Source organism: Lactuca virosa, chromosome 5 (genome assembly GCF_052849685.1).
Source record: "Lactuca virosa cultivar CGN04683 chromosome 5, Lactuca_virosa_CGN04683_v6, whole genome shotgun sequence".
In the NCBI taxonomy this organism is placed as follows: Eukaryota; Viridiplantae; Streptophyta; class Magnoliopsida; order Asterales; family Asteraceae; genus Lactuca; species Lactuca virosa.
In genome coordinates, this window is record NC_136430.1 from 35,252,322 (window position 1) to 35,396,500 (window position 144,179).

Consider the following 144,179-nt stretch of genomic DNA (forward strand, 5'->3'; position numbering starts at 1 on the left):
TTTCTTGTTGACATGTCCAAGACGACAATCCCACAAGCATGCTTTGTCCAAACTATTGGAAGTATTGATACATAACACATCTTTTCCTAAATTGTCTACAACCATCACAGTTTCATATATTCCATTACAAGGCAATGCTTCAAAATAGAAAACACCATTAATAAAATCATTAATAGAACCTTTTGTCATTATCAAACGAAAATCTAAATCATTGTTTATATAAACTATGAAAAGAAATGATGTTTCTTGCCATATCTGGCGAATAGAAATAATTATTTAACTCTAGTCCTAGCCCACTACTAACCACTAAAGAGTAAACTCCAATCTTGGTGACAGGAGACGATCTTCTGTTCCCCATGATCAAGTTCATCTTCCCATGCTCCACATTCCTATTTCTTCTTAGGCCCTGCAAATCAAAACAAATGTGAAAACCACATCCTGTATCAAGCACCCAAGAAATAGCATGTGATGACTTGTTAGATTGAATAGTGTAAATACCTGCGAAGGACGACTTGATCTTCCCATTCTTGATATCTTACAAATACTTCGGGCAGCTTCGTTTCCAATGCCCCTTCTCATGGCAGTAGTAGCACTCTACATCCTTTGGGTTGGAGGTGGGTGTAGCAGGACCAGACTTGGTTCCACTAGAAGAGGAACCATGATGGGACTTTCCCTTGTGGTGGCTCTTGGAGGTAGCCTTCCTATTCTTACCCTTCCCTACCCAATTTCCAAGACGGGGGCAGCAGAAGGATTTGATGCAATAGATTTATCCTTGAGGTTCCTCTCAGCAGTCCTCAATAATCCTTGAAGCTTGCTCAACGTGACCTCCTCTTTGTTCATGTGGTAGGTCATGCGGAACTGGTTGTAGCAAGTGAAGAGTTATGTCAATTTCCAGCTCCTCATTGAAGTCCACATTTAACTTCTGCAGGCGTTCAACATATCTTTGCATCTTCTGGAGATGAGCAGTGACTGACTCTCCGTCTCTCATCTTGGTTGTGATCATCGAAGTGATGATCTTGTACCTCTCCTGCCTCGCGATTTGATGGTACCTATCCATCAAATCTTGATGCATCTCGTAGGGGTAGAAGTCCTCATAGAACTTTTGGAGTTCTGCAGTCATGGTCGCGAGTATGATGCAATGCACTTTCGTAGCATATCGCTCGTGGGCCTCATAAGGAGCAAGCTCCTCGGGAGTAGTAGTTTCGAGATTAATTTGCTTCAACTCCTTATCGAGAACATACTCCTTGTCCTCGTAGCGGGTAACCATTCGTATGTTGCGGATTCAATCCTTAAATTGTTTCCATCGAAGATTACCCTCCCACACAAATTCATGAGTGAGAACGAGCCAGTAGTGTTCGATCCTTGAGCGTTGTTTGAGTTCGACATCTGAAAAGGAAAAGAGTCAAACTTTGATCAGATAAGAATCCCCAATTAAACACCCAAATGAGAAATTAGGGCTAGGATCCAACAACATTATTTACAACTTAAAAGAGGGATGCCGTAATTTAAATTGCAAATAATTTGAAGGCAAGTGAATGACGATTCACTAATTTCCACCATGAAAAACGAAAAAGATTAAGTTTTAAATGTATTGAAACTCCTAGATCTTTTGAGATTCATTGAACTTTTCAATGGCCTGTTTAAATCTCGATATGCCCTTCAAGTTTGTGATTGGGATACCGAGGATCACAAACAAGGTGTGAATAACCATGCGAATGTACTTGGTGCCCTCGATGTTTCAGTCGCCTAATCAATGTGCCGGTTAGCCACACACACTCTATTGATCTATGACAAACAATGAGTCACCATTTGCCACCTTTGCTTAGAGCCAAAATTAGTGTGTCGGTTAACCACACATGCTCCACTAATGTCTTAGCAAGGGTACAAAGTGTAATCCCATGGAGTAGCATCAAATTCACATTTTTCATAAAGTAACTAAGATTGGGAATTTTATAAAAAAATATTTAGTTACTTTATTAATCATTATACTTTTAATGAGGAATTAGGTTGCCCTATCCTACCCGTTCGACTAACGACCTTCCACCAATCAAGGAAGCGGTGGGTGAGAGTGGACACCCATTAAACGGCCACTTTATAGGCCATAACCTTATACCCCCTTGTAGATCGGCTTCGTGAATGAGGCCTACTAACGGTAAGAGTAGCATGTATCTTATACATATATAATAGTTATTCTTATAATATTATAATAGTATAGGGTTGAATTTTAAACTTGTAAAACTCCAGGGTTTGGAATTTAACTATTTCAAAATTAACTTTTAATCAAAATTTAAATTCCAATTGAGGGCAAGTTTTGAAATTGGTGATTATCTAATTAAATGACCTAAATATTTTATTTTTACCAAGATAATCATATAAAATCAATAAAATTTGGATTTTATTAATTAGAAACACTTATGGTAATTATCCTAAGTTAAAATAAGCAAAATCCCGAAATTTCCTCTGTCTGACTATCCGACTCGTCGAGTCCCTTACTGGACTCGTCGAGTTCATCTGACTCGGCGAGTCCTCTTTGGGACTTGACGAGTCTTTCAGGTAGAAGGCCAAAAAATCAAATTCAAGCAAAGAATAACTACACCATGAATCAAATACAATAGAAACCAAGCAAGGCTCTGATACCACTAATGGGTTTTGACCAAAAGAACATCCTATATGCACATGAAAAACCCTAAAGCTTTGGATCTAGGTTTCTCTATTGTACATGAAAATTATCCAAACCTTGTAAACCCTAATCTAGCATACTATGAAAATCAAGATCTATAATAAAACAAGTTTAGATGATACCTTTCAATAGTTGCAAGAATCTTCAATCTTCAAAAGCTTAGTATCACAAGTGTAATACCTCTAATGGCTTACAAACACAAAGGCAAGAAGATGATTGAGAAGATAGGAGGAGGAGGCACACATTCGGCTATAGTAACTCTAGGGTTTCTTCTAGTAGCCGAAATTTGTAGCCCTGGGGTCCCTTAAATAGCTGAGCAGCTAGGGTTTCAGTCAAAACCCTAATTGGGTGACTTAGGCCCTAAGCAGCTTCAACAACCTTCTGGAATAAGGCCCCTTGGACGAAACTAGAGTGGGCTTCCACTCTAAATTCGGTCCCTCTTATATCCATAAGGATTCACAACCCAAATTCAATTATCTTTTGATTGACAGTTCTAGTCCCCTTTATTTAATTAATCTCTTTTAGTCACAAAATTAATTCTTAATTAATTCTTGACTAATATTAATTAAACTATATGATTTCTCCTTTAATATATTGATCATATAATGTATTAAAAAACCATAATAACCTCTCTCTCTCTCTCTTTCTCCGTACATCATCGTGTCCAGTTGCTTTGGTAAAGGCAACCCAAAAGGACCATGCACAACCGGGTCAAAGCACATACCAAATATAGTTACGGGCTTAGACACCAATCCAACAGACTCATATGCTCATCTTGAAATTGTGAAGAAATAGAACACAAAAAGCTAAAGCCAAGCTCCAAATGAAGATTGACAAGAAAAGCCAGCTACATTCTTAGGGGGAGTTTGTTGGGTCAAAGAAAAGAAAGCTATAAACAAAGGGGGAGATTGTTGGGTCAAAAATATGGTTTATACTTTGCTTTTCTAAGCATTTATTATTTTTAGTCTTGGGCCGAAAATAATATTTAGTTTACTTGTAGCTTGGATCGAAAACCCATGTGTTTTCGGTCTAGCATTGGGTTTGGGCCTTGAGTTTGCAGTCCATATATATATATATATATATATATATATATATATATATATATATATATATATATATATATATATATATATATATATATATAGATGTAAGGGTGAGGAGTCAAGAGAGCATTCATTCATATCTTATTCTAGAGAGAGAAAGTTGGAGAGAAGAATAGTGTGTGTGTGTGTGTGTGAATCTTGTGTTGGAGCATCAATCTTATCATCAATACATCATAGATTCTTCTTCTTCTTCTTCTTCTCCTTCTTTCATATTTGATCTTGCATCATCCACTTGATTGGGATTCTGCACCATCAAGTGGATCTGATTGATACATCAAGCAAAATTTGGGACTTACACCGATCTATCATGTAATTCCTGAAATTATCCCTAGCCTAATCCTAGCATGTGAATGTTCATATCATATATCATATCAACATGTATGGGTATAATGGGAATCACTTACTTGAGCTCGGCTGATTGCACGCATTACACCCCCTTTTTCTTTATAAAAATATTTTAAGAAACTTATTTTCTTTACAAAAATCTTTTTAGAAACTTATTTCTTTCAAAATATTACCAATTCCTCAGTTTGAGTTCAGCCGTACCCAAGAGTGTGCCCAAATTCCTCAAATCAAGGATCTGATACCTACCTGTAACGTCCCGAAAATCCAAGGTAAAATTTTCATTTTTAAAACAATAAATCATACAATTGAGTTATTCCCAAACCAATCAAAGTGAATATATTAATTAAACATCAGATTAATATCATTAATTGCCAATATTGAAAACTCTGGGCGATGTTGTGTAGTCATGTCGGGCCCTTCCCTTTCGAAATGAAAGTACCTAAAACCATAAAGATAAAACAATTAGTACAAAGCTTAGTGAGTTCCCCAAAATACTGCATACCAAAACATACAAATTTCATGGGCTACCCCCATGGTCTTTCCTTGCAATGTCGACGGCCAAATCCCGGTCTTACACACAAGAGCCATGGGCTACCCCCTTGGTCTTTCCTTGGAATGCCGAGGGCCAAATATCAGTCTTACATACAGGTGCCAGGGGCCTGATCCTTGTCTTTTATAGAATTTCCAAGGGCCAGATCTTGGTCTTTCATTGAATTGCTAGGGGCCAGATCCTAGTCTTTCATGCAAGCATCACAAAGACAACTAGCATTTCATATAACAAGTAATGGGTTGGCATTCGTGCTTTTGACCCACAGATATGGTGAGAAAACTCACCTCATAGTCTGAAAGAATAGCTGCACCGATCACTGCTCTAAAAGCTATCTCTACCGGTCACCTATACAATTAACAGGAACCCAAATCTCAACTATAAAGCAAATTACCCAAAATGCCCTTAGGTAAAACTTAGTCAAAATCCTGGTCAAAGTCAAATGTCAACCACGTTAACTCAACTGAGTATGTTGGGCGTACTCAACACGTACGCGGGGCATACTACGCCTTGACCAAAATTCGTGGAGTTGACCACGTACACCCGACGTACCCTTTGGTACGCCCATTGTACGCGGCCGCCATCCTCCCAATCCGTTAAGAGCTTAATCATTTAAGCTCTTTCGTCAAAAATCAAAATCTAACCCCTCAAATGATATCCTTAGCCATAAAGTTTCAAACTTTATGGTTGTGCATGGCTGTTAACCCATTAAGACATCCAAGCCCATGCATTAAGGAAAACTAGGGACCAAGGTCACATTTTACTGGTTCCTAATGACTCCATAATGGATAAAGTTTCCAACTTTATCCATTAGAATGGTCCCAACAAACAAGATCTAGTCTTTAAGTCTCAAAGGGACCAAAAGTTCATCTTTTTGGACTTAATCCATTAAGTCCAAGTCTCCAACCTTCAGATATGAATCAATATGATGTTTAGATGGATAAAGTTTCCAACTTTATCCATAAAATGGTCACAAACTTTCAAGATCTAAACTTTATCCACTTAAAATGACAAAAAGTTCATACCACACAAAACTAGCTAGATCTTACAATTTCATCATCAAGATTCAAACTTTATACCTCCAAAAGAAAGATCAAGGTGAACAAGGTCTAGATCTTCACACTCCAATTCCAACAATGATTCTTTAACGAATTCCTTCTTCTTCGTGGTTCACCAAGGACACTCCAAAGCACTTAAAAGCACCTTCTTTTTTGTCACAAGGCTCAAACTAGGGTTGGGGTTTCAAGAGAGGGTGTTGGAGAGGTGGAGATTGAGAATGGAAAGGGTTTGGGGAAGTTAAGGAGCTTAAATAGGGCTCAAACCACCAAAATAGGGTTTGGTCATTGATCACGTACACCCAGCGTACTCCTGGTAAGCCTAGTGTACTATGGATGCCCTAGTACGCCTAGCGTACTCCCCGTATGCCCAACGTATACGGCTAACCCAAAATTCTCCCTAACATCAAACGTTCTTAACTTCTTCGTTTCAACTCAGATTTCAGCGATCATTATTTCCACGAAAGGTATTAAGGATCTTTATAACCCTATATAATTACTTTTAACTTCAAACACATCGAACTAAAATCCATAATTCATAAAAGAAGTCTGAAACAATACTTTTCCCATTTTGCCCTTTGACTCCAAATCACAAACCGAACTTTTGGAACACATAATCTACATTATCCACATACAAATTGGTCTAAGCCTCTCTTTCCCAAAGCCCGAAGCCTTATGATTCTTGATCTTCGGGTCACATACTCGAATTATGAAACGACTCGAAACAGGGTGTTACAATATCCTTCTATCATTTTCATCTTTCATCATACTATAACATCTTATCATTTTTACCTTTCATTACCCAATGTATTATATTCATAAACATACATATACAATATAAATCATATAAATTTATCTTTATAACATTTCATCTGACACGTAACATCTGCACACATAATCACATATATTATTCAATTATCTAAATATTTCATATCTATGTGTAATATGAAAGTAACTATGCACTCACTTATTAAAATTGGATGACTGGAATGTTGGGCAACACTTCACTTCAATACATAGATTTTACTTTCATGTGACCTAGGTTCATATCACTAAGTCTTAGTCTTATATTCCTACTGACTAATGATAGTCTTGATTCCTCATTAATCATAATGTCTATATCAAGATCTATTAAGTAAGGAAAAACAAGGTAATATCATATTGAAGGTAGGGTTCATTTTTTGTACAAATTATACTATTTGGAAATCCCACTTTAAACACCTCACTTGTCACACCCTCAACCTGGTGGCCGAAACACCAAGCGGCGCAACGTTCCAGAATGTTGGCTTATGGAAGAGGCTTGTTTGTTGAGTATTGGTCTTTAATCATCATCTTCTTTGGTACTCTGCAATTTGTCCACACTCTTTGGTTTGGAAAATCTTTTGTTTCTGTTATTGATCGAGGAATACATGTGATTTTGAGAAGGTTAAAAAAATATTGGTGAGTTCACAGGTTTGGTAAGCGTGAAAATACTTTGTCGAAGTTCTTAAGTTAGCACTCGTTGTATTTTCATCCTTGGTCAGCGTGTTGGCATAATTTTTTGTGTTTTGGTAATAGGATTCAGATAGTTTAGTGACTAAATCTGAATCCTAATTTGGACCGACGATGTATATTCTTACTTGCCACTTTATGTCATTGTTAGTATTCTGATAATATTCCCCTAATATTCCTTTTATCGTGGATATTTAGGTTAATGAGTGTATTTCGATCTCGTTTCCTCGAGTTTGAGTGTACTATCACTACTCTCTTAAATTGGTTCCTAGTAGTAGTCTATGATAGTTAGATTTAGTTTAACTTGTTTATCTTAAACATTCTTCCTCAAGTTTGTGTGTATCATCACTACTTTCGTAGGTTGGTTCCAAGTAGTAGTCTATGATAGTTAGTTTTATTTTAACAAATTTACGATGAGTTCCTGTAATTGAGCTATGACTGTTGATCTCGAAAAAATTCCACGACGCTTCATCGGATGTCGCTATGTTCATAAAGTTATGACTGCTTCAACATGTCGTCAGGTTGTAGCAAGCAACCACAGGTAGGGGTGTCAACCCCGTATAGATCCATATCTTTCCTGCTAAATTAAGATTTAACAATTATAGGCCGAGAGCTAGCTGAAAATCTATTAGCGTGTTCTGAATCGTGTCTCATCTAACTCTTGTTGTGAGGACCTCCCATGGTCGGTCGTTTTGTTATCCGCGTTGTATTTATACGGTTTTGCTTATTATATATATTATTTATCTAATGTTTATATATATATATATATATATATATATATATATATATATATATATATATATATATATATATATATATATATATATATATATATATATAATTAGTGTGTTTTGCATATCCAAGTATTTGGGCAGAGTAACACTAGGTACTAAGCTTATCCAATGGGTGGCTAAATAACAAGTTTTAGCGTTTCCTGACAACTGGCCAGCGTGACAACTAGATATGATAGCAGCTTTGTCGATAATCTTTTTCAAGTTGTCGATTTTATTATCTGCTGCTTTTGCTTTTGAGTGAATTGCTCTCTCTGGTTCATCAAAAAACAGCATGTATTCTTCAAACAGATTGGATATGGGAACTGAGACTTGACCTGATTCAGGAAAGATTTCATCCGTTGGATCTTCTGTTGTTCGAATTTTCTTCATGTAGTTATCATCAAAATTCACATAGTAGGTTTCCTCAATTTTCCTTGAGCGTTTATTCAGAACCCTATATGCCTTTGAAGTAAGCGAATGACCAAGAAAAATCCCTTCATCTGCCTTGACATCAAACTTGTTTCGGTGCTCTTTGGAGTTGAAAATGAAGCATCTTGAACCGAACACATGAAAACTTTACATTGGGTTTGCGATTGTTCAGAATTTCGTATGGGGTGATGGAAAATCGCTTGTTGAGGAAGGTTCGACTCTGAGTATAGCATGCAGTGGCTATAGCAGCGGCCCAGAAATATAACGGTAGGGAAGCGAAACTCAACATGGTTTGGGCGGCTTCACACAATGAACGGTTTCGCCTTTCGACAATTCCATTCTATTGTGGAGTATAGGGAGCAGAGAAGTTGTCAGATACCCCACTTTCAGTTAGAAATTCTTCAAGCTCTTTGTTTTTTAACTTTAGCCCGTTATCACTTCTTATATTCCTCACCACCTTTCGCAGTTGCACTTCCACTTGCTTGATGAAAATCTTTAGTTTAAGAGTCGCCTCTGATTTCTATTTAAGAAAGAAAACCCAGGTGAAATGTGAAAAATCATCTACAATAACAAGTATGAATTTGCTACCACTGATGCTTTCGATTGCTGAAGGGCCACATAAGTCGATGTGCAGAAGCTCAAGAGGTTCGATGATCTTTGTATTAATGCGAGTAGGGTGACTCTTTCAGCTTTGTTTTCCCATTTCGCATGCAACACATAAATGCTCCTTATCAAATTTGAGAACTGGAAGTCCTCGCACGTGATCACCAAGCACCAGTTTGTTAATATCTTTGAAGTTGAGGTGCGAGAGCCTTCGGTGCCACAACCAACTTTCATCTGAGTTCTCCTTCGACATCAAGCAAATTGCTGGCTTCCCTTTAATTGGATTGAGATTTAAACGATACATTTCCCCTTTGCGCTCAGATTTAAACAGAACTTTCTTTGTTTGCTTTTCAACTATCTCAGAGCCTTCATCATCGAACGTAAATTTCAATCCGGTTCCCACAACTAGTTGAGACACACTTATGAGGTTATGCTGCAATCCCTCCACGTATGCTACCTTCCGTATTGAGAATTCACCATTTGTGATCATACCATACCCTTTAATCATTCCATATGAATTGCTCCCGTATTTAACACATCCACCATCCTTAAGGGAAAGAAACTCCCTTAGCTCTTCTTTTCTTCATGTCATATGACGTGAGTAGCCACTATCAATATACCATTCTTCGTCAAAATTCTCGTCACTGATAACCTCCAAAAATTAAGCAGATTTAGGAACCCAAAGTTTCTTGGGTCTACGTGCGTCTTTTACAGAATAGGGAAGTGCAACAGAAAGATCAACCATAAATGTTCTTTTTATTAATGTGGTTTCATCTTTTCTTTTGATGGTAAAAACTTTAATTTTGATGTTCGCTTGGTTTGGTTGAGGTGATTCACATGGTTTATTTTTAGTTGTTTTGTTAGTCTTTTGGTCCCTAAGGTTAGCTAACGTTTTCTTAATGTTGATTTCAGAATACGAGTTGATCTTTCCCTTTCCTTTGATATCCTTCACTAGGTTCGTCTCTGGTTGAGGATTATGGGTTTTAGGACCGAAATTGGGCTTTTGGTTCTTGTGACTACTAGTGTTAGGGCTGAAACTGGGCTTTCGGTTCTTGTGACTGCTAGTGTTGGGACCGAAACTGGGCTTTTGGTTCTTGTTACTGCCAGTGTTGGGACCGAAATTGGGCTTTCGGTTCATCGGACTGCATGACTGGCAGTGACTGTTCGAAGGAGTCGTGGCTTTTGTTTTCTCTTTCATCTTGAGATTGGAAGCCTTTTTAGAGGGAACATAAGTAGGGTTTTGGGATTGCCAAAATTGTTTCCTCTCATTTAGATTCTTTAAATATCTTTTGTTCCTCTAGCGTTTCTGTTCTGCAAGTTGCTCTTGGGTCAAGTGAATGTTGGCTTTGGGTTTTGTTTTCTTCTCATGAGCTTCGGTTGTTGTTGATGATTTGCTAGAAGCTTTCAGTGGTTCGTTTGGTATTTCTTTTGTACCACTTGTACTGGTTTCGTCAGCGTTGTCAATGGGGGCGGACCAAAAGTAATTTTCGCAACCTTCAGCATTATCTTTTTCAACTAAGGAGGTCAACTCCGCTGTCTGTTTCTTAGTTACACCTGTGACGGCATACACTTGATTAGGCACAGTTTGCACCTTTTGATAAACAACTGCCTTTTCTTTGAGGACCTTGGATTTGTCCTTGGACAGGCGAGCGTACCCAACAAAATTTTTAGATATGAGGGGTTTCACGGGCTCGGGTTCATTCTTAAGAAACTCAGAACAATCAACCACGTCTTGTACAGATATTTCGCTCATCTCATTGTTATCATCAAAGTCAGAAGTGGTTCCCATATTAATCTTATGTTCTCAACTTAATTTGACATTCGATGAGTCAAATTTCTGTATGGTTTCAGCCTTGATTTTTAATTTGTCATTTTCGTCCAATAGATTCTTAAGCATGCTTTTGTGTTCTTTGGACTCAATGAAGGCCTCAATTTTGTCCAGTCCGTACTTGTAGGTTTCTGAAACCTTCTCTGAGGACACAATAGATTCACATTCATAACATTCAGCATCGACTTCATCCTCCTTGAATTCAAGGAAGGGCAAAATCATTTTATGAATCTTTTTGCCTATTTCACAATCTAGATGCAACTGGGTGATATTTGTATATAAACGTTTAGCAATCAAACAAAAAATATTCCTTTGTTTCAAAAACTTCAAATTGTAACGTTGCAAATAAATTAGTTCATCTCTAGCCCTAACTAACTCTGATTCCTTCTGCTCTATCCACATCCTTCTTTACTCCCTCTTGGAAGACACCATGCTGAGTTGATCAGTTAGGTTAGCATTCGCTAGACGTGTTTGCATTAGACTTCCACTTAAGCTAGAAAACTTGAATTTTAATTCATTTAAGTCTTTTTCATAGTTGGTTGCTGGTATTTTAAATGATTCGAGAGTGGATTGTACCTTCTTGATCAACTGATCGCAATCATTGATCCTTTCACTCACTGGTTTGGCAGCGAAACAATTATCTTCCTTTTGCTTTGCTTCATCATGCTCACCTTCGGTCGTATATCCCCTCATTTGCGATACTCCAGCCGTCACCATTAAGCATCGTCCAACAACCTTTTCACTTTCGTTCTTTGCCTCAAAGGCTCTGCCATGCTAGGGCTTTCGTACTTCATCCGCTTCAAAGTCGGTAAACCAGACCTCCACGCCACCGAACTCATCATCATCACAGTTTTACTGCACAATTAAAGCATTCATAGAACTGTTAGAGACTTTCTTCTTCTTTAGTTCCTCCATCTTACGCATGTAGTAAGCTTCATCATCTTCACCATCCTTCTTCTCAAACACCTTTCTCAGCATCCAGTCCTTAGCAAAGTGGTTCTTGCCGTGACAGTAGTTGCAATCATATCCTGAATCTCCCACAAGTTTGCTCTCCTTCTTCTCTTCGTCCTTCTGAAAAATGTTCTTGGTCTCCTCTTTCGTCTTTTCAGAACTGTAACTTCCCTGCCAGTTTCGGTTCTTGTTGATAGAGAACTTTTTACGAGCAAACTCCTTTGGGTTAGTAACCATCATTGCATATTCTTCACTTGTCAGATCACATTCTGACATATCTGATTCTTCCTCTTCTTTTATCATATTCTTTCTCTTAGAAACAAGAGCCAAGGATCCCACACCCGAAACTACTTTTGCTTCTTTTGACACCACGCTTTCATGTGATTTGAGAATACCCATCAGTTTCGCCAGTGAATAGGATTTAAATTGCTCATGAGCCTTCACAGTCGAGACCACTGCCATCCATTCGGGTCTTAAGACATTCATGAATGTAACTTTTTGTTCTATCACCTTCCTTTCAATACCATGCTTGATCATTTTACTAAGCAAATGGTTGAAGTGATCGAATGTCTAAATGAGTTTCTCTTCTGGTTTTTTTTGGAAAGCACTGAACTCAGAGAGCAACAGGGTCTGGATTGAGTGCTCTAGATCCTCATCAGTGGAATACAACTCTTTTAGCCTATCCTATATTTCTTTTGCTGTAGTGCATGAGCTTACTAGACGAAAAGTGTCAGGTTACAAAGCGAATCTAATCATTCTCATAGCTTTGACATTACACAATAGCATGTCTTTCTCGTCTTGAGGAATCTTCTCCACATCTATCAAGAGTTGGTTATACTCCTTTTGAGTCTTAATTTTTCTATTCGTTCCAGAGTGAACAAATGGACCCAAGGTAATCGCTTCCCAGATCAAATAGCCATTGTCTTCTGATCCAACCACGTAGTCCTCGAAGTGGTGCGTCCATACTTCATAGTCTTGAGTGTAGAGAATGGGAATCCTAGTAGTGGATCCAATGTTGTTGGAGATGTTGATCGGATTGGTTTGAGAATCGCCGTGAGACATGATGACCTTTTTCTTTTATCTGCTAGAATCAAAATTGTAAAGTTTGACTTAGGGTTTTATCAAACACAAGAAACACCGTCGATAAAGAAACAATGGCTCCTGTAGATTCGATAAAAGGGGAAACCCTAATGGATTCTTCAAACAAAAGAGATGTGTATGTATTACATAGTCTCCTGCTCTGATACCAATTGATGAGAATAATGCACTATTAGATCGACATATTCTAAACAGATAAACAAATATAAATCAATAAAAGAACACAAGAATGAATCAAACGGATGTCGAATGATTAAATTATGCTCCACCTCATAAGAGCTCGATGAAGAACTTCGACTGTAGAGGTGTGCTCGGGTTACATTGCAATAATAGCAAAGCAATCAATGAGAAGCATGACAATAACTAAGCATTCATGCACTATATGTACTTACCCTAAAGACAAAACACGGTTGGACAGGCCCAAACCGTGAATACAAAATGGACTATAATACGAGCCCAAAGACGCAACACCCTAGACTCAACAAGATTCATAGCCCAAATTCAATTATATTATGATTGAAAGTTCTAGTCCCCTTTATTTAATTAGTCTCTTTTAGTCACAAAATTAATTCTTAATTAATTCTTGACTAATATTAATTAAACTATATGATTTCTCCTTTAATTTATTTTTCATATAATATGTTAATAAACCAAAATAACCCCTCTCTCTCCATACATCATCTTGTCAAGTTGCTTTGCTGAAGGGAACCCAAAAGTACCATACACAACCGGGTCAAGTACATACCAAATATAGTTACGGGCTTAGACACTATTCTAACAGTCTTCCACTTGGATAAGTCTAGTAACTATAAATGCAAATACAACTTCAGGATCCGATTATCAATCATAGCTCTCAAAGACACTGTCGAACTCTGATCTTATCAGTAACCTGTCCTTTAGATACGGGATCGTATTGTCCTTTGTTTTGGATATCACGCGGACAACCACATGGAACATAGTCATACTTATTGTCCAGCAATTTGTTTCTCGATCTCTGATTTGTCTGAAATAGAACTTTATTGAACACATCAATTCAGTCCTGACCGGGCCCGACACATAAGTCAAACCAAATCATCGAGGGACCCAGATATCGCTTTTACCCTCTTAGGATAAAAGGAACAAATAAACTTCGACTTATAGGCATTTACTATTCACTCATCGAATCATGCACAACAATGCTTTTGTAACATCAAGTTACTGATGCATTTACGCATTATCAATGCACAACCAACTTGCAAACAATAAACCATACATCTAGGTTAAAGAGTAGAAGATATTATCGTCTTGCGATCACTCGTGATAAATTCCATGAAGTGATGCCATCAAGCGTGAGTTTAATCCAATGCTCAAATCTTATTCATAAGCACTCATGAACATTGTAGCAAACCTTTGCTGTGTCTAATACACTTTAGACAGTCTACAAACCAATTCATGACAGTCTTCTTTCATACCTACTTCCAAAGTATAAGCGACTGTGGAATGTTCGAATAATCTTATTATTCAGGAAGTCAAAACATGCAAAGTGAAACAATAGGTAAATAATTAACACAAGACAGTAACTTTACTTATAAATAATACTCTTTTATTTATTCATCAAATGTTAATTACAATTTATCTATTACATGTTTTGAAACTATCTAAACTAAACTAATATCGTCCTTCAGCCCAATGCACCTAGCGTGCTGCAAGTGCTTGACCCTACTCAGTCCCTTCGTAAGGGGATCTGCAGGGTTATCTTCTGACGATACCCTCTTCACTACGAGGAGTCCCTCTTCCACCCGATGTCTAATGAAATGATATTTCCTGTCGATATGTCGGGATCGGCAATGATCCCTCGGTTCCTTGGTCAAGGCAACCACACCTTCATTATCACAGAAAATTTCCATAGGCTCCTTTACGGTTGGAACAACTCCAAGGTCTCCAATGAAGTTCTTAAACCATATTGCCTCCTTTGACGCTTCGCTCGCTGCTATGTACTCTGATTCGCACGTTGAATCAGCTACAGTCTCCTGCTTGGAACTTTTCCAAATTATTGCTCCTCCATTTAGGGTAAAGACCCAGCCTGACTGAGATCGATAATTATCACGGTCTGTCTGAAAACTGGCGTCACTATACCCTCGCACCCTTAAGTCATCACTCCCACCGAGGACTAGAAACCATTCCTTGGTCCTCTGAAGGTACTTAAGAATATTCTTGACTGCGGTCCAATGTGCTCTACCAGTATTCCCTTGATATCTGCTGACCATGCTCCAAGCGAAGGCCACATCAGGGTGAGTACAAGTCATATCATACATAATCGAGCCAACTGTGAAAGCATAAGGTACTCGACTCATTTCTTCTATCTCGGCCCCAGTACTCGGACTTTGAGTCTTACTCAACTTGGCATTGCTTTAGATAGGTAACTCCCTTTCCTGGAATTCTCCACTAAAACGCTTTAGTACCTTATCCAAGTAAGTATTCTGAATAAGTCCTATTAGTCTTTTACTCCTGTTTCTCACTGTCCTTATTCCCAAAATATAGGCAGCCTCTCCGAGGTCCTTCATAGTGAAACACTTCCCAAGCCAGGACTTAACCTCCTGCAGGGTCAGGATGTCATTTCCTATGAGTAGTATGTCATCGACATACAATACGAGGAAGCTAACTATACTCCCACTGGCTTTGACATATACACATGACTCATCCTCGCTTCGTAGGAAGCCAAACTCTTTGACTTTCTCGTCGAAACAAAGATTCCATCTGCAAGATGCTTATTTTAATCTATAAATAGACTTCTCAAGCTTACGCACTCTATTAGGATGCTTCGCCTCGACAAAACCCTCTGGCTGATTCATGTAAACATCCTCAGCCAACTTCCCATTAAGGAAAACGGCCTTGACATCTATCTGCCATATCTCATAATCATGAAATGCAGTAGGCTAGCATCACCCTAATAGACTTTATCTTCGCAACCGGTGAGAAGGTCTCATCATAGTCAACTCCGGGAGTTTGAGTAAAGCCCTTCGCAACCAATCATGCCTTATAAGTGTGTACTTTCCCATCTATGTCGGTCATCTTCTTGAAGATCCACTTGCACCCGACCGTCTTACGACCTGGCACATTGTCAACCAAATTCCAACCGTGGTTGTCATACATTGACTAAATCTCGCTGTCGATAGCCTCTTTCCATTTCGCAGACTCCGGGCCTTCCATGGCTTCCATATAGCTGTTAGGTTCGTCCAAATTTACTAGTGTACTATCACTAAAAAACGTATCCCCTTCCGTAGTAATATGGAAACCATAAAACTGGGGTGGAATGCTAACCCTTACGGAACGTCTAAGAGGTAATGACTCGTCAATCGGTTCAACAGAAGTTTCCTCCTCAAGTTGAGCACCAGTGTTAGAGATTCCTTCATCGTTCGACTCTTGAAGATCTTCAACATCGATTTGCCTCCCACTGTCCTCTTGGCGTATGAGTTCTCGTTCTCGGAAAACCCTCTCCTCGCAACGAAGACAACATTGTCACTCGGTCTATAGAAGAGATAACCAAAGGACTTCTGCGGGTAGACGATGAAAATACACCGCTTACTACGAGGTTCGAGCTTGTCGTGAGACTCTCGTATTACGAAAGCCTTGCAACCCCAAACCTTGACATGTGCCAACGAGGGAGCTTTCCCTGTCCACATCTCGTGAGGTGTTTTGGCAACCTTCTTTGTAGGGACTACGTTAAGGATATGGGCGGCAGTCTCCAAGGCATACCCCCAGAATGAGATAGGTAGCGAAGCACGACTTATCATGGAAAGAACCATGTCTAGCAAGGTTCGATTATGCCTCTCAGCTACACCATTCAACTGCGGTGCCCTAGGCGGCGTCAATTATGAAACGATTCTGCATTCCTTGAGGTAGTCGTGGAATTCAAGACTAAGGTACTCTCCACCTCGATCGGATCAAAGCATCTTGATTTTCCTGCCCAACTGATTCTCCACTTCTTGCTTAAACTCTTTCAACTTTTCAAAGGTGTCTGACTTGTGCTTGATTAAGTAGATATACCCATATTTGCTATAATCATCGGTGAAAGTCACATAGAAGTGGATCGCAACCCTTGTGGTGGATCTAAAGGGACCACACACATTGTTGTGTATGAGATCCAATAAACCCTCACCCCTTTCACAAGTACCAGTGAAGGGTGACTTGGTCATCTTTCCAAGTAAACAAGACTCGCACAAGTCATCGTCCCTAAGGTCGAATGACTCCAACACTCCATCCTTTTGGAGTTGGGCTATGCGTTTCTTGTTGACATGTCCAAGACGACAATCCCACAAGCATGCTTTGTCCAAACTATTGGAAGTATCGATACATAACACATCTTTTCCTAAATTGTCTACAACCATCACAGTTTCATATATTCCATTACAAGGCAATGCTTCAAAATAGAAAACACCATTAATAAAATCATTAATAGAACCTTTTGTCATTATCAAACGAAAATCTAAATCATTGTTTATATAAACTATGAAAAGAAATGATGTTTCTTGCCATATCTGGCGAATAGAAATAATTATTTAACTCTAGTCCTAGCCCACTACTAATCACTAAAGAGTAAACTCCAATCTTGGTGACAGGAGACGATCTTCTGTTCCCCATGATCAAGTTCATCTTCCCATGCTCCACATTCCTATTTCTTCTTAGGCCCTGCAAATCAAAACAAATGTGAAAACCACATCCTGTATCAAGCACCCAAGAAATAGCATGTGATGACTTGTTAGATTGAATAGTGTAAATACCTGCGAAGGACGACTTGATCTTCCCATTCTTGATATCTTACAAATACTTCGGGCAGCTTCGTTTCCAATGCCCCTTCTCATGGCAGTAGTAGCACTCTACATCCTTTGGGTTGGAGGTGGGTGTAGCAGGACCAGACTTGGTTCCACTAGAAGAGGAACCATGATGGGACTTTCCCTTGTGGTGGCTCTTGGAGGTAGCCTTCCTATTCTTACCCTTCCCTACCCAATTTCCAAGACGGGGGCAGCAGAAGGATTTGATGCAACAGATTTATCCTTGAGGTTCCTCTCAGCAGTCCTCAATAATCCTTGAAGCTTGCTCAACGTGACCTCCTCTTTGTTCATGTGGTAGGTCATGCGGAACTGGTTGTAGCAAGTGAAGAGTTATGTCAATTTCCAGCTCCTCATTGAAGTCCACATTTAACTTCTGCAGGCGTTCAACATATCTTTGCATCTTCTGGAGATGAGCAGTGACTGACTCTCCGTCTCTCATCTTGGTCGTGATCATCGAAGTGATGATCTTGTACCTCTCCTGCCTCGCGATTTGATGGTACCTATCCATCAAATCTTGATGCATCTCGTAGGTGTAGAAGTCCTCATAGAACTTTTGGAGTTCTGCAGTCATGGTCGCGAGTATGATGCAATGCACTTTCGTAGCATATCGCTCGTGGGCCTCATAAGGAGCAAGCTCCTCGGGAGTAGTAGTTTCGAGATTAATTTGCTTCAACTCCTTATCGAGGACATACTCCTTGTCCTCGTAGCGGGTAACCATTCGTATGTTGCGGATTCAATCCTTAAATTGTTTCCATCGAAGATTACCCTCCCACACAAATTCATGAGTGAGAACGAGCCAGAAGTGTTCGATCCTTGAGCGTTGTTTGAGTTCGACATCTGAAAAGGAAAAGAGTCAAACTTTGATCAGATAAGAATCCCCAATTAAACACCCAAATGATAAATTAGGGCTAGGATCCAACAACATTATTTACAACTTAAAAGAGGGATGCCGTAATTTAAATTGCAAATAATTTGAAGGCAAGTGAATGACGATTCACTAATTTCCACCATGAAAAACGAAAAAGATTAAGTTTTAAATGTATTGAAACTCCTAGATCTTTTGAGATTCATTGAACTTTTCAATGGCCTGTTTAAATCTCGATATGCCCTTCAAGTTTGTGATTGGGATACCGAGGATCACAAACAAGGTGTGAATAACCATGCGAATGTACTTGGTGCCCTCGATGTTTCAGTCGCCTAATCAATGTGCCGGTTAGCCACACACACTCCATTGATCTATGACAAACAATGAGTCACCATTTGCCACCTTTGCTTAGAGCCAAATTAGTGTGTCGGTTAACCACACATGCTCCACTAATGTCTTAGCAAGGGTACAAAGTGTAATCCCATGGAGTAGCATCAAATTCACATTTTTCATAAAGTAACTAAGATTGGGAATTTTATAAAAAAATATTTAGTTACTTTATTAATCATTATACTTTTAATGAGGAATTAGGTTGCCCTATCCTACCCGTTCGGCTAACGACCTTCCACCAATCAACGAAGCGGTGGGTGAGAGTGGACACCCATTAAACGGCCACTTTATAGGCCATAACCTTATACCCCCTTGTAGATCGGCTTCGTGAATGAGGCCTACTAACGGTAAGAGTAGCATGTATCTTATACATATATAATAGTTATTCTTATAATATTATAATAGTATAGGGTTGAATTTTAAACTTGTAAAACTCCAGGGTTTGGAATTTAACTATTTCAAAATTAACTTTTAATCAAAATTTAAATTCCAGTTGCGGGCAAGTTTTGAAATTGGTGATTATCTAATTAAATGACCTAAATATTTTATTTTTACCAAGATAATCATATAAAATCAATAAAATTTGGATTTTATTAATTAGAAACACTTATGGTAATTATCCTAAGTTAAAATAAGCAAAATCCCGAAATTTCCTCTGTCTGACTATCCGACTCGTCGAGTCCCTTACTGGACTCGTCGAGTTCATCTGACTCGGCGAGTCCTCTTTGGGACTTGACGAGTCTTTCAGGTAGAAGGCCAAAAAATCAAATTCAAGCAAAGAATAACTACACCATGAATCAAATACAATAGAAACCAAGCAAGGCTCTGATACCACTAATGGGTTTTGACCAAAAGAACATCCTATATGCACATGAAAAACCCTAAAGCTTTGGATCTAGGTTTCTCTATTGTACATGAAAATTATCCAAACCTTGTAAACCCTAATCTAGCATACTATGAAAATCAATATCTATAATAAAACAAGTTTAGATGATACCTTTCAATAGTTGCAAGAATCTTCAATCTTCAAAAGCTTAGTATCACAAGTGTAATACCTCTAATGGCTTACAAACACAAAGGCAAGAAGATGATTGAGAAGAGAGGAGGAGGAGGCACACATTCGGCTATAGTAACTCTAGGGTTTCTTCTAGTAGCCGAAATTTGTAGCCCTGGGGTCCCTTAAATAGCTGAGCAGCTAGGGTTTCAGTCAAAACCCTAATTGGGTGACTTAGGCCCTAAGCAGCTTCAACAACCTTCTGGAATAAGGCCCCTTGGACGAAACTAGAGTGGGCTTCCACTCTAAATTCGGTCCCTCTTACATCCATAAGGATTCACAACCCAAATTCAATTATCTTTTGATTGACAGTTCTAGTCCCCTTTATTTAATTAATCTCTTTTAGTCACAAAATTAATTCTTAATTAATTCTTGACTAATATTAATTAAACTATATGATTTCTCCTTTAATATATTGATCATATAATGTATTAATAAACCATAATAACCTCTCTCTCTCTCTCTTTCTCCGTACATCATCGTGTCCAGTTGCTTTGGTAAAGGCAACCCAAAAGGACCATGCACAACCGGGTCAAAGCACATACCAAATATAGTTACGGGCTTAGACACCAATCCAACAGACTCATATGCTCATCTTGAAATTGTGAAGAAATAGAACACAAAAAGCTAAAGCCAAGCTCCAAATGAAGATTGACAAGAAAAGCCAGCTACATTCTTAGGGGGAGTTTGTTGGGTCAAAGAAAAGAAAGCTATAAACAAAGGGGGAGATTGTTGGGTCAAAAATATGGTTTATACTTTGCTTTTCTAAGCATTTATTATTTTTAGTCTTGGGCCGAAAATAATATTTAGTTTACTTGTAGCTTGGATCGAAAATCCATGTGTTTTCGGTCTAGCATTGGGTTTGGGCCTTGAGTTTGCAGTCCATATATATATATATATATATATATATATATATATATATATATATATATATATATATATATATATATATATATATATATATATATATATATATATATATATATATATATATATATAGATGTAAGGGTGAGGAGTCAAGAGAGCATTCATTCATATCTTATTCTAGAGAGAGAAAGTTGGAGAGAAGAATAGTGTGTGTGTGTGTGTGAATCTTGTGTTGGAGCATCAATCTTATCATCAATACATCATAGATTCTTCTTCTTCTTCTTCTTCTCCTTCTTTCATATTTGATCTTGCATCATCCACTTGATTGGGATTCTGCACCATCAAGTGGATCTGATTGATACATCAAGCAAAATTTGGGACTTACACCGATCTATCATGTAATTCCTGAAATTATCCCTAGCCTAATCCTAGCATGTGAATGTTCATATCATATATCATATCAACATGTATGGGTATAATGGGAATCACTTACTTGAGCTCGGCTGATTGCACGCATTACATCCCCTTTTTCTTTATAAAAATATTTTAAGAAACTTATTTTCTTTACAAAAATCTTTTTAGAAACTTATTTCTTTCAAAATATTACCAATTCCTCAGTTTGAGTTCAGCCGTACCCAAGAGTGTGCCCAAATTCCTCAAATCAAGGATCTGATACCTACCTGTAACGTCCCGAAAATCCAAGGTAAAATTTTCATTTTTAAAACAATAAATCATACAAATGAGTTATTCCCAAACCAATCAAAGTGAATATATTAATTAAACATCAGATTAATATCATTAATTGCCAATATTGAAAACTCTGGGCGATGTTGTGTAGTCATGTCGGGCCCTTCCCTTTCGAAATGAAAGTACCTAAAACCATAAAGATAAAACAATTAGTACAAAGCTTAGTGAGTTCCCCAAAATACTGCATACCAAAACATACAAATTTCATGGGCTACCCCCATGGTCTTTCCTTGCAATGTCGACGGCCAAATCCCGGTCTTACACACAAGAGCCATGGGCTACCCCCTTGGTCTTTCCTTGGAATGCCGAGGGCCAAATATCAGTCTTACATACAGGTGCCAGGGGCCTGATCCTTGTCTTTTATATAATTTCCAAGGGCCAGATCTTGGTCTTTCATTGAATTGCTAGGGGCCAGATCCTAGTCTTTCATGCAAGCATCACAAAGACAACTAGCATTTCATATAACAAGTAATGGGTTGACATTCGTGCTTTTGACCCACAGATATGGTGAGAAAACTCACCTCATAGTCTGAAAGAATAGCTGCACCGATCACTGCTCTAAAAGCTATCTCTACCGGTCACCTATACAATTAACAGGAACCCAAATCTCAACTATAAAGCAAATTACCTAAAATGCCCTTAGGTAAAACTTAGTCAAAATCCTGGTCAAAGTCAAATGTCAACCACGTTAACTCAGCTGAGTATGTTGGGCGTACTCAACACGTACGCGGGGCATACTACGCCTTGACCAAAATTCGTGGAGTTGACCACGTACACCCGACGTACCCTTTGGTACGCCCATTGTACGCGGCCGCCATCCTCCCAATCCGTTAAGAGCTTAATCATTTAAGCTCTTTCGTCAAAAATCAAAATCTAACCCCTCAAATGATATCCTTAGCCATAAAGTTTCAAACTTTATGGTCGTGCATGGCTGTTAACCCATTAAGACATCCAAGCCCATGCATTAAGGAAAACTAGGGACCAAGGTCACATTTTACTGGTTCCTAATGACTCCATAATGGATAAAGTTTCAAACTTTATCCATTAGAATGGTCCCAACAAACAAGATCTAGTCTTTAAGTCTCAAAGGGACCAAAAGTTCATCTTTTTGGACTTAATCCATTAAGTCCAAGTCTCCAACCTTCAGATATGAATCAATATGATGTTTAGATGGATAAAGTTTCCAACTTTATCCATAAAATGGTCACAAACTTTCAAGATCTAAACTTTATCCACTTAAAATGACAAAAAGTTCATACCACACAAAACTAGCTAGATCTTACAATTTCATCATCAAGATTCAAACTTTATACCTCCAAAAGAAAGATCAAGGTGAACAAGGTCTAGATCTTCACACTCCAATTCCAACAATGATTCTTTAACGAATTCCTTCTTCTTCGTGGTTCACCAAGGACACTCCAAAGCACTTAAAAGCACCTTCTTTTTTGTCACAAGGCTCAAACTAGGGTTGGGGTTTCAAGAGAGGGTGTTGGAGAGGTGGAGATTGAGAATGGAAAGGGTTTGGGGAAGTTAAGGAGCTTAAATAGGGCTCAAACCACCAAAATAGGGTTTGGTCATTGATCACGTACACCCAGCGTACTCCTGGTAAGCCTAGTGTACTATGGATGCCCTAGTACGCCTAGCGTACTCCCCGTATGCCCAACGTATACGGCTAACCCAAAATTCTCCCTAACATCAAACGTTCTTAACTTCTTCGTTTCAACTCAGATTTCAGCGATCATTATTTCCACGAAAGGTATTAAGGATCTTTATAACCCTATATAATTACTTTTAACTTCAAACACATCGAACTAAAATCCATAATTCATAAAAGAAGTCTGAAACAATACTTTTCCCATTTTGCCCTTTGACTCCAAATCACAAACCGAACTTTTGGAACACATAATCTACATTATCCACATACAAATTGGTCTAAGCCTCTCTTTCCCAAAGCCCGAAGCCTTATGATTCTTGATCTTCGGGTCACATACTCGAATTATGAAACGACTCGAAACAGGGTGTTACAATATCCTTCTATCATTTTCATCTTTCATCATACTATAACATCTTATCATTTTTACCTTTCATTACCCAATGTATTATATTCATAAACATACATATACAATATAAATCATATAAATTTATCTTTATAACATTTCATCTGACACGTAACATCTGCACACATAATCACATATATTATTCAATTATCTAAATATTTCATATCTATGTGTAATATGAAAGTAACTATGCACTCCCTTATTAAAATTGGATGACTGGAATGTTGGGCAACACTTCACTTCAATACATAGATTTTACTTTCATGTGACCTAGGTTCATATCACTAAGTCTTAGTCTTATATTCCTACTGACTAATGATAGTCTTGATTCCTCATTAATCATAATGTCTATATCAAGATCTATTAAGTAAGGAAAAACAAGGTAATATCATATTGAAGGTAGGGTTCATTTTTTGTACAAATTATACTATTTGGAAATCCCACTTTAAACACCTCACTTGTCACACCCTCAACCTGGTGGCCGAAACACCAAGCGGCGCAACGTTCCAGAATGTTGGCTTATGGAAGAGGCTTGTTTGTTGAGTATTGGTCTTTAATCATCATCTTCTTTGGTACTCTGCAATTTGTCCACACTCTTTGGTTTGGAAAATCTTTTGTTTCTGTTATTGATCGAGGAATACATGTGATTTTGAGAAGGTTAAAAAAATATTGGTGAGTTCACAGGTTTGGTAAGCGTGAAAATACTTTGTCGAAGTTCTTAAGTTAGCACTCGTTGTATTTTCATCCTTGGTCAGCGTGTTGGCATAATTTTTTGTGTTTTGGTAATAGGATTCAGATAGTTTAGTGACTAAATCTGAATCCTAATTTGGACCGACGATGTATATTCTTACTTGCCACTTTATGTCATTGTTAGTATTCTGATAATATTCCCCTAATATTCCTTTTATCGTGGATATTTAGGTTAATGAGTGTATTTCGATCTCGTTTCCTCGAGTTTGAGTGTACTATCACTACTCTCTTAAATTGGTTCCTAGTAGTAGTCTATGATAGTTAGATTTAGTTTAACTTGTTTATCTTAAACATTCTTCCTCAAGTTTGTGTGTATCATCACTACTTTCGTAGGTTGGTTCCAAGTAGTAGTCTATGATAGTTAGTTTTATTTTAACAAATTTACGATGAGTTCCTGTAATTGAGCTATGACTGTTGATCTCGAAAAAATTCCACGACGCTTCATCGGATGTCGCTATGTTCATAAAGTTATGACTGCTTCAACATGTCGTCAGGTTGTAGCAAGCAACCACAGGTAGGGGTGTCAACCCCGTATAGATCCATATCTTTCCTGCTAAATTAAGATTTAACAATTATAGGCCGAGAGCTAGCTGAAAATCTATTAGCGTGTTCTGAATCGTGTCTCATCTAACTCTTGTTGTGAGGACCTCCCATGGTCGGTCGTTTTGTTATCCGCGTTGTATTTATACGGTTTTGCTTATTATATATATTATTTATCTAATGTTTATATATATATATATATATATATATATATATATATATATATATATATATATATATATATATATATATATATATATATATATATATAATTAGTGTGTTTTGCATAGCCAAGTATTTGGGCAGAGTAACACTAGGTACTAAGCTTATCCAATGGGTGGCTAAATAACAAGTTTTAGCGTTTCCTGACAACTGGCCAGCGTGACAACTAGATATGATAGCAGCTTTGTCGATAATCTTTTTCAAGTTGTCGATTTTATTATCTGCTGCTTTTGCTTTTGAGTGAATTGCTCTCTCTGGTTCATCAAAAAACAGCATGTATTCTTCAAACAGATTGGATATGGGAACTGAGACTTGACCTGATTCAGGAAAGATTTCATCCGTTGGATCTTCTGTTGTTCGAATTTTCTTCATGTAGTTATCATCAAAATTCACATAGTAGGTTTCCTCAATTTTCCTTGAGCGTTTATTCAGAACCCTATATGCCTTTGAAGTAAGCGAATGACCAAGAAAAATCCCTTCATCTGCCTTGACATCAAACTTGTTTCGGTGCTCTTTGGAGTTGAAAATGAAGCATCTTGAACCGAACACATGAAAACTTTACATTGGGTTTGCGATTGTTCAGAATTTCGTATGGGGTGATGGAAAATCGCTTGTTGAGGAAGGTTCGACTCTGAGTATAGCATGCAGCGGCTATAGCAGCGGCCCAGAAATATAACGGTAGGGAAGCGAAACTCAACATGGTTTGGGCGGCTTCACACAATGAACGGTTTCGCCTTTCGACAATTCCATTCTATTGTGGAGTATAGGGAGCAGAGAAGTTGTCAGATACCCCACTTTCAGTTAGAAATTCTTCAAGCTCTTTGTTTTTTAACTTTAGCCCGTTATCACTTCTTATATTCCTCACCACCTTTCGCAGTTGCACTTCCACTTGCTTGATGAAAATCTTTAGTTTAAGAGTCGCCTCTGATTTCTATTTAAGAAAGAAAACCCAGGTGAAATGTGAAAAATCATCTACAATAACAAGTATGAATTTGCTACCACTGATGCTTTCGATTGCTGAAGGGCCACATAAGTCGATGTGCAGAAGCTCAAGAGGTTCGATGATCTTTGTATTAATGCGAGTAGGGTGACTCTTTCAGCTTTGTTTTCCCATTTCGCATGCAACACATAAATGCTCCTTATCAAATTTGAGAACTGGAAGTCCTCGCACGTGATCACCAAGCACCAGTTTGTTAATATCTTTGAAGTTGAGGTGCGAGAGCCTTCGGTGCCACAACCAACTTTCATCTGAGTTCTCCTTCGATATCAAGCAAATTGCTGGCTTCCCTTTAATTGGATTGAGATTTAAACGATACATTTCCCCTTTGCGCTCAGATTTAAACATAACTTTCTTTGTTTGCTTTTCAACTATCTCAGAGCCTTCATCATCGAACGTAAATTTCAATCCGGTTCCCACAACTAGTTGAGACACACTTATGAGGTTATGCTGCAATCCCTCCACGTATGCTACCTTCCGTATTGAGAATTCACCATTTGTGATCATACCATACCCTTTAATCATTCCATATGAATTGCTCCCGTATTTAACACATCCACCATCCTTAAGGGAAAGAAACTCCCTTAGCTCTTCTTTTCTTCATGTCATATGACGTGAGTAGCCACTATCAATATACCATTCTTCGTCAAAATTCTCGTCACTGATAACCTCCAAAAATTAAGCAGATTTAGGAACCCAAAGTTTCTTGGGTCTACGTGCGTCTTTTACAGAATAGGGAAGTGCAACAGAAAGATCAACCATAAATGTTCTTTTTATTAATGTGGTTTCATCTTTTCTTTTGATGGTAAAAACTTTAATTTTGCTGTTCGCTTGGTTTGGTTGAGGTGATTCACATGGTTTATTTTTAGTTGTTTTGTTAGTCTTTTGGTCCCTAAGGTTAGCTAACGTTTTCTTAATGTTGATTTCAGAATACGAGTTGATCTTTCCCTTTCCTTTGATATCCTTCACTAGGTTCGTCTCTGGTTGAGGATTATGGGTTTTAGGACCGAAATTGGGCTTTTGGTTCTTGTGACTACTAGTGTTAGGGCTGAAACTGGGCTTTCGGTTCTTGTGACTGCTAGTGTTGGGACCGAAACTGGGCTTTTGGTTCTTGTTACTGCCAGTGTTGGGACCGAAATTGGGCTTTCGGTTCATCGGACTGCATGACTGGTAGTGACTGTTCGAAGGAGTCGTGGCTTTTGTTTTCTCTTTCATCTTGAGATTGGAAGCCTTTTTAGAGGGAACATAAGTAGGGTTTTGGGATTGCCAAAACTGTTTCCTCTCATTTAGATTCTTTAAATATCTTTTGTTCCTCTAGCGTTTCTGTTCTGCAAGTTGCTCTTGGGTCAAGTGAATGTTGGCTTTGGGTTTTGTTTTCTTCTCATGAGCTTCGGTTGTTGTTGATGATTTGCTAGAAGCTTTCAGTGGTTCGTTTGGTATTTCTTTTGTACCACTTGTACTGGTTTCGTCAGCGTTGTCAATGGGGGCGGACCAAAAGTAATTTTCGCAACCTTCAGCATTATCTTTTTCAACTAAGGAGGTCAACTCCGCTGTCTGTTTCTTAGTTACACCTGTGACGGCATACACTTGATTAGGCACAGTTTGCACCTTTTGATAAACAACTGCCTTTTCTTTGAGGACCTTGGATTTGTCCTTGGACAGGCGAGCGTACCCAACAAAATTTTTAGATATGAGGGGTTTCACGGGCTCGGGTTCATTCTTAAGAAACTCAGAACAATCAACCACGTCTTGTACAGATATTTCGCTCATCTCATTGTCATCATCAAAGTCAGAAGTGGTTCCCATATTAATCTTATGTTCTCAACTTAATTTGACATTCGATGAGTCAAATTTCTGTATGGTTTCGGCCTTGATTTTTAATTTGTCATTTTCGTCCAATAGATTCTTAAGCATGCTTTTGTGTTCTTTGGACTCAATGAAGGCCTCAATTTTGTCCAGTCCGTACTTGTAGGTTTCTGAAACCTTCTCTGAGGACACAATAGATTCACATTCATAACATTCAGCATCGACTTCATCCTCCTTGAATTCAAGGAAGGGCAAAATCATTTTATGAATCTTTTTGCCTATTTCACAATCTAGATGCAACTGGGTGATATTTGTATATAAACGTTTAGCAATCAAACAAAAAATATTCCTTTGTTTCAAAAACTTCAAATTGTAACGTTGCAAATAAATTAGTTCATCTCTAGCCCTAACTAACTCTGATTCCTTCTGCTCTATCCACATCCTTCTTTACTCCCTCTTGGAAGACACCATGCTGAGTTGATCAGTTAGGTTAGCATTCGCTAGACGTGTTTGCATTAGACTTCCACTTAAGCTAGAAAACTTGAATTTTAATTCATTTAAGTCTTTTTCATAGTTGGTTGCTGGTATTTTAAATGATTCGAGAGTGGATTGTACCTTCTTGATCAACTGATCGCAATCATTGATCCTTTCACTCACTGGTTTGGCAGCGAAACAATTATCTTCCTTTTGCTTTGCTTCATCATGCTCACCTTCGGTCGTATATCCCCTCATTTGCGATACTCCAGCCGTCACCATTAAGCATCGTCCAACAACCTTTTCACTTTCGTTCTTTGCCTCAAAGGCTCTGCCATGCTAGGGCTTTCGTACTTCATCCGCTTCAAAGTCGGTAAACCAGACCTCCACGCCACCGAACTCATCATCATCACAGTTTTACTGCACAATTAAAGCATTCATAGAACTGTTAGAGACTTTCTTCTTCTTTAGTTCCTCCATCTTACGCATGTAGTAAGCTTCATCATCTTCACCATCCTTCTTCTCAAACACCTTTCTCAGCATCCAGTCCTTAGCAAAGTGGTTCTTGCCGTGACAGTAGTTGCAATCATATCCTGAATCTCCCACAAGTTTGCTCTCCTTCTTCTCTTCGTCCTTCTGAAAAATGTTCTTGGTCTCCTCTTTCGTCTTTTCAGAACTGTAACTTCCCTGCCAGTTTCGGTTCTTGTTGATAGAGAACTTTTTACGAGCAAACTCCTTTGGGTTAGTAACCATCATTGCATATTCTTCACTTGTCAGATCACATTCTGACATATCTGATTCTTCCTCTTCTTTTATCATATTCTTTCTCTTAGAAACAAGAGCCAAGGATCCCACACCCGAAACTACTTTTGCTTCTTTTGACACCACGCTTTCATGTGATTTGAGAATACCCATCAGTTTCGCCAGTGAATAGGATTTAAATTGCTCATGAGCCTTCACAGTCGAGACCACTGCCATCCATTCGGGTCTTAAGACATTCATGAATGTAACTTTTTGTTCTATCACCTTCCTTTCAATACCATGCTTGATCATTTTACTAAGCAAATGGTTGAAGTGATCGAATGTCTAAATGAGTTTCTCTTCTGGTTTTTGTTGGAAAGCACTGAACTCAGAGAGCAACAGGGTCTGGATTGAGTGCTCTAGATCCTCATCAGTGGAATACAACTCTTTTAGCCTATCCTATATTTCTTTTGCTGTAGTGCATGAGCTTACTAGACGAAAAGTGTCAGGTTACAAAGCGAATCTAATCATTCTCATGGCTTTGACATTACACAATAGCATGTCTTTCTCGTCTTGAGGAATCTTCTCCACATCTATCAAGAGTTGGTTATACTCCTTTTGAGTCTTAATTTTTCTATTCGTTCCAGAGTGAACAAATGGACCCAAGGTAATCGCTTCCCAGATCAAATAGCCATTGTCTTCTGATCCAACCACGTAGTCCTCGAAGTGGTGCGTCCATACTTCATAGTCTTGAGTGTAGAGAATGGGAATCCTAGTAGTGGATCCAATGTTGTTGGAGATGTTGATCGGATTGGTTTGAGAATCGCCGTGAGACATGATGACCTTTTTCTTTTATCTGCTAGAATCAAAATTGTAAAGTTTGACTTAGGGTTTTATCAAACACAAGAAACACCGTCGATAAAGAAACAATGGCTCCTGTAGATTCGATAAAAGGGGAAACCCTAATGGATTCTTCAAACAAAAGAGATGTGTATGTATTACATAGTCTCCTGCTCTGATACCAATTGATGAGAATAATGCACTATTAGATCGACATATTCTAAACAGATAAACAAATATAAATCAATAAAAGAACACAAGAATGAATCAAACGGATGTCGAATGATTAAATTATGCTCCACCTCATAAGAGCTCGATGAAGAACTTCGACTGTAGAGGTGTGATCGGGTTACATTGCAATAATAGCAAAGCAATCAATGAGAAGCATGACAATAACTAAGCATTCATGCACTATATGTACTTACCCTAAAGACAAAACACGGTTGGACAGGCCCAAACCGTGAATACAAAATGGACTATAATACGAGCCCAAAGACGCAACACCCTAGACTCAACAAGATTCATAGCCCAAATTCAATTATATTATGATTGAAAGTTCTAGTCCCCTTTATTTAATTAGTCTCTTTTAGTCACAAAATTAATTCTTAATTAATTCTTGACTAATATTAATTAAACTATATGATTTCTCCTTTAATTTATTTTTCATATAATATATTAATAAACCAAAATAACCCCTCTCTCTCCATACATCATCTTGTCAAGTTGCTTTGCTGAAGGGAACCCAAAAGTACCATACACAACCGGGTCAAGTACATACCAAATATAGTTACGGGCTTAGACACTATTCTAACAGTCTTCCACTTGGATAAGTCTAGTAACTATAAATGCAAATACAACTTCAGGATCCGATTATCAATCATAGCTCTCAAAGACACTGTCGAACTCTGATCTTATCAGTAACCTGTCCTTTAGATACGGGATCGTATTGTCCTTTGTTTTGGATATCACGCGGACAACCACATGGAACATAGTCATACTTATTGTCCAGCAATTTGTTTCTCGATCTCTGATTTGTCTGAAATAGAACTTTATTGAACACATCAATTCAGTCCTGACCGGGCCCGACACATAAGTCAAACCAAATCATCGAGGGACCCAGATATCGCTTTTACCCTCTTAGGATAAAAGGAACAGATAAACTTCGACTTATAGGCATTTACTATTCACTCATCGAATCATGCACAACAATGCTTTTGTAACATCAAGTTACTGATGCATTTACGCATTATCAATGCACAACCAACTTGCAAACAATAAACCATACATCTAGGTTAAAGAGTAGAAGATATTATCGTCTTGCGATCACTCGTGATAAATTCCATGAAGTGATGCCATCAAGCGTGAGTTTAATCCAATGCTCAAATATTATTCATAAGCACTCATGAACATTGTAGCAAACCTTTGCTGTGTCTAATACACTTTAGACAGTCTACAAACCAATTCATGACAGTCTTCTTTCATACCTACTTCCAAAGTATAAGCGACTGTGGACTGTTCGAATAATCTTATTATTCAGGAAGTCAAAACATGCAAAGTGAAACAATAGGTAAATAATTAACACAAGACAGTAACTTTACTTATAAATAATACTCTTTTATTTATTCATCAAATGTTAATTACAATTTATCTATTACATGTTTTGAAACTATCTAAACTAAACTAATATCGTCCTTCAGCCCAATGCACCTAGCGTGCTGCAAGTGCTTGACCCTACTCAGTCCCTTCGTAAGGGGATCTGCAGGGTTATCTTCTGACGATACCCTCTTCACTACGAGGAGTCCCTCTTCCACCCGATGTCTAATGAAATGATATTTCCTGTCGATATGTCGGGATCGGTAATGATCCCTCGGTTCCTTGGTCAAGGCAACCACACCTTCATTATCACAGAAAATTTCCATAGGCTCCTTTACGGTTGGAACAACTCCAAGGTCTCCAATGAAGTTCTTAAACCATATTGCCTCCTTTGACGCTTCGCTCGCTGCTATGTACTCTGATTCGCACGTTGAATCAGCTACAGTCTCCTGCTTGGAACTTTTCCAAATTATTGCTCCTCCATTTAGGGTAAAGACCCAGCCTGACTGAGATCGATAATTATCACGGTCTGTCTGAAAACTGGCGTCACTATACCCTCGCACCCTTAAGTCATCACTCCCACCGAGGACTAGAAACCATTCCTTGGTCCTCTGAAGGTACTTAAGAATATTCTTGACTGCGGTCCAATGTGCTCTACCAGTATTCCCTTGATATCTGCTGACCATGCTCCAAGCGAAGGCCACATCAGGGTGAGTACAAGTCATATCATACATAATCGAGCCAACTGTGAAAGCATAAGGTACTCGACTCATTTCTTCTATCTCGGCCCCAGTACTCGGACTTTGAGTCTTACTCAACTTGGCATTGCTTTAGATAGGTAACTCCCCTTTCCTGGAATTCTCCACTAAAACGCTTTAGTACCTTATCCAAGTAACTATTCTGAATAAGTCCTATTAGTCTTTTACTCCTGTTTCTCACTGTCCTTATTCCCAAAATATAGGCAGCCTCTCCGAGGTCCTTCATAGTGAAACACTTCCCAAGCCAGGACTTAACCTCCTGCAGGGTCAGGATGTCATTTCCTATGAGTAGTATGTCATCGACATACAATACGAGGAAGCTAACTATACTCCCACTGGCTTTGACATATACACATGACTCATCCTCGCTTCGTAGGAAGCCAAACTCTTTGACTTTCTCGTCGAAACAAAGATTCCATCTGCAAGATGCTTATTTTAATCTATAAATAGACTTCTCAAGCTTACGCACTCTATTAGGATGCTTCGCCTCGACAAAACCCTCTGGCTGATTCATGTAAACATCCTCAGCCAACTTCCCATTAAGGAAAACGGCCTTGACATCTATCTGCCATATCTCATAATCATGAAATGCAGTAGGCTAGCATCACCCTAATAGACTTTATCTTCGCAACCGGTGAGAAGGTCTCATCATAGTCAACTCCGGGAGTTTGAGTAAAGCCCTTCGCAACCAATCATGCCTTATAAGTGTGTACTTTCCCATCTATGTCGGTCATCTTCTTGAAGATCCACTTGCACCCGACCGTCTTACGACCTGGCACATTGTCAACCAAATTCCAACCGTGGTTGTCATACATTGACTAAATCTCGCTGTCGATAGCCTCTTTCCATTTCGCAGACTCCGGGCCTTCCATGGCTTCCATATAGCTGTTAGGTTCGTCCAAATTTACTAGTGTACTATCACTAATAAACGTATCCCCTTCCGTAGTAATATGGAAACCATAAAACTGGGGTGGAATGCTAACCCTTACGGAACGTCTAAGAGGTAATGACTCGTCAATCGGTTCAACAGAAGTTTCCTCCTCAAGTTGAGCACCAGTGTTAGAGATTCCTTCATCGTTCGACTCTTGAAGATCTTCAACATCGATTTGCCTCCCACTGTCCTCTTGGCGTATGAGTTCTCGTTCTCGGAAAACCCTCTCCTCGCAACGAAGACAACATTGTCACTTGGTCTATAGAAGAGATAACCAAAGGACTTCTGCGGGTAGACGATGAAAATACACCGCTTACTACGAGGTTCGAGCTTGTCGTGAGACTCTCGTATTACGAAAGCCTTGCAACCCCAAACCTTGACATGTGCCAACGAGGGAGCTTTCCCTGTCCACATCTCGTGAGGTGTTTTGGCAACCTTCTTTGTAGGGACTACGTTAAGGATATGGGCGGCAGTCTCCAAGGCATACCCCCAGAATGAGATAGGTAGCGAAGCACGACTTATCATGGAAAGAACCATGTCTAGCAAGGTTCGATTATGCCTCTCAGCTACACCATTCAACTGCGGTGCCCTAGGCGGCGTCAATTATGAAACGATTCTGCATTCCTTGAGGTAGTCGTGGAATTCAAGACTAAGGTACTCTCCACCTCGATCGGATCAAAGCATCTTGATTTTCCTGCCCAACTGATTCTCCACTTCTTGCTTAAACTCTTTCAACTTTTCAAAGGTGTCTGACTTGTGCTTGATTAAGTAGATATACCCATATTTGCTATAATCATCGGTGAAAGTCACATAGAAGTGGATCGCAACCCTTGTGGTGGATCTAAAGGGACCACACACATTGTTGTGTATGAGATCCAATAAACCCTCACCCCTTTCACAAGTACCAGTGAAGGGTGACTTGGTCATCTTTCCAAGTAAACAAGACTCGCACAAGTCATCGTCCCTAAGGTCGAATGACTCCAACACTCCATCCTTTTGGAGTTGGGCTATGCGTTTCTTGTTGACATGTCCAAGACGACAATCCCACAAGCATGCTTTGTCCAAACTATTGGAAGTATCGATACATAACACATCTTTTCCTAAATTGTCTACAACCATCACAGTTTCATATATTCCATTACAAGGCAATGCTTCAAAATAGAAAACACCATTAATAAAATCATTAATAGAACCTTTTGTCATTATCAAACGAAAATCTAAATCATTGTTTATATAAACTATGAAAAGAAATGATGTTTCTTGCCATATCTGGCGAATAGAAATAATTATTTAACTCTAGTCCTAGCCCACTACTAATCACTAAAGAGTAAACTCCAATCTTGGTGACAGGAGACGATCTTCTGTTCCCCATGATCAAGTTCATCTTCCCATGCTCCACATTCCTATTTCTTCTTAGGCCCTGCAAATCAAAACAAATGTGAAAACCACATCCTGTATCAAGCACCCAAGAAATAGCATGTGATGACTTGTTAGATTGAATAGTGTAAATACCTGCGAAGGACGACTTGATCTTCCCATTCTTGATATCTTACAAATACTTCGGGCAGCTTCGTTTCCAATGCCCCTTCTCATGGCAGTAGTAGCACTCTACATCCTTTGGGTTGGAGGTGGGTGTAGCAGGACCAGACTTGGTTCCACTAGAAGAGGAACCGTGATGGGACTTTCCCTTGTGGTGGCTCTTGGAGGTAGCCTTCCTATTCTTACCCTTCCCTACCCAATTTCCAAGACGGGGGCAGCAGAAGGATTTGATGCAACAGATTTATCCTTGAGGTTCCTCTCAGCAGTCCTCAATAATCCTTGAAGCTTGCTCAACGTGACCTCCTCTTTGTTCATGTGGTAGGTCATGCGGAACTGGTTGTAGCAAGTGAAGAATTATGTCAATTTCCAGCTCCTCATTGAAGTCCACATTTAACTTCTGCAGGCGTTCAACATATCTTTGCATCTTCTGGAGATGAGCAGTGACTGACTCTCCGTCTCTCATCTTGGTCGTGATCATCGAAGTGATGATCTTGTACCTCTCCTACCTCGCGATTTGATGGTACCTATCCATCAAATCTTGATGCATCTCGTAGGGGTAGAAGTCCTCATAGAACTTTTGGAGTTCTGCAGTCATGGTCGCGAGTATGATGCAATGCACTTTCGTAGCATATCGCTCGTGGGCCTCATAAGGAGCAAGCTCCTCGGGAGTAGTAGTTTCGAGATTAATTTGCTTCAACTCCTTATCGAGGACATACTCCTTGTCCTCGTAGCGGGTAACCATTCGTATGTTGCGGATTCAATCCTTAAATTGTTTCCATCGAAGATTACCCTCCCACACAAATTCATGAGTGAGAACGAGCCAGAAGTGTTCGATCCTTGAGCGTTGTTTGAGTTCGACATCTGAAAAGGAAAAGAGTCAAACTTTGATCAGATAAGAATCCCCAATTAAACACCCAAATGAGAAATTAGGGCTAGGATCCAACAACATTATTTACAACTTAAAAGAGGGATGCCGTAATTTAAATTGCAAATAATTTGAAGGCAAGTGAATGACGATTCACTAATTTCCACCATGAAAAACGAAAAAGATTAAGTTTTAAATGTATTGAAACTCCTAGATCTTTTGAGATTCATTGAACTTTTCAATGGCCTGTTTAAATCTCGATATGCCCTTCAAGTTTGTGATTGGGATACCGAGGATCACAAACAAGGTGTGAATAACCATGCGAATGTACTTGGTGCCCTCGATGTTTCAGTCGCCTAATCAATGTGCCGGTTAGCCACACACACTCCATTGATCTATGACAAACAATGAGTCACCATTTGCCACCTTTGCTTAGAGCCAAATTAGTGTGTCGGTTAACCACACATGCTCCACTAATGTCTTAGCAAGGGTACAAAGTGTAATCCCATGGAGTAGCATCAAATTCACATTTTTCATAAAGTAACTAAGATTGGGAATTTTATAAAAAAATATTTAGTTACTTTATTAATCATTATACTTTTAATGAGGAATTAGGTTGCCCTATCCTACCCGTTCGGCTAACGACCTTCCACCAATCAAGGAAGCGGTGGGTGAGAGTGGACACCCATTAAACGGCCACTTTATAGGCCATAACCTTATACCCCCTTGTAGATCGGCTTCGTGAATGAGGCCTACTAACGGTAAGAGTAGCATGTATCTTATACATATATAATAGTTATTCTTATAATATTATAATAGTATAGGGTTGAATTTTAAACTTGTAAAACTCCAGGGTTTGGAATTTAACTATTTCAAAATTAACTTTTAATCAAAATTTAAATTCCAATTGAGGGCAAGTTTTGAAATTGGTGATTATCTAATTAAATGACCTAAATATTTTATTTTTACCAAGATAATCATATAAAATCAATAAAATTTGGATTTTATTAATTAGAAACACTTATGGTAATTATCCTAAGTTAAAATAAGCAAAATCCCGAAATTTCCTCTGTCTGACTATCCGACTCGTCGAGTCCCTTACTGGACTCGTCGAGTTCATCTGAGTCGGCGAGTCCTCTTTGGGACTTGACGAGTCTTTCAGGTAGAAGGCCAAAAAATCAAATTCAAGCAAAGAATAACTACACCATGAATCAAATACAATAGAAACCAAGCAAGGCTCTGATACCACTAATGGGTTTTGACCAAAAGAACATCCTATATGCACATGAAAAACCCTAAAGCTTTGGATCTAGGTTTCTCTATTGTACATGCAAATTATCCAAACCTTGTAAACCCTAATCTAGCATACTATGAAAATCAAGATCTATAATAAAACAAGTTTAGATGATACCTTTCAATAGTTGCAAGAATCTTCAATCTTCAAAAGCTTAGTATCACAAGTGTAATACCTCTAATAGCTTACAAACACAAAGGCAAGAAGATGATTGAGAAGAGAGGAGGAGGAGGCACACATTCGGCTATAGTAACTCTAGGGTTTCTTCTAGTAGCCGAAATCTGTAGCCCTGGGGTCCCTTAAATAGCTGAGCAGCTAGGGTTTCAGTCAAAACCCTAATTGGGTGACTTAGGCCCTAAGCAGCTTCAACAACCTTCTGGAATAAGGCCCCTTGGACGAAACTAGAGTGGGCTTCCACTCTAAATTCGGTCCCTCTTACATCCATAAGGATTCACAACCCAAATTCAATTATCTTTTGATTGACAGTTCTAGTCCCCTTTATTTAATTAATCTCTTTTAGTCACAAAATTAATTCTTAATTAATTCTTGACTAATATTAATTAAACTATATGATTTCTCCTTTAATATATTGATCATATAATGTATTAATAAACCATAATAACCTCTCTCTCTCTCTCTTTCTCCATACATCATCGTGTCCAGTTGCTTTGGTAAAGGCAACCCAAAAGGACCATGCACAACCGGGTCAAAGCACATACCAAATATAGTTACGGGCTTAGACACCAATCCAACAGACTCATATGCTCATCTTGAAATTGTGAAGAAATAGAACACAAAAAGCTAAAGCCAAGCTCCAAATGAAGATTGACAAGAAAAGCCAGCTACATTCTTAGGGGGAGTTTGTTGGGTCAAAGAAAAGAAAGCTATAAACAAAGGGGGAGATTGTTGGGTCAAAAATATGGTTTATACTTTGCTTTTCTAAGCATTTATTATTTTTAGTCTTGGGCCGAAAATAATATTTAGTTTACTTGTAGCTTGGATCGAAAACCCATGTGTTTTCGGTCTAGCATTGGGTTTGGGCCTTGAGTTTGCAGTCCATATATATATATATATATATATATATATATATATATATATATATATATATATATATATATAGATGTAAGGGTGAGGAGTCAAGAGAGCATTCATTCATATCTTATTCTAGAGAGAGAAAGTTGGAGAGAAGAATAGTGTGTGTGTGTGTGTGTGAATCTTGTGTTGGAGCATCAATCTTATCATCAATACATCATAGATTCTTCTTCTTCTTCTTCTTCTCCTTCTTTCATATTTGATCTTGCATCATCCACTTGATTGGGATTCTGCACCATCAAGTGGATCTGATTGATACATCAAGCAAAATTTGGGACTTACACCGATCTATCATGTAATTCCTGAAATTATCCCTAGCCTAATCCTAGCATGTGAATGTTCATATCATATATCATATCAACATGTATGGGTATAATGGGAATCACTTACTTGAGCTCGGCTGATTGCACGCATTACACCCCCTTTTTCTTTATAAAAATATTTTAAGAAACTTATTTTCTTTACAAAAATCTTTTTAGAAACTTATTTCTTTCAAAATATTACCAATTCCTCAGTTTGAGTTCAGCCGTACCCAAGAGTGTGCCCAAATTCCTCAAATCAAGGATCTGATACCTACCTGTAACGTCCCGAAAATCCAAGGTAAAATTTTCATTTTTAAAACAATAAATCATACAAATGAGTTATTCCCAAACCAATCAAAGTGAATATATTAATTAAACATCAGATTAATATCATTAATTGCCAATATTGAAAACTCTGGGCGATGTTGTGTAGTCATGTCGGGCCCTTCCCTTTCGAAATGAAAGTACCTAAAACCATAAAGATAAAACAATTAGTACAAAGCTTAGTGAGTTCCCCAAAATACTGCATACCAAAACATACAAATTTCATGGGCTACCCCCATGGTCTTTCCTTGCAATGTCGACGGCCAAATCCCGGTCTTACACACAAGAGCCATGGGCTACCCCCTTGGTCTTTCCTTGGAATGCCGAGGGCCAAATATCAGTCTTACATACAGGTGCCAGGGGCCTGATCCTTGTCTTTTATATAATTTCCAAGGGCCAGATCTTGGTCTTTCATTGAATTGCTAGGGGCCAGATCCTAGTCTTTCATGCAAGCATCACAAAGACAACTAGCATTTCATATAACAAGTAATGGGTTGGCATTCGTGCTTTTGACCCACAGATATGGTGAGAAAACTCACCTCATAGTCTGAAAGAATAGCTGCACCGATCACTGCTCTAAAAGCTATCTCTACCGGTCACCTATACAATTAACAAGAACCCAAATCTCAACTATAAAGCAAATTACCCAAAATGCCCTTAGGTAAAACTTAGTCAAAATCCTGGTCAAAGTCAAATGTCAACCACGTTAACTCAGCTGAGTATGTTGGGCGTACTCAACACGTACGCGGGGCATACTACGCCTTGACCAAAATTCGTGGAGTTGACCACGTACACCCGACGTACCCTTTGGTACGCCCATTGTACGCGGCCGCCATCCTCCCAATCCGTTAAGAGCTTAATCATTTAAGCTCTTTCGTCAAAAATCAAAATCTAACCCCTCAAATGATATCCTTAGCCATAAAGTTTCAAACTTTATGGTCGTGCATGGCTGTTAACCCATTAAGACATCCAAGCCCATGCATTAAGGAAAACTAGGGACCAAGGTCACATTTTACTGGTTCCTAATGACTCCATAATGGATAAAGTTTCCAACTTTATCCATTAGAATGGTCCCAACAAACAAGATCTAGTCTTTAAGTCTCAAAGGGACCAAAAGTTCATCTTTTTGGACTTAATCCATTAAGTCCAAGTCTCCAACCTTCAGATATGAATCAATATGATGTTTAGATGGATGAAGTTTCCAACTTTATCCATAAAATGGTCACAAACTTTCAAGATCTAAACTTTATCCACTTAAAATGACAAAAAGTTCATACCACACAAAACTAGCTAGATCTTACAATTTCATCATCAAGATTCAAACTTTATACCTCCAAAAGAAAGATCAAGGTGAACAAGGTCTAGATCTTCACACTCCAATTCCAACAATGATTCTTTAACGAATTCCTTCTTCTTCGTGGTTCACCAAGGACACTCCAAAGCACTTAAAAGCACCTTCTTTTTTGTCACAAGGCTCAAACTAGGGTTGGGGTTTCAAGAGAGGGTGTTGGAGAGGTGGAGATTGAGAATGGAAAGGGTTTGGGGAAGTTAAGGAGCTTAAATAGGGCTCAAACCACCAAAATAGGGTTTGGTCATTGATCACGTACACCCAGCGTACTCCTGGTAAGCCTAGTGTACTATGGATGCCCTAGTACGCCTAGCGTACTCCCCGTATGCCCAACGTATACGGCTAACCCAAAATTCTCCCTAACATCAAACGTTCTTAACTTCTTCGTTTCAACTCAGATTTCAGCGCTCATTATTTCCACGAAAGGTATTAAGGATCTTTATAACCCTATATAATTACTTTTAACTTCAAACACATCGAACTAAAATCCATAATTCATAAAAGAAGTCTGAAACAATACTTTTCCCATTTTGCCCTTTGACTCCAAATCACAAACCGAACTTTTGGAACACATAATCTACATTATCCACATACAAATTGGTCTAAGCCTCTCTTTCCCAAAGCCCGAAGCCTTATGATTCTTGATCTTCGGGTCACATACTCGAATTATGAAACGACTCGAAACAGAGTGTTACAATATCCTTCTATCATTTTCATCTTTCATCATACTATAACATCTTATCATTTTTACCTTTCATTACCCAATGTATTATATTCATAAACATACATATACAATATAAATCATATAAATTTATCTTTATAACATTTCATCTGACACGTAACATCTGCACACATAATCACATATATTATTCAATTATCTAAATATTTCATATCTATGTGTAATATGAAAGTAACTATGCACCTACTTATTAAAATTGGATGACTGGAATGTTGGGCAACACTTCAGTTCAATACATAGATTTTACTTTCATGTGACCTAGGTTCATATCACTAAGTCTTAGTCTTATATTCCTACTGACTAATGATAGTCCTGATTCCTCATTAATCATAATGTCTATATCAAGATCTATTAAGTAAGGAAAAACAAGGTAATATCATATTGAAGGTAAGGTTCATTTTTTGTACAAATTATACTATTTGGAAATCCCACTTTAAACACCTCACTTGTCACACCCTCAACCTGGTGGCCGAAACACCAAGCGGCGCAACGTTCCAGAATGTTGGCTTATGGAAGAGGCTTGTTTGTTGAGTATTGGTCTTTAATCATCATCTTCTTTGGTACTCTGTAATTTGTCCACACTCTTTGGTTTGGAAAATCTTTTGTTTCTGTTATTGATCGAGGAATACATGTGATTTTGAGAAGGTTAAAAAAATATTGGTGAGTTCACAGGTTTGGTAAGCGTGAAAATACTTTGTCGAAGTTCTTAAGTTAGCACTCGTTGTATTTTCATCCTTGGTCAGCGTGTTGGCATAATTTTTTGTGTTTTGGTAATAGGATTCAGATAGTTTAGTGACTAAATCTGAATCCTAATTTGGACCGACGATGTATATTCTTACTTGCCACTTTATGTCATTGTTAGTATTCTGATAATATTCCCCTAATATTCCTTTTATCGTGGATATTTAGGTTAATGAGTGTATTTCGATCTCGTTTCCTCGAGTTTGAGTGTACTATCACTACTCTCTTAAATTGGTTCCTAGTAGTAGTCTATGATAGTTAGATTTAGTTTAACTTGTTTATCTTAAACATTCTTCCTCAAGTTTGTGTGTATCATCACTACTTTCGTAGGTTGGTTCCAAGTACTAGTCTATGATAGTTAGTTTTATTTTAACAAATTTACGATGAGTTCCTGTAATTGAGCTATGACTGTTGATCTCGAAAAAATTCCACGACGCTTCATCGGATGTCGCTATGTTCATAAAGTTATGACTGCTTCAACATGTCGTCAGGTTGTAGCAAGCAACCACAGGTAGGGGTGTCAACCCCGTATAGATCCATATCTTTCCTGCTCAATTAAGATTTAACAATTATAGGCCGAGAGCTAGCTGAAAATCTATTAGCGTGTTCTGAATCGTGTCTCATCTAACTCTTGTTGTGAGGACCTCCCATGGTCGGTCGTTTTGTTATCCGCGTTGTATTTATACGGTTTTGCTTATTATATATATTATTTATCTAATGTTTATATATATATATATATATATATATATATATATATATATATATATATATATATATAATTAGTGTGTTTTGCATAGCCAAGTATTTGGGCAGAGTAACACTAGGTACTAAGCTTATCCAATGGGTGGCTAAATAACAAGTTTTAGCGTTTCCTGACAACTGGGCAGCGTGACAACTAGATATGATCTTATTCATCACAATAGTTTAGCATAACAACTAGCCATAATATTAACTAATGTTTTCGGCAGAGTAACTACTAGGCGTAATATCATTCTAATGTTATGAGCATAATTATCTAACTACAATTAGTAAGAACTGTGTAAAGTTGCATTTTAGACATGTATTCCGCCCCCTCCCCCCTCCCGAAAATATTTGGAAAATGGGGTCGTGAACTCACTTGTAATTCATGAAACCATTAATGTAAGGTAGAAAAACTACAAGTCCGGCACTACATAGACGCTCGGGAGTCATTAATATGAATTTTAAGAGAGAGAGAGAGAGAGAGAGATAGAGACACGGGTGTCAGGTGCGCATGGCACACTTCGCACGTGACAGTAAAAATTTAACTTTGAAATTCCATAACTCTCACATACGAACTCGGTTCTCAATGACTCTTAGATATCCGTGTAGGTATCGCCATTCTCTACAACTTTCCTTTTGTTCGTTTTGTCTAGTTTTGATATTTGTTTTTCGGCATATTTTTATTACTATTAAAAGTCATAACTTTCTTATATGACATCTATTTTAGGCGTTTTTTGTTCCATAATTCCTCTTTAAGTAGTACTATGATTGTCTAGTTGCTAATTTTCTCTAAAATTCGACCAATCTCCTGGTACTTTTCGTCATTGTAACTTTCTAAGTACGACAATCATTAATTTACTAAAAATGTCATATCTCATCCATATTATGTCAGATTCTTGTGAAATTTATATTTTTGGAATTGCGGTAGCATAAGGAGTCTAATTATGCTAACCTGCTCTCAAAGTGACGTGACCTTTTGCGCACATATTTTTGAGCCTATAGTTTGACTCCAATAAGGGCGATAGTTGAAATTTTAGGCGCTTACCATACTATATTGTCGTGTTTTAACGTTGACTATCGATGACGGTTGGGGACATGTTTCCTGGGTTGTTACATCCTCCCCCTGTTGAAGGAAATTTCGTCCTCAAAATTCAACTTGTAGTGCCTGACACGAAGGCACTAGGTTGGATTTTTAGCTTTTGGAATTTTTCTCATAAGGCATAGTCCTATAGAATTATTCTCTCTTCTTAAGGTTTGTTTTTGCAATGAGTTTGGGAACTGTTTTGAGTTTTATTGGGAGGTTGATGGTAAAGTCCATAAGAGTGATGTGTTCAATCCTTCTAAGTTTTAAATTATGTCGGGTATTTGATGACTAGTGAAGGGTTATGAGGTAGTTGGATGTGTGTTCCTATTTTTTTTTCAATTTCTTGTCTTTCTCTTTGCTTAGAGTCTTATTTCGATTTCATTTTACACTAAGAGGAAACCTAAAGTTCCTATTGACCAATCGTGCTAAGGTTCCCTTGAACCTTCACTTTTCGTTTCGCGATCTTGTCATTTCTGTTTTTAGGAGTGCTTATGAGTTTGCTTCGAGTTGTTGTTTTCTATTTGTTATCTAAACTGTTTCGTGTTAGATGTGGTGGTTTCTTTTTATCAGTTTATCTTATGCTTATTTCTCCTTCGGTTACTTGGCCTATCTTAGTTGGCTCTTGTAGAGTTTGATCAAGGATTTACTTCTAACTAACTTGTGTGAGTTCTTTTGAGATGTTGGGGATCTACTTAACCTAGCAGTTTTTCGTGAACCTCATAGTTTTGCGTTATCTTGAATGACTAATCTAATTTACTTCTTGACTAAGTCTACAGGTAGTAGTTGTTTACCATGAGAGTCAGATTCCTACGAGTTCTAGTTGTATGGCCCTTCGTTCCATTGGTCTTTAGTTTTTCTATTCTCTTTGTGTGGGCATGGATTCATGGACTAGGAGTTTCTCTAGGGTTACAATGTATCTTGCCCTAAATGATGTGTTCTATCATAAGTGGTTAGGGCCTTTTTAACCCTAGCAGGGGTTTCAAGTCTTTAGGGTTCCATCTTTTTGTGCGCTTTTTCATTCTCGAATTCCTATCTTTGTCAAGTGGGCGATATTTATACTTACTCTAGGTTTGATATGTGTTTCTACTTTTCGTATTACATTTGTGGGTAGAGTTTTATTATCATCCAATTATTCATATTTTTCTAAAGAACGGAGGATGCCTTATTTATTCCTAAAATTCTTATCTTAGTATTCTACTAGTTGAGTGATATACTATGGGTGAGAATCCTAACGTACCTCTTCTTAACATTATTGTGGATTCGTAGGATGGTTTCTACTCCTCTTGCCTAAGGGTTTAAGCTAGTTGCTGCTTTGTCCTCATGGAAGGATCCTAACTAGCTACTTATGACTTTCTAGTAGACGTTTCTAGGTTGTCACTATGTTAGGGGTATCCTCCTAGAATTTTTCTTCTTTTCTCATTTTTGCTTAAAGACTTGTGTTTTAAATATCAGGTTTGTATTTGTTTTATTAGTAAGCTGTCTGCTTATCGCTTTCTAGGTAGGTTTGTTTTTCGTTTCTTTCGTTATTTGTTTATGGTTTACTTATTTCAGTTTATAGCCTTTTTGGTGCATCTAGAGCTCTTTTATGTTGAGTAATGGGAATTTTTTATGATTTTCTAGGGCTTTAAGTTGGAAGAGGTCAGGAAAAATATCCTAAAAATTTCAAAAATATTTCTGGGTTTCTTGGAATGTGCGCCTGGCATGTGGGTGCGTCGTGCGTACAGGGACCATGTATAAAGAGGGTGTGCTGCCCCATGTTGATGTGCACGTCCTACTTATTTCCACTTTTTGCGATTCTAGGCCCCACACATAATTTGCACGTCGTAATTTCTCAGTTTAGTATTTTTCCTCCATCTTATTCCTCTTCCTTTCATGTACATGTGACCTAATCCATAACATCATTCCACTGATAACGGATTCATATTTCCCGTATTTTTTAGGTTTTTGAGGAGTTTGGAATTTTTCTGATTTTTGTGTGATGTTATGAAATCGATGGGTTTAATAGTTAGTGTATTGACCGATTTTAGTAGTTATAAAGTCGATTGTTTTTAAAAACTTGTTATATTACCCTAATTTGAAGCATTTCAAGTTTTTGGGAAAAAACTTGAGGTTTTGGTTTGAATCTGATATTCTATTGCCTCTTAAACCAAATTGTTGTTGTAATAAGCTTGGTGGAGTACTGATTATCGAAACCGAATGCTTCTTAGGTTCAAAATTGGACAAAATCAGTCTTGAATCTTCATTTGTCACCGACGCATTCTTGAGGCGCGCGACGCATATGAAGATTCCTAGGGCACATCTTCAAAAACTACACAAGGGGCACATTTTTCCACATTTTTCCATTTCCAAGCTTTATTTTAATTTACTAATGTTCCTAATTAATTTTCTCAGGTTCCACGATGAACAGAAGACAACAAGCTGGGTTGTTTCTGTTGTATATAGTGTCTAAGTCCATAACTTTATTTCGTATGTACTTGAACCGACCTGGCATGGTCCATTTAGGTTGCATGGCATTGCAATACTTGGATAGACTAAATGAGAGAAAGGACACTTGTGATTATTAATATATTATAAGTTCTAATATATTAATAATAGTATTATTTAATTAGTATTGATCAAGTATTAATTTAGAATTAATTTGGTGATCAAAATGAGACTAATTAAATACATAGGGTTGATTATGACAATCATCTAATCTTTTATGGTGGATTCATGATCCATGGTTTATTGTGATTTGGAGCTCCATGGATATAGGAGTTACAAACCCATGGATCATTAGAAATCAAGAGTCATGACAATTAAGGGCATTCATGTGTAAACCCTAATTGTGACAACACTATAAAAAGGAACCCTATAGCTAGCAAAATCGGAGACTAGTTGATTCTAAGAAGGCATAACTGATTTTGAGTGTTAGTGACATTCTCTCAAGTTATTCCAAGTCTTGTGGTGTTGTGTGAAGCATTTGAGGCACAACATTTGGGGTGCTAGGCTCACAAAGTCTTCAAGGAATCCAAGCAACAAGAAAGGTATGTACTTCTACTAGTTTTATATTGCATATTCCCCATGCCATGCTAGTTAGGAAGTAAACCTTGAAAAATCAAATTTGCATGTATATTAGAGAAAACATAGATTCAAGTTTTATAGGGTTGCATGTACACCATAGGAGTGTTAGAATGCTCAAAACCCATCAGTGGTATCAGAGCCTAGGATTGTTTTCTGTATATTTGATGCAAACTGCTTGAAAAAACGAAAAAACTGTTCATTGTTCGACTGAACTCGCCGAGTGCAAGGTAAGAATCTCGACGATTCCAAGACAAAATTCATCCTACTCTTCGAGTAGGATAATGCACTCGACGAGTAGGTGCGTGTTGGGCAGTTTTCCGAGTTTTGTTGCTGGAAATGGGCTAGAATCATTATCCCAAACTGTTTTGGACTTGTAAAATCTGTTTTTAAAAGTGGTAATGATTATGTTAACCCATTTCAAATGACTATTATCAATTTTCAAGTTTTATATGTGTTAATATGATTTCTTGAAATTGTTTGATATGAATATTTGTTCTTATGAGTTTTAAAAGATCGTAGGAATTGTGTGTAACCTACATGCTAGTTTAATTCATGATATTAATGTTAATGATGGTGTTCATATCTTGTCCTCAAGTTATGGATAACCAAAAGTCACTTCTTTAAAAGTTTTCATTAAAGAATAGTAGGTTTCATAAAATGAAGAGTCTTCAACTTTATGAACCATTAAAACTCATAAGTTACAAATTTGAAGAGTCTTGAAATAGTTTCAAAACTTGCCCTCAAGTTTTGGAATTTGTAAAGTCTTACACTTTAATTCTTTAATTCCAAAATTAAACCTTAGATTTTTAAAAGTTTAAAAATCAACACTTATACTATTATTATAATCTTATTTATATAGATATGTATAAGAATAAGTCATTCATACCGCAAGTAGGCCTCATTCACGAAGCCGGTCTATAAGGGGGGTATAAGGTTGTTGCCTATAAAATGGCAGCTTAATGGGTGTCTATTCTCACCTACCGCTTCCTTGACTGGTGGAGGGTCGTTAGACGAACGGGTAGGATAAGACTTTAACTCTCATTAAAAGTATAATGAATTATAAAGTAACTATACATTATTAATTCTCAATCTTAGTTACTTTAGGAAAATGTGAAATAGGTGCTAGCCCATAAAGTTACACTTTGTACCTTACCAAGTCGTTAGTGGAGCGTGTGTGGTTAACTGGCACACTAACAGGGACTAGTAAGTGTGGCAAAGGGTAACTTGACTTTATTATACATCGGTGGAGCGTGTGTGGTTAACCGGCACATCGATTAGGTAATATAGTTAAGGGTACCAAGTCAATTTGTATGGTTATTCACACCTTGTTTGTGATCCTCGGCATCCCAGTCACAAACTTGAGAGGGCACAATCGAGATTTAAACATCCATTGAAAAGTTCATTGTATCTCACAAGATCTAGGAGTTTCAAATCCAATAAAACCTAATAATAAAATATTTCGTTCTTATGGTGGAAATTGGTAAATCGTCATTTACCTACCTTCAAATATTTTATAGCTTGGATTACGGCATCCATCTTCCAACTATAAATAGTTTGTTGGATCCTAGCCTTAATATTTCATTTGGGTGACTTATTAAGGACTCTTAATCTAATAAAACTTGTCTTTCTTTTCCTTCAGATGTCTTCCAACAATGCTTCTGGCTCAAACCCAACAGGCTCTTTTTCCCTTATGAACTTGTGTGAGAAAGTCACTTTTGATGGATCCAACTTCAATGAATGGATCAGAAACACCAGGATGATTACCCGCTATGAGGACAAGGAGTATGTCCTCGATAGGGAGCTTAAGGTTGTGAATGAAGCCACTGCTACTCCTGAAGAGTTTGCGGAGTTTGTTGCACATGAAAAGGATGCTACTAAAGTAGCATGCATCATGATGGCTACCATGACTCCTGAACTTCAAAAATCCTATGAAGATTTCTACCCCTATGAGATGCACCAAGATCTGATGGAAAGGTACCATCAGAGCGCGCGTCAGGAGAGGTACGAAATCATCTCCTCCATGATAACAACCAGAATGAAAGATGGTGAACCCATCACCGGTCACATGCAGAAAATGCAAAGGTTCGTTGACCGGTTATTGAAGCTTAATGTGGACTTTCCTGAAGAAATGGCGATTGATATCATTCTCCATTCCTTACCTCCAAGTTATGATCAGTTTTGTATGACTTATCATATGAACAAGGAGGAAGTCACACTGAGTAAACTTGAAGGACTTTTAAGGACAGCTGAAAATGGCCTTAAGAGTAAAGCGGTTGTTACTTCTACTTCTACTCCTTCAGCAGCCCCGGTTCTTGCGATTGGGCAGGGAAAGGGTAAGAAGAGGAAAACCCCTTCGAATGGTACCAAGGGTAAGCCCCTTGATGGTTCCTCTTCTAGTGGGACAAAGAAAGGTCCCATTACTCCTTCCTCAAACCCAAAGGAAGCACAATGCTTCTATTGTCAAGAAAACGGGCACTAGAAACGAAGCTGCCCCAAATACTTGCAAGATGTAAAGGATGGGAAAGTTAAACCCACCCATGCAGGTATTTATACAATATTGTCTAATAAGTTATCTAATGTTAATTCTTGGGTGCTTGATACAGGTTGTGGTATTCACATTTGTACTGATTTGCAGGGCCTAAGAAAAAGTGAGCAAGTGGAGCACGGGAAGATAAACTTAGTCATGGGCAACAGGAACGCATCACCTGTCACCAAGATAGGAGTTTATTCTTTATTGCTAAATAATGGGTTAATGTTAGATTTGAATAAATGTTGTTACTCGCCAGAAATGGCGAGAAATATTATTTCTTTTCATGGCTTGTACAAACAAGGTTTACATTTTTATTTGATAATAATAATGGTGTTATTAATGTTTACTATAATGATGTATTTTACTTTAAAGCATTAGCTTGTGATGGTGTATATGAAGTTGTGAATGTTGTAGACAATCTAGGAAATAATGTGTTGTATATTGATTCTTCGAATAGCTTGGATAAAGCATCCTTGTGGCATTGTCGTCTTGGACATGTCAACAAGAAGCGCATAGGCCAACTCCAAAAGGCTGGAGTCTTGGAATCATTTGACCTAAAGTCGGATGATAGTTGCGAGTCTTGTTTACTTGGAAAAATGACGAAGTCACCCTTCACAGGTACTTGTGATAGGGGTGAAGGTTTGTTGGACCTGGTACACACAGATGTGTGTGGGCTCTTCAGAGTTGCTACAAGAAATGCTGATCGCTATTATGTGACTTTTACAGATGATTATAGCAGATATGGATATATCTACTTAATCAAGCATAAGTCAGAAACCTTTGAAAAGTTCAAAGAGTTTAAGTAGGAGGTTGAGAATCAATTGGGCAGGAACATCAAGATGCTCCGATCCGATCGGGGAGGAGAGTATTTTAGCATTGAGTTCCTTGACTATCTTAAGGAATGTGGGATTGTCTCACAATTGACACCTCCCAAAATACCACAGTTGAATGGTGTAGCTGAGAGGCGCAATCGAACCATGTTGGATATGGTTCGTTCCATGATGAGTCGAGCTTCGTTACCAATCTCTTTCTGGGGGTATGCCTTAGAGACTGCGGCCCATATCCTTAATCTAGTGCCTACTAAAAAGGTTGCCAAAACACGTCACGAGATGTGGACTGGGAAAGTTCCCAATTTAGACCACATCAAGATTTGGGGTTGTGAAGCTTTCGTGAGGCGTGAGACTCATGATAAGCTTGAAACTCGAAGTGAGAGATGTATTTTCATCGGCTACCCACAGAGCTCCTTTGGTTACCTCTTCTACAGACCCAGTGATAATGTGGTTTTTGTAGCAAGAAGAGGAGTCTTTCGTGAGAGAGAATTGATAAGCCAAGGGGACAGTGGGAGGCAAATTGACCTTGAAGAGCTTCAAGAGTCGAGCGGTGAAGGAACCTCAAATACTATCAACCAACCTGAGGAGGAAACTCCTGTTGATCCGATAGATGACTCTGTACCTCCGAGGCGTTCCACTAGGGTGAGGAACGCACCTGATTTTTATTATGGTTATCACATCACCACTGAAGGTGATAAATTTATTAGTGATAGTACACTAATAGATTTGGATGAACCTAATAATTACAGGGAAGCCATGGCAGGCCCCGAATCTGCTAAATGGAAAGAGGCTATGGACAGCGAGATTCAGTCCATGTATGACAATCAAGTGTGGAACTTGGTTGACAATGTACCAGGTCGTAAGACAGTTGGGTGCAAATGTATCTTCAAGAAGAAGACCGACATGGATGGGAAGGTACACACTTACAAAGCGCGACTGGTTGCGAAGGGCTTTACTCAAACTCCGGGAGTTGACTATGATGAGACCTTCTCACCAGTAGCGATAATTAAGTCTATTAGGGTCTTACTGGCCATAGCTGCATTTCATGATTATGAAATATGGCAAATGGATGTCAAAACCGCTTTCCTTAATGGAAAGTTGGTTGAGGATGTTTACATGGCTCAGCCAGAGGGTTTTGTCGATGCAAAGTACCCTAATAGAGTGTGTAAGCTTGAGAAATCCATTTATGGATTGAAACAAGCATCTCGTAGATGGAATCTTTGCTTCGACGAGAAAGTCAAAGAGTTTGGTTTCTCGAGGAGCGAAGATGAGTCTTGTGTATATGTCAGGGGTAGTGGGAGTATAGTCAGCTTTTTGGTGTTTTATGTGGATGACATACTACTCATAGGAAATGACGTCCCAACCTTGCAGGAAGTGAAGTCCTGGCTTCGGAAGTGTTTCGCTATGAAGGACCTTAGAGAAGCTGCCTATATCCTAGGGATAAGGATATTAAGAGATAGGAGTAAGAGACTAATTGGACTTAGTCAAAGTACTTACTTGGATAAGGTGCTGAAGAGGTTCAGCATGCAAGAATCCAAGAAAGGGGAATTACCCATCCAGAGTAATGCCAAGCTGAGTAAGGCTCAAAGTCCGAATACAGAGGCTGAGATAGCCGAGATGAGTCATATACCATATGCTTCCGCTGTGGGCTCTATTATGTATGTTAGGACTTGTACTCGCCCTGATGTGGCCTTTGCTTTGAGCATGGTCAGTAGATATCAAGGGAACCCTGGCAAGGCTCACTGGACTGCGGTAAAGAACATGCTCAAGTATCTGCGGAGGACGAACGACTGGGTACTTACCCTCGGAGGCAGTGATGACTTGAGAGTGGAAGGATATAGCGATGCTAGCTTTCAGACTGATAGGGATAATTTCCGCTCTCAGTCAGGCTGGGTCTTTATCCTAAATGGAGGGGCAATTACTTGGAAAAGTTCCATGCAGGAGACAGTAGCTGATTCTACTTGTGAATCAAAGTACATAGCAGCAAGTGAAGCAGCTAAGGAGGCGATATGGCTAAAGAACTTCATCGGAGACCTTGGAGTTGTACCAGCTATAAAGGAGCCAATGGAGATTTTCTATGACAGCGAAAGTGCGGTTGCTTTGGCTAAGGAACCAAGAGATCACGGGAGATCTAGGCACATTGACAGAAAATACCATTTCATCAGAAATCGAAAAGAAGAAGGACTCCTCGTGGCTAAGAGGGTATCATCAGATGAGAACCCAGCAGATCCCCTCACGAAGGGACTGAGTAGGGTTAAGCATTTACAGCATGCGAGGCGCATCGGGCTGAAGGATGATATTAGTTTCAATAATTAGATTTCTGAAACTTGTAAAATGTAATTGACATTTTGATGATTAAATAAAAGTTGTTATTTATTTATGAGTAAAGTGTTACTATCTTATGTTAATCGTTTACTATGGTTTCAATTTTGCATGTTTTGACTTCCAGAATAATTATTTTATTCGAACTCTCCACAGTCGGTCATATGTCGGAAGTAGATATGAATCAAGACTGTCATGAATTTGGTTTGTATGATATATCTAAAGGGTATTAGACATAGCAATAGTTGCTACAACATTCATGAGTGCTCATAAGTTCTGAGTATTGGATTCAACCCACGCTCACTTGCATCACTTCATGGAATTTATCTCGAGTGATCGTGAGATGGTAATATCATATAAATCTTTAAACCTAGAGATATGAGTTGTTGACAATGAGTTGATTATCCATTGATTGTACGAAAACGCATTGATAATTCGATGTTATAAAACGTGCTTTTGTGCATAATTCAACAAGTGCTCAGTACAAGCATATGAGTTGAAGTTTATCCGTTCCTTCTAGAAATAGAAGCAATATCTGGGCCCCTCGATGATTTGGTTTTGACTTATGTATCGGTCCCGGTCAGAACCTAATTGATGTGTTCAATTTAGTTCTATGTCGAAACAAATCAGAGATCGAGAAACAAATGTTGGACAATAAGTAAGACCATGTTCCATGTGTTTGTCCGGCTGATATCTTGAGAGCAGAGGATTATATGATCACTTATCTTGAATGGCGTATCATTATTATCTCAGTTCCGAGAGACTTTGAAAGAGCTACGATTGGTATTCGGATCCTGAAGTCATATCTGCAAATATAGTTATTAGACTTATCCAAGTGGGACACTGATGGATATAGTGTCTAAGTCCATAACTTTATTTGGTATGTACTTGACCCGACCTGGCATGGTCCATTTGGGTTGCATGGCATTGCAATACTTGGATAGACTAAATGAGAGAAAGGACACTTGTGATTATTAATATATTATAAGTTCTAATATATTAATAATAGTATTATTTAATTAGTATTGATCAAGTATTAATTTAGAGTTAATTTGGTGATCAAAATGAGACTAATTAAATACATAGGGTTGATTATGACAATCATCTAATCTTTTATGGTGGGTTCATGATCCATGGTTTATTGTGATTTGGAGCTCCATGGATATGGGAGTTACAAACCCATGGATCACTAGAAATCAAGAGTCATGACAATTAAGGGCATTCATGTGTAAACCCTAATTGTGACAACACTATAAAAGGAACCCTATTGCTAGCAAAATCGGAGACTAGTTGATTCTAAGAGGGCATAACCGATTTTGAGTGTTAGTGACATTCTCTCAAGTTGTTCCAAGTCTTGTGGTGTTGTGTAAAGCATTTGAGGCACAACATTTGGGGTGCTAGGCTCACAAATTCTTCAAGGAATCCAAGCAACAAGAAAGGTATATACTTCTACTAGTTTTATATTACATATTCCCCATGCCATGCTAGTTAGGAAGTAAACCTTGAAAAATCAAATTTGCATGTATATTAGAGAAAACATAGATTCAAGGTTTATAGGGTTGCATGTACACCATAGGAGTGTTAGAATGCTCAAAACCCATAAGTTTCCTCATAACTGGCCAACACACCCGTTTTTATCGTTTCCGACTACTCTTCCTGACCGAGAGTCTTACATCAGGAGGGGCACAAATGGCATCACGTTTTGGGATTCTAGGAGATGATCTTCAGGGAGTTTGTTATTGGTTTCCTTTCTACTGTCTTATTTAATCTAGAAACCGGGATTTGGTCGGATGAAACAACCGTGTCTTTCAGGCTGGGTGGAGTTTCCCGATCTTCCAGCTTCATAGAGCTTGGGCAACATTTGGAGTTATATCCTATTGAGGATGCTGATCATCCTTTCTTGGAGGCCTACTTGGATAGTTGTATTCTCTCGTAGTCAAGGGAATACAACCCTTTAAATGTTTGGGCCCTAGCCATCGGAGATTAGGTTTCGAGGTCGGCGAAACAGAGCAGCTTCAGATCTCCTTTGCACCGATTCATGCACCGTTTGATCGCCTCCACTATTAATTATCGTGAGTAGCACGATAAATTCCCTTCAGGCGACCTTTTTCCTATGTGGTGCTTCATCTACACCGATGTTCACCTTCATATTCATTACACTATTGCCTCTTTTCCCTCCTCCAGTCTAGCTATGGGTGCTCATCCACAGAGTAAGATCTGTGGTAGCCATTTCATCTGTTGTTTGGCTCGATCTTATGGGTTTGATACCCATGGGATGAATCATTATCCCCTCTGGGAGTTGGATGAGACGGCTTTGACATGTTTACGAGCGATTGTTCATGGGCCAGATCGGAATTTGAGGATTCCTCCTGAAGATGTTGTTGTGTCCATCCGTCAGGTGGATCTGGAGCATGGAGAGGAGCGAGAGTTTAAGCAGGGTTATCGTCAACAGCGAGTTCGGCATGCTCCCCCTGCTGCCCAGCGGGGTCTGCAACCTGAGATGGATATATCCCATCTCTCTAGGCACAGGAACGAGCTGAGTAGCGAGGTACATGACATTTGTCATTGCTAGCAGTGGATGGTGGGGGCTACGATTGATTGGTTCGCTTTTCATGGATTTGCCTATCCCCCTTACTAGCGACTGTAACACCCCGACTCCCAGGTATAAAATTTAATTAATTAACATTTATAATGTCAGAGCAACTCGACGAGTTGGATGCCTCAACTCGCCGAATAGAGGAGTTAATTGTTGCGTGATTTTTAGAGTCTACTAGACGAGTTGGAGGACCCCAACTCGACGAGTAGGTGTTGAGTGTGAAAACCCTAATTTTCAGGGGCTGTGTCCTATTTAAAGGACCTTAAGCCTCCATTTTCGCCTCCCTTATCACCCTAACACTCTGTGAGAAACCCTAATCGAGCTATAACCTTTTGTGAGAGAAAGAGAGGTTAATATTGTGTGTTTTAGTGCACTTTTGGAAGGAGGTTGGAGAGCAACAAGGCTTGGATCGAGGAGGGACTTTCGGATTCAGTGTTCTTCAGGGTTAGCTTCTGTTTGTAGGTGAAAAGTTACCACCTTGATCATTTCTTTTGTTAGATCCCTTTCTAGGGAGTTTTAGGGCTTTCTCCCATCGATCTTTTGGTTATTGAGTAATTAAGCATGACATGAAGTTGAAACATTAGATCTGGACTGAATGAGGTCCTTTGAGCCCAAGGATCCAAGCTTTATCAAGCTAGTGACAAGCTTTTATGCATTAAATCCCATGTAGAGCTTGTTATGGCATTTCAAGCCCTAGATGCCATGCATGTACGTAAAGCTTGAAGCTTTACAAGGTATTTCAGCCTTGGGAGGCTAGATATAGAGTTTGGGACATTATTTCTTCTTGGAATCCTCTAAATGAGAATTGGTCCAGAGGGACTCGACAAGTGCATGAGCCAACTCGATGAGTCAACTAGGGTTTTCCCTGATAGACTGGACGCACTACAACTCGGCATGTTGATGGGACAACTCAATGAGTTGAGTTGGATTTTCCCGATACTTCATAGAAAGCAAAGGAACTCGACGAGTAGCATAAATGCACTCGACGAGTTTAGTCAACATGGACTACTGACTTGAGCGTTAACTTTTTTTGACTTTTAGGGTTTGGTCAAATGTGGACCTTGGAGACCATGGAGGGGTAAAATGGTATTTTCACCCTTGTTGAGATTTAGTGGAGGAGTTAGCTTAGCATCGGAGAGGTTATTACAAATTTCTTATTAGAGATAATTATATTAGGTAGGCAGCGTCTAGTCTGTTCGTGGGGTACTAGATCTACTTGCTTACTTCCGAGGTGAGTCTTCTCACTATACTTACCTGAGCAGTAATACTGTGTGATCGGAGGGTCTTATTTGTGTTATCGACCGGAGGGTCCTACGTGCTTATACTGAGTTGTGTGATATTATGAATTTTGTGTTTATGATATATGATATATTGTTTCTGTTCTTTACTGAGTTAGGACCAGAGGGTCCAAACCGAGTTGTGAGACCGGAGGGTCCAACCGGAGCTGTGAGACCGGAGGGTCCTCACTTAGACACATGATCGGAAGGTCCATACCGAGCCGTGAGACCGAAGGGTCCTTGAAACATTCCAAAAATACAGACCAAAAATTTCGTTTTTAATTATTAATAAAACCGTAGTTAGCCAAAACACATGTCATAATATCTCAAACATCATATGAATGTATATCAAAATATCATAGTATTAACATCTCAGGCTGAACAAATGGTGTGTGCGCTGCAATCATCCCGAGCCCTTCCCCTTGCTACCGGAAGTACCTGAAACCAAAACTGAAACTTGTAAGCACGAAGCTTAGCGAGTCTCCCCAAACTACCACATACCATACACATAACAAGAAAGTAAGAGATACGGGCCCCACCCACTCTTATGGAGATTCGAGCCCCGCCCACACTCCGCTGTCTAGGAGATTCCGGTCCCGCCCACACTCCGCTGTCAAGGAGATTCGGGCCCCGCCCACACTCCACTGTCTAACATGCATACAAGTATCACACAGACAAGTATATCTACTCCTATCAAACAGTCACACAACTATACTCAAATAATACTACGAGATTCGGGCCTCGCCCACACTCGGCTGCTATGAGACTCGGGCCCCGCCCACACTCAGCTACAATCATATCACATATACGGGCCGAACTTGGTGTCATACACCCGTTCCTACTGAAGGAAACTCACCTCGCAAGGCTGACTGCTGAATACTCGAGTGAGGAATCTCTGACTGCTGCTCCTACGACTCCCCGGATATCAATTTCATAATAACACTTAATCAGAATCTGATAATCCTGCTTAAGGTAAAAATAACCATTTAACCCCTGGTCAAAGTCAACGCGTGGGTCAAAGTCCCTTCTAGTTGACCCAACTCATCGAGTTGATCCATCAACTCGTCGAGTCTTTGATCCTGAAATCGCGATCTAACTCGTCGAGTCTCCCCTGACTCGTCGAGTTTCTAGGCTACTCACCGTCGCGGTCTACCAACTTAACTCGCCGAGTCCCTTCACCGACTCATCGAGTTCTACCTGAAGCAAAAACGGGTCAAACCAAATCAACTCATCGAGTCCCTCTGTGGACTCGCCAAGTTCCCCTGTCTGATTGAGCCATCTCAATGGATTAAGCTCCTACCCTTCAGATCCAAGCTCCAAACTTGATCTACACCCTGGGAATACACTTTTAACGGTAAAGTTTCCAACTTTACCCGCTCTTAGTCCTACTTAATGGGCTTAGCTCAAACCCTAACTCTCTAGAACATAGATCTTGGCCCACAAGCCATAATACCCTAAACCATGGCACACTATACTAGATTTAGGCTTTGAACATTAGTTGGACACGTAAAGTTCCAAGGTTTCTTTCCATGCATGGCCTCTTAGTGCTAAAAAGGCCATATTAATGCTTAAAAGTTTTCATGGGGCTTCCATGGTCATAAAGTTTGCACCTTTATGCCATGGAACCGCTCCTAGATCCTAGATCTGAAGTATAAGTCACTTGGGACGTCCAAATCCCAAAGACCAAGGTTATTGAACCAAAACCCTCATAAAATGGAAGTAAATACATCTAAGAAAAGAATGATCAAGTTAGAGACTTGATTACCAGAAAATGTAGCAAATGGAGTGTAGCTTCTGGATCTACTCCTTCCCTTTTGAGCCCTTTATCTTCTTTTCTTCCACAAGCTTCAAAAGTGCACAAAGATCACTAAAAATGTCTCACACACTCAAGGAAAGCTCTAGGGTTTCGTGGATTAGGGTTTGGCACAAGGATGCTGTAAATGAGGACAATGGGTGGGGATTAAGATGCTTAAATAAGGTGAAAAACCCCGAAATTAGGGTTGCACTCTGCCAGGCCTACTCACCTTGTCCGGAGCTCTTGACTCGTCGAGTTGGTGGTTGAATCCCGCGTCCAAGGCTAACTTCTACTCAACGAGTATGGGGCTTCCAACTCGTCGAGTAGCCTTTTAAACAGGAATAATTTGTAAATAAATGTGTACCAGAGTCCGGGCGTTACAATTATCCCCAACATGTCTTCGACTTCGTCCTCGAAGTTTGCTGCGTCAAAAAAAAAACTTCGGGTAGTGCTCCCTCATCTCCTCATCGGGCTCCCATGTCCACTCTAAACCCTTACGGTTCTGCCACTGCACCTTCACTAACCGAACAACGTTGTTCCTCAAGGTTTTCGTCTTGTGATCTAGAATCGCCACCGGTCTCTCGATGTAGTTCAGGCTGTCGTCAACCTGAATATCCTCCAAGGGCACAATCACTGAATCATCCACTAAACACTTCCGCAACTGGGAAACATGGAAAATGTTGTGGATCTGACTGAGCTCGGCCGATAGATCCAACCGATAAGCCACCCTGACCACCCGGGCTATATCCCTGAAAGGACCAATGTACCTGGGGCCTAACTTGCCCCGTTTCCGGAACCGGATGACACCTTTCCAAGGTGACACCATCAAGAGGACCATATCGCCCACCTGAAACTCTAAATCTGAACGCCTCTTGTCGGCGTAACTCTTCTGCCGACTCTGAACAGTCTGGAGGCTGCTCCGGACCTGTTGGATCCACTCTGTAGTCTTGAGTACTACCTCAGTACTCCCCATGACTCTCTGACCGACCTCACCCCAATAGATTGGGGTCCTACACTTCCTCCTGTACAACATCTCGAACGGAGGTCGGTCTATGCTGGTGTGGTAACTGTTGTTATACGAAAATTCCGTTCATGGAAGATATGTATCCCAACTGCCACCGAAATCCAATACACATGCGCGCAGCATGTCCTCGAGAGTCTGCATCGTCCCCTCGCTCTATACATCTATCTTAGGGTGGCAAGCGGTGCTAAGGTGGAGATGAGTATCCATCTCCTCGTGAAACCGCTTCCAAAATCTGGAAGTGAAACGGACATCTTGGTCTGACATCACTGAGACAGGCACTCTATGTCGTGCCACTATCTCACGCACATATATCTCGGCCAGCTTCTCAGCCGATATGCTCTCTTGGATTGGGATAAAATGTGCACTCTTGGTCAATCGATCCACGATGACCCATATCGAATCTACTCCACGTGCGGTCCTGGGAAGCTTGGTAATGAAATCGATAGTGATATCTTCCCAATTCCACATGGGAATGTCCAACGACTGCATCTTGCCGTGGGGGCGCTGATGTCCAGCCCTGACCTTCCTGCAGGTCAAACACTGCTCTACGTACCAAGCCACGTCCCGCTTCATGCAGGGCCACCAGTAATCAGGGCGAAGATCCCGATACATCTTCGTCGCCCCAGGATGGTTGGAGAACCTCGACTTATGGGCCTCATCCATCAGAACCTACCGTACTCCGCCCCAGTATGGAACCCAGACCCTCCCATGCAGGTTCATCAACCCTAGACTGTCATAATCAAATGAGGCCACCCGTCCTACAATCCGCTCACACTTCTGGCGCTCTTCCTTCAGGCCCTCAACCTGCGCCTCTCTAATCTGCTCTAGCAGTGGAGTAACCACTGTCATCCTCAAACATATATCTCTAATCGGAGCCGCCACCGCCTTGCAGCACAGGGCGTCGTCCACCACATTGGCCTTCCCGGGTGGTAAAGTATCTCACAGTCATAATCCTTCACCACATCTAACCACCGACGATGCCTCATGTTCAGATTCGGCTGATCCATGAGGTACCTCAAACTCTTTTGGTATGTGTAAATGGTACAACAGAATCCGTAGAGGTAATGCCGACACATATTGAGGGCGAAAACCACAGCCCCCAGCTCTAAATCATGCGTCGGATAGTTAGCCTCACGAGGCTTCAGATGCCTCGACACATAAGCTATCACATAACCCCACCACATCAAAACTGCACCCATGCCAGTAATCGACGCGTCACAATAAACTACGAAATCATCAAATCCCTCTGGCAGAGTCAAAATCGGTGCCTCGCATAACCGCTGTCTAAGAGCCTCGAAGACTGCCTACTGCTCTAGCCCCCAGCAGAATGTCACCGACTTCTTGTTCAGGAGGGTCAGAGGGACAGCGATCTTGGAGAAATCCTGAATGATTCTCCGCTAACAACCCGCTAGACCAAGAAAACTCTGAATCTCAGTTGGAGACCTCGGAACCTCCCACTGCATTACGGCCTCTATCTTGGCCGGATCAACCAGAATACCCTTCTAATTGACAAGGTGCCCAAGAAACTCCACCTCGCGCATCTAGAACTCACACTTGGAGAATTTCGATAAAAAGTCTCTCCCTCCTCAGTGTCTCCAGAACCTCCCTCAGGTGCTCCTCATGCTATTCCTGAGACTTGGAATAGACCAAGATATCATCGATGAAGACTATCACAGACCGATCCAGCATCGGTCTGCACACGCAGTTCATGAGGTCCATGAACGTGGCTGGAGCATTGGTGAGCCCAAAAGGCATCACCACGAACTCATAGTAACCATAACGAGTCTTAAAAGTTGTCTTCTGCACATCCTCATCTCTGACTCGCATCTGGTGATAACCCGATCGCAGATCAACCTTGGACAACCAAGATGCACCCTATAGCTGGTCAAAGAAATCATCGATCCTCAGGAGGGGATAACGGTTCTTCACCGTTACCTTATTCAGCTCCTGGTAGTCTATACACATCCGATGCGACCCATTCTTCTTCCTCACAAATAGGATCGACGCTCCCCATGGCGAACTACTCAGTCTGATAAATCCCTTGTCTAGCAGCTAATGCAGCTGCGTAGACAACTCCTGCATCTCGGGAGGATCCAACCGATATGGTGCCTTGACTATCGGAGCCGCACCAGGGACCAGGTCAATCCTAAACTCAACATGTCTCTCCGGAGGTATCCCAGGTAGATCCTTCGGGAATACGTCTGTGTACTCTCGCAATACCGGTACATCATCCACTGTCGCCTTACCCTTATCCCAGGTATCCATAACATAGGCGACATAACCCGCGCAACCCTGCTGAAGGTAGCACCTCGCTCTCGCTGCTGAGCATAGAGTCACTCCACCATGCGGCCTCTCGCCCAGTATCACTAACCCTCCCCCACTAGGATTCTGAACCGTCACTAGTTCCTGCTCGCAGTCAATCACTGCCCCATTAGGACTCAACCAATCCATGCCCACTATAACCTTATTCCCTCGTAGAGGAATAGGAACCAGATCCACTGAAAAACTGCTTGTCGAATAACTGTAGTGTACAACCTCTATGAACCCTCGCAACCCTAACGGTCATGTCATCTACTATCACCACATCAAATGGGCAATCCAGCTCCCCCAGAGCTCCTACGAATGGCTTGATGAGCACGAGCGACACAAAAGATCGAGTGGCACTCGAATCAAACAGTACCAAGGCTGATATACCGTTTACTAAGAACGATCCTATAACAAACACATAAACATAAGGAATAATCAATGAAAATAAGGAGAAAATACATACCCGTTACGACATCAGGAGTTGCACGTGCCTCCTCTGCTGTCAACTGGAAGGCTCTGTTCTTCGCCACTGGCGTCTCTGTCCGGCCCTGACGGCCGTCGGTAATCCTCAATGTAGCAGGGGCAGGTGTCACCACTTTCCCTGCTGCTGCTAAACTCAGACATTGGGACCTCTTGTGGCCCCTCTGATTGCACTGAAAGCAAATTAGATCAGATGATGTGATGGTGGTGGTAGCAGTACAATCCTTGCTAACATGTCCAGTTCGGCCGCACTTGAAGCAGCCCGAACTACCACCGCTACATGGCCCATCATACCCCCTACCACACTTTTCGCAGCGGCCCCGTCCCTGCTTTTTTTTCCTTCGGGAATCTACCTTGGGGTTTTTTTCCCAAGCCCTCCCTGCCAGATACCGACTCTGGCTTCCTCTTCCTCTCCATATCTAAATCAATCTCTCTCTCACGAGCCCTAGCAATCATATCCTTCAACGTTTTGCAGCTGGAGCGACTCACAAACTGGCGCATATCACTCTGCAACATTTCATGATATCAGGCCTTCTTCATCTCCTCGTCTGCCACATACATCGGAATGAGAAGGGCCCTCTCCCTAAACTTGGCGGTGATCTCTGCGACAATCTTTGTCGTCTCCTTCAAATCCTGGAACTCCCTCGCTAACTGTTGCACCTCAATCACAGGTGCAAACTCGGCCCTGAACCTGGTCGAAAAATCACTCCAGGTCATCACATCCAGAACTGCATCATCTCCATCAGCTCTCCCAACCTCCTCCCACCAGTCACGTGCCCTATCCTTCAGAAGACAGGATGCAAGTCTAACCTTGTCCCCCTCGGGTGCGGAATGCATTGGCGACATCCGCCAACCATCTAGTGCTAGCAATGGGGTCCCGAGCCCCATGGTAGTCGGGAGCTCCACAAGCCCTGAACTCCCTGAAAGTCAGTGTGCGAGACCTAATCATGGCCGCCACCTCAGTGCGGAAAGCGCTCAGCTTCTCATCCAGAAGCTCTGAAATACCCTCCTTGACCGAACTAAATATCACAAGAGTTTGGTCTAGAATGGTACGTGTGATCTCAGACGAGATGAACTCCCTCGTCTACTTGTCAAGCTACCCGGCTCCAGTGCCCGAACTTGATCCCTCACCAGTGCCTGAAGTGCCAACTGGCCTAGTGCGTAGCGTCACCATACTGAAAATACACCATAACAAACATCAATATACTCATCATATATTGAGGGATCTAACACACTAAAAGTTTCCTGGGTTCGTCTCAACCTTCCTTGATTCGAGTACGGATCCTTTGCTTTCACTAGTACGGGCCCATACTACCTTCCACATCTAACCTGCTGAAATTATTTAATCCTTGAAATATGTAACTTAACATATTCGTCTACTAGTTAGTTAGATATAACTAGGACTCCTAAAAGCACAAATCACGCATCATTCAGGCATCAAGTAAACATAATCAAGCATATCACATTCAGGCCATCACTGACTAATATGTACCAACATGTGGTTCATAAAGTTGAGATACATATAACAGGCACATAAGGCATCCTTCCTAGATCCTTAGTCCTGAACTAGCATGCAGTTCTCATAATCATATCATAACATAAACTTGTATGGGTAATTTGGGAGTACTTACTTGAGCTCGGTTGTTTCTCTTTTCAAAGTTATTTTCTCTTTTCAAAATTCTTTTCGTAAAAATGATTTTCTTTTGAAAAGTTTCATACCAAGTCCTCAATTTGAGTCCAGACACACCCGAGAGTGTGCCCGAATCCCTCAAACCAATGCTCTGATACCAACTTGAAACATCCCTAAAATACAGACCAAAAATTTTGTTTTTAATTATTAATAAAACTATAGTTAGCCAAAATAGATGTCATAATATCTCAAACATCATATCAATGTATATCAAAATATCAGAGTATAAACATCCCAGGCTGAACAAATGGTGTGTGCGCTGCAATCATCCCAAGCCCTTCCCCTTGCTTCCAGAAGTACCTGAAACCAAAACTGAAAACTGTAAGCACGAAGCTTAGTGAGTCCCCCCAAACTACCACATACCATACACATATCATGCAACTAAGAGATACGGGCCCCTCCCACTATCATGGAGATTCAGGCCCCGCCCACTCTCCGATGTCTAGGAGATTCGGGCACCGTCCACACTCCGCAGTCTAGGAGATACGGGCCCTGCCCACACTCTGCTGTCTAGGAGATTCAGGCCCCGCCCACACTCCATTGTCTAGGAGATTCGGGCCCCGCCCACACTCCGCCGTCTAGGAGATTCGGGCCCTGCCCACACTCCGCTGTCTAACATGCATACAAGTATCACACAAACAAAAAGTATATCTGCTCCTATCAAACAGTCACATAACTATACTCAAATAATACTACGAGATTCGGGCCTCACATGTTGGGTTTTGAGCATTCTAACACTCCTATGGTGTACATGCAACCCTAAATACCTTGGATCTATGTTTTCTCTATTATACATGCAAATATCAATTTTCCAAGGTATTATCCTAACTAGCATATTATGAAGTACAAGTAATATAAAACTAGTAGAATTACATACGTCATTGTTGGTGCTTGATTCCATGGAGCTCAAGAGCGTACTGCCCCAAATGTGACACCTCAAATGGTTCACACAACACCATGAACATTTGGAATAACCATGAGAGAAGATATGAGTTCATAGAAATTGGCTTGCCCTCTATATTATGCACTAGTGCCCATTTCTCCAACCAATGGGGTCTTTATAAAGTGTGGCTATTAGGGTTACACCATGTAACCCATGAGTTTACCCATTCCTTATGCTCCATGGGTTTTAACCTCCATGGAGTATCCATGGGCCACCACATGGGTTAAACCCAACATAAAGAATCATGGATCACAAGCCCACGTATATAAGAATTAGTGATTTATACAATCAATCCCCATATATTTAATTAGTTTCTTTTTTATCACTAAATTAATTCCAAATTAATTCTTGATCAATACTAATTAAATAATATGATTTCATATTAATATATTAGAACTTATAATATATTAATATGTCACAAATATCTTCTTCTCATTAAAAGGTCTACCCAAATGTTCCGATGCCATGCAACCCAAATGGACCATGCCGGGTCGGGTCAAGTATATACCAATTATAGTTATGGACTTAGACACTAATCCAACAGTCTCCCACTTGGATAAGTCTAATAACTATTATTGCAAGTATAACTTCACAACCTGACCAGCAATCGTAGCTCTTAAAAGCTGCTGCCGAACTCTGAACAAATCAATGACGCGTCCATTAGATAAGTGATCATATATTCCTCCATTCTAGATATCATATGGACTGAGACATGGATTATAATCATTCTCTCTGTCCATCTGTTGTTTCCTGATTTCCGATTTATGACGACTGACTAATTGAATAAATCAAATCATTCCAGGCCCGGCCGAGCACTTACGTTTTGTCATCACTAAATCATCGAGGGGCCCACGGATATTGCTTTTATCCCTTTAAGGGTAAAAGGAATGGATAAACTTCGACTCATATGCTTGTACTGACTACTTGTTGAATCATACACAAAGGCACGTTTTATAACATCGAGTTACTAATGCGTTTACGTGTAATCATTGTATAACCAACTCATAGTCAACAACTCATATCTCTAGGTTTGAAGAATATAAGATATTACCGTGTCATGATTCACTCGTGATAAAATCCATGAAGTGAATCCAAATGAGCGTGGGTTGAATCCAATACTCAGAACTTATGAGCACTCATGAATGTTGTAGAAACCACTGCTATGTCTAATGCACATTAGACAAATCATACAAGCCAAATTCATGACAGTCTTAAATCAATACCTACTTCCAAAGTATGACTGACTGTGGAGAGTTTGAATAACTTAGTCATTCGGAAGAATGACCTAGTTATTCTGGAAGTCAAAACATGCAAAGTGAAACACAAAAATTATACTAATCTTGTATGGCCCGAACACTTTGAGTGTAAATAAAAACCCTTTTATCTAAGCACCATATTGATTACTCATTATTGATGTTTCGATTAATCAACTTAATACTTGAATTGAAATAATAGTCATGCCATGCTCCAAGCATGCACACTATGTTCGTCCAAACAATAGCTATGCCATACTCCAAGTATGCCCACTATGTTTACATGTGGTCCTCTCTTTGTGAAACAGATCGATTGACAATATTTCAATGATGCTCATTTCACAATCCCAAATCCTTTACAATAAATGTAAGAACACCAAATTCTTGTCATTTACCGTAATATTGTTAGATTCTAAACTTATATGCAATTATCCTCTTATAATGAATATGCACACAAGTCACAAAGACTTGGCAACAGACATTACAAAACATTCCAATGGAGATCAATTCCATGAAAACGAAGTCTCAAATTCAAAGTACATTCCTTTGAACATCCTTCTTGCATTACGTTCTCTAATTTTACACAGATTCAAAGAATAACTTCCACCTATGGAAACAATTCCACATTCCCATTTTGACCATCACTTTTGAACAAGAGTTACCTCTTTTCAAAATAGGTCAATATGGTCCTTACTCTATACTTCCAATTGTCCATGAGTAATCAATCTTTGGAAAACCTCAAATTGTCCTCGACAATTGCTTAATCATTTTAGTCATATCCAGTTCTAATCCCTTTTCCCCTCTTAATGCCCTAAGCATTAGGAAAATTTAGAAAGGATAACTATTATAGCTCATGTAATCGATCCTATACCCGAAGCATATGGGACATGATTCATGCTATAAATTTTTTTTATTTACCACATTCTCACAATTCGAACTATGAAGAGGGATGTCGTAATCATAAACGAATTTTGAGAACGCAACATATATAGAATTTCCTTTTGTTGAACCATTCCAGCATAACATTCATATCTATTCTTGACTAAAGTTGATTAAAATCTCAATCTAAGCTTGTAGAATTGGAATGAAGTAGAAAATCCTCTCCCTTAATTATAGGGAACCAACTTTTCAAAGCGAATTGAAACTTTTGTTTTCTATAATTAACATTGCTAACTTGCAACATAATCATCATGCTCCCACTAGCATAATGATTATTATCTTACTAGCATAACACTTATGCTCCCACTAGCTTTGACATGTACTCAGAAATCAGCTGGACTTCTAGAAAAAACAATACTTTATTGACTTTCTTACCAAAGTTCAGATTTCTGATACGAGATGTTTTGATAAGACTTTATCAAAATCATACACCTTTCCTTATATAGCTCACTTGTGTGTCTAAACAATTATGAAGAGGGATGTCGTAATCATAATGTTTAGACCTTTTGTCATTCTCACAATTGCTATCTACTTAAAATCTACTTAGTGAAAGAGTTTCCTCACCATCATTTTCATGAATCAGAGAGAAACCTTATGGTACTTAGATTTAATGGTGTACGTGTTCCTATCCATGTGAGTTTGTCATAACCATAATCACAAGACAAGGTTAGTGGCAAATCCAAACACATATGGACTGAACTTGCTTGATCTTAATTTCTTGCCACCCGGCAGCACAAGGGCCTACCATTGCTTCCAGGTTGTTATGCAAACAATTGAGAACTCATAGAACTCACAAGCATAGTTAACTTTTAACTGGAATAGACACAGAAATAAGAATATGTCAACACGATATGTTGGAAACCTGAAGTCGTGGGCTAGTGATTAACAAAACTCTTGATTAGTTCTTGAAACTATTTCAGGATCTTTTAAACTCCCACTGTCCTCTTGACATATAAGACTATCTTGCCAAATATTCAAGAGATAGTGCGGATTCTTTTACAAACACTTCACACAATTGGCCTTAGTTGGTCTTTGTTTTATCCAAAACATCACAACTTACCAATTTCAAATGTACAAGAGTAAGAAAACATTTTACTCTACATTTGACAAGTGTTTTTAAACCTTTCTTAAGATTATGTCACTCAAGGCTCAATCTTGGAGTATGACTCTAAGATTTTATTTTGGAATAAAGTATGATTTATCTTTTGATTTAACAATTTCCACAATTCACGATTCCTCTCCTTAGCCAACAAATGCACTAAGGTGTCCTTAGAGGATCAATTGTGACATGGTTCCTAAATCACTAAGATAATCATAAAACAAGATACACAAGTACTCTCCCATCTCTTCAGATTGGAGAAACTGTTATCGTTCTGCCTTATTTGATTCTTCGTATTCATTCTGCCATATATTGAAACTTTTCCAATGTTTCAGAATTACACTTAAACATGTAAGCATAATCATATTTACTAAAATTTAGTAAATCATAACGAATAATCCTATCAACCTTTGTGGTGGACCTGACCAGTGCACAACCTAATGTACCTGATCCTTTAGTCCTTCGCTTGTCTCACATGCGAATGTGAACAAGGAATTAGTCTTAATTTACCAAAGATGAAAAATATCATTCATCACTCAATGCAACTTGCATGATTCCAAGTTTCTATCCAACTGAAACTTGGGTGATGAGAAGCTTTCCTTATTTGATAAATTATGACACTACCACAAACGAAACAATCAAATTCATTTTCCAATATTGCTTATCAATGGAAACATATAAACAACAATTTTTCACAAATACCTTTGTAAGGATACGTAAAATAAATAAAATCAAAACTTTTCTTTTATTTTAAAACCTGTAGAAAAAATTTATCCTTACAATGCAAATTCATATTAAAACTTTGTTGTTATCTATTCCTAAGCAATATCTCATAACTCTTATGCAGTGGCTCAAAATTCTGGTCATCGAACCATGCGATCAGAATCAGCACACCTTTTCTTTAAGCTTCCTTTGATTCTTCAAAAACATCAAAATGTAATTACATTACATCATATATTAAGAATCTCCAAAAGAGACTTAATAGAGTTAGATAACGGACTTTACCTGAAGTAGAGTCAAACTCTTGACTATACCATCCTTATGAGGTTTCAGGTAAATTCGGCAGCTTCGCAACCAATGCCCCTCCTATTGGCAAAAGGAACCATATGGACTCTTTGGAAATGGTATACGGGACTATCACAGACTTAACATTTCTCTTTACCATTGGGTCAAAATGACTTGACCATGGCCAATCCCTTTCAATTGGGAAGAGAAAGTTTTCTGGACTTTCAATGTTACCAATATCAATGTCCAAATAGGTTTGGGAAGTAGATCTTCCAATCTAATTTGCTTTACCAATGCTCTAAATCATTGATGATTCAGCAGCACCAAGCAAATGGACAAGATCATTACAGGGTCATGTCGTGATCTTACATCATTTAGTGACTGAAGAACCAAGTCAACAGCCAGCTACCTCGAGACTTCGACAACCGACTCTCTCGGCTTGTCTATATGTGACTTAATCTCTAAGATGTAAGCACATATAGACTTTGATTCCCAATAGAGATTGAGTGACTTAGAACTATTCAAGTCTTGAAACTTGTGGGATAGGGAGAATTATTGAAGGAGGTGGAGGAAATGAAGTATGATTTCCAGTCCCATTAGTGCTCAATAAAGGGATTAGTCTTTCACCTTGATTGCCTTTTGGGATATCATCTTCATTAGGATAGCTTGTTCCTAAAGATTTGGGAAGACCATAGTTGTCTGAATGAGACATCTATAAGGGAGAAATTCAAGTTAGTTGATTTATAGTCCTTAATATAACACCCAATACGAAATATTAAGGCTAGGATCCAACAACCTATTTATAATTGGAAGAGGGATGCCGTAATCCAAATTATAAAATAGTTGAAGGTAGGTAAATGACGATTTACCAATTTCCACCATGAAAAACGAAATATAATTAAGTTTTAATTGGATTTGAAACTCCTATATCTTTTGAGATACATTGAACTTTCAATGGCATGTTTTAATCTCGATTGTGCCCTCTCAAGTTTGTGACTGGGATGTCGAGGATCACAAACAAGGTGTGAATAACCATGCAAATTGACTTGGTACCCTTAACTTTATCACCTAATCGATGTGCCGGTTAACCACACACGCTCCACCGATCTATAATAAAGTCAAGTTACCCTTTGCCACTCTTACTAGCCCTTATTAGTGTGCCGGTTAACCACACACGCTCCACTAACGACTTGGTAAGGTACAAAGTGTAATTTCATGGGTTAGCACCTATTTCACATTTTCCTAAGTAACTAAGATTGGGAATTTATAAGTGTTTAGTTACTTAGTATTTTTCATTATACTTTTAATGAAGGGAGAATTATAGTCCTTTCCTACCCATTCGGCTAACGACCCTCCACCAGTCAAGGAAGCGGTGGGTGAGAGTGGACACCCATTAAACTGCCATTTTATAGGCAGTAACCTTATACCCCCCTTATAGACCGACTTCGTGAATGAGGCCTACTAATGGTAAGATTGACTTTATCTTATACATATCTATATAATTAAAATTATAATAATAGTATAAGGGTGTATTTTAAACATTTAAAATACTTGGTGGTTTAATCTATTAATTACACTATACTCTTAATTTAATTAAACTTAAACCATGTCTTTATGGAATTATTAACTCTTTTAATTAAACACTTTAATTAATTTAATGAAGTCCATAAAGTTTGAATTTTAGCTTTTAAAATGCTAAGGGTTCAATTTGGAATTAAAGTATACATGAAGAGTAACTTTACAAATTCCAAAACTTGAGGGCAAGTTTTGAAACTATTCAAGACTTTTCATTTCATAACTTATGAGTTTTATGTACATTAAAATGAAGACTCTTCATTTTTATGTAACTCCTTATCTTTTAATGACATCGTTTAAAGAAGTGACTCTTTAACATCCATAACTTGAGGACAAGTTATGGAGTCATAATACTATTTAATGAAAAAGACTCCTCACTTTTATGTAACCTATAACACTTTTATGAGTTTTAAGATTCATAAATATGACTTTTCATATAACTTGAAGACAAGTTACAAAAACATATTTTATGAACTAACTCTAGATTAATTTGGATCAAAAACAACTAAAACACAATTTTTTTCATTAATCTAAACTAACTCATAAATCAAGGAAACATAAAAAACTTTTGGTAATCCATGATTTGAGGACAAGTTATGGACTCCTTACAATTTCATTGAGATCAAGAATTATAATAACAAACAATTTACACATAATTCCTATGATCTACCACAACTCATAAGCATGAACATTCATAATCAACAATTTTCAAGAATTACATAAACATATATAAACTTGAAACTTCGATTATAGCATTGAAATTGGTTTAACACAATCATTACCACATTAAAAACAGGTTTTATAAGTCCAAAACAGTCAAAGGTAATGATTCTAGACCAATTCCAGCACCAAAACTCGAAGATATGCTGTTTGGGGGTCCAACTCGTCGAGTGCACGAACCAACTCGGCGAGTTGGATGCATTTTGTCTTGGACTCGTCGAGTCCCTTAATGGACTCGTCGAGTCCCCTGTTCAGACAGCACAAAACTTCGATTTTTAAGCAGTTTGCATCAAGTATAAGTGAAAACAAGTCTAGGCTCTGATACCACTGTTGGGTTTTTAGCATTCTAACACGCCTATGGTGTACATGCAACCCTAAATACCTTGGATCTATGTTTTCTCTATTATACATGCAAATATCAATTTTCCAAGGTATTATCCTAACTAGCATATTATGAAGTACAAGTAATATAAAACTAGTAGAATTACATACGTCTTTGTTGGTGCTTGATTCCATGGAGCTCAAGAGCCTAGTGCCCCAAATGTGACACCTCAAATGGTTCACACAACACCATGAACATTTGGAATAACCATGAGAGAAGATACGAGTTCATAGAAATTGGCTTGCCCTCTATATTATGCACTAGTGCCCATTTCTCCAACCAATGGGGTCTTTATATAGTGTGGCTATTAGGGTTACACCATGTAACCCATGACTTTACCCATTCCTTATGCTCCATGGGTTTTAACCTCCATGGAGTATCCATGGGCCACCACATGGGTTAAACCCAACATAAAGAATCATGGATCATAAGCCCACATATATAAGAATTAATGATTTACACAATCAATCCCCATATATTTAATTAGTTTCTTTTTTATCATAAATTAATTCCAAGTTAATTCTTGATCAATACTAATTAAATAATATGATTTCATATTAATATATTAGAACTTATAATATATTAATATGTCACAAATATCTTCTTCTCATTAAAAGGTCTACCCAAATGTTCAGATGCCATGCAACCCAAATGGACCATGCCGGGTCGGGTCAAGTATATATCAATTATAGTTATGGACTTAGACACTAATCCAACATCGCCCACACTCAGCTGCTATGAGATTCGGGCCCCGCCCACACTCAGCTACTATCATATCACATATACGCGCCGGCCTTGGTGTCGTAGACCCGTTCTAACTGAAGGAAACTCACCTCGTGTGACAACCGTCAAATTTCGGTCAATTCAAAGTCAACAAGTCAAACCGGTCAACTCCAATAACCCTTGTATGCTAGGGTTTACGTTATGTAATCACTATACAATTCGCTATTTTAATGAGAAATCATCATTTGGAAAGTTCATGTGTTTGATTTTAGCCTTAACAATGCTAAACAACAAACCAAAGCGATAAAACACTATTGCACAATCATCGGGATTGTGTAAGACACTAAATCATGGCTTAACGGGGTTTATGGACCTTTCGTTGCGAAGCCGGACACTCAAAAAGATCACAAACGAAACCTCTCACAATCTCTTTCACTCAACCTCTCTCTATTAAAATCTCTCCCAAATCTCTCCCGAATCTCTCCCAAATCTCTCTCAAAAGTTCCTTTAATTTTTTGTAATCATTCGGGCCATCCCGACCCTTAACTGGGTCAAAAACCACTTGAAACGGGGTAAAATAGGCTTAAGGACCCAAAACTGAAGCTTCAGGACCGAAGTCCCTGTCATAAAGGAAGACGACACACATTTGTCTGTCGTAAACTTACGACTCGCGTGTTTAGGACACGCAATGAGTATCAAGGAAGCCCCTGTCATAAAAGAAGACGACATGCATGTTTGCGTGTCATAATTTTTCCGGTTTTTCGACTACGACTTCGTTTTAACTCCGTTTTTCATTATTTTAACGTGGGATTTTCACCCAAAACTTTATTTTATAAACTAAGGCCCCAAAATATATAAATCTCCAGGGTTTTTATAAAAATGTATTAAAAGAATTGGTGGTTGGACTAATTATTGAGGGAATATTTGCTTTTCCTTATTTTATGACAAAAGCAAGCCACCACCACCTCACTCTATGATCATCCACTCTTTCCCACTACTCCTTGTCTCCTTAGTGGACCTTTAAAACCAATCTCCAGCTCTTCCCACGTTCTAAGAGCTAGAGGATTGATCCTCTCTCCTCATTCTCCATAAAAACTCTTTCATTCTACACTTAGCAACCAAGAACACTCTCCAAAATTCTCTCATCTTTTCTCTTAACTTCAAGAACTTCAAGGCTTTCTCCAGGGATTTCTTTCTTCAATTAGTAAGTATCTTCATCATTCACATAATTATTAAACTCCATTCTACTCAAATCATTGATATCTTACACAAATTCCATCTTATTCGGTGTTAGATTCTCGAATCATCAAGACATCTTCTTAGTGTTCTTGGGTTGAACACTTCCTCTATCTCACTTTCATCTACTGAAATCACATAAGGTGAGTTCATACCCATACATTTACATGTTTTTCTTAAGTTTTAAGGGGGGAATACAAGTAAAATCATCAAGAACACAATTAAACTTTTTCTAACAGATTGCATCAGAAAAGATGGACGTTAATCACGGACTGTTTTGGTCAACTTAAAATTTTAGTTTTCAAAACTGTTTCAGGTGCAAGTAGTTCAAACTCTTAGCTTTAAAATGACTACTTGCACATCTCCAAATGATTTTTCTACAATTAATGGTGATTTTTACAAAACTGCCTGTCATTTCAGAGGCAAACCCGGACCAGTCTGTGATTATGAACATTTTCACCTCTGTTAGAGATCACTAAAAATCATGATAAAATTCACGAACAAACTAGACTCATATTCCAAACTCTCAAAATTTGCGGATTTGGATTTAGAGCTGTGATGATTTTTCTATAAATTTTCTAAGAACGGTAACAGAAACTGTTTTTAACGAAAAGTTGCTGTTAATTTCATTTCACCTTGTAACATGTTGAGCAAGGTGTATATCTTTATGTGACTATATGTTACTGCAATATATGACATTTTATCTTAATATTTAGACACACATCAGTTTACAAATGGATTTGGTCATATAAAATATAAAGAATAACAAGTGATTATAATCAAAGTACAATCGATATATTCAAACATTAAATAAACTATTTTGAATATAGTTTGCATACATTACCACGTACTACCCTTGGTTGATAAACCATAATAGGTATAGTTTATGATACATTACATAACACATACATTTAAAAAGGGTACATTTATACAAAGGATATTTTCATTAAGCAAGGTACGGCCATACGGTACCAAGTTTTCATAACACGTAATTCCGTTAATGACTTTGTGAGACATTTACTTCAAATTACCATTAAGTCCTGTATTGTAACCAGAGTCTCCTTGAGGGAGAGCGTGATACTTGTGTATAGATCTATATTGGGCTTGACAAACCCACACCTAAACTGCATGCAACAGTTAGACCGATAGGTCTGGGGTGACAAATGTCATAACATTTCCGACGCCTGAAGAACGTCGTTTTAGGCAACCGTGGTCATAGTATGGTTATAATAAACTCACATAAAGTATTAACAAACATTGGAATTTACGGGGACTTCATTAAAATTTAACGAGTTTATGTCGATTTAAACTTGCATTGTTTTACTATAAATATGACAAATTACTTGTACATTTCGGTCTTTGGGTTTTAAGACTACATTTACACATTAAGGAAAATATTGGATTTTTCTAACACAAATACTACTTTTACAAATGAAAATCTTATGAACTCACCAACCTTTGTGTTGACACTTTTTCAAACAACTTGTATTCTCAGGAAATCATTAAACAGGTAATCAAGTGCTTTTGAGGATGGGACGCTAAGGCGTCTACTATTTCATATTTTATCAACATATTGTAATTGATTCGTAAACATGTAATTCATACAATGATGTAATTTTTTTTCAATTATATATATGTTGGTTGTGTTTGCTTGAATTACTATTACAATTGCTGTTATGATACTATACATGAAGTCCTCCACCCCCGGACGTTTCCGCCATCCTTGGTTTGGGGGTGTGACAGATTGGTATCAGAGCGCAGTTTATAGTGAATTAAGTATATCAAACCACATAAGATATACAAACTATAAACACAATTGGGACTAATAGTCTCTGATTTGTGCATTTTTCAAATAAATATACTTTTAGAAAATAAATGATTCTTTTTATTAAAAAGGTATAAATACATGCATACATGCTCACATAGTGTCATAACTACAACAACATAAAATAAAAGAAGAGGAGTTGTACATTATGGGTATGCCTTGGTATATGTAAATCAAGTCTGGGAAGGATATAGCCTGATCAACTATATCTGTCCGGGAATTGACTTGCATATACCGGGGGATGGTCAGGATGGACAACAAATCTAACAAACTCGTCTTACCGCTAGTACGCCTCATTCACGAAGCCGGTCTATAAGGGGGGTATAAGGTTGTTGCCTATAAAATGGCAACTTAATGGGTGTCCACTCTCACCCACCGCTTCCTTGATCGGTGGAGGGTCGTTAGCCGAACGGGTAAGACAAGGACTTATAAATTCTCATTAAAAGTATGATGAATATTATAAAGTAACTAAATGCTTTAAGAACTCAAAACTAAACATTTACAAATACTATAGGAGTATTTTGTGTTACTATAATAAAAATATTTTATACTTTCATTTTACCTCATAACCCAATGTATTGGGTCAATAAAAAGTATAAAATCGTATGTATCGTAAACATACCGGAAAACAACGTAATAATATACTTTATGTATAAAAGATTTCTCTCCCTATAAATACACTTTTACTAAAAGTAGTTTACGACTTATGACAGAACCATGCCGCCAAGAAGAAGACCAAGACCTTCCAGCAACACAGCAACACCTCCTCCGCCGCCGCCTCCACAGTTTGATCCCGCGATGTTCCAGGCTGCAGTAACAGCAGCCGTAGCGGCCGCAATGTCACATATAGGGACCAACGGAGCTGGTGGTTCGGGATCGGGAGCTACACACTCTAACCACGGAGACAGTACGTGGCGTGCAAAAGAGTGTTCATACAAGGACTTCACAAATGGCAAACCCGACAACTTCAATGGAAGCGGGGGAGTCATCACGTTGATGCAATGGTTTGAAAAGACCGAAGTAGTCTTTCAGGTGTGCTCCTGCCCCGAAGCGAGCAAAGTTAAGTTCGCAACCTTAACCTTCACCGGCCGGGCCCTTACTTGGTGGAACTGCCGGGTTAAGTCACTTACTCTCGAAGTGGCTAGCTCCATAACCTGGGCAGAACTAAAAACGTTGATGATGAAGGAGTACTGCCCGAGAGGTGAAATTCAAAAGCTGGAACAAGAACTCTGGAACCTCAGGATGACGGGCTCTGAACTTGAAACCTACACCACCCGATTCAATGAATTGGCTCTCCTCTGCCCAACAATGGTTACTCCGGAGGAGAAAAAGGTGGAGCGATACCTTTGGGGACTGTCTCTCCACGTGCAAAGTAGTGTCCTGGCTTCAAGGCCAACTACTTTTGACAGTGCCAGGGAGCTGGCACAACAACTTGTTGACCACCGAGCCGGTCATAATACTACAACCACCACCACTGATAAATCAAAAGGGGGAAACAACAAAAGGAAGTTCTGGAACGAAAAGAAGAGCCAACCAGCACAGGACCCCGCTAAGAAGCAACAAATTGTTGCTGTCCATGCTGCCACTAATGCTGCCACTACTGCTACCACTCCAGCACCACCGAAGCCATATGCGGGAAAACTACCTAAGTGCAACAAGTGCAACTTTCACCACAATGGTGCTTGTAGGGAGATGCACTGTAACAACTGCGACAGGAAGGGGCACACTGCTCGTTTCTGTAAAGCGCCGGCTCAACCAATCAACCAAGTCGCCAGTACGGGGGCAACCCGGACCTGCTACAACTGTGGAGACGCAGGTCACTTCAAAAGAGACTGCCCCAAAGCACAAGCCCCTAATGCTGGTGGAGTAGGAAGAGTCCTGGCAATAGGACACGGGGAAGCAGTCGAGGATCCCACGGTGGTTACCGGTACGTTTCTCCTCAATAACTCTTATGCATGCGTACTATTCGATAGTGGAGCGGAGAGGAGTTTCGTGAGCCACCAATATAAACATTTACTTGAACAAAATCCCCAATCACTAAAGGATACTTATGTAGTAGAAATGGCAAATGGGAAAGTAGAAAGCACTAGCGATATATACTCAGAATGTACTCTCACTCTAGACAACCATACATTTAAAATTGACCTGATGCCAGTCACCATAAAAAGCTTCGACGTAATCATCGGGATGGATTGGTTAGTTCCTCACCGTGCCGACATTCTATGTTACGAAAGGGCCGTTCGCCTCAATCTACCAAATGACGAAACCCTTCTCATCTATGGTGACAAACCTAGTGCGAATTTACAAGTCATCTCATGCATCAAAGCCCAAAAGTATCTCCGGAAGGAGTACCACGCCTTCTTAGCCCATGTAGTAGACAAGAAACAAGACGTAAAAGACATCAAGTACATCCCCGAAGTGTGTAACTTCCCGGATGTGTTCCCAGAGGATCTTCCTGGTGTACCACTCGCACGACAAGTCGATTTCAGAATTGACTTAATACCCGGAGCTACCCCCGTAGCCAGAGCTCCATACCGCCTCGCACCATCAGAAATGCAGGAGTTGTCCAGTCAGTTGACCGAGCTTTTGAACAAAGGGTTCATCAGACCAAGCTTCTCACCTTGGGGAGCACCAGTCCTTTTTGTAAAGAAGAAGGACGGATCCTTTCGCATGTGCATCGACTATCGGGAACTAAACAAGCTCACCATCAAAAACCGATATCCTCTGCCCCGAATCGACGACCTTTTCGACCAACTCCAAGGAGCAAATTTCTTCTCAAAGATCGACCTAAGGTCAGGCTACCATCAACTACGAGTTCAAGAAGAAGATATTCCCAAAACTGCATTCAGAACTCGCTATGGGCACTACGAGTTTGTGGTGATGTCCTTCGGTTTAACAAACGCACCTGCGGTATTCATGGACCTAATGAATAGAGTGTGTCGACCCTACCTAGACAAGTTTGTAATCGTATTCATCGACGATATCTTGATCTACTCGCGAAGCGAGGAGGAGCATCGCCTACATCTACGCCAAGTGCTAGAGACGCTAAGAGCGGAGAAGCTTTATGCTAAGTTCTCTAAGTGTGAATTCTGGATTAGAGAAGTGGATTTCCTTGGACATGTGGTAAGTGAGAAAGGCATACATGTGGATCCCTCCAAGATCAAGGCAATCGAGAATTGGTCAGCACCCAAGACGCCAACCGAAATTCGACAATTCCTTGGGCTTGCTGGCTACTATCGAAGATTTATACAAAACTTCTCCAAGATTGCGAAACCACTCACCACCTTGACGCAGAAAGGTGTGATATTCAAGTGGGAAAATAATCAAGAAACTGCTTTCCAAACGTTAAAACAAGCCCTATGCAGCGCACCGATCTTGTCTCTCCCAGAGGGAACCGAGGACTTCGTAGTGTACTGTGATGCTTCGAATCAAGGCCTCGGATGTGTGCTCATGCAGAGAGGGAAGGTTATCGCGTATGCATCGAGACAGCTTAAGACGCACGAGGTTAATTATACTACGCATGACCTGGAATTAGGAGCAGTGGTATTCGCTTTGAAGATCTGGAGACACTACCTCTACGGCACGAAATGCACTATCTTCACTGATCACAAAAGTCTTCAGCATATCCTCAATCAGAAAGAGCTCAACATGCGACAGAGGAGATGGGTGGAGTTGCTGAATGACTACGAGTGCGAAATTCGTTATCATCCGGGCAAGGCCAATGTAGTGGCCGATGCTCTAAGCAGGAAGGAGTACTCGGGCCGCCGAGTAAAATCCTTAACAATGACAATCCATTCCCACATGACCATACAAATCAAGGAAGCTCAACTGGAAGCTTTGAAACCAGAAAAGGTGGCAGGAGAGACATTAAGGGGAATGGATAAAAACTTAGAAGTCAAGGAGGATGGAGCACGTTATATCATGAACCGGATTTGGACACCGAAGTTCGGTGGACTCCGAGATGTCGTCATGAATGAAGCACACAAGACTCGATACTCCATCCATCCCGGGTCGGATAAGATGTATCTGGACCTCAAGAAATTATACTGGTGGCCGAACATGAAAGCTGAGATTGCTACCTATGTGAGCAAGTGCCTGACTTGCGCTAAGGTCAAAACCGAATACCAGAAACCATCCGGGCTATTACAACAGCCGGATATACCTGAGTGGAAGTGGGAACGAATAACAATGGACTTCATAACCAAGCTGCCTAAGACATCGGGCGGTCTTGACACAATATGGGTAATTGTAGACAGATTGACCAAATCAGCACACTTTCTTCCAATAAAAGAAACCGACAAGATGGAGAAGCTGACTAGAACGTACATCAGAGAGATTGTACGACTCCATGGTGTGCCGATATCCATTATCTCCGATAGAGATAGTAGATTTACCTCACGGTTTTGGCAGTCTCTACAAAAATCATTGGGAACTAGGCTTGACATGAGTACGGCCTACCACCCACAAACCGACGGACAGAGCGAGCGAACCATTCAAACGTTGGAAGACATGTTAAGAGCTTGTGTGATAGACTTCGGTAAAGCATGGGATACCCATCTACCGCTTATCGAATTCTCCTACAATAACAGCTATCATACTAGCATCAAAGTCGCTCCATTCGAAGCTCTTTACGGTCGCAAATGCAGATCACCCCTGTGTTGGGCTGAGGTGGGGGATACACAGCTAGCTAGAGGGCAAGTCTCTAATAGCACTCTCACCGGTCCAGAAATCATCCGCGAAACCACCGAAAAGATCGTACAAATCCGAGCACGACTTAAAGCCTCAAGAGACCGACAGAAAAGCTACGCGGACAAGCGGAGGAAACCCTTGGAATTCCAGGTGGGAGACCGAGTCCTTTTGAAAGTCTCACCCTGGAAAGGCTTGATACGCTTCGGAAAGCGTGGGAAGCTGAATCCAAGATACATAGGACCTTTTGAGATTCTCGCTAGAATCGGCCCCGTAGCTTACAAACTCAATCTACCCCGCGAACTTAGTAATGTGCATCCTACCTTCCACGTCTCGAACTTGAAAAAGTGCCTATCCGATGAGACCCTCATTATTCCACTCGAGGAAATCGAGATCAATGAGAGCCTCAACTTCGTGGAAGAACCTGTGGAGATCATGGACCGGGAAATCAAACGAACGAAACAAAGTCGTATTCCCATCGTGAAGGTACGTTGGAACGCTAAACGAGGACTCGAATTCACCTGGGAACGCGAGGATCAGATGAAACAAAAGTATCCACATCTCTTCCCAAACTCTTGAAATCCCAGTCAAAATGAAAATTTCGGGACGAAATTCCTTCTAACGGGGGGATGATGTGACAACCGTCAAATTTCGGTCAATTCAAAGTCAACAAGTCAAACCGGTCAACACCAATAACCCTTGTATGCTAGGGTTTACGTTATGTAATCACTATACAATTCGCTATTTTAATGAGAAATCATCATTTGGAAAGTTCATGTGTTTGATTTTAGCCTTAACAATGCTAAACAACAAACCAAAGCGATAAAACACTATTGCACAATCATCGGGATTGTGTAAGACACTAAATCATGGCTTAACGGGGTTTATGGACCTTTCGTTGCGAAGCCGGACACTCAAAAAGATCACAAACGAAACCTCTCACAATCTCTTTCACTCAACCTCTCTCTATTAAAATCTCTCCCAAATCTCTCCCGAATCTCTCCCAAATCTCTCTCAAAAGTTCCTTTAATTTTTTGTAATCATTCGGGCCATCCCGACCCTTAACTGGGTCAAAAACCACTTGAAACGGGGTAAAATAGGCTTAAGGACCCAAAACTGAAGCTTCAGGACCGAAGTCCCTGTCATAAAGGAAGACGACACACATTTGTCTGTCGTAAACTTACGACTCGCGTGTTTAGGACACGCAATGAGTATCAAGGAAGCCCCTGTCATAAAAGAAGACGACATGCATGTTTGCGTGTCATAATTTTTCCGGTTTTTCGACTACGACTTCGTTTTAACTCCGTTTTTCATTATTTTAACGTGGGATTTTCACCCAAAACTTTATTTTATAAACTAAGGCCCCAAAATATATAAATCTCCAGGGTTTTTATAAAAATGTATTAAAAGAATTGGTGGTTGGACTAATTATTGAGGGAATATTTGCTTTTCCTTATTTTATGACAAAAGCAAGCCACCACCACCTCACTCTATGATCATCCACTCTTTCCCACTACTCCTTGTCTCCTTAGTGGACCTTTACAACCAATCTCCAGCTCTTCCCACGTTCTAAGAGCTAGAGGATTGATCCTCTCTCCTCATTCTCCATAAAAACTCTTTCATTCTACACTTAGCAACCAAGAACACTCTCCAAAATTCTCTCATCTTTTCTCTTAACTTCAAGAACTTCAAGGCTTTCTCCAGGGATTTCTTTCTTCAATTAGTAAGTATCTTCATCATTCACATAATTATTAAACTCCATTCTACTCAAATCATTGATATCTTACACAAATTCCATCTTATTCGGTGTTAGATTCTCGAATCATCAAGACATCTTCTTAGTGTTCTTGGGTTGAACTCTTCCTCTATCTCACTTTCATCTACTGAAATCACATAAGGTGAGTTCATACCCATACATTTACATGTTTTTCTTAAGTTTTAAGGGGGGAATACAAGTAAAATCATCAAGAACACAATTAAACTTTTTCTAACAGATTGCATCAGAAAAGATGGACGTTAATCACGGACTGTTTTGGTCAACTTAAAATTTTAGTTTTCAAAACTGTTTCAGGTGCAAGTAGTTCAAACTCTTAGCTTTAAAATGACTACTTGCACATCTCCAAATGATTTTTCTACAATTAATGGTGATTTTTACAAAACTGCCTGTCATTTCAGAGGCAAACCCGGACCAGTCTGTGATTATGAACATTTTCACCTCTGTTAGAGATCACTAAAAATCATGATAAAATTCACGAACAAACTAGACTCATATTCCAAACTCTCAAAATTTGCGGATTTGGATTTAGAGCTGTGATGATTTTTCTATAAATTTTCTAAGAACGGTAACAGAAACTGTTTTTAACGAAAAGTTGCTGTTAATTTCATTTCACCTTGTAACATGTTGAGCAAGGTGTATATCTTTATGTGACTATATGTTACTGCAATATATGACATTTTATCTTAATATTTAGACACACATCAGTTTACAAATGGATTTGGTCATATAAAATATAAAGAATAACAAGTGATTATAATCAAAGTACAATCGATATATTCAAACATTAAATAAACTATTTTGAATATAGTTTGCATACATTACCACGTACTACCCTTGGTTGATAAACCATAATAGGTATAGTTTATGATACATTACATAACACATACATTTAAAAAGGGTACATTTATACAAAGGATATTTTCATTAAGCAAGGTACGGCCATACGGTACCAAGTTTTCATAACACGTAATTCCGTTAATGACTTTGTGAGACATTTACTTCAAATTACCATTAAGTCCTGTATTGTAACCAGAGTCTCCTTGAGGGAGAGCGTGATACTTGTGTATAGATCTATATTGGGCTTGACAAACCCACACCTAAACTGCATGCAACAGTTAGACCGATAGGTCTGGGGTGACAAATGTCATAACATTTCCGACGCCTGAAGAACGTCGTTTTAGGCAACCGTGGTCATAGTATGGTTATAATAAACTCACATAAAGTATTAACAAACATTGGAATTTACGGGGACTTCATTAAAATTTAACGAGTTTATGTCGATTTAAACTTGCATTGTTTTACTATAAATATGACAAATTACTTGTACATTTCGGTCTTTGGGTTTTAAGACTACATTTACACATTAAGGAAAATATTGGATTTTTCTAACACAAATACTACTTTTACAAATGAAAAGCTTATGAACTCACCAACCTTTGTGTTGACACTTTTTCAAACAACTTGTATTCTCAGGAAATCATTAAACAGGTAATCAAGTGCTTTTGAGGATGGGACGCTAAGGCGTCTACTATTTCATATTTTATCAACATATTGTAATTGATTCGTAAACATGTAATTCATACAATGATGTAATTTTTTTTCAATTATATATATGTTGGTTGTGTTTGCTTGAATTACTATTACAATTGCTGTTATGATACTATACATGAAGTCCTCCACCCCCGGACGTTTCCGCCATCCTTGGTTTGGGGGTGTGACACCTCGCAAGGCTGACTACTAAAAACTCGGGTGACGAATCTCTGACTGCTGCTCTGGTGAATCCCCGGCTATTAATTTCATAATAACACTTAATCAGAATATGATAATCCTTCTTAGTGACCATTTTACCCCTGGTCAAAGTCAACGCGTGGGTCAAAGTCAACCTTCTAGTTGACCCAACTCATCGAGTTGCTCCATCAACTCGTCGAGTCCTAGATACTGAAATAGCGATCTAACTCGTCGAGTCTCCCCTAACTCGTTGAGTTTCCAGGCTACTCACAGTCGCAATCTACCGATTTAACTCGCCGAGTCCCTTCACCGACTCATCGAGTTCTACCTGAAGCTAAAACGGGACAAACCAAATCAACTCGTCGAGAACCTCTGTGGACTCGCCAAGTTCCCCTGTCTGATTGAGCCATCTCAATAGATTAAGCTCCTACCCTTCAGATCCAAGCTCCAAACTTGATCTACACCCTGGGAATACACTTTTAACGTTAAAGTTTCCAACTTTACCCGCTCTTAGTCCTACTTAATGGGTTTAGCTCAAACCCTAACTCTCTAGAACATAGATCTTGGCCCACAAGCCATAATACCCTAAACCATGGCACACTATACTAGATTTAGGCTTTGAACATTAGTTGGACACGTAAAGTTCCAAGGTTTCTTTCCATGCATGGCCTCTTAGTGCTAAAAAGGCCATATTAATGCTTAAAAGTTTTCATGGGGCTTCCATGGTCATAAAGTTTGCACCTTTATACCATGGAACCGCTCCTAGATCCTAGATCTGAAATATAAGTCACTTGGGACGTCCAAATCCTAAAGACCAAGGTTCTTCAACCAAAACCCTCATAAAATGGAAGTAAATAGATCTAAGAAAAGAATTATCAATTTAGAGACTTGATTACCAGAAAATGTAGCAAATGGAGTGTAGCTTCTGGATCTACTCCTTCCTTCTTGAGCCCATAATCTTCTTCTTCTTCCACAAGCTTCAAAAGTGCACAAAGATCACTCAAAACGGATCACACACTCAAGGAAAGCTCTACGGTTTCATGGCTTAGGGTTTGGGACAATGAGGCCAAGGGGTGGGGATTAAGATGCTTAAACAGGGTTCAAAACCCCAAAATTCGGGTTTCACTCTGCCAGGCCTACTGGCCGAGTCTAGAGCTCTTTACTCGTCGAGTAGGTGGCTGAATCCCACATCCAAGGATAACTTCTACTCGACGAGTTTGGGGCTTCCAACTCGTAGAGTAGCCTTTTAAACAAGAATAATTTGTAATTAAATGCGTACCAGAGTCTGGGCATTACAGTCCTCACTGAGACGCATGAGACCGGAGGGTCCATGCCAAGTTATATCCATGAGAGGCTTATTATTTGTGTATGTGGTATTTTGGGGAACTCACTAAGCTTCATGCTTACCGTGTTGTGTGTGATGTGTTGCAGGTACTTCTCAGGATGGCGGGAAGGCGCCGGCTTGATTGTAGATATTTGTTCGAGACTATGTTTGAGGATTCTAGGATACTATTAGTTATTTTGTGGATTTGTGTTTGACATTTGAGACAATTGTGGTTTTTGAGAAATATGACATGAACTTTTATTTGTTTTAAAAATGAAAATTTTATTTGAAAATTTACAGTGTTACAAGTTGGTATAAGAGCCTTGGTTTGAGAGATTCAGATGTACTGTCGGGTTTGTCTGGACTCAAACTGAGGATTTGAGAAAAAATTTCTAAAAAGAAATGCTTTTTCTAAAACGAGTAAGAGTTTTAAAGAGAAAACGAGACGGAGCAGTGTGTACAATTAGCCAGAGCCCGAACGGTGATTTCCCAAAATACCATTATTTGTTTGTATTATCAGATATTAGAGATTCATGCTAGAGGATAGGCTAGGTGCTTCAGAAATTAGGGCTAGAGTTGCCTGAGTCATGATGCCTTAGCCTAGGGTATTCTATTGATTGATTTTATCTGCTATTTGCTCTATGTGAGAACTGAGTAGGGAGAAACATAGCGGGAATCTTTTGAGAGAGCATTGAGAAATCTAGGAGAGATACCTAGATGAGCATTGAGGAATCTACCGAGAGATTAGTGAGATCCGTGAGGGATAGAGTACTGCAAATTAGGATCCTAGGAGGAGGACTTGGGACAACTACAGGTTAGTGTGGAAGGTAGTATTGGGCCCGTACTAGTGAATACACTGGGCCTGTATGCTTCCTAATTAAGAATCTTAGGATGCTAAGGAGCGTGTAGGGGTGGGTAATCGAGTGTGTATGTGTGTATTGAGCTAGTCTATCGTGATTTTGTGTTTGCGTTTCAGAGACACTATGTTGATTACCCGTAACAACCCCGGGGGCAGTGGTACCAGTGACGAGGAGATCTGCATGATCATTCAAGAGGAGGTGGCCACAGCTATCAAAGAGGCCATACAGGAGATGTTTGCGTCTATTAAGACCATGTTGATTGAGACATTTGATGAGCGATACACTGATGTTACAGAGTCTGCTTCTGTTGCAGCCACCGCGGCCATAGCTGCAGCCCGGCCACAAGGAGGTGACTCGTTGTTGTTCCGTGAGTTCAGCAACACGAAGCCACCAGAGTTTGATGGGACGCAGGATCTAATAGCTTCCATGAGATGGTTCTCCGACAATGAGGGGTGTTTTTTTATGTGTTCATGTCCAGAGCATCTGAGAGTCCGGTTCGCACTGAACCAGCTTCGCTTGGGAGCCCAAATGGCATCACCACAAACTCATAATGACCATAGCGGGTCCTAAAAGCGGTCTTCTGCACGTCCTCACCTCTGACCCGCATCTGATGATAACCGGAGCACCAATCAATCTTGGAGAACCAAGATGCTCCCTGGAGCTGATCAAACAAGTCATCTATCCTCGGAAGTGGGTAACGGTACTTCACCGTCACCTTGTTCAACTCCCGGTAATCTATACACATACGGTGTGACCCGTCCTTCTTCTTAACAAACAGAATCGGGGCTCCCCATGGTGAACTGCTCGGTCTGATAAACCCCTTGTCTAGCAGCTCCTGCAGCTGCGTAGACAACTCCTGCATCTTGGGAGGAGCCAATCGGTATGGTGCCTTGGCTATTGGAGCCGTACCAGGAACCAGGTCAATCCTGAACTCAACCTGTCTCTCAGGAGGTATCCCAGGCAAATCCTCTGGAAATACATTCGGGTACTCGCGTACTACCGGTACATCGTCAACTGTCGCCTTGCCCTGCACAACCTTCTCCCGGGCATCTAAAACATTGGCGACGTACCCTGCACAACCCTGGTGAAAGTAGTGTCTCGCTCTCGCTGCTGAACACAGAATCGGTCTGCTCTGTGGCCTCTCGCCCTGAATCACTAACTCTCCCTCACTAGGAGTGCGAACCCTCACTAACTGCAGTTCACAATCAATCACTGCCCCATTGGGGCTCAACCAATCCATACCCACTATGACCTTATTCCCTCGCAGGGGAATAGGAACCAGATCTACTGAAAACTGCTCATCAAATAACCGCGGCGAACACCTCCTATGTACCCTCGCGACCCTGACGGTCCTGTCATCAGCTATCTCAACCTCAAGTGGACGGTCCAGCTCCCCCAGAGCTCTGCTAAACCGCTTGCTAAGCGCAAGCGAGACAAACGATCGGGTGGCCCCCGAATCAAACAATATTGTAGCTGAAATGTCGTTCACTAAGAACAACCCTGAATACAAACACATAATCATGAGATATACTCAATATTAAATACAGAGATAAGAGGAAAATACATACTCGTCACCACATCAGGAGTCGCCCGCGCCTCCTCTGCTGTCATCTGGAAAGCTCTACTCTTCGCCATTGGCGCCTCAGTCCGACCCTGACGCCCGTCTATAATCCTCAAAGTAGCAGGGGCAGGTGCTGCCACCTTCCCTGTTGCTACTAAACTAGGGAACTGGGACTTTTTATGTCCCCTCTGATTGCAATGGAAGCAAATCAGATCACCAGTTGTGGTGGTGGTGGTGGCTGTACAATCTCTACTCACATGCCCGGTCCGAGCACACTTGTAGCAGCCGGAGATCCCTGTTGTCACACCCCAAAACCAAGAACAGCGGAAACGTTCTGGGGCGGAGGACGTCATGTACAATATCATAACAATGCAAAGTAGTAAACAAGCAACAACATCATCCATTGCAATAATAGTGTGGTTTAATACATGTGTGTTCTTTCGTAGTAATATGACACCAAAACAAGTAATCAAAATAAAACACAAGTCTTGAACGTGCTTCTTCTTCTCAAAACCTGGCATCGGTACCTGTCTACTGACGACCTGAGAATACAAGTTATTTTGAAAGCGTAGATCAGCATTTAAGCTGGTGAGTTCATAAGTATTTACTGTCAATGTTTGTATAAGTTTGAATGTAAATGTTTGTAAAAGTTTGAATGAAAATGTTTGTAAATATTCAATGTAAATGTATGTATATGTTTAAAAACCCCTAGAAAATCCCATATTTCCTACTAGTATAAAAAGTAGTCTTCTGCCAAGACCCGACTGTTTTGAATGTTTGTTTCTCTATAAAAGTGGATGTTTTTCCCTAGTTTATAACTATCTTAACTCGAAAATAGCTTGCATTGACTTTCAAGTAGAACTGTCACTATATGAAAATAATGGGAAAAGTAAGTACTCAGGGGTCTTCAGAATTGACGACCTGCAGTACTAATTACCTGAAAACATATTTGTTTTATTAAGGTCATAATGTGATAAGTAGTTCCTATACTAAACGTTCTCCCTACAAGAGATTCCCGGAAACAAGTGTGACTTCCGCAACGAATTGCTAGGCCGTAATATCCACATTAAAGTTATATGATCATGTGTACCCAATTTATTATCACCTTTTGTTTAGAAGAATGCGTTAGTGATCATTGGTATAGTTAGATCCTGTAGTTGTTCCATGCTATAGCATCTTAGTATGTTCTTTCTGTTATAGTATCTTAGTATGTACTTGTATATGATAGTATTCTCTGTGTGTACTTGTATATGATACTATTTTGTGTTGTAGTATTCTCTGTTATAGTATTCTCTGTCTAATATTTGTTTATGATAGTATTCTCCTAAACTATACCTATAATAACTTACTAGTAATTTTTGTTATAGTATTCTTCTTTGTAGTATTCGAATGATTCACTGGTACTTTTATATCTACATATGTATACATAGTATATAACTAATGTTTAGATGACCTTCAGACAACTAACCGATTACTCTAAGTACACATTCAGACAAGAAAAAGGAAATAAAGTGGGTTAGCAGTTCTAAGTCCTTTAAAGATTACTTACATAACTATACATATATGGGCATGCATTTGACGATATATAAGTTAAAAAGGAAGTTTTGTAAAACCTTTTGAAGAGTTTAATAATAAATATTGATGACTTGATGTCAATTTATAAAATGATTTAAAAGTTGTTTGTTTGATAACACAGTTTGAAGTATGTGAAATCCTATTGTTTGAAACACAGTTTGAAGTATATGAAATCCTATTGTTTGAAACAAAGTTATATATCACATATGATTGATTTAATAACAAAAGTATAACAAAAGTATAGAAAACTGAGCACAACTTCGACTTGAGAAAGTTGATTTCTCGGAATTCTCGGGAATCTCGAGAGTGTAAAACCTTCCTTCGAAACTTGGATGTGAAGACCGGGGCTTCGGGATGGCTTCGAGGGTTTAAACGCAGAGCTTCGGCACGAGAAAGAAGAGAACTGAGCAATGAAACTCGGAACCCTTTGAGCTCTATTTATAGCCTAATTTTTGGGTCCCACGTCGTGGCAAAAGGGTTGCCCACATCGTGGAGTCGATCCTAACCCCTTCCATGGACAAGACGTCTACTGCCAAGCCTGAAAACCCATTAGTCATGGTCCCACGTCGTGACCATTTGTGCCACGTCGTGGCCAGCCTGACAGCCTCGGATTTTGTGTCTCGAACTTGTAAAATCCGTAACATCCGCGTACGAGCTACGTTTTCGACGTTCCATATATGCACGTGTAGGTGAGAGTACGCTCTACAACTCTCGTTTAGATTTTGTCGGCTAATTTTGAATTTATTTTTAATTAATTATTTTTAACAGGCCGGGACACGAAAACTCTGTCATAAATCCATAACTTCTTCATCCCACGTCCGTTTTCGTCAGACTTTTTACCGTTGCACTACTATTGTTAAGATCTTCGATTCTCATTTAGGTTGTTTCGGCCAAAAGTCTCTTTATCTCTATTTTGAGTTTTTAGCTGTCTACTGCTCTATCCGGAACTTGGAAAAATCATAACTTGCTCATACGAAGTCAGACTTGGACGTTCTTTTTACGTACGTTTACGGTTTAATGATATCTACAATTTTCATTTAGATACCTAACGCTAAAAATTTTTGTATTGAAACTTCACGTTTTACGTTTAACCGTATTGACGGTTTTGCTGTGAATCTTAGGTTGGTCATAACTTCTTCATTATAACTCGGATTTTAGTGTTCTTTATATTTCTGAAACCCTTGATACGATATTTATCATTCTACGCAACCCAATAGAGACTTTTGAACATTTTATTTTTGACGCTAATTCCATTATATCAAAAGAGATTACAAATTCTTGACTTTTTAGGTCATTACATTGATTCAAAATATCGGGTTGTCACATCATCCCCCCGTTAGAGAGAATTTCCTCCCGAAATTAGAATTCACGCAGAATTGATAACTACTCTACGATAGAAGTTTCATTTGATCCACGCGTTCCCAAGTGAATTCAGGTCCTCGCATGGCATTCCAGCGAACCTTTCACTATCGGGGTACGGCTTTGTTTCTTTTGTTTGCCTTCACTGGGGTGATAACTCTTCCTGGTCAGATGTGTGTTGCATGTTCTCGTGGTCTGTGAATATAGTACTCATTAGAGGTGTTGACTATGCTCCTCCTTACTTCGGGAGTAGATAAGGATGGCATCGATGAAACGATCCGTCTTTCTTCTTCACGAACAAGACCGATGCTCCCCATGGTGAGAAGCTTGGCCAAATGAATCCCTTCCTGAGAAGTTCGTTAAGCTGACTGGAAAGTTTATGCATCTCAGCTGGAGCTAGACGATAAGGCGATTTGGCTATTGGGGTAGTTCCAGGAACTAAGTCGATTCTGAAACTCGACTTGGCTCTGTGGTGGAAAAGTCGCGTACTTCTGGAATGTTCTGAATGTCTTTCACTTCTTGGCTCGTATCGACGATGTGTGCAAGGAATGTATACCATTCCTTTCGTAAGAACTTCTGAGCTTGCATACACGAAATGATGCGAAGGTTCGTACTTGATTCGTCGCCGTAAATAACTAGAGTTTTGTTGTTAGGGAGGTTAAGACGAACTACTTTCTCAAAGCACATGATGTCGGCTCGATGTAGACTCAACCAATTCATACCGATTATGACGTCAAAACCTTGGGGTGGATTAGATGTCGTGAAGATCTAAAAGAAAGTATGATTACTCATGAATTAAGGAAAAGGATAGGTACTTCTAAGTTTATTCTCACGGAAGCACGATCACTCGCAGTCTTGGGCGGTCTCCGTCCTGAAGTTCATAGTAGAACTCATACCTGGTTCATTAATCACAGTCTCGGGTATACGAGTCGTATATAATTAAGATTGAAAAGGTAGTCGAATAAATGATTCTTCTCTAAGCTCACATCCAAACAAGGAAAAGAAGTTAAAGCAGAATTATCAATTCTAAACCTGTAGAACCTTGATTATGTACCACCCTTGCGTATACATTCCTCAGTGATAGATTAACCGTATGGGCCTTCGGATTAAACTTGACGTACTATACGAGTGGTATTCCGGGGAGGTTTGTTGAGGTTACTTCGGGAAAGCTACGAAACATAAGGCAATCTACGCATGAGTGCCTCGGAGTTCTGGAACTTCGGATTTGCTAGAAAGTCGATTACAGGGAGAAGAATTTTCGCACGAAACTGTTGGGTTTTGAGCATTCTAACACTCCTATGGTGTACATGCAACCCTATAAACCTTGGATCTATGTTTTCTCTATTATACATGCAAATATTAACTATTCCAAGGTTTCATCCTAACTAGCATATTATGAAGCACCTATACTACAAAGTTCTAGTTAGATGACATACCGTTTGATGTAGCTTGATGTCTTCAAGCTTTAAGAGCTTAGCCCCAATAGTGTGGAAGCCTCAAATGGAATCACAAATCACGAAAACACCTTGGAAGAACTTGAGAGAATATGTATGCACACTAAAATCGGCCCACTCTTATTTTCACACACTTGTGCCAATTTTGTGAGCCAAGGACCCCTTTATATATTATGGAGGATTAGGGTTACATCCATGTAAACCCTAATACCCATGACCTTTCATTTACATAGGATCCATGGGTTAAAAGTTCCATGGACCATCCATGAAAGCTTCGCCCAACCTCAATGAACTTGGCCCATTCCATATATATAAGAGTCCATATTTAATTAGTACTTTTTGATCACTTAATTAATTCTAAATTAATTCTTGATCAATACTAATAAAATAATATGATTCCATATTAATATATTAGAACTTATAATATATTAATATAAATCATAAATATACTATTCTCAAAAGACTATCCATATAAATTGTGCCGGCGAAGTGCAACCCAAATGGACCATGTCGGGTCGGGTCAAGTACATACCAAATATAGTTATGGACTTAGACATTAATCCAACAGAAACTGGCACTGTGAGGATCGAATCGACTCATGTCAAATGACAATGTTGGACTACTCGGAATAACTGGCGTTAGACTAGTTCAGAACGGTGTTACAAGAACACTACTGTGCAACTTATGAAGGAGTTTCAGTACTTTAGTTTTACCTATGATGTTGCTGCTGCGAATAAGGTATACTGCGTAAAAGTAAGTACAAGCAGCACGAGAGTCCCTTGAACTGATGGGACCTCCCAGAAAGATATGACTCTAGTTGCACTAGTTTTATACAAGTGTTAAGATTTGATTCGACCGAGGGTATAATTATAAGTGTAATTAATTATTGCGATTCAGAAGTGTACCCATATTACAGCAGGATCCTTTGATGCTTTTTTGTTATTCTGAGGTCAAACTCCTCCTGTTCCCCCGTCACTCTTCTCTGTTGGGCAGTCCCTCTTGAAATGTCCCATTACGCCGCATAGATGGCATATCCGAGAAATTTCGACATTGGTGGTCGAAGTAATGTGTTGGATCTGAGTCATGCAGAAACGGGTAGTGTGCCCGTTCTTGTTGCAGTCCTTGCAGTGTAACTGTCGGCAACTACCTAGATGATGAAAACTACACTTATTGCACTTTGGCAAATTTCCACCATACTGCCTGGATGGGTTAGGGATAACCGGGATACTAGTAGGGATGGTAGTAGGGGTTATAGACGTCGTGGCCGTGAAGGCTGCCACATGTTGTTGTCTTTTGTTCGTACCTTGGGGTGATTTGCCTTTAAATCTATCCAAGAACTTTCGTTTATTGTTCTTCGGTTTGAGATTCGGGGTGTCGTGGTAGTTTGATACTCGTTGATGTACTTGGTTGTTACTTTGATTGGAATTATTGATAACAATCCCGCTAACATTTGCATTGTTAGCGTTAAGGTGAGTCATGACAGTTGTCACTGCCGCTGAGACCGCAGCTTGAAAAGTAGCTGTATCTATCTGAAGAGTTGGTGTTTTGTTGATGGGTTGTTTACTTTTCTTCGTCTGCATGATTCTGTTACACGATAAGAAAATGAGTTCCTGAGCGATTGTGGTTGGCCTCAGATGTATTCTAATCATTAAGGTAAATGTAAATTTTCCGTTTTGTTAATCTGTTCTCGATGGTTTGACCTACATCCCTATGATGTAGTACTGGTAAAGAGTGGAAGAAAGTTCATAGAATGGTCGCCAAACGATTTTTATCCAATCTAGGCTATTATCGTTTGCTGGATAACATGATCCAACATTCGAAAAGAATTGGAAGTGATCCATGAGCTAAGTTACCATAGTTCAACAAACTGACTAGGGTGAGATTTAGATAGAATCCTAACGATAGCATAATGAAAGTATTTGAACAAGGATTGTCACAGAAATTAGCCGACTGTCAATATCATTGATATTTAAGACGTAATAAGTTTGGGAAAAATGACCTTGGAGTAGGTCTTACATCATATCCGAAGTAGAAAAGTTTTGACAGCATAAAGGTCTACTAAAAGTACTTACAGTACAGGGATAGTTACATAGAAAAGTGCTACTTGGAGCATAGATAGGAAGACTATTCATTCAACCAAGGAAAGAGAGGTAGAATATCTCCTACTGGTGACGGTTATCCCTCGAGTGAACACTTAGTTCAGCCAGCTGACGCTCCACATCGAGCAGGTGCCTTTCGTACACCCTTTGGCGTACTCGGAGCTCTATGACTTTAGCTCGAGTTTCAGCTAACTCTTGCTACAGGGCCTCATGGTCTCCCCCAGATCTCTCACAAGCATCTTCCAGATGAATGGTGCGGATGGTATGCATTCTCGCATTAGCGTTAACTTCCGTGATTTGATGGGGAGTTGTCCTGCTCTTGGCTCCATGTTTCCAAGCTTTCCACCCAAGAAGGCGTCGGGCCTTGAAAAGTCGGGCGAGGGTTAGGATTTGGGATTGGAGCTACTGGGGGTAGATTCTCAACTTATGGCTCGAGATTAAGATCCTCTGGAAGGTCTTCTGCCAGATCATCATCTAAGGGAAGTTCAGGTTCTGCTTCTGGTTCTGCATTTAGCCCTCCTCCATTCTCATGGCCGGGAAAGCAAAGGTCGTCGGGGAGGTGGAGTTAAGCCATTTATCTAGACGAGAAATGATGGTAAGAAATTTATCTAACAATTCCTAAATGCATCGATAAACAAATAAAATGTTTCTATAAGGGAAACTTATTGTTACTCCTAAGAAGTTTGTTCTTTGAATGAATAGTGTCTAAAAGACTCCTATAGTATTTTAATTTATGTTTTGTTCTCATGTTCTTCTGTATAAGAAGATGTATAATTTGGTAAGTTTTAGGTTTGTTGCAACACCACTATCACTCCCAAGCACACGTTCACCATATCTTAAATGAATATAGTTGATCAGGCTATATTGATCTGAGATATGATTACATAACTGCCCAAGTTTGATTGTTGTGCCCAATAATTAAATACTTTTGTTATGTTCTAGTATGACATTGTTCTATAGTAAGTATGTTGGTATCTAATTAGGTATACTTTTAGTTAAGTATTTTAGTACTTAAAAGCATAAACTCTTTGTCAGAGTATTTTAATCCCATTGTGTTTATAGTTTGTATATCTTTTATGGGTTGATATACCTGATTCACTATAAACAATGCTCTGATACCAATCTGTCACACCCCAAAACCAAGAACGGCAGAAACGTTCTGGGGCGGAGGACGTCATGTACAGTATCATAACAATGCAAAGTAGTAAACAAGCAACAACATCATCCATTGCAATAATAGTGTGATTTAATACATGTGTGTTCTTTCGTAGTAATATGACACCAAAACAAGTAATCAAAATAAAACACAAGTCTTGAACGTGCTTCTTCTTCCCAAAACCTGGCATCGGTACCTGTCTACTGACGACCTGAGAATACAAGTTATTTTGAAAGCGTAGATCAGCATTTTAGCTAGTGAGTTCATAAGTATTTACTGCGAATGTTTGTATAAGTTTGAATGTAAATGTTTGTAAAAGTTTGAATGAAAATGTTTGTAAATATTCAATGTAAATGTTTGTATATGTTTAAACACCCCTAGAAAATCCCATATTTCCTACTAGTATAAAAAGTAGTCTTCTGCCAAGACCCGACTGTTTTGAATGTTTGTTTCTCTATAAAAGTGGATGTTTTTCCCTAGTTTATAACTATCTTAACTCGAAAATAGCTTGCATTGACTTTCAAGTAGAACTGTCACTATATGAAAATAATGGGAAAAGTAAGTACTCAGGGGTCTTCATAATTGACGACCTGCAGTACTAATTACCTGAAAACATATTTGTTTTATTAAGGTCATAATGTGATAAGTAGTTCCCATAATAAACGTTCTCCCTACAAGAGATTCTAGGAAACAAGTGTGACTTCCGAAACGAATTGCTAGGCTGTAATATCCACATTAAAGTTATATGATCATGTATACCCAATTTATTATCACCTTTTGTTTAGAACAATGTGTTTGTGATCATTGGTATAGTTAGATCCTGTAGTTGTTCCATGCTATAGCATCTTAGTATGTTCTTTATGTTATAGTATCTTAGTATGTACTTGTATATGATAGTATTCTCTGTGTGTACTTGTATATGATACTATTCTCTGTTGTAGCATTCTCTGTTATAGCTTACTAGTAATTTTTGTTATAGTATTCTTCTTTGTAGTATTCGAATGATTGAATAGTACTTTTATATCTACATATGTATACATAGTATATAACTAATGTTTAGACGACCTTCGGACAACTAACCGATTACTCTAAGTACAGATTCAGACAAGAAAAAGGAAATAAAGTGGGTTAGCAGTTCTAAGTCCTTTAAACATTACTTACATAACTATACATATATAGGCATGCATTTGACGATATATAAGTTAAAAAGGAAGTTTTGTAAAACCTTTTGAAGAGTTTAATAATAAATATTGATGGCTTGATGTCAATTTATAAAATGATTTAAAAGTAGTTTCTCTGATAACACAGTTTGAAGTATATGAAATCCTATTGTTTGAAACACAGTTTGAAGTATATGAAATCCTATTGTTTGAAACACAGTTATAAATCACATATGATTGATTTAATAACAAAAGTATAGCAAAAGATTTATGTTTTTCACACGAGGATAATCGTGTGTTTACTTGTATCCCCCCCCCCTTAAAAGTGTATAAAAGCATTTACAAAGTATTTGAAAACATAGTTGTAGGGGTATGAACTCACTTGATAGATTGAAGAAGGTGAAACGAAAACTGAGCAGAACTTCGACTTGAGAAAGTTGATTTCTCTGAATTCTCGGGAATCTCGGGAGTGTAAAACCTTCCTTCGGAACTTGGATGTGAAGACCGGGGCTTCGGGATGGCTTCGAGGGTTTAAACGCAGAGCTTCGGCACGAGAAAGAAGAGAATTGAGCAATGAAACCCGGAACCCTTTGAGCTCTATTTATAGCCCAAATTTTGGGTCCCACGTTGTGGAAAAAGGGTTGCCCACATCGTGGAGTCGATCCTATCCCCTTCCATGGACGAGACGTCTGCTGCCAAGCCTGAAAACCAATCAATCATGGTCCCACGTCGTGACCATTTGTGCCACGTCGTGGCCAGCCTGACAGCCTCGGATTTTGTGTCTCGAACTTGTAAAATCCGTAACTTTCGCGTACGAGCTCCATTTTCGACGTTCTATATATGCACAAGTAGGTGAGAATACGCTATACAACTCTCGTTTAGATTTTTTTTGGCTAATTTTGAATTTATTTTTAATTAATTATTTTTAACAGGCCGGGACAGGAAAACTTCATCATAAATCCATAACTTCTTCATCCGACGTCCGTTTTCGTCAGACTTTTTACCGTTGCACTACTATTGTTGAGATCTTCGATTCTCATTTAGGTTGTTTCGGCCAAAAGTCTCTCTATCTCTATTTCGAGTTTTTAGTTGTCTACTGTTATATCCGGAACTTGGAAAAAATCATAACTTCCTCATACAAAGTGAGACTTGGACGTTCTTTTTACGTACGTTTACGGTTTAATGATATCTACAATTTTCATTTAGATACCTAAGGCTAAAAAATTTTGTATCGAAACTTCGCGTTGTACGTTTAACCGTATTGACGGTTTTGCTGTGAATCTTAGGTTGGTCATAACTTCTTCGTTATAACTCGGATTTTAGTGTTCTTTCTATTTCTGAAATCCTTGATACGATATTTATCATTCTACGCAACCCAATAGAGACTTTTGAACATTTTATTTTTGACCCTAATTCCATTATATCAAAAGAGATTACAAATTCTTGACTTTTTAGGTCATTACATTGATTCGAAGTATCGGGTTGTCACACCTGCCTTGCACGCCCCATCGTGAAATCTCCCACGCTTGCCACACCTACTGTGGCTCTACTGTCCTCTGGATCTGTGATCCGATACCTTGGGCTTTTTGCCCAAACTCCCTGTGCCAGATGCCGCCTCTGGCTTCCTCTTCTTCTCCATCTCCAAATCTATCTCTCTCTCACGAGCCCTCGCAATCATGTCATCCAGCGTTTTACAGCTGGACCGGCTCACAAACTGTCTGATATCACTCCTCAACATCTCATGATAACGAGCCTTCTTCATCTCCTCATCAGCCGCATACTGAGGAATGAGAAGAACCCTCTCCCTGAACTTGGCGGTAATCTCCGCCACAGTCTCAGTAGTCTGAGTAAGATCCTGAAACTCCTTCGCTAACTGCTGCACCTCGATAACCGGTGCAAACTCGGCTCTGAACCTGGTAGTGAAATCGGTCCAGGTCATCGCATCGAGAGCTGCGTCATCTCCCATGACATGTCCGATCTCCTCCCACCAATCTCGTGCCTTGTCCTTCAGGAGACAGGATGCTAGTCTGACCTTGTCCCCCTCGGGACATCTGCTGGTGCGGAATGCATTGGCGACATCCGCCAACCACCTGGTACTCGCAATGGGATCCCACGCCCCATGGTAGTCAGGAGCTCCACATGCTCTGAACTCCCTGAAAGTGAGGGTGCGCAACCCCATCATGGCCGCCACCTCAGCACGGAATGTGCTCAACTTCTCGTCCATCAGCTCCAAAATACCCTCCTTGATCGAACCGAAGATCACAAGAGTCTGCTCGAGTATGATGCGAGTAACCTCTGAGGCGAGAAACTCCCTAGTCTGCTCATCCAAATGCTCGGCCCCCGAGCCTGATCCCGATCCCTCACCGGCACCTGAACTGCCGACTGCTGGTCTAGGGCGTAAAACCACCATTCTAAAAACACATAATGACAATGTCAGGAATACAGATATATCTCGAGGGATCGCTACTACTTCAAGTTTCCTGGTCTCATCTCAGCCTTCCTTGATTCGAGTATGGATCCTCTGCTTTTAGTAGTACGGGCCCATACTACCTTCCACATCTATCCGTACTTTCCTCAAGAACTGCCTTTACTCCACCAAGTCCCTTTTACTACTACTGCTCTCTGCTACACTCATCCTAGGCTTGCCCTAGGGTAATCACCAACCCACTCTCCACTATCAGTTGCACAAGAAGTCCCGGCTACCTCCCCCTAACTAGCTCGTGAATACTATTACATATCACTAAGACTATATAATTCTTCGAATGAGAGATCCTACCCTACAACGGTTGGACTCAGACAAGAGCTGCGCAATAGAGCTAGACCTAACCTTCTGAAATTATTTAATCCTCACAATATGTAACGTAACATATTCATTTACTAGCTAGTGAAAGATAACAAAGACTCCTAAAAGCACAAAGCAAGCAGCATTCGAGCATCGAGTACACATAATCAAGCATATACTACTCTGGCTATCATACTGACAATTTTGTACTAGCATGGAGTTTTCATAGAGCTGAAACACATATAACATGCACATAAGGCATCCTTCCTAGATCCTTTGTCCTAATCTAGCATGCAGTTCTAATAAAGCTGAGAATCATAACGTAGCATAAACTTGTATGGATAATTTGGGAGTACTTACTTGAGCTCGGCTGATTGCATGCACCACACCCTTTTTCTCTTTTCAAAGTTCTTTTCTTTCTAAATATTCTTTTTGGTTTTCTAAAACTCTTTTCTTTTGAAAACTTTATACCACTTCCTTAGTTTGAGTTCAGACACACTCGGGAGTGCGCCCGAATCCGTCAAACCAAGGCTCTGATACCAACTTGAAACATCCCAAAAATACAACCCAAATTTTTTTTTTGAAAACTTTACTAAACAATAATATCAATTATTAAAAGATACAACCATGAATCGTGTATCTCAAAATGTCATAATAAATTTATCAAATCGAAACTAGTGTCAAGATCATATCAAAATATCAGAGTCTAACTCCCAGGCTAAAACTGTGGTGTGTGTCATGCCATCATCCCGAGCCCTTCCCTTTGCTAGCTGAAGTACCTGAAACCAAAACTGAAACTGTAAGCACGAACCTTAGTGAGCTCCCCTAAACTACAACATACCATACAATAAGATATAAAGCACATACTGGGCCTCGCCCACTGCATCGGACTGAAGTCCGGAACTGACTAGGGCCTTGCCCACTGCATCGGACCGAAGTCCGGAACTGACTAGGGCCTTGCCCACTGCATCGGACCGAAGTCCGGAACTACTAGGGCCTTGCCCACTGCATCAGACCGAAGTCCGGAACTAACTAGGGCCTTGCTCACTGCATCGGACCGAAGTCCGGAACTGACTGAACATAGCATAACATAATCATAGCATATAATATGAACATATATAATGCATACTGCATCGGACCATAGTCCGGAACACATAACACATACCATGCCTGTATCATAAAGACACCAAGCATACTGAACTACTGCATCGGACTAAAGTCCGGAACTACTGCTAACTAAACGGGTCGGCATTGTGGCCGTAGACCCGTTCCTACTGGAAGGAAAAACTCACCTCGTAAGGTTGGCTGCTGAAACACTTAATCAGACACTGATAACTAATCTTAGGGTAAAATGACTATTTTACCCCCTGGCGAAAGTCAACAATCCGTTGACCTGACTCGCTGAGTTGGGCCGCCAACTCGTCGAGTCCCTATCTTTCCTTCTACTCCCTTTCTTGACTCTACTCGTGGAGTTTAGTGAAGATTCGACGAGTTCTCCTTCTATAACAACATCGAGTCAACCTTTATCTGACTCGCCGAGTTGTATGAACAACTCGTCGAGTTCACCTTCAACATAAGAACACGTCCAGTCTGTGACTCGCCGAGTTGTATGAACAACTCGTCGAGTCTGTTCTTACGGGTAAGGAGATTGCCTTGGACTGGCCGAGTCAGGGCGTAGACTCGCCGAGTCCCTCTACACTCAGATCCATGACTTAACTCACTGAGTCTTTACTCCACTCACTAACGGACTCGCTACTACTGAACAGGGAATCTAATACTCACGACCTGACTCGCCGAGTCCTTTGCATGCAGTTTCTATTCGGCCAATTCTAATCAATTTCAGTGCATCCAATTCATAGATCTGGGTTTCTGGGACAATCTGAACACGTAAAGTTGCTAACTTTACGTGTATCTATGATGCAATGAAGCAATAACACTCAAACTTGGCTATAATGGGGGGTTACTTGTCGAGAACAAGGCCATGGCTGCCAAAAGGTGGCCTTCTTGAGCTCCGAAATATGGCTTGATTACAAAGCTTCGTCACTAGCGATTTGGGGTTTTTGAGCTCAAAACCATCAATTTGGGGACAAACTAGATCTAGCAATATAATAACCAAGATGAAAGCTTTATTACCAGAAAGGATGGCCAAAGAGGAGTATAATCTGGATCTACTTCTTCTTCCTTGAGTTCTTCTACCTTCTCCTTCTTCTTCTTGCTCAACAATGCACCAGGATTCCTTCACAAGGGCAAAAATCACTCACATACAGTTCAAGGAGGCTAGGGTTTCGGGAATAAGTCTATGAGAGGTGAAGGAGGCTGGTTTGGGGCTATAAGGACGTTTAAATAGGGTACAAACCCTAAGAATTAGGGTTTCATCCAGACTGGCAGACTCGCCGAGTCGGGAATGGACTCGTCGAGTCGCCCCACTAAGTCCACTTGCATTCCCGCTTCTACTCGACGAGTCGGGGCTACTGACTCGTCGAGTAACCGTAAGAAAGGAAATTCATTATTTAAATTACATACCAGGAATGGGGCGTTACAATTCTCCCCCACTTATCTTCGACTTCGTCCTTGAAGTCTGCTGTCTCTGGAAACAACTCTGGGTAGTGCTCCCTCATCTCTTCCTCGGGCTCCCATGTCCACTCTGAACCCTTGCGGTGCTGCCACTGCAACTTCACCAACTCTACTCTCTTGTTCCTCAACTCTTTCACCTTGCGATCTAGAATCGCCACTGATCTCTCGATATAGTTCAGGCTGTCATCAACCCGAATGTCCTCCAGGGGTACCACTGCTGAATCATCCACTAAGCACTTCCGCAACTGAGAAACATGGAACGTGTTGTGGATCTGGCTGAGCTCTGCTGGAAGGTCTAACCGATAAGCAACCCGACCCACCCAGGCCAAAACCCTAAACGGACCAATGAATCTGGGGCCCAGCTTGCCCCTCTTCCGAAATCTGATAACACCCTTCCAGGGTGACACTTTCAGGAGGACCATATCGCCCACCTGAAACTCCAAGTCCGAACACCGCTTGTCGGCGTAACTCTTCTGCCTGCTCTGAGCAGTTTGGAGTCTGCTCCGGACTTGTTGAATCTGCTTCGTAGTCTTGAGTACCACCTTTTGTACTCCCCTTGACTCGCTGACCAACCTCACCCCAACAGATTGGGGTCCTATACTTGAGTACCACCTTTCCTCCCGTAGAGCATCTCGAAGGGAGGCCGGTCTATACTGGAGTGATAGCTGTTGTTATACGAAAATTCCGCTAACGGAAGATACGTATCCCAACTGCCACCGAAATCTAACACACAAGCCCGAAGCATTTCCTCAAGAGTCTGGATCATCCTCTCGCTCTGTCCGTCCGTCTGAGGGTGGAAAGCGGTGCTGAAACGGAGACGAGTACCCATCTCGTCGTGAAACCGCTTCCAAAACCTGGAAGTAAAACGGACGTCTCAGTCTGATACCACTGAGACAGGCACTCCATGACGTGCCACCACCTCTCGCACATAAATCTCAGTCAGTTTTTTGCCTGAGATGCTCTCCTAGATCGGTATGAAATGCGCACTCTTGGTCAACCGATCCACGATGACCCAAATCGAATCTATCCCACGTGCGGTCCTGGGAAGCTTGGTAATGAAATCCATGGTAATATCCTCCCATTTCCACACAGGAATGTCCAGCGGCTGCATCTTGCCGTGGGGCCTCTGGTGCTCTGCCTTGACCTTCCTGCAGTTCAGGCATCTCTCCACATACCAAGCTACGTCCCGCTTCATGCAGGGCCACCGATAATCGGGTCGAAGGTCTCTGTACATCTTCGTCGCCCCTGGGTGGATGGAGAAACAAGACTTGTGGGCCTCATCCATCAACATCTGCCGTACTCCTCCCCAGTATGGCACCCAAACTCTCCCATGAAGGGTCAACAATCCTCGACTGTCATAATCGAAAGAAGCTACTTGGCCCACGATCCTCTCGTACTTCTGTCTTTCCTCTTTTAGGCCCTCAACCTCTGCCTCTCTAATCTGCTCCAATAATGGAGTAATTACTGTCATCCTCAGACATATATGTCACACCCCCGAACCAGACGGTGGAAACGTCCGAGGGCTCGCGTGACTTAAATTTAAATATCATCACAATGAATATACATGAAACATAACATATGCATCACCAACCATTACATAGTACAACTGGCATTGTTTACATCAAGTACAAGGTTTACATTACATGATTGCAAAACATAAAGAGTTTGGTGATTAGCAATTACGAAAGAACTTTCAAGACACCAGATGCTTCCTTGTCTAACGATTACCTGAGAATACAAGTTATTTTGAAAACGGTCAACATATATAATTTTGGTGAGTTCATAAGTGTGTTTGATGTAAAGCAGTTTATGTCATTTGTAAAACCCAGAAAATCCGATATTTTCTGTGTTAAAAACTTTTCTTGAAAATGTGGTGATGATCTTGTAACTATATGCGTGAATGATTTCAAAACGTGAATAAATGAGAAGTTTTGCATTATAGTTTTTGAAAGTACAAATGAGTAATATTGGTTTCCCCAAAAAACCCGATGTTTTCCGATAAAAAGTTATGATTGTTTTGCTTTATTGAATCGTTACATCGAATGAATATGATTTCCCTTGATTAATGATGTCGTTATAACCATGCATGATAATGACTAGTTCGTCTGTCTTGGTATTCTAATGAACACTGAAATTTGATCTTAAGAGTTTGTCACCCTAGACTGGTCGAGTCTAACTGTAGCGAACAGCTTAGGTGTGGGGGAGTCACCCCCGTATAGATCTATACACAAACTCTCGCTCTCCCTCCAGGAGACTTTGATTACAACTACAGACTACGACCGACACTTATTGGTGTCACCCGTTATTACTCACTCAATCCACATGAATTTGATTAACCTTGATTAATGATCTAACTTTATTTTACTTGAAGAGAAGGTAAGCCTAACAGACGAGGAGAAGAGGACTACTAGGCCCTACTAATTTCGTATGTTATTTAAGGCTGTCGAGTATACGAAAAGCGCGTTCGCCCATTTCACATATGATTTATTTAGACCATACTAGTAATGCTAATGGGCCACTGAGGCCCAATAGCATGTAAAAACCATTGAGGGTCCCTTAAGCATGTAATTGGGTCATAGGAGGCCCAATAACATAAATTATTTATGTTGGGCCCAAAAGCCATGTTAATGAGTCACGAAGGCCCATTAAGCATGATTAGAATCTCTCAAGCCCAACCATTTTAACGTTTACTTGTTTTGCATAGAATTAATGTTGTGAGTTGTTTAATCGATATGTCGAATAAATCATGAATTTGTTTTATAACGATTTATAGATTTATAAAATAGTTATTTTTCTATTTACAACCCATAAGTTATAAAGTTTTGTATAATTTGACCCAATTATTATTATTATCAACATAATTGACCAAAAACATTAGTTTGACCTATTCAGCCCCTTATTTTGTAAAGTTGGCAATTTTTGCTCTTTTTATAAAAAAATGACATTTTAGGTCCTTGAACCATTTTTCTTGACATCTTTGACCCAAACACCTATTTAAATAATGTTTTAAGCCCAAAAGTAAGTTTTAGAAAGTTTCAACCCTTTAGTTAAAAGATTTGCATTTTAGTCCACCTTTTTCGCAACTTTTACACTTTTTATCCAAAATCAAAAATCTTTGCATTTTCAATCATTTTTAACAAATATGATCATTTTAAACCCCAGAAATAGATTTATTTACCTTTCTACCCACTGTTTTGAGAAATTTACCATTTCAGCCCCTTTAAATCTATTTTTTCGCAACTTTGAGCCAATGGGCCGAAAAGCCCAAAATTTAGCCCAATAAGCCACAAATTTCATTTTTAGTCCTTTGAAAAACATAATGTTCATAGAAATTTCCATTTTAACTGTGTTGGCATTTTGAACCTTGTAAAAACCATAAATGACAACTTTTTCCCAAACTTTTGTTTATTTGACAAAAATAGTCCAATAATGAGTTTTATGTTGTAGTGTGTTATTTTAAAGCTTGTATATTAGTTTATCTTGACATGTTAAGTGAAATATGAACTAGGTCACATATTTTTCCTCCTTGAACTATAGATCTCGAAATATCTTTCATTTAGCACATATATATCACAAAAACACAAGAAATCACACATATCATACAAATACACATAGATCTTCACATTTTACTTGCATTCTCCCCCATAAAACATATGAAAACTGAAAATAGAGGGGTATGAACTCACCTTAGGTTTGTTGCTTCGGTTTTGAAGAAAGAAAATGGAAGAGTCTGGTCCTAGCAACTTCCTTGAGTAGATCTCGAACTCAAGAAGATTTTTAAGAGTATAAACACCAAAAACTTTGTGTAAAGGAATGATCTAACAAGAGAGTGAAGTTATGAAGCTTAGATGTGTAAAGACTTACCAAAGATTGACAACACTTGATGAAAACCCTTGAATACAAGCCAAATTTTCGAGATTTCCTTGAAGGAAGGAAGGAGATGGCTTTAGAGAGAAATGGAGAGAATTTTTGTGTAATGTGTGTGTGTTGTGTGTCTTCGGCCAAAACAAGAAGAGGGGAGAGGGGAGAGAGAGATGAGTTGACATGCATGGGAACATGAGAAGGATGCATGGATACCCTACGTATAATTATGAGGTGGCACCATTAAAAGTCAACTCTTCTCCCCCCTTTTTTGTAGTTGGGCCGAGAGAGAGAGAGAGAAGGGAAGGAAAGGCTTGGGCCTTTTATGATAAAGTCCATAATATGGAGCCCAAAATAATGGTTTTTCGGCCCATTGGACCCATTGGGCAGTTTACGGCCCAAATTACATAAAAGAATGAGTTTTACGGCCCATTAGGGCTTATTGTATTTGTTATGGCCCAACAAGACCCATTAAGGTAAACCAATCCATTTTAGGCCCATTATGGCCCAAAAAGTTAAGTTTCATGAAAGTGGGTTGAATTTCAAGCTTAACATGAATTAGGGTTTATGAGTTTACAGAAGATAATGTTTACAAGAGTACATAATTTCCTAGCTAGAATGCTAGTTGTGACAATATACCTCTGATCGGGGTCGTCATCGCCTTACGGCTCAGGGCGTCGGCCACTACGTTGGCCTTGCCCGGATGATAAAGGATCTCACAATCATAGTCCTTAACCACATCTAACCACCGACGATGCCTCATGTTTAGATTCGGCTGATCCATAAGGTACCTCAGACTCTTGTGATCCGTGTAAATGGTACAACGGACCCCATAGAGGTAATGCCTCCAAATCTTGAGGGCGAACACCACTGCCCCCAGCTCTAAATCGTGCATCGGATAGTTAGCCTCATGAGGCTTCAACTGTCTAGTGGCATACGCTATCACATGCCCTCGCTGCATCGACACTGCTCCTATACCTGTGATCGAAGCGTCACAGTAGACTACGAAGTCATCCACTCCATCTGGCAGGGTAAGAATCGTTGCCTCGCACAATCTCTGCCTGAGGGTCTCAAATGATGCCTGCTGCTCAGGCCCCCAACGAAATGCCACCGACTTCCTGGTCAGTCGAGTGAGCGTAACTGCTATCTTGGAGAAATCCTGGATGAATCTCTTGTAGTACCCTGCCAAACCTAGGAAGCTCCGAATCTCAGATGGAGACCTCGGGACCTCCCACTGCATCACGGCCTCTATCTTGGCCGGATCTACTAGTATACCCTTCTGGTTGACGAGGTGTCCAAGGAGCTGCACCTCGCGCAACCAGAACTCACACTTGGAGAACTTTATGAAAATTCTCTCCCTCCTCAGTATCTCTAGCACCTCTCTCAGGTGCTCATCGTGCTGCTCCTGAGTCTTGGAGTAAACCAATATGTCGTCAATAAACATTATCACAGACCGATCCAGCAGCGGCCTGCATACGTGGTTCATGAGATCCATGAACGCGGCTGGTGTGTTGGTGAGCCCAAATAGCATCACCACGAACACATAATGACCATAGCGGGTCCTAAAAGCGGTCTTCTGCACATCCTCACCTCTGACCCACATCTGATGATAACCGGAGCGCAAATCAATCTTGGAGAAACAAGATGCTCCCTGGAGCTGATCAAACAAGTCATCTATCCTCGGAAGTGGGTAACGGTTCTTCGTCGTCACCTTGTTCAACTCCTGGTAATATATACACATACGATGTGACCCGTCCTTCTTCTTCACAAACAGGATCGGGGCTCCCCATGGTGAACTGCTCGGTCTGATAAACCCCTTGTCTAGCAGCTCCTACAGCTGCGTAGATAACTCCTGCATCTCGGGAGGAGCCAATCGGTATGGTGCCTTGGCTATTGGAGCGGCACCAGGAACCAGGTCAATCTTGAACTCAACCTGTCTCTCCGGAGGTATCCCAGGCGAATCCTCTGGAAATACATTCGGGTACTCGCGTACTACCGGTACATCATCAACTGTCGCCTTGCCCTTCTCCCGAGCATCTAAAACATAGGCGACGTACCCTGCACAACCCTGCTGAAAGTAGCGTCTCGCTCTCGCTGCTGAACACAGAATCGGTCCGCACTGTGGCCTCTCGCCCTGAATCACTAACTCTCCCCCACTAGGAGTGCGAACCCTCACTAACTGCAGTTCACAATCAATCACTGCCCCATTAGGGCTCAACCAATCCATACCCACTATGACCTTATTCCCTCGTAGGGGAATAGGAACCAGATCTACTGAAAACTGCTCATCGAATAACCGCAGCGAACATCCCCTATGTACCCTCGCGACCCTGACGGTCCTGTCATCAGTAATCTCAACCTCAAGTGGACGGTCCAGCTCCCCCGGAGCTCTGCTAAACCGCTTGCTAAGCGCAAGCGAGACAAACGATCGGGTGGCCCCCGAATCAAACAATATTGTAACTGAAAATGTCGTTCACTAAGAACGACCCTGAATACAAACACATAACCATGAGAAATAATCAATATTAAATACAGAGATAAGAGGAAAATACATACCCGTCACCACATCAGGAGTCGTCCGCGCCTCCTCTGCTGTCATCTAGAAAGCTCTACTCTTCGCCACTGGCGCCTCAGTCCGACCCTGACGGCCGTCTGTAATCCTCAAAGTAGCAGGGGCAGGTGCTGCCACCTTCCATGCTGCTGCTAAACTAGGGCACTGGGACTTTTTATGTGCCCTCTGATTGCAATGGAAGCAAATCAGATCAGTTGCTGTGGTGGTGGTGGTGGTTATACAATCTCTCTTCATATGCCCGGTCCGACCGCACTTGTAGCAGCCGGAGATCCCTGCCTTGCACACCCCATCGTGCAATCTCCCACACTTGCCACACCTATTGTGGCTCTGCTGTCCTCTGGATATGTGATCCGATACCTTGGGCTTTTTGCCCAAACTCCCTGTGCCAGATGCCACCTCTGGCTTCCTCTTCTTCTCCATCTACAAATCTATCTCTCTCTCATGAGCCCTCGCAATCATGTCATCCAACGTTTTACAGCTGGACCGGCTCACAAACTGTGTGATATCACTCCTCAACATCTCATGATAACGAGCCTTCTTCATCTCCTCATCAGCCGCATACTGAGGAACGAGAAGAGCCCTCTCCCTGAACTTGGCGGTAATCTCCGCCACAGTCTCAGTAGTCTGAGTAAGATCCTGAAACTCCCTCGCTAACTGTTGCACCTCGATAACCGGTGCAAACTCGGCTCTGAACCTGGTAGTGAAATCGGTCCAGGTCATCGCATCTAGAACTGCGTCATCTCCCATGACATGTCTGATCTCCCCCCACCAATCGCGTGCCCTGTCCTTTAGGAGACAGGATGCTAGTCTGACCTTGTCCCCCTCGGGACATCTGCTGGTGCGGAATGCATTGGCGACATCCGCCAACCACTTGTTACTCGCAATGGGATCCCGCGCCCCATGGTATTCAGGAGATCCACATGCTCTGAACTCCCTGCAAGTGAGGGTGCGCGACCCCATCATGGCCGCCACCTAAGCACGGAATGTGCTCAACTTCTTGTCCATCAGCTCCAAAATACCCTCCTTCATCGAACCGAAGATCATAGGAGTTTGCTCGATTATGATGCGAGTAACCTCTGAGGAGAGAAACTCCCTAGTCTGCTCATCCAAATGCTCGGCCCCCGAGCCTGATCCCGATCCCTCACCGTCACCTGAACTGCCGACTGCTGGTCTAGGGCGTAAAACCACCATTCTGAAAAAACATAATGACAATGTCCGGAATACAGATATATCTCGAGGGATCGCTACTACTACAAGTTTCCTGGTCTCATCTCAGCCTTCCTTGATTCGAGTACGGATCTTCTGCTTTCTGTAGTACGGGCCCATACTACCTTCCATATCTATCCGTACTTTCCTCAAGAACTGCCTTGACTCCACCAAGTCCCTTTTACTACCATTGCTCTCTGCTACACTCATCCTAGGCTTGCCCTAGGGTAATCACCAACCCACTCTCCACTATCAGTTGCACAAGAAGTCCCAGCTACCTCCCCTAACTAGCTCGTGAATACCATTACATATCACTAAGACTAGATAATTCTTCGAATGAGAGATCCTACCCTATAGAGTTAGACCTAACCATCTGAAATTATTTAATCCTCACAATATGTAACGTAACATATTGATTTACTAGCTAGTGAAAGATAACTAAGACTCCTAACACATAATCAAGCATGTACTACTCTGGCTATCATACTGACAATTCTGTACTAGCATGCAGTTTTCATAGAGCTGAAACACATATAACAGGCACATAAGGCATCCTTCCTAGATCCTTAGTCCTAATCTAGCATGCTGTTCTAATAAAGCTGATAATCATAACATAGCATAAACTTGTATGGATAATTTGGGAGTACTTACTTGAGCTCGGCTGATTGCATGCACCACACCCTTTTTCTCTTTTCAAAGTTCTTTTCTTTCTAAAAATTCTTTTTGCTTTTCTAAAACTCTTTTCTTTTGAAAACTTTATACCACTTCCTTAGTTTGAGTTCAGACACACTCGGGAGTGCGCCCGAATCCCTCAAACCAAGGCTCTGATACCAACTTGAAACATCCCAAAAATACAACCCAAAAATTTTTGTTTGAAAACTTTACTAAACCATAATATCAATTATTAAAAGATAAAACCATGAATCGTGTATCTCAAAATGTCATAATAAATTTATCAAATCGAAACTAGTGTCAAGATCATATCAAAATATCATAGTCTAACTCCTAGGCTAAAACTGTGGTGTGTGCCATGCCATCATCCCGAGCCCTTCCCTTTGCTAGCTGAAGTACCTGAAACCAAAACTGAAACTGTAAGCACGAACATTAGTGAGCTCCCCCAAACTACCACATACCATACAATAACATATAAAGCATATACCGGGCCTCGCCCACTGCATCGGACCGAAGTCCGGAACTGACTAGGGCCTTGCCCACTGCATCGGACCGAAGTCCGGAACTGACTAGGGTCTTGCCCACTACATCGGACCGAAGCCCGGAACTACTAGGGCCTTGCCCACTGCATCAGACCGAAGTCCGGAACTAACTAGGGCCTTGCCCACTGCATCAGAACGAAGTCCGGAACTGCATCAGACCGAAGTTTGGAACTGACTGAACATAGCATAACATAACCAAAGCATATAATATGAACACATATAATGCATACTGTATCGGACCATAGTCCGGAACACATAACACATACCATGCATGTATCACAAAGACACCAAGCATACTGAACTACTGCATCGGACTGAAGTCCGGAACTACTGCTAACTAAACGGGCCGGCATTGTGGCCGTAGACCCGTTCCTACTGGAAGGAAAAACTCACCTCGTAAGGCTGGCTGCTGAAATACTGCTCGGGAACTGTGTGACTGCTGTTCCGGTAACTCCCCGGCTACAATTCCCAAAAGACACTTAATCAGACACTGATAACTAATCTTAGGGTAAAATGACTATTTTTACCCCCTGGCCAAAGTCAACAATCCGTTGACCTGACTCGCCGAGTTGGGCCGCCAACTCGTCGAGTCCCTATCTTTCCTTCTACTCCCTTTCTCGACTCTACTCGTCAAGTTTAGCGAAGACTCGACGAGTTCTCCTTCTATAACAACATCGAGTCAACCTTTATCTGACTCGCCGAGTTGTATGAACAACTCGTCGAGTTCACCTTCAACATAAGAACACGTCTAGTCTGTGACTCGCCGAGTTGTATGAACAACCCGTCGAGTCTGTTCTTACGGGTAAGGAGATTGCTTGATTACAAAGCTTCATCACTAGGGATTTTGGGATTTTGAGCTCAAAACCATCAATTTGGGGACAAACTAGATCTAGCAATACAATAAGCAAGATGAAAGCTTTATTACCAGAAAGGATGGCCAAAGAGGAGTATAATTTGGATCTACTTCTTCTTCCTTGAGTTCTTCTACCTTCTCCTTCTTCTTCTTGCTCAACAATGCACCAAGATTCCTTCACAAGGGAAAAAATCACTCACATACACTTCAAGGAGGCTAGGGTTTCGGGAATAAGTCTCTGAGAGGTGAAGGAGGCTGGTTTGGGGCTATAAGGACGTTTAAATAGGGTACAAACCCTAAGAATTAGGGTTTCATCCAGACTGGCAGACTCGCCGAGTCGGGAATGGACTCGTCGAGTCGCCCCACTAAGTCCACGTGCATTCCCGCTTCTACTCGACGAGTCGGGGCTACTGACTCGTCGAGTAACCCTAAGAAAGGAAATTCAATATTTAAATTACATACCATGAATGTGGCGTTACAGGGGATTTGCTACAAATGTGGAAAAGAGAGACACATGGCGAGGGACTGCCCCAAGGGATTTTCGGTTTGCTTTCACTTCAACCAGACGGGCAATCGGAAGGCCGGGTGTCCCCAACTTACTCAGGGATCTGCCCAGACTGCTGCTCCTGGTGCTTTACGTGTTACAGATGGCCGGCCGGGGAAGGCCGAGCCTCCGAGGGCTCATGGGAGAGCATTTCAGTTGACCACGGAGGAGGTCCACGCAACGCCTGATGTCGTTGCAGGTACCTTTATTATGAGTTTTGTGCCTGCTTTGGTGTTATTTGACTTGGGTGCGAGTCAATATTTTGTGTCTCTATCCTTTAGTCGTCACATTAGTATCAAACAAAAGGCTTTGAGTCGACCACTAAGGGTTTCTATAGCCAACGAGCATGTGGTTTTTTCCACCGATGTATTCTGGGGATGTGTATTGGAGATTTTCGGTGTTGAGTTCCTGATAGATCTGGTGTCGATAGCGATGGGTGATGTATGTTTCATAGTGGGCATGGACTGGTTGAGCCGGTTAGAAGCTGTGATTGACTGTGAGTGTGACAACCGTTAATTTCTGGTCAAGTCTAAGTCAAATAAGGTCAACGGGTCAAACCGATTCACTCAACTAGCTCTTGTATGTTAGGCTTACTTTAAAAAAATTCTAGTGAAAAATTCTCTATGTTAATACAAATTATCATTTAGAGGTTTCACATGTTCAGAAATTCTAAACCCTAATCTGGGTAAGTGGTGTAACGACTCGATAAAACACTATTACATACCCTTCGGGGGCGCATAACACTCATAACGAGGCATAATTGGGTTTACAAACCTTGCATTACAAGGCAAAACATTAACGAAGGTCACAAACAAACTCTCTCTCAATCTCTCTCGCTCTATCTCTCTCTCTCCCAAATCTCTCCCAAATCTCTCTCAAAATCTCTTTTAACTTTTTCTAAAACCCGGGGCATCCCGACCCTTAACTTAGTCAAAAACCACTCGAAACGGGAAGATTTTGTGAAAAACAGCAAAATAAGGCCGAACCCACCTTAAGGACCGAACCTACCTTCAATCTACCTTCGGTCCAGGCTACTCTCGGTTCCGGCTGACTTCGGTTCGGTTTAGTCAACATTGGTTCGGTTCAAGCCACTTCGGACCGAAGCTACTTTTGGTTGTATCTGAGAACCTTCGGTTCTCAGCCTCATGGACCGAGACCTTCGCTTCTGACCCTCGGAACTTCGTAGGTTCGCCACTTTTTCCCGGTTTTCGACCACTTTCGCTTTTTATGCTCGTTTTTGATGATTTTGACGGGGGATTTTTACCCAAACTCATATTTTAACATATTAGACCCCATAAATTCATATTTTAATCATATTTTGGGGAAATCTTTATTATAGATAATATCTTTTGTACAAGATATTATCTAAGAGTGGTTGACTTTTCCAATAAGCTATGACACCATACCCACTTTATGTCACTATTCACACTTTACCTAGTCAAATCATTGTCCTTTTCTACACATCCCCAACACTCCATCAGATTCCTACACCAAATCCATAAAAAATCTATATCTCTCTCACACTCCCTAAAAGTTTCAATTGTCACATTCAAAGATCAAATATACTCTCTCTCCTTTCTCACGTTTTCTCTCTGAAAACAAGAACTCCAGGAGGTCACGAGCTCTTCCCCCATTCTTGGTAATTTCTTCATGTTCACTCTTAAATATTCTACACTCCTTTACTCAAATCATGGATTTCTTATACAAATATCGTCATATTTGTTCTTAGGATCTTCGAACTCTTAAGCATTCTCCAAGTGTTCTTGACTTGGAAACCTCTTTTCTGCAACATCCATCTCAAGGAATCACTCAAGGTGAGTTCATACCCCTATGTTTTCATATTTTCTTCAAGTTTTAAGGGGGAGAATACAAGTTAAATCTCTAAAACATACGCTAATGAAACCAACAGCTTTCAACAGAAAAGTTATGGATCATTCACGAACTATTGTGACCAACTTAAACTCAATGTATTTCAAAACTATTTAATATGAAAATAGTTCAGGTTTATACCTTTCAAATGGCCACTGGCACACATTAATACGATTTTTCTAAAATTTATGTCGATTTTTACAAGACAGCCTATCATTTCTGAGATGATTTCGGACCAGTCTGTGAAGATGGACATATTCACACTGGTTAGAGACCTCCAAAAATCATGACAAAAAGAAGGAACAAACTAGACACAATTTCTAAACTCTCAGAGTTTACGGACTCAGTTTTTGACTTAAAGTGATTTGTCTGTGATTTTTCTAATAACAGTTACAGAAAAGGGTAAACTAGTAAAATAGTGTTTATACTCAATAACACTTCGTAACACGTTGAGCAAAATGTATAACAATGTTTAGCTACATGTAGATTGTGTTTCATGTTAGTTTCCCTTCATCAAATAGAAGTAGTTATTCATCATAAGGATTTTGACCAAGTACAAATACATATGATAAACTATAATAGGTATAGTTTATGGTACATTAACATACAAACATACTAAGGAAGTTTCCATTTACACTACAAAAAGGTTTTCATGAATACAATACGTAAACTCGTTGAATCAAGGTTGTGAGACGCTTACTTCATTATATTCTTTAGAATATTGCTTAGAGTCTTGTATTATAACCTTAGTCTCCTGTAGGGAGAGCGTGATACTTGTGTATAGATCTATATTGGGACTGACAATCCCACACCTTAGCTGCATGCAACAGCTAGACCGGCAGGTCTGGGGTGACAATTGTCAAAACATTCTGACGCCTGAAAAACATCGTAACATGCCTACTATGTCCATTGCAAGGTTATAATAACTCACATAGGGAGACAACGACACATATAGTTTACGAGAATTCTCACATTCAAAGGGGTTTTATTTATTTAAAACCACATATACTATCATAAGTATGGAAAATACATGTACCTTTCGGTCTTTGGGTTTTAAGACTATAATTCATTTTATAAGGAAAATATTGGATTTTTCTTGAACTTACACTACATTTACAAAGAAAGATTTTCAACTCTACATACAAAAGCTTATGCACTCACCAACTTAATTGTTGACTCTCTTTCAAAATTACTTGTATTCTTAGGTAATCAATGAAATCAGGTAACTACAAGCTTTTGAGGATGGAACGCTACGGCATTTGACAAACTATTTTTGATATCATATTCTAATCGATTTTGAAACATGTAACATTTGAAACCATGTAACCTTTTCGATTATATTTATGATTGGTTGTATGTACTGTGATCACTATTATACTCGTTGTTATGATACTATACATGAAGTCCTCCACCCCCGGACGTTTCTGCCATCCTTGGTTTGGGGGTGTGACAGATTGGTATCAGAGCATAGTTTATAGTGAACTAAGTATATCGAACCACATAAGATATACCAACTATAAACACATTGGGACTAAAACTCTCTGATTAAACATTTTCATACGACTATACTTTTAGAAATAAAACATTTTTCTCATTTAAAGGTATAAGTACATGCATTCATACTAAGTATAGTGTCGTAACTAGGAAAAATACAAAGTAAAAGAGGACGAGTTGTACACTATGATTATGCCTTGGGACATGTAATCAAGTCTGGGAGGAATATAGCTTGATCAACTATATTTTTCCAAGAAGTGACTCGCATATACTCGGGGATAGTCGTAGTGGACAACAAGACTAATAACCTAACATCACCATACAAGAAATGCGCTAAGAACAAAACATAACCTTTAAAATACTATAGGAGTATTTTATGTTGCCTTAGCGCAATATTTCTAAATTCATTATGTGCCTCTTACACCCCTATTCTCGCACAGACGTCATGGTAGGATTCCACTTACCAGGAGACCCCTACTTTGCGAACCAGGGAAATGAGAATGGATAGAAGAGGAACCAGAAGAAGATCCCGAGGAGGTGTTCGAGTAGGAACCAGAAGAAGACCCCGAAGAAGTCGAAGAGGAAGAACCCGGAGAAGATGAAATTGAAGAGGAAATGGAGGAAGATGAAGACGAAGAGGAGTCAGAAGAGGAACCGGAGGTCATCAACCCTCCTTATATAGCTAGGGTTCCCGCGAACCGTTTTGGCTACAACGGACCTGTGCCCCGTTGGGCATAAGAGATCGAGAGGTGGAGTCGTCATCAGGGACAGCGATCACCATTTGGCGATCAACAAGGTTACTATGACCTCAACCATGGAGGACCGACTGACAAAGCCCTGCCAGTCGTGATCCAGCAAATCACAAACCTTGGGGATCAGAATAGGGATACGACGGATCGATTTCAGGAGCTCAGCGCTGTCGCAAAAGCCACCGATGTACGTACTCGAGACTTGGAAAGAGACTATTATCCCATGGACCAACTCATTGAGGACCTTACCGCCGCTCGGGCGGAGGTAAGGAGTATGAGGAAAGGCACACGACTCTCGAGGAGAGAGTGATCGCAGCCGAGCGCTGTTTAGCAGAACTACAGGGCGCCTCGACTTCGTCTCAAGGGCCGCAGGGGACTGGTCGCCGTGAGTAGGGTCCACACTACTCAACTAATCAAAGGAGCATAATGCTGTCAAAACTTTTCCTTGCATTGATGTGATGTAGACCTGCATCAAGGTCAAATTTTTTTCCAAACTCTATGTACTAAAATCATATAAATGGAATTGACATGCATATTATATTTCATTGGGAGTGTTATCTCTAAATTCATAACAGTATATGTCGTTGCTTATGGTGAGTCTACAACTACTTGGTGTAGGAAATAAAGTTGTATATAATTAAGATTCTATCGGTTTAGAAATGGTGGTTCCTCTTTAGGTCATGTTCCTTTTTTGGTTGTGGGCCTAGGGCAGATTCATTAGAATCAACGATCTATTCGATTTTAATTACACATAACAAGCATACACTAAGCGATTGTAGAAGGACCTAGCATGGATCAAGTCACAAGATTTCTGTAAGACACTGCTACTAAATTCATGAGCTTAAAACATATGAATTTTCCAACATAAAGTTGCTTGCAAATGCTTTAAAAAGTCGGAACATAACACAGATAATTTAGTTCAATAACAACCAACTTGTCACTACTATTAAAGGCTTACCATCTTTTCGTCTTTAAAAATTTATGGCACAATTATGCCACCGCGGAAAACTCTCAGACCTTCCAACAACGCTCCACCACCACCTTCGCCACCACATCTACTACCACCACAGTTTGATCCCGCCATGTTCCAAGTTGCCATAGCAGCAGCCGTGGCAGCCTCAATGTCACAAATTGGTACGAATGGTGTTGGTGGATCGGGAAATGGAGCCACCAACTCTAACCAAGGGGACAGTCAGGGACGCTCAAAAGAGTGTTCCTACAAGGATTTTACAAATGGAAAACCCAAATCCTTTGACGGGAGCAAGGGCGTCATTACCCTGATGTAATGGTTTGAGAAGACTGAATCAGTCTTTGAAATTTGTTCATGTCCTGAAGCTAGCAAGGTCAAATTTGCAGCTTGCATTTTCACTGACCGAGCCCTTACCTTGTGGAACAGTCATGCAAAGTCTTTGACTTTTCCAGTGGAGAATGCAATGAGCTGGGAGGATTTGAAGGCCCTAATGCTCACCGAATATTACCCAAGGGGGGAAGTTCAGAAATTGGAACAGGAACTCTGGGGCCTCAAGATGACCGGCTCTGACATCGCATCTTACACAGCTAGGTTCAGTGAAATGGTCATACTATGTCCCGGGTTGGTCAATCCGAAGAGTAAAAAGGTGGAGAAATACATCTAGGGACTAACCACCCAGATTCAAGGGAGTGTGTAGGCCTCAAGACCAACTACATTTGACAGTGCCAAGCAGTTGGCACAACAACTCATCGACCATAGGGCTAGCTATGGCACTGTAGCCGCCACCCCTGATCAAGCAAAAGGGGGAAACAATAAAAGAAAGTTCTGGAACAACAAGAAGAGCTAGCCAGCCCAGGATTCAGCCAAGAAACAACAAATAGTGGCGGTTCGTGCCGCCACTACCCCCGCCGCTCCAGCACCCCTTAGGCAGTATGCTGGGACCCTCCCCAAATGTAACAAGTGCAGCTTTCACCACACCTGCCCTTGTCGGGAGATGCACTGCCGCAACTGCAACAAGAAAGGGCATACCACCCGATTATGTAAGGCGCCAGCCCAACAAGCCACCTCGACCGCCAACGCCGGGGCAACCCGAGCCTGCTACGGCTGTGGGGAGACCGGGCACTTCAAAAGAGATTGCCCAAAGGCAAAGAATGCAAATCCCGACGGTGTCGGAAGGGTCTTGGCCTTAGGGCAAGGGAAAACTATGGAAGATCCCACGGTGGTTACTGGTACGTTTCTCCTCAATAACTCATATGCATGCATGTTATTCGATAGTAGAGCGGAGAGGAGTTTCGTTAGTCACAGATTTAAACCATTACTAAAACAAAGTCCCCGATCACTAAAAGATACATATGTTGTAGAAATGGCAAATGGAAAGGCATAGAGCACTAACGATATATATACAGGGTGTACCCTCACTCTAGACAACCATTCATTCAAAATCGATCTAATGCCGGTTTCAATAAAAAGCTTCGACATCATCATTGGCATGGATTGGCTGTCGCACCCCAAAACCGGAACGGCGGAAACGTTCTAGGGCGGAGGAAGTCATGTCAAGTATCACAACACATGCAGTATAGTAATCAAAGTACAACAACCATTACATTAATAGTATAAGTTTTTACATAGGTTACATATAGCAACAACATCAAAAGTAGATATAGAAAATAACATAAGGTGCAGCTCGGTACAAGGCTGACTTCGCAAAAGCTCCCGGAGTGTACCTGTCTACTGGCGACCTGAGAATACAAGTTATTTTGAAAGAGAGGATCGGCATTTTAATGCTGGTGAGTTCATAAGTATTTTAATGACATTGATATAAATACATGTTTTTCCTCAAAATAATCACATTAGATAATGGTGATAAAAGTTCAAAGAGTATTTAAATTCCTTCCAGAAAATCCTATATTTTCTAAATAAAGTAGTCTTCTACCAAGACTCGACTGTTTCATGTTTAAAGAGAATGTGTTTCTTTACTAAATGCAGTCTTCTACCAAGACCCGACTGTTTCATGTTTAAAAGAATGAGTTCCTTTACTAAAAGAAGTCTTCTACCAAGACCCGATTGTTTTGTGTTTAAAGAGTATTTTTCCCAGATGTTACTATCATTATCAAAATATAGTTTTACATTATCGTTTTATATAAAAAACGTTCTAAGTTTAATGTATTAGGGAAAATATTACAGTATTGTAGTCTTATATGTAGAAACTACCGTGGTACTAATTACCTTAAAGCCATGAATTATAAGGTAAATGTGAAGATACTCGTAACCATACTGATTGACGGATGTAAACACGACGACCTCCTGGCGTCGAAATGAATGTGACATTTGTCACCCCTTGGCTTGGTCGGCCGGGACTGTAGCTAGCAGTCAGGATGTGGGATGGTCTGTCCCGTACAGATCTATACACACAATGCCCGCTCTCCCTCCAGGAGACTCTGGTTACCAACTCGACAACGGTGAAATCCGCGTCACGAGGATGTATCTCAGGCTCGATTTGCTATATACGTTTATTTTTACTAAAAGTACATATTTTAGAATATTGATATAGCTAGTTTCTCTTCATAAAAGTTATGCTTGGTTTCTAAACTATACCTACTATAGTTTACTTGAGAGGTTATCTATGTACCTTTGCTACCCAAAGGCGCTGAACTGGAGTAAGAGTTTTAATATCTAACAGATATACATGATATATATAATTAGGATTTCAACGACACTCGGACAAATAACTAGATACTCTAAGTCCACAACCAAACAAGGAACATGAAATAAAGCGGGCTATCAGTCCTAAGTACTTCAAACTCTACTTATATAACTATATCTTTATAGACATGAATCTAACAAGAATATAGGTTTAAAAGACTTTGATAAAAGTTTAGTAATTTAAAACGAGATTGTAGTACTTTAAAAGAGATTTGAAAGTAATACATGAAAACCTTTAGCTGAAAAAGAAACAGTTTAACATGCAAAAATCTATTTGGTTGACAGTTATTAATCACATGTGATCGATATAATAACTTAATAGTTCAACTTGTATTTCCCCCCCCCCCATAAAAGCATTTAAAATCATTTCAAAGGTTGATTAAGGGGTGTGAACTCACCTGAAATGAGTGATGCGAATGTAAGATCAGGAAAAAGGATGCTAAGTGTCAAGTGAAGATTTGAGCACACACGGATCCTATTTAGCATATAAAGACACATATATGCATGCAATTAGTGGTTATACAACTAATTAAGAAGGATAACACCCTTATAGTCTAGGAAACACTTATATGTGTTACAATCACAAATGATTGCATAAAAGTAGTGTATGGTCACCAAATGGAGCTTTCGGTCTAAGTGGTATTCTCGGTCCGAAGGGTTCTCGGTCCGAATGGTTCTCGGTCCAAAGGGTTCTCGGTCCAAATGGTTCTCGGTCCGAAGGGTTCTCGGTCCGAATGGTTCCCGGTCCATGAGTTTAAGACCGAAAACTCAAGATCTTTGGTGCATGTGGTGTTTTTCAAGGGCTTTCAAACATGCATAGGGGTTCTAAGTTTTATCCAAAGCCTTAAGTGAGTTTTAAGGTCTTAAAGGCACCTTTATTTAGGGTTTTCGGTTTAAGGAGATGCACTAAACCAAAAACTCCTTTTGTTCTTGGAAAATGACGATTTCAAGGCTCTAAATCAAGTATCCTTACTAGATAACAAGTGTAGGAGATAGATACTTACAATATGGAAGCAAAGAAGGGTGTTTTCGGCCCAAAACACTAGTGTGTGTTCTTGGTGTTCTTGGTGTTCTTGGTGTTCTTGAAGAACACTTGAAGATCTAAGAAAAAGAGAAGATTTCATGGATGAAATCATGTATAACTACTAGATGAAGTGTTGTATCAACAAATCAAGAGAAGAAACACTTACATTTTTGGAAGATTTGGAAGAAGCTCTTATGATACTTGAGAGAGAAAGTGGGTGTTCTTGAGTTTGGAAATAAGAAATAAGGAAAGGAAGGAGTAAACTCATGCCTTAAGCATGAGTTCTCGGTCAAAGGGGTTTCCGGCCCTACCCCTCATGTTTGGCCGTAACACCTTATTAAGGTGTTAATTATTTTATTTGTTCCCCAATAATCCTAGAAAATACTTCCTTTCGTTTATTCTCTCGAAGAATAAATATTTAAAAATACCCAAACGGACTTTAAACCGAGCTAAAAATTAGCAGAAATGAATTTGACTTTTAATTGAAGTTCTTGACTGTAGAGTTTGAACAAATGAAAATTTCGGGTTGTCACATCATCCCCCCGTTAGAGGGAATTTTGTACCGAAATTAGAGTTCAAGCAACTAAGTTATTTTAAATAATTAAGTAAAAAGATGAGGATATTTCAGCTTTACTGACCCTCGCGCTCCCAAGTGAATTCAGGTCCTCGCTTGGCGTTCCAGCGAACCTTCACTATCGGGATTTGGCTTTGCTTTGTTCGCTTGACCTCTCGGTCCATGATCTCTACAGGTTCTTCCACAAAGTTGAGGCTCTCATTGATTTCGATCTCGTCGAGTGGGATTACAAGAGTCTCGTTGGACAAGTACTTATTCAAGTTTGAGACGTGGATAGATTAGGGTAGAATTTATGGAATCCCTAAAGTAGTTGAGATCTGACGGGTGCTGGACCAATTCTTATCAAGAATCTCTGATGGTCCTAAGTTCTTGGGAAAATAGAACGTTTCAGTACCTAGAACATAATGTACTTCCATGGTGAGATCATCACTTGGCGTGATCGCCATTCGGAAGTTCCAAAAGTTTTTCTTACTGGAGGTGTAGTCCTTTTGATTGGTTCTTAGGAGACTCAGGTCGTCTTCGAATTCGTATTTCCTACTGGCTGGCTTTCTGAGGTTTTCTGGATCATTGAAGGTGCTGACTATATGCTGGCATCTATTGGTTGCGTGGCATCTACCCCAGCCTGGTGCAGAACGGACCTGCACTTCTGACTCATGAGGTGTTTCTAACGAAATATCTCAACGTCAGTATGATAGAGGGTTTTACCAGATGATGCTTAGATAATTCCAATTTTTATCATCGTCCAATAGATGTTTTCACAGTATGATCCCTAATTGGAAAGAATCATTCTCTCACTCGGTTCGTTGATTCATGGATAGCAGTCTCTGATTAGGGCTAGCTTCGCCCTTAGAGATTTTCTGAAGTGATTGACTTTTTCGGGAGGTGGTTCTACTATCTCGTTAGAGATAATATTCCTTGGAACACCTGGTAGTCTAGTAATCTCTATGACATGCTCCATTAGTTTTTTTTCCATTGTATCTGCTTCCTCAATTTTGTAGGGAGCGCGTGATCTTGTATAACCCGTCGACTAACACCTAGACTGGTGTCTAGTCCACAATCTCTTTATGACCTGGGTTATAAAGTTTAACGCAACTTGCTGCCTACTTTACTCAAGTATTCCTGGTCGCGGAGGAAATCATGCGGTTCTTTGCATCCTAGTATTAACTTTGGTGATTGTAGACTATCGTCTATAGGGCGATGGTAACTTTCTCACATGGCGAGGCACTATCACAACTCTTTCCGACCTAGGCGCTTCTCATCTATATTTGGATGAACGAAGTGTTTGAGTAGCGCGGGCATCCCCTGGTAGCTACTCTTCCGATGTTACCGAGTTTCTCTATCCAGATTAAAGCTAGAGGGCATAAGAATCTGCCACTCAGAACCTCTGATTTCCCCATCCATTCATCTCAGAGTTTAACCTGTCCAGCTTTCCAGGTTTCTTGGCCCACTACTGAGATGCTTAATTTGTGGGATTAGGCGTGAATGGGTGGTCGTAGTCAATGTTTTTGACTCTTACGACTTGAGTTACTTTTCCTAACTGCGTGCGTCAGCTACCATGTTGGCCTGACCTGGGATGACAACAAATTTCGAATTTGAAGTCATTTTAGTAGCTCAACCCACAATTGTTTTCTTGACTTCTACTCCTTCCCTATGGGTATATGATGAAGGGTTTTATTTTAAGGTTCGTGGTAGACCTCATACTCGGCTCAGACACTATTACTCAGTGTATATGAGTCGTATAAAATGGAGACTGACAGGATGTTCAGATGTGTAGCCCCACCCCAAACTGACAATCAAACAAGGAACAGGGAGTAAGGCGGAAGCACACATCTTAAATCTTATTGACCTAATTTATATACCACTCTAATGCATATACTCATTAGTAGTAAGTTAATCCCATTAGCTCTTTCTCTTGATTCACGGACTAGATCGTGCGGTGCAAGTGGTCTTTCTGGAGGATCTACTGAGTAGGCCTCGGGCGGTTATTGTCTTCCAGGACATCTGCAGTGCCTTTCGCTTCTAGTTTTAATGTCTAATGGGGTTGGTTAACAGCGCGTAGTACCCCTTTCTTTGGTACTTCTGAAGGTTGAACGAGAGAGACGACCGATGGTTCGCATTAGGTTTTCTATTAGGTTCGAAATGAATTTTATTTGACGCTTAGGATAAGGTGAAAGTTCTTTTTATAGAGCACTAGGAATTCTCGCATGGTCGAACCAAGTCGAACCATTGCTGAACTTAGTGTCGAAATTAACGAACATCGACACGATATGGAATAGATATTGATAGGACCATGTGCTGAACAGAGCACACAAGTTCTTAGCGTTTCGGGTTCGTCCATCGTATTACTACCGCGAATACTTGGACTGACATGACTGACTCTGGACGCTAGGGTCCTGATACTTTGGAAAGATGTACTTTTCATGAATAGATTTCTCACGAGGCCTCTCTATAATCGCCTAGTATACACTAGTCACGTATAATTAAGATTAAAAGGACTGTTGACTGAGCGATTCCGCCCTAAATCCACAACCAAATAAGGAACAGGAGATAAGGCCGCATCACTCACTCGAGGTCTATCAATCCTATTTATAAATGGCCTTAACGTATTTACTAAGCCATCATAGCTTTACCTGATGGGTTTTTAAGTTTTACAACAGTGTTGCGACTTTTGCCTTAACGAGGGAGTAATTTCAATTAGAATTGATTATTTAAAGTGTTCGATTAGCTACTTAAGGTTGAGAGGCATACCAAAATTCTACCGGGTTCCTTGATGTTCCCCTAGGTACTAGGGTTAAGCTCCTCCTACGTCCTTGTCATTTCTTTCAGTTGGGCAGTCCCTTTTGAGGTGCCCAATTTCACCACATAGATGGCATATTGGACTGGTCCCAACATATGTGGTTGATGTAATGAATTCAACTGGGGTTCTGCAGTTGCGAGCGGTATACCCCTTCATGTTGCACCTAACACAAAAGGGTTCTCGACAGACTCCATAATGACGGTAGTTACACTTGCTGCAGCGAGGGAAATTTCCTAGGTATGGTCTTCTTGGTGTCGAGACAGGTGGGTTGACAGGGGTATTGTCTACCTCAGCTTGCTGCCCTTCGGAAGGTCCTTAAGCCGAGGTACTCCCCTTCTCGTTTCCAAACTTTCTTTTCAGGGGATTAGGTTGGGGTTTTTGGGTGTCTTCACACATCGGTGCTGGTTGCTGCTGTCCATTGCTATGATCGGGATTCCCGATAGTGCTCCTGCTAACATTTGCATTGTTAGCATTCAGGTGACCATGACAGCTGCTACGGCTGCTGAAACTGCAGCTTGGAACGTAGCTTCATCGATCTGAAGAGTCGGTGTCTTGCTAGCGGGTTGGTTACGTTTCTTCGGAGGCATGGTTTTTCCTACATGATGAGGAACACAAGTTGATGAGAAACGATGGTTACCCCTAGACGTATCTTTCTTTGATATAACACGCATAAAATTTTCCGCGCTTTAAGTTATGGTTCTCTAAGTGTCGATCTACATCCTTATGATGCAGTCTTGGTAACAGGGTAGAAGTAAATGTATCGGAAAGCCATAAAATGGGTGTCGTTCCAACTGAGTTATCTTTATATTGGGGAGGTTTAATCTTCGGATTTGAAAAGATTTGAAAGAAGTTTGGAAGGAAAATTACACAGGAAAAGACTCATGAAAATTTAGGGTTAAACACTCTTAATCGAGACTTTGTGATCCGATCTATTTATCTTAGTCGCGACGGGAAAGACAATTTGCCTAACACATAGTGTGAGTAGTGTAACCATTAACTCACAAAGTTGTATTAATTTAGGGGTTATTAGTGTGACTTTATAGGGGTAGAACACTTCTCGGGTTTCATACATTGGCTCCTTTTGTTCTCCGTTTACTCTTGACTGGAATAAACGTTGGTTTTCTTCGGATACTTATATAGGGTTCTCTTTTCCTGTATACATATTGAATTTCTGCTCCGCCTTACTTCCGATTCTGACTCTGATTGTCATCACTTCTTAATGGATGACTGGAATCTAGGAAATTCAGGCGAATTTCCCACCGACGTCCCTAAAAGGTATAGGCACATGGTGATTTCAATAGTCTCATCACTGTTCATTTATTTCCTACTTGGAAATCTTTCTCAATGAACCTCTTCTGGATCTTTATCGACTCCTATGCCGATTACTGAAGTGGATAAGGTTTTCTAAAGGGGTTTATGCGAGAATGGGAATGTCTAAAGAATCTTAAGAGATTATTAAAACATTTTAATATGTGATCCATATCGAGTCCTTCTACAATTACATAGTGTACACAAATTATATATAACTTAGATCTAATAGGCCTTCGAATATGTGATACTACCCTATATCCACATCCAAACAAGGAAAAGAAAGTAGTGCGAAACCACACATTCTTAGCCTATGAGATCCTTACTATATATAACCTTGGGAGCATACACTCTGTAATCATAGATCTATCAATTAGGGTCTTCTTAGTTTTCACGCAAGGTTATTTAAGGTTCCTAAAATACTCCTATAGTATTTTAATTTCATGTTTGATTTTTGAACGTCTGAACATGCTTTGGGGTTTATTGTTAGTCTTTTAGTATCATAAAAAACTCCTATAGTATTTTTAAACTTTATGTTCGGCTCTAGCATTCCTATATGGTAAGTTTTAGAATCATTGCAGCACCATCATCACTCCAAAGCACACGTTGGTCGCATCTCGAATAAATATAGTTGATCAGGCTATATTTATTCCAGCTACGATTACATAACTGCCCAGATTTGACGGTAATGCTCAACATCTAAAGACTTTTATTCTTGTTCTTCTTGTGATACTTGTTCGGGCTTTTATATTCTGGATGTATTTATACTTCTGTAAAATATGGTTATATTTTAAAGTATAACTCTTGGTCAGAGTGTTTTTATCCCATTGTATTTATAGGTTGTATATCTTTTATGATTTGATATACTGAGTTCACTATAAACCTGGCTCTGATACCAATCTGTCGCACCCCAAAACCGGAACGACGGAAACGTTCTGGGGCGGAGGACGTCATGTCAAGTATCACAACACATGTAGTATAGTAATCAAAGTTCAACAACCATTGCATTAATAGTATAAGTTTTTACATAGGTTACATTTAGCAACAACATCAAAACTAGATATAGAAAATAACATAAGGTGCAGCTCGGTACAAGGCTGACTTCGCAAAAGCTCCCGGAGTGTACCTGTCTACTGGCGACCTGAGAATACAAGTTATTTTGAAAGAGAGGATCAGCATTTTAATGCTGGTGAGTTCATAAGTATTTTAATGACATTGATATAAATACATGTTTTTCCTCAAAATAATCACATTAGATAATGGTTATAAAAGTTCATAGAGTATTTGAATTCCTTCTAGAAAATCCTATATTTTCTAAATAAAGTAGTCTTCTACCAAGACTCGATTGTTTCATGTTTAAAGAGAATGTGTTTCTTTACTAAATGCAGTCTTCTACCAAGACCCGACTGTTTCATGTTTAAAAGAATGAGTTCCTTTACTAAAAGCAGTCTTCTACCAAGACCCGATTGTTTTGTGTTTAAAGAGTATTTTTCCCAGATGTTACTATCATTATCAAAATATAGTTTTACATTATCGTTTTATATAAAAAACGTTCTAAGTTTAATGTATTAAGGAAAATATTACAGTACCGTAGTTTTATATGCAGAAACTACCGTGGTACTAATTACCTTAAAGCCATGAATTATAAGGTAAATGTGAAGATACTCGTAACCATACTGATTGACGGATGTAAACACGACGACCTGCTGGCGTCGAAATGAATGTGACATTTGTCACCCCTTGGCTTGGTCGGTCGGGACTGTAGCTAGCAGTCAGGATGTGGGATGGTCTGTCCCGTATAGATCTATACACACAATGCCCGCTCTCCCTCCAGGAGACTCTGGTTACCAACTCGACAACGGTGAAATCCGCGTCACGAGGATGTATCTCAGGCTCGATTTGCTATATACGTTTCTTTTTACTAAAAGTACATATTTTAGAATATTGATATAGCTAGTTTCTCTTCATAAAAGTTATGGTTGGTTTCAAAACTATACCTACTATAGTTTACTTGAGAGGTTATCTATGTACCTTTGCTACCCAAAGGCGCTAAACTGGAGTAGGAGTTTTAATATCTAACAGATATACATGATATATATAATTAGGATTTCAACGACACTCGGACAAATAACCGGATACTCTAAGTCCACAACCAAACAAGGAACAGGAAATAAAGCGGGCTATCAGTCCTAAGTCCTTCAAACTCTACTTATATAACTATATCTTTATAGACATGAATCTAACAAGAATATATGCTTAAAAGACTTTGATAAAAGTTTAGTAATTTAAAACGAGATTGTAGTACTTTAAAAGAGATTTGAAAGTAATACATGAAAACCTTTAGCTGAAAAAGAAACAGTTTAACATGCAAAAATCTATTTGGTTGATAGTTATTAATCACATGTGATCGATATAATAACTTAATAGTTCAACTTGTATTCCCCCCCCCCCCATAAAAGCATTTAAAATCATTTCAAAGGTTGATTAAGGGATATGAACTCACCTGAAATGAGTGATGCGAATGTAAGATCGGGAAAAAGGATGCTAAGTGTCAAGTGAAGACTTGAGCACACACGGATCCTATTTAGCATATAAAGACACATATATGCATGCATTTAGTGTTTATACAGCAAATTAAGAAGGATAACACCCTTATAGTCTAGGAAACACTTATATGGAAGTGTTACACTCACAAATGATTGCATAAAAGGAGTGTATGGTCACCAAATGGAGCTTTCGGTCCAAGTGGTATTCTCGGTCTGAAGGGTTCTCGGTGGTTCTCGGTCCGAATGCGTTCTCGGTCCGAATGGTTCTCGGTCCGAATGGTTCTCGGTCCGAAGGGTTCTCGGTCCGAATGGTTCTCGGTCCATGAGGTTAAGACCGAAAACTCAAGATCTTTGGTGCATGTGGTGTTTTTCAAGGGCTTTCAAACATGCATAGGGGTTCTAAGTTTTATCCAAAGCCTTAAGTGAGTTTTAAGGTCTTAAAGGCACCTTTATTTAGGGTTTTCGGTTTAAGGAGATGCACTAAACCGAAAACTCCTTTTTTGTTTGGAAAATGACGGTTTCAAGGCTCTAAATCAAGTATCCTTACTAGATAACAAGTGTAGGAGATAGATACTTACAATATGGAAGCAAAGAAGGGTGTTTTCGGCCCAAAACACTAGTGTGTGTTCTTGGTGTTCTTGGTGTTCTTGGTGTTCTTGAAGAACACTTGAAGATCTAAGAAAAAGAGAAGATTTCATGGATGAAATCATGTATAACTACTAGATGAAGTGTTGTATCAACAAATCAAGAGAAGAAACACTTACATTTTTGGAAGATTTGGAAGAAGCTCTTATGATACTTGAGAGAGAAAGTGGGTGTTCTTGAGTTTGGAAATAAGAAATGAGGAAAGGAAGGAGTAAACTCATGCCTTAAGCATGAGTTCTCGGTCAAAGGGGTTTTCGGACCTACCCCTCATGTTTGGCCGTAACACCTTATTAAGGTGTTAATTGTTTTATTTGTTCCCCAATAATCCTAGAAAATACTTCCTTTCGTTTATTCTCTCGAAGAATAAATATTTAAAAATACCCAAACGGACTTTAAACCGAGCTAAAAATTAGCAGAAATGAATTTGACTTTTAATTGAAGTTCTTGACTGTAGAGTTTGAACAAATGAAAATTTCGGGTTGTCACATTGGCAAAGTTCTAATCGTGCCGACATTCTATGTTACGAAAGGGTCGTTCGCCTTAATCTGCCAAATGGCAAAACTCTCGTCGTTTATGGCAAAAAACCTAGTACGAACCAACAAATCATCTCTTGCGTCAAAGCCCAGAAGTATCTCCACAAGGAATACCACGCCTTCTTAGCCCATGTAGTGAATGAGAAGCAGGAGGTGAAAGACATCAAGGACATTCCGGAGGTCTGTAAATGCCCTGACGTATTCCCAGAAGACCTTCCTGGAGTTTCACCCGCACGACAGGTCGAATTCTGAATCGACCTAATTCCCGGAGCTACCCCCGTAGCCAAAGCGCCATACCGCCTAGCGCCAGCCGAGATGCAAGAACTATCCAGCCAACTAAACGAACTGCTAAGCAAAGGGTTCATCAGTTCGAGCTTCTCGCCTTGGGGAGCGCCAGTTTTGTTTGTGAAAAAGAAGGATCGATCGTTCCGCATGTGCATCGACTACCGCGAGCTAAATAAGCTTACCATCAAAAACCGATACCCTCTACCCCGAATCGACGACCTTTTCGACCAACTCCAAGGAGCAACTTACTTCTCAAAAATCGATCTAAGGTCAAGATGCCATCAACTACGGGTCCAGGAGGAGGATGTTCCTAAAACGGCGTTTAGGACCCGGTACGGTCACTACGAGTTTGTAATGATGCCCTTCGGATTAACAAACGCACCCGCGGTGTTCATGGACCTGATGAACCGGGTGTGTCGGCCTTACTTAGATAAGTTTGTGATTGTTTTCATAGACGACATACTAGTTTATTCAAGGAGTAAGGAAGATCACAGCCAACACCTACGACAAGTATTAGAGACATTGAAGGCGGAAAAATTATATGCAAAACTCTCAAAGTGCGAATTCTGGATCCGAGAAGTGGGCTTCCTCGTACATGCGGTAAGCGAGGAAGGGATACACGTGGATCCTTCCAAAGTCAAGGCGATCGAGAACTGGTCAGCACCAAGAACGCCTACAGAAATCCGTCAATTCTTAGGCCTCACTGGTTACTACCGAACGTTCATCCAAAACTTCTCCAAGATCGCCAAACCACTTACCACCCTGACCCAAAAGGGGGTAACCTTCGACTGGGGAATGAAGCAAGCGGCATCGTTCCAAACGTTAAAGCAAGCTCTGTGCAGTGCTCCGACATTATCCCTACCGGAAGGAACTGAAGACTTCGTGGTCTATTGAATTCGTCAAATCAAGGTCTTGGATGTGTACTCATGCAAAGAGGAAAGGTCATCGCCTATGCTGCGAGACAACTTAAGACGCACGAAGTCAACTACACCACTCACAACCTCGAACTAGGAGCAGTGTTATTCGCCCTAAAGATCTGGAGGCACTACCTCTATGGCATGAAATGCATAATCTTTACCAATCATAAAAGCCTCCAGCATATCCTCAATCAAAAAGAACTCAATATGATACAGAGACGTTGGGTAGAACTACTAAATGATTATGAATGCGAGATTCGTTATCACCCAGGCAAGGCCAACGTAGTAGATGACGCCCTAAGCCGAAAGGAATACTCGGTTCGCCGGGTAAAGTCGTTAACCATGACAATCCATTCGCACCTTTCCACACAAATCAAAGAGGCCCAACTAGAAGCTTTGAAACCAAAAAATGTGACAGAAGAGGCTTTAAGAGGAATAGATAAGACTCTAGAAGACAAGGACGATGGAGCTCATTATCTCATGAACTGAATCTGGACGCCGAAGTTCAGTGGGTTCAAAGACGTCGTCATGAACGAGGCGCACAAAACTCGATATTCCGTACATCCCGGTTCAGACAAGATATACTTGGACCTTAAGAAGCTTTATTGGTAGAGTACCAAAAGTCTTCGGGTTTACTGCAACAAACAGTGATTCCCGAATGGAAGTGGGAAAGGATAACCATGGACTTCATAACCAAGTTACCCAAGACAACGGGTGGTCTCAATACCATTTGGGTTATCGTTGATAGATTGACAAAATCTGCACATTTTTTGCCCATAAAGGAAACCGACAAGATGGAGAAACTTACTAGAACGTACATTAAAGAGATTGTTCGACTGCATGGTGTTCCAATATCCATTATCTCTGATAGAGATAGTAGATTCACTTCACAATTGTGGCAGTCCCTACAGAAATCTCTGGGAATTAGGTTGGACATGAGTACAGCCTACCACCCACAAACCGACGGGCAGAGTGAGAGAACCATACAAACGCTAGAAGACATGTTAAGAGCTTGTGTGATAGATTTTGGTAAAGCGTGGGATACCCATTTACCACTTATCAAATTCTCTTACAATAATAGCTATCACACTAGCATCAAATTTGCTCCATTCAAAGCCCTCTATGGCCGCAAGTGCTGATCACCATTGTGCTGGGCTGAAGTGGGGGACACGCAACTGGCTAAGGGACAAGTCCCTAACAGCACTCTCACTGGCCCAGAAATCATAAGAGAAATGACCGAGAAGATTGTCCAAATCCGAGAACGATTAAAGGCCTCTAGAGACAGACAGAAGAGTTATGCGGGTAACCGACGGAAACCCTTGGAATTCCAGGTTGGAGACCGGGTGCTGCTAAAGGTCACACCTTGGAAGGGATTGATACGTTTTGGAAAATGTGGGAAACTAAATCCAAGGTATATCGGGCCGTTCGAGATCCTCGCCAGGATTGGTCCAGTAGCATAGAAGCTTCGTTAACCACAAGAACTCAATAATGTACATCCTACCTTTCATGTACCCAACTTAAAGAAGTGCTTGTCCAATGAGACACTTGTCATCCCTCTCGACAAAATTAAAATTGACGAGAGTCTCCACTTCGTAGAAGAACCGGTAGAAATCATGGATCGAGAAATCAAAAGAACGAAACAAAGTCGCATTCCCATTGTGAAGGTCCGATGAAACGCTAAAAGCGGACCCGAGTTCACCTGGGAACGCGAAGATCAAATGAAACAAAAATACCCACATCTTCTCCCCAACTCTTGAAGTCCCAGTCGAAACGCTAATTTCGGGACGAAATTCCTTCTAACAGGGGGATGATGTCACAACCGTCAATTTCTGGTCAAGTCTAAGTCAAATAAGGTCAACGGGTCAAACCGGTTCACTCAACTAGCTCCTGTATGTTAGGCTTACTTTAAAAAAATTCTAGTGAACAATTCTCTATGTTAATACAAAGTATCATTTAGAGGTTTCACATGTTCAGAAATTCTAAACCTTAATCTGTGTAAGTGGTGTAACGACTCGATAAAACACTATTACATACCCTTCGGGGGCGCATAACACTCATAACGAGGCATAATGGGGTTTACAACCTTGCATTACAAGGTAAAACATTAACGAAGGTCACAAACAAAGTCTCTCTCAATCTCTCTCGCTCTATCTCTCTCTCTCCCAAATCTCTCCCAAAATCTCTCTCAAAATCTCTTTTAACTTTTTATAAACACCTGAGGCATCCCGACCCTTAACTTAGTCAAAAACCACTCGAAACGGGAGGATTTTGTGAAAAACAGCAAAATAGGGCCGAAACCACCTTAAGGACCGAACCTACTTAGGACCGAACCTACTTTCAATCTACCTTCGGTCCAGGCTACTCTCGGTTCCGGATGACTTCGGTTTGGTTAAGTCAACATCGGTTCGGTTCAAGCCACTTCGGACCGAAGCTACTTTCGGTTCTATCCGAGAACCTTCGGTTCTCAGCCTCATGGACCAAGACCTTCACTTTTGACCCTCGGAAGTTCGCAGGTTCGCCTCTTTTACCCGGTTTTCGACCACTTTCGCTTTTTAAGCTCGTTTTTGATGATTTTGATGGGGTATTTTCACACAAACTCATATTTTAACATATTAGACCCCATAAATTGATATTTTAATCATATTTTGGGGAAATCTTTATTATAGATAATATCTTTTGTATAAGATATTATCTAAGAGTGGTTGACTTTTCCAATACGCTATGACACCATACCCACTTTATGTCACTATTCACACTTTACCTAGTCAAATCATTGTCCTTTTCTACACATCCCCAACACTCCATCAGATTCCTACACTCCCTTACACTCCCTAAAAGTTTCAATTGTCACATTCAAAGATCAAATATACTATCTGTCCTTTCTCACGTTTTCTCTCTGGAAACAAGAACTCCAGGAGGTCACGAGCTCTTCCCCCATTCTTGGTAATTTCTTCATGTTCACTCTTGAATATTCTACACTCCTTTACTCAAATCATGGATTTCCTATACAAATATCGTCATATTTGTTCTTAGGATCTTCGAACTCTTAAGCATTCTCCAAGTGTTCTTGACTTGGAAACCTCTTTTCTGCAACATCCATCTTAGGGAATCACTCAAGGTGAGTTCATACCCCTATATTTTCATGTTTTTTTCAAGTATTAAGGGGAGAATACAAGTTACAACTCTAAAACATACTCTAATGAAACCAACAGCTTTCAACAGAAAAGGTATGGATCATTCACGAACTATTTTGACCAACTTAAGCTCAATGTATTTCAAAACTGTTTAATATGAAAATATTTCAGGTTTATACCTTTCAAAATACTACTTGCACACATTCATACGATTTGTCTACCATTTATGGTGATTTTTACAACACAGCCTATCATTTATGAGATGATTTCGGACCAGTCTGTGAAGATGGACATATTCACACTGGTTAGAGACCTTCAAAAATCATGACAAAAATTTTAAACAAAGTAGACACAATTTATAAACTATCAGAGTTTACGGATTCAGTTTTCGACTTAAAGTAATTTTTATGTGATTTTTCTAATAACAGTTACAGAAAAGGGTAAACTAGTAAAATAGTGTTTATACTCAATAACACTTTGTAACATGTTGAGCAAAGTGTATAACAATGTTTAGCTACACGTAGATTGTGTTTCATGTTAGTTTCCCTTCATGAAATAGAAGTAGTTATTCATCAGAAGGATTTTCACCAAGTACAAATACATATGATAAACTATAATAGGTATAGTTTATGGTACATTAACATACAAACATACTAAGGAAGTTTCCATTTGCACTACAAAAAGGTTTTCATGAATATAATACGTAAACTCGTTGAAGCAAGGTTGTGAGACGCTTACTTCATTATATTCTTTAGAATATTGGTTAAAGTCATGTATTATAACCTGAGTCTCCTGTAGGGAGAGCGTGATACTTGTGTATAGATCTATAATTGGACTGACAATCCCACACCTTAGCTGCATGCAACAGCTAGACCGGCAGGTCTGGGTGACAATTGTCAAAACATTCCGACTCCTGAAGAACGTCGTAACAGGCCTACTATGTCAATTGCAAGGTTATAATAACTCACATAGGGAGACAACGACACATATAGTTTACGGGAATTCTCACGTTCAAAGGGGTTTTATTTATTTAAAACCACATATCCTTTCATAAGAATGGAAAATACATGTACCTTTCGGTCTTTGGGTTTTAAGACTACAATTCATTTTATAAGGAAAATATTGGATTTTTCTTGAACTTACACTACATTTACAAAGAAAGATTTTCAACTGTACATACAAAATCTTATGCACTCACCAACTTAATTGTTGACACTCTTTCAAAATTACTTGTATTCTCAGGTAATCAATGAAATCAGGTAACTACAAGCTTTTGAGGATGGAACGCTACGGCATTTGACAAACTATTTTTTATATCATATTGTAATCGATTTTGAAACATGTAACATTTGAAACCATGTAACCTTTTCAATTATATTTATGATTGGTTGTATGTACTGTGATCACTATTATACTCGTTGTTATGATACTATACATGAAGTTCTCCACCCCCGGACGTTCCCGCCATCCTTGGTTTGGGGGTGTGACAGTGAGCGTCAGATGGGGACCATACAAGACACTAGTAGGGGTGTGCTTACTGTGTATGGCGAGGGGACCATATCTGGATCAGCTTTCTGTTCTGCCGTCAGGGCGAGACAGAGTTTACAGCAGGGATGTATGGGCTTTCTAGCATATGTGATAGATACGAGAGTTGCCACTGAGAGGCTGAGTTCTTTCTCAGACATTTCGGTTGTATGTGAATTACCTAATGCTTTCCCCGAGGAGTTACTAGGTGTGCCTCCCGAGAGGCAGGTGGAGTTCCGGATTGATTTGATTCCGGGTGCGGCGCCTATTGCCAAGGCACCTTATCGCCTTGCGCCACCTGAGATGCAGGAGTTATCCTCGCAGCTCTAGGAGCTGCTAGGGAAGGGTTTTATTAGACCGATTAGCTCACCGTGGGTAGGACTGATCATTTTTGTCAAGAAAAAGGATGGCGCACATCGGATGTGCATCGACTACCGGGAGTTGAACAAGCTGATGGTCAAGAACCGTTATCCACTACCGAGGATCGACGATTTATTCGATCAGTTGCAGGGGGCGTCTTGGTTTTCCAAGAATGATTGGAGATTTGGGTATCATCAGATGAGAGTTTGCGGGGAGGATATTCAGAAGACGGGCTTTAGGACTCGTTATGGGCACTACGAGTTTGTGTTGATGCCTCTCGGACTCACCAACGTACCGGCAGCATTCATGGATCTCATGAACCGGGTGTGATCGTGTTCATCGACGACATTTTGCTATACTCGAGGTCCAGAGAATAGCATGAGAAGCATCTTCGAGAGATTCTTAGAGTATTGAGGACGGAGAGGCTTTATGCCAAATTCTCCAAGTGTGATTTCTGGTTAGGATAGGTCCAGTTCTTAGGACACCTCGTTAACAAGAATGGGATTTTGGTCAACCCGTCCAAGATCGAGGTAGTTATGCGATGGAAGGTGCCGAGGTCCCCATCTGAGATCAGGAGTTTTCTTGGCCTGGCAGGCTACTACTAGAGATTTATCAGGGATTTCTCCAAGATTGTCGTTCCTCTTACCAGATTGACCAGGAAGGTTGTTGCTTTTCCTTAGGGGCCCAAGCAGCAGGCCTCATTCGAGACTCTTCGCCAGAGATTGTACGAGGCTCCAGTGTTAGCCCGTCCCGAGGGAGTGGAGGACTTCGTAGTTTACTGTGACGCATCGTTATCAGGGATGGGTGTGGTGTTAATGCAGAGGGGACACGTGATAGCATATGCATCGAGGCAGTTGAAGCCTCACGAGACTAGGTATCCCACCCACGATTTGGAGTTGGGGGCGGTGGTGTTCGCCCTCAAGATTCAGCGCCACTACCTTTATGGTGTCCGGTGTACCATATACACGGACCATAAGAACCTGAAGTACCTTATGGATCATCCCAACCTCGATATGAGCCAGCGGAGGTGGTTAGATGTAGTGAAAGACTATGACTGTGAGATTTTGTATCACCCTTGCAAGGCTAATGTGGTAGCTGATGCCCTAAGTCGCAGAGTAGTGAGTGCTCCGATCCGAGATGTGTGCATGAGGATGACGGTGATGACGCTAGTCTTAGATACCATCCGAGAGGCTCAGGTGGTAGCCGTGAGACCAGAGAAACGTAAGAGAACGGGTGATCGGATAGATTTCTGAGTTTGAGACGGATAGTCGGGGGCTTATGAACTTCCATCGGCGGATTTGGGTTCCATATATGGGTGGAGCTCGACGTATTTTGATGGAGGAGGCCCATAGGTCCAGATTCTCGATCCATCCGGGAGTCACCAAGATGTATTTGGACTTAAAAAAGGGATTATTGATGGTCGTGCATGAAGAGAGATGTGGCATGGGTAGTCGAGAGATGTTTGACCTGTCGTCAGGTCAAGGCAGAGAACCAGCGTCCACATGGCCCGTTGCAGCCTCTAGAGATTCCCCAGTGGAAGTGGGAACATATTTCCATGGATTTTATCACCAAATTACCAAGGACTGCGCGAGGTGTCGACGTAATACGGGTGATTGTGAACCGGTTGACGAAGAGCGCTCACTTCCTGGCTATTAGTGAGAGCTCTTCTGCAGAGAAATTGGCCGTGATCTACGTTCGAGAGGTGGTAGCACGATATGGGGTGCTAACATCGATAGTGTCAGATCGAGATGTGCATTTTACTTCCAGGTCTAGAAGAAATTTTATGAGGAGTTGGGTACCCGGTTGCACTTCAGTACCGCATATCACCCACAGACAGACGGGCAGAGCGACCGGACGATTCAGACGCTTGAGGACATGCTGCGTGCATGTGTTATAGACTTTGGTGGGAGTTGGGCCACTTATTTGCCCTTGGCTGGGTTTTCATGCAACAAGAGCCATCATTCCAGTATTGGTATGCCTCCCTTCGAGCTCTTATATGGGAGGAGGTACATGACTCCCATCTATTGAGGAGAGGTAGGGCAGAGAGTGATGGGGGGCACTGAGATAGTGCTCAAGACGACAGAGCAGATCTAGCAGGTCAGGCAGCAGTTACTGGCGGCCCAGAGTTGTCAGAAGAGTTACGCCAACCGGCGCCGTTCAGAGCTAGAGTTTCAGATCAAAGATTTTTTCCTCCTGAAGGTATCCCCATGGAAAGGGGTGATCTGATTCAGGAAATGGGGAAAGTTGGGACCTAGATACATTGGTCCTTTTCAGGGTGATCGCCCGAGTGGGTAAGGTAGCTTATCGGTTGGAGCTGCCTGCAGAGTTGAGCCAGATTCATAACACCTTCCACGTGTCCCAGCTGAGGAAGTGTGTAGCCGATGAGACGACGGTGGTCACTTTAGCGGACATTCAGGTTGATGAAAGCTTGAACTACATTGAGAGGTCGATAGTGATCTTGGATCGGAAGGTGAAGGTATTAAGGAAAAAAGAGGTGCCCTTGGTTCAGGTTTAGTGGCAACATCGGAAGGGATCCGAGTATACTTGGTAGCCGGAGTCCGAGATGCGGGATCAGTACTTAGAGTTGTTTCCAGAGAATGACTTCGAGGGCGAAGTGTGATTCTAGTGGGGGAGAATTGTAACACCCCGACTCCCAGGTATAATATTTAATTAATTAACATTTATAATGTCAGAGCAACTCGACAAGTTGGATGCCCCAACTCGTCGAGTAGAGGAGTTAATGGCCGCGTGATTTTTAGAGTTTACTCGACGAGTTGGAGGACCCCAACTCGACGAGTAGGTGCTGAGTGAGAAAACCCTAATTTTCATTGTTTGTGTCCTATTTAAAGGACCTTAAGCCTCCATTTTCGTCTCCCTTATCACCCTAACACTCTGTGAGAAACCCTAATCGAGCTATAACATTGTGTGAGAGAAAGAGAGGCTAATATTATGTGTTTTAGTGCACTTTTGGATGGAGGTTAGAGAGCAACAAGGCTTGGATCGAGGAGGGACTTTCGGATCCAGTGTTCTTCAGGGTTAGCTTCAGTTTGGAGGTAAAAAGCTACCACCTTGATCATTTCTTTTGTTAGATCCCTTTCTAGGGAGTTTTAGGGCTTTCTCCCATCCATCTTTTGGTTATTGAGTAATTGAGCATGACATGAAGTTGAAACATCAGATCTGGACTGAATGAGGTCCTTTGAGCCCGAAGATCCAAGCTTTATCAAGCTAGTGACAAGCTTTTATGCATTAAACCCCATATAGAGCTTATTATGGCATTTCAAGCCCTAGATGCCATGCATGGACGTAAAGCGTGCAGCTTTACATAGTATTTCAGCCTTGGGAGGCTAGATCTAGAGTTTGGGACATTATTTTTGCTTGGAATCGTCTGAATGAAAATTGGTCTAGAGGGACTCGACGAGTGCATGAGCCAACTCGACGAGTCAACTACGGTTTTCCCTGATAGAATGGACGCACTACAACTCGGCAAGTTGATGAGACAACTCGACGAGTTGAGTTGGATTTTCCCGATACTTCAGAGAAAGCAAAGGAACTCGACGAGTGCACATAGATGCACTCGATGAGTTTAGTCAACATTGACTGTTGACTTGAGTGTTGACTTTCATTGACTTTTAGGGTTTGGTCAATTGTGGACCTTGGAGACCATGGAGGGTTAAATGGTCTTTTCACCCTTATTGAGATTTAATGGAGGGGTTAGCTTAGCATCGGAGAGGTTATTACAAATTGCTTATTAGAGATAATTATATTATGCACGCAGCGTCTAGACAATTCATGGGGTACTAGATCTACTTTCTTACTTCCGAGGTGAGTCTTCTCACTATACTTACTTGAGCGGTAATATTGTGTGACCGGAGGGTCTTATTTGAGTTATCGACCGGAGGGTCTTATTTGAGTTATCGACCGGAGGGTCCTATGTGTTTATACCGAGTTGTGTGATATTAGGTATTTTGTCTTTGTGATATATGTTATATTGTTTCTGTTCTTTACTGAGTTAGGACCAAAGGGTCCAAACCGAGTTGTGAGACCGGAGGGTCTTCACTGAGATATAGGACTGGAGGGTCTAACCCGAGTTGTGAGACCGAAGGGTCCTCACTGAGACACATGACCAGAGGGTCCACACCGATCCGTGAGACCGGATGGTCCTCACCGAGACGCATGAAATCGGCGGGTCCATGCCGATTTATATCCATGAGAAGCTTATTATTTGTGTATGTGGTATTTTGGGGAAATCACTAAGCTTTGTGCTTACTGTGTTGTGTGTTATGTGTTTAATGTACTACTCAGGATCACGGGAAGGCGCCGACTTGATTATACACATCTGTTCGAGACTATGTTTGAGGATTCTAGGATACTATCAGTTATTTTGTGGATTTGTGTTTGACATTTGAGACAATTGTGGTTTTTGAGAAATATGACATGAGTTTTTATGTGTCTTAAAAATGAAAATTTTATTTGAAATTTTACAGTGTTACAGCAACCGAGTGACGGGGCGGGTACATCAAGGATGCAGCATGATGATGATGACGATGGTGATGGTGATGAAGATGATGAGGAGTATATAGATAAATTATTGTTTATTTGTTTTTTTGGTATGTAGACCTCTTTATGATACTCTTATTTTTGTATGTTCTAGCAGTAATGAATAGGTTTAGATGCTTGCTTTTTAGTAAATGACTCTATGATGTGGATTTCTTTTGATATTGTATATACATTTTATATCTTGGTTGGTTTATTATTGTATTTGCTTTGTGCCCTTCTGGATTTTCTCAAGTTTTTAATCTATTAATTACCATATTTAGGTTTAGCAGGGCAATTAGGCCCATCCAAAATAAAACATATTTGATGAGCTCTATGTCTAGTCTTGATTTGGCCAATTTACTATTAAACTTATCTAGGGTACATAACCTAAAATCTTGATTTCATAGGAATTTTATTGTGTCTTTATCTTCTGCTTTTGTACTTCAAGACTATCAAATAAGGATCAGCCAGGTGACAAGTAACGGAGGGACTCCAGAGCTTCGTTGGAATCTTAGAAACTAAGGGAAAATTGGGCAAGAGATTAGAGGAATTCGAGAGAATAAGTTAGGAAGGTGTAGGATTGGAATGAGAGGGTTGCACTATTTATAGGGCTGATTTCGCAAGTGTGCGGCGCGCCGTGGCCTGGTCGGATTTCTTGTGTGCGACACATGTCCTGCAATGTGTGGTGTTGGGTGACAACTTCTAGAAGGTGTGTGTCACGCCTTTTTGCGCATAACGCACTCGGGAAAACTTCAAAATTTTGTATCTTCTTCATACGAACTCCATTTTGATGTTCTTTATATCCACTCGTAGCTATCGACGATTTCTACAACTCTCATTTAGACTTCGTCAGGTAATTCTTGACTTATTTTACTTATTATTTTTGAAGGCTTGGATTCCTAATCTCCGTTTAAAATTCATATATTTTTCATTCGACATCCATTCTTGACTGTCTTTACATCGATGAAATTCTATTAACGAGATCTTCGACCCTCGTTTAGATTGTTTCGACTAATAATCGATCAATATAATATTTGATTTCTCTTCTAACGTAGTTGAGCTGAAACTTCAAAAAATTATAACTTGCTCATATGAATTCAGATTTAAGGGTTCTCTATATGCACGATCTCGGTTTTATGATTACTACGACTTTCGTTTATATTGCTTAGGCTAATAAGCAACCTCTCTAAATTCACTTTTTATAACACGGATAGTCGTGTTGGTTAATCGCGAAACTAAGAAGAAGCATAACTTCTTCATACGAAGTCAGATTTCAAATTTCTTTATATGTATGGAATCCTTATCACATATACTATAACTTTGGTTAAGATTATTTATCCTAAACAATCTTCTATAAAAATGACGTTTTTAATATATATTAACCGTCTAGCCCGAATCTGCGGACATCACATAGAGTTGTAACACAACTTAATTAATAGGCATAATTCAAGTCTTATAAATGTGCTTTATCATTTATTTTCATATAAATCACTTGAAACTTACATACCATTGATCATTAACAAAACATGTTAAGAAAACATTGTAGCTAGCGAAACCATCAACTTCTATTAACTAACTACATATCCCATGAGTTCTCTTATTAAGGAACTAAACATAATCTTAAAATCGTCTTCTTATGTGGATTTCTAACCCTTAACTTAGTGTATATGATGTAATTTTATTTTCACTTGTTTGGTGAAAAACAAAAGCTTGCAAAATTTGTCTCTAGACCATGTTCAATAAGATATCAATAACAATTTGTGTACAAGAGCTGAAAAATATTCAATGAAGCGAGAACCATATTCAAATCATCCAGAATCTTATTCAATTAGTGGAAAAGAGTTGAATCATGTTCAATTAAACTGAATTGTATTCAATCAGAACACAATGGTTTAACTAAGAGTTGGAATAATACTATTATAGCTAAAATAGACTTTAAATACTTGTTAGGGAAGAGATGCCAACATGGATTATATATATCACACCAAATGTGACGTGGGTAGACTATGAAAGACATGATGGTGTGATGGCGACGATCTATATGATCCCATATTAAAAGACCTAGGCCCTAGATGGAAAGCAAAATAAATTCAATCTAAATTGCATTTAGTTGGTGGTAATAACAACACATACGTTTTCTTATCTAATTAAGTTTATACTTATGTCCATTTCATCTTCTTTTTGAAACATTTACTAATATTAAGTGCGAAGGGGGAAAATAAAGAATAAGAATACATGTTAGGACCATTATTTTTAGGTTAATTACCTTGTAGAATGTCATTTTGATGCTAAGGGTATTTTAGTCCTTTTTATGTTATCAAGACTTTTGAAATATTTTGATTATGTTTATGCATTTATCAAGTGTTTTAAAGTTATTATGTGATATTATGGTTTAGAATGGAATGGAATTGGTAAATGCAAGTAAGGAATGGAATGGCATTGAAAAAAGGAATGGAAATGAGGAGTTTTTCCTAACCATGGCGAGGTAAAGGGATTGTCGCGACACGGAGATTGAGAAGGTGATTTGGTTCATTCTCCATCGTAAGTCGTAGGCAATGTACTTTTACTCTGTTGTGTGGCATATAGGTTCCACGGAACGGTGGTAAAGTACGTTACTATGAATATTAACTCACCACGACGTAAAGAAAAAGGAAACTACACATTCATTTAAGCCACCACGGTACGATGTGGTCTTGTCCGCAACGTGGATTCTAATAGATTTACATTCAAGGATTAGGACTCATTTGTTCATAATCGTCCGTCACTTCCTCTATAGCTCTTCTCCAACGATTTCATGGTGCAAGGGACATCAAGTGGCTATTTAGCTTGCTAGAGGCAAGGTAAGAGCATCTTAAACCTTTATAGGGTTTGTTTTCTTCATTTTCAAGCATATAAAGCTTTTAATGGTGAAATTCAAGTCTAAGCTTTTGATGTTAGATTCTTCAATGCAAACTTGATGCTTATGTATGATTAAGTATTTAGAAACTTGATCCATGGTTTATATGAAAGCTTAATGGTTGAAAATCATGATTTGATTCTAGGGTTTGGAAACCCTAGAAATAGAAATGAAGAATACGATGATTGTATGGTAAAATCTAGATAAGATAAGTTTTTATTAGCTTGATTGTTGTAGTTTGTCAAATATTTGAGCAAAGAATGATCAAGTTAAGGGTTTTGTCCAAAATATGGATTTTGGCTAAAATCACAAGTGGTGTCTTAATGGATTAAGACATGTATGAGGGGCTTAATGTATGTAAATGTTCTAGGTGGTAGCAAGGAAGGATTTGGAGCCTCTCAAGAGAAGATTTGGATGAGTTGGAAGTAGGTTGCTATTCTCCAACATAAGGTGAGTTATACTTTCCCTTTAGAGTATGATTATGACTTATAGATCATGTGCAAGCATGTGATTGTATGGATGTATTTTTCAAATACATCATTGATAGATTAGCTATGATACATAATGTGTGTTATGTTTATGATGTGTATGTTATGCATGTAAAGACTTAGATTAAGGGATCCCAAGGAAGAGTATGTTAAATTATGCATGGAAACAGAGATGATGATGACTAGTGGTTTGCCACTCGGTATTTGTGTAGATCCTTGGTTACTTATGTGACAAGCCAGATATGTTATGTATGATTATGTTATTTTATGATTATGTTATAACTCACCATACTTATAGTCTGACACATATTTTTTCCATGTGTTTAACAGATTCTGGTAGCAAGAATTAGAGAGTGAAGACTAAGAAGCATCAAGGAATATGGACTAAAATTTTGTTTTCTTCATTTATCCTTGTTTTCTTAGTTATGGTTATATATGAAATTGGTAACACTCATGAATGTTTTGCTGGGAATACTTTTAAAGTTTTTGTTTTTAACTCTGGTTTTTGGTAGTATCTATGTAAATTCTAATATTATTCCCAATATTTTAAATATCAAATGTTTATGAAAAGTATGGATTGTTAGAATACCAAAGTATCCTCATATGATTAGCACATCGGAGGGTATATAGCATGAGGTGTTTTTAAAGAGGGATCATATATGAAATAGGAATCAACTTAGTGACAGCTATGGAAATGTTCAGAAGATTGACCAAATCTATAATTTTGGTAAAGATTAGCGACCATTTTGTAATTTACTTTTATTATATAATAATTATACTATTCAATTTTTTAATAAAAAAAAATTAGCGGGATTTTAAAACATTCTGCTACCAATAATTATGAATATTAGTAACATAAAATGTTGAGTTCCACTAAATTCATAATGGCACATAAATTATGCCATTAAAAACATGATATTAGCACGTTAAACATATGTCATTAAAGCATATGTTACTAAATGACATTTTTTTTATAGTGACATGTTGTGACTTATGAGTGAGTTATATGCCTTATTCTTGAACGTAAATCATTCATAAGTTACGAACATAGTGTCCAAGCTTAAAACAAAAAGGAAGTTAGAATTGTATAAATTAATTACTACTTTTAGCAATTAAAAATCTGGAAAGAAGTTGTCATTCTTACAAATTACAAATACAATCTTTGCTATTTTCTTATAAAGTGTATACAAAAAAATAAAAACTATCAAAAACTTATCTTTCTACTGTACTACTGAAATCTGAATGAGATTTGAAAATATTTTGAAAAGCCTACCATATAATATATATTAATAACAATGAAATATATGAAATTATGAATAGAAAATGTAACACCCATTTTCAAGAATATATCAGTTGAGAACTCGAGGGATCAAAAGTAAGGCTTTTGGGAAAAACCTTGTGGCATGACGAGGTGAATGAGGCGCTATGCCATGGCATTGCAATTTCAAGAAAT